This window comes from Sorex fumeus, unplaced genomic scaffold (assembly GCF_029834395.1).
Source record: "Sorex fumeus unplaced genomic scaffold, SorFum_2.1 ptg000010l, whole genome shotgun sequence".
Lineage (NCBI taxonomy): Eukaryota > Metazoa > Chordata > Mammalia > Eulipotyphla > Soricidae > Sorex > Sorex fumeus.
The window spans coordinates 6,236,046-6,380,224 of NW_026606067.1; the positions used below are offsets into that span (position 1 = coordinate 6,236,046).

The window sequence follows — 144,179 nt, forward strand, 5'->3', positions numbered from 1 at the left end:
CTCCGGCAGCCGAAGACCTCCAGGACCAGCCACCACCATGCTGAGACCACTCTCCGCACACATGAAGGTACTGGCAGAGGGACAAAGCCACGCGGGTTCCGGGGCCGAGACCTCCAAGCCTACTCGAATTGGAGTCGAGCATCTTCCACCCAGATCCTCCAAATTCCAGCAGGTGGGGGTCACACCCACCACCTGGCCCCCTGGCGCCGTGTAATCCCATCAGCGGCCAAGACTCAGAGACTATAAAATCCAGATCCCGGAACCGCATTCGCGGCCGCGCGACATATTTTCAGAACTTTTTTTTATGACGTCTTATTGTCTCATTCCTACTTTGGACAAACTTGCAGGCTATCGAATGTAGCCTGCCCACAGGGCAGAGTCTGGCAAACTCCCCCTGGCGTACCAAATATGCCAAATACCAGTAACAATGATGGGTCTCATTCTCCTAAATAGCCTTGAATATAATCTCAGGGCTAGGATGAAAGAGACATTACTGGGGCCTGCTCGAGGCAATCAACGAATAACAGGATGATGAAATGAAAAAAAAAAAAGAATATTATTCCCCCCCTGGCATCTTTCTCGACTTAAGCCTCAGTTGCCCTTAGTTCCTAACATCCCAAAGCAGGGTCCCAACAAGGGACTGAATGGACCCAGGGCAAGCGGTGAGCTACCCTGGCAGCGAAATGGGCCAGGCCAAAGTGCCACGATTCTTAACCATAAGTTAAGAGTTTTATCATGGACAAATGCTGTCATGATCCAAGGTAACGATGAGACTAGGATCCTGCTAGGGGTGGGAAAGACTATCTGGCCTGAGCACCGTAGTCTGAGATCAAGATGGCCCTAGGAGAGCAATTCTATAAGTTTAAGATATTTCTTACTGTATCCATACAAAATGATTTATATTATATTCTTGTATGCTTGTCGGACAAGGAGAGGAGAGGCACGCCCATGGGATTCTGCTCTAGGGTGAGTCCTCCTGCTGAGGAAGGATCTGTCCTAGGAGCGGTCTACCCTGAGGCTAAGATTTCTACCCCTATTGATTGTGACCGCACCTATGTGTATTTGTTCCCCCAATTCCTCATGGAGAGAGGATTTAACTGTACTGTAGGAGTGGGCAGGGGGCAGAAGGAAGAAGAGAGTTCAGAGAGGATCAGAAGAGAGAGGAGGATGAAGGGGGATGGAGAAGGAGAATGAAGTAGCATGGGGGCAGAGACAGAAGGAGAGATGAGGAGAGAATCAGAATAAACTATGATTAATACCTACCAGCCTGGCCCGCGTTCCTTCCTCCGCCTGACCATCGCCATCAACCTCTCCGGGGTGGGAGAAGGGTGAGACTACCGAATGCGGGCGGCGGGAGAGATAGAGCCACCGCCGCTGTGGGTGCCGTGCCCCCTCTTGTGTGAGTTTACACAGGTGACAGTCATACTCCAGATAGTCATTGACCTTAAACCGTTTGCCACGACTCTGTGTTCTGGCATTCTCAAATGTTGGTCTATAACAGTATTCTAAAGCTTGATAGAGTTAGATATTTCATTCTAATGTTGTTTAGAGGCAATTTAGTTGAGCAACTCTTACTCCAAAGTGGTAATAGTGAATTGTTTAGCATGTGATTGTAGAGTATCATAAAAAAAAATCTAAAAACAAAAGTGATAAATCATTGCCTTGAAAGTTACCCAAGATGGAAATAAAAGGTTTTATTTATAAACTGCCTTGAAAAATTGAAGCACATTTACCAATTTAATTATATTTATGTATATAAACATGCAAATTAAAAACATGGACCATTATAGATTTATTTATAATATATTTTATTCTGTAGTAGATTATAAATATAACACTTTTTGAATTCTGGTTTCAAATAATAAAAGTTGTGAAATATATTCCAGAGTAAAATGTTTCTATTAAATGAGAAGTTTAATTTTCAATAATGCAATTAAATTGTCATTTTCTGAAACTCTGCTTTTTAATATATGAGTATTCAAAACAAAACTCTACTTTTTAATATATGAGTATTCAAAACAAAACTTATTTTTTTCTTTAATATTTTGCTAATGGAAATGTATTCTTTTGTACTATCAAGTTGAATATATATAGTCTTATTATTTATAAGTGATGATAAAAATAAAAATGGAAAAATATCATTTTTCATTTTCACTGCACTATAGTGATTTTAATAAAGGTATTCTTGTCAAATATTTTGTTAAATACTATATAAGTACATAAGTAAATTATTGATAAATATTTTATATTTATCTTTCTCTTATATAATTAGCTAGATATCCTGACAGATTTAATTTTTAAAAAGTAAAGTAAAAACTAGTAAAATAAATATTATTATATTAGTATAGTTACCAATATAAGAATTTATTTTTGTATAATAAATTTTTATTAATTAATTATATTATTAAACATATTACTTGTAGAAGTATACTAAGTATACTAATTAAGCCAGTATATTTGTTTATACTAGTTTAAGCATTAAAGACATCTTCTATTTTATAATAAATGTGTTGTATTGGTTAATTGATCACAATTTGCTCTAACTAAATGCTGTGTGGGAAAAATTTGTCATATCTTTTCAGTTACTGCTCATTGTCAGCATACAATGTAAAAAAAAGAAATAAAATAAAAACATTGAAATGCATATTTTATTAATTTCACTTAATATCAAGACAATAAAATCAATGAGTATATTTGAGAAAACACAAAATAAATTGAGAAAATATTATCAGAAAATCATAATAAACAACAAGGTATTGTGCCATGAAACTTTTTAAGACAGTAATTATTTGGTCTTATCTACATATTTTTCTGTCTCCACTAATTATAAATTCAGGAAAGTTTTCTAGTATCAGTCTCATTTACAGAGTGTGTCTAAGCTATAATACTAAAAATACAAATTATATATGTAATTGCCAAATTATGTACCACAAAATCACATATTAACTTTTAAGGCATAATTTTTATTTTGGGGGAGCAAAAACTGCATGAATTCTGCTCTGCTGAAAATAGACACAGTAAATCACATAGATCTCAGGTATAAATGGTTGAGTACAAACTAGTATACACATAAGTTTCTGGTTTTGATATTTGGTTTTGAGGCCACACCTCACAGTGCTCAGGGCTTACTCCTGGCCCTGCCCCAGGAATCACTCCTGGCAGGCTGAGGGAATCATATGGGATGAGTCAGCTGGGTGCAAGGCAAGCACTTTATGCTGTACTCTTTCCCCGGGACCCCAGTTTCTAAGTAATAAATGCTACTTAATAGTTTTTAAACCAAAAATATATTATATAACAGAAATAAATGAAACTGAAAGATGGGCTGATATTTTACTGATAGTTTATTTAAAAATGCAAAAATGATCGAATTATGTAAGGACTTATAACTTTTCTTCTAAATGGAGGTACATCAGCATGGTCTCCCCAATTGAAAAAGCAGTAAGTTAGAATAAGATTTGTAGAACTCTCATTAAGATAATTAATGCTGATATAATAATTCACTAATGCATATAGGTTAAAGTCATCGTCCACTCTGTTGACTATATTTGATCCTGATTATTTCAGCGTCTGCTGTTATATATCCCGGTTTGCAGTTATTTTGTGTTTACTTATTTAAGGAATAGGCAATGTCACATTCATTAAAAAAAATACCGTCGAATACTATGTATAATTCTGGACATGTTTTAAAAGGGAGTCAACAAATTAATTGAAAATCATCATTGGAGGCTACTGTGAAAAACTCTATGCCACTAAGTTGGAGATCCTTAAAGAAAAGAATGCAATCTTAGAACCCTACAGTCTCCCAAAAATTATTTAGGAAGAAGTAAAAATGAGAGAGCAAAAGAAGAGACCTGGCAGACCAATCATACATAAGTACGTTGAAATAGCGATTTAAGATGTCCCTGAAGAACAATACCTCAGGTTCTGATAGGCTCACTATTAAATTAACCAAACTTTCAAAAAAGACTAGCTACAATTCTCAATGCTTACCTGACACATTTCTTTGTGTGCTTATAAAAAACGTGTGTATTCACACATAGAAACTCTAGCAATTAAATCAGTCCATTGTAGAGGGTATGGTGCTGACAGCAGGTCAATCTGTTCCTATGAGGCGAGTGCATCAGCAGCCTGATGGCGCCTTCAGACTTCCAGATACCCCAAAATTGCTGCTGTGCCTTTGGCCAGACCCCAAAAACTTGGGTCAAAGTTTACCAAAAAAATAAACGGCCAAAAGTTAGGTACATGAGAAACCCACCCACAAACCACCTCTGGCTCAGCTATATAATTGGAGGCATGGCCTCTCTGGTTCCTGATTGAACTGCTTAATGGCCGTGACCCCAGAGACTCAGAAACAAATCTTGAAACCCAGCGGATTTTGGCAGAAATGCGTCTGGTCCCTGCAGTAGGTTACCGGTGCTGGGCCAACCCAGGTGGGAATAGGTTTCGTGCCTTGGCCTGTTCCCCCTGGCAGCCCAGTGGCTGCCAACCTTCAGAGGCCACTGTACAGTCAGGCTTGGGCCTGCAGTGATGAGACATGTTGGGCCTCATGGGATGGGGGTGGAGCTAGTCCTGTCCTCCCCACCCCAACAGGACCCCAAGTTGTCGCCCACAAACGGCCTCTCTGGCTCCTGATCAAGCTACTCAATGGTCATGATCCCAGAGATTCAGGAGCAAATCTCGAAACCCAGTGGCTTTTGGCAGAAATCCCTTCAGATATAAGTGTCAAAATTTTGGAATTTCAAAATCACATGGCCCTACTGCAGCCATGCGACATCATATGTTATTCATAACCAGTAATAAAACACAAATTATCTACTGCTGCCTTTTCAGCAGTTCTGAGTGTTGGGGTAAAATCTCAAATAATAATGGTGGGTCTGGTGTCAAAATATTGAATGTGATCAAAGTAGAGAGAGAATAATGTGAAAAAAAATCTGCCCCACAAGTAGGGGGAGGGTGTGGGATGGGGGTATACTGGGGTTTTTGGCGGTGGATAATGGGCACTGGTGAAGGTACGAGTGTTTCATTGTATGACCAAAACTTAGATCCAAAAGTTTTGTAACTGCTCTCACGGTGATTCAATAAATAAAATTATAAAAGATGAAAAAAAAAAGTAAGGTGGAGGTCATACACAATTCAATCAGCTAATCAGTGGCTGAATAAATACCAGTACTCCTACATAAAAAAAAAATCAGTCCATTGTAAAAAGAAGAAAACAGTTGAAATGAACTATGTGTAATTAACATAGATCAGTTTAAAAAGGAACATAAAAATTGGGGTCTCAGACTTCTTTACTTACTGGTATGGATGCATCTGGGAGGGGGGGCTAGCCATCCTCTGTACATGTCATCATGCTCTCCCCACTTTCTCCCACTAGTATTGTGTTGTTATCAATGTCTTCCTTCAAGTCTATGAGTAGTTGCTTTAAGTACTTTTCTGGTCCCTCACTGGGTGCATATATATCTAGGAGTGTAAGTTGTTCCTGATGTACAGATCCCTTGATTAATAAGAAATGAACTTCACAGTCTCTTGTGACCTTCTTCAGTTTGAAATCAATGTTGTCTTACACCAGAATGGCCACCCCAGCTTTTTTATTGGCATTGTTTGCCTGTAGAATTGTTTTCCAGCCTTTGACTCTGAGTCTGTTTGCTCTGACTGTTCAAATGGGTTTCTTGCAGGCAGCAGAATGTTGGGTTCAATTTTCTGATCCATCCTGCAACACTGTGTCTTTTATTTGATGCATTTAGCTCATTAATGTTGAAAGAGATTATTGTTATGGGGTTTTGTCCCATTTTTCTGCCAAAATTTGGTATATTTGTGGGGCTTATTTTGTCTTCAAGTAGCCTGTTTAGTTGTTCCTGTAAACATAGTTTTGAGCCTATGAAGTCTCTGAGCTGTTGTTTGTCTGTGAAACTGTATGGTCTTACTTCTGATATGAATGAGAGTCTCTCTGGGTAAAGTATTTTTGGTGAGGCATTTATTTTGCTGAGTTTTTTCCCTATATCCCACCACTGTTTTCGGGCCGTGAAGATTTCATCAGACAAGTTGGCCATGAATCTTAAGGATGCAACTTTATAGGCAATTTCTTTCTTTGATCTTGCTGCTTTCAGAATTTTGTCTCTGTCTAAGGTTTTCCTCATTTCTATCAGATGTGCCTTTGGGTATTTTTTGTTTGGTTTCTTCTAGCTGGTACTCTTCAGACTCTGAATGTGGTCGCATGTCTTCTTCAGCTCTGGGAATGTCATAGTAATGATATCTTTGTCAGATTCTTCTTCATCAGGGTTTTTTACTTGTCCCTCTGGGACTCCAATAATTCTTATATTATTCTTCTTGGCTTCATCCCTATTTCTCTTACTGTGAGTCTCTTTTCCATTTCCTGCTCTTTTCTGGAGAGTCTCTGCACTTGATCTTCAAGCTCACTGATTCTATCCTTAGCAGCTTTTACTCTGCTGGTGAGGCCTTCCAAAGAGTTTTTCAATCACTTACCAGATTTTTCATATCTGTCAGTTTCATTTGTAGTTTTGATTGCATTTTCCCCACTTCTATTTTAAAATCTTCTTTTTTTATTTTTTTAAATTTTTTTATATTTTTTTACAGTTGTAGATTTACAATTTTTTGTGCTTGGGTTTCAATTATACAATGATCAGATACCCATCCCTCCACCAGTGCCCGTTTTTCACCACCATGGATAATATCCCTCCCATCCCCATCCCCCCATCCCCCCCGCCTCTGTGGCAGGGCAATCCCCTGTGTTCTCTCTCTCCGTTTGGGTGTTGTGGTCTGCAAAAGAGGCATTGAGTGGCAAACATGTTCAGTCCATAGTCCACTTTCGACATGCATCTCCCCTCCTGGTAGGATCCTCCAAACATCCTTTATTTGGTGCTCCCTTCTCTATCTGAGCTGCCCTTTCCTCTAGGATACCCGGCTGGCCACTAAGCTATGGAGTAATCCTCCTGGTGCCGATCTCAGCTATTCTTGGGTATTAATCTCATACTTTGTTACTTTATATCCCCCAGATGAATGCAATCTTTCTATATCTATCCCTCTCTTTCTGACTCATTTCGCTTAGCATGATACTTTCCATATTGTACCACTTGTATGTAAATTTCATGACTTCATCTTTTCTAAGAGCTACATAGTACTCCATTGTGTAGATGTACCAAAGTTTCTTTAACCAGTCATCTGTTCTTGGGCATTCAGGTTACTTCCAGTTTCTGGCTATTGTAAAGAGTGCTGTAATGAACAAACAAGTGCAGATGCCACTTCGACTATACATTTTTGCCTCTCTGGGATGTATTCCCAGGAGTGGTATTGCTGGGTCAAATGGGAGCTCAATTTCTAATTTTTTGAGAATCGTTCATACTGTTGTCCAGAAGGGCTGAACCAGTGGACATTCCCACCAACAGTGAAGGAGTGTCCCTTTCTCGCCACATCCACGCCAGCATTGGTTGCTTTTGTTCTTTTGAATGTGGGCCAGTCTCTGAGGTGTGAGATGGTATCTCATTGTGGTTTTGATCTACATCTCCCTGATGATTAATGAATTAGAGCATTTTCTCATGTGCTTTTTTGCCATTCGGATTTCTTCTTTGAGAAAGTTTCTGTTCATTTCATTGCCCCATTTTTTGATGGGGTTGGATGTTTCCTTCTTGTGGAGTTTAACCAGTATTTTGTATATCCTGGATATCAACCCCTTGTCAGATGTGTATTCGGCGAATATCCTTTCCCATTCTGTAGACTGTCTTTGTATTTTGGTGACTGTTTCTTTGGAGGTGCAGAAGCTTCTTAGTTTAAGATAGTCCCATTTATCTATCTCTGTTTTCACTTGCTTGGCCAGTGGCATGGCATCTTTGAAGATACCATTAGCTTCAATGTCATGGAGGGTTTTGCCAACTTTATCTTCAATGTACCTTATGGTTTCTGGTCTGATGTTGAGGTCTTTAATCCATTTTGATCTTACTTTTGTACATGGTGTTAGGCAGAGTTCTGAGCCTATTTTTTTGCATGTAGCCGTCCAATGATGCCAACACAATTTATTAAAGAGGCTTTCCTTACTCCACTTCACATTACTTGCACCTTTATCAAAGATTAGATGATCATATGATTGAGGGGAGATGTCAGTGTATTCAACCCTGTTCCATTGGTCTGCAGTTCTGCCTTTGTTCCAGTACCATGCTGTTTTAATTATTACTGCTTTGTAGTACAGTTTGAAGTTCGGGAGGTTGATTCCTCCCATTTTCTTTTTCCCAAGAATTGCTTTAGCTATTCGTGGGGGCTTATTGTTCCATATAAATTTCAGGAGTGTTTGCTCCATTTCTTTGAAGAATGTCATGGGTATCCTTATAGGGATTGCATTGAATTTATACAATGCTTTCGGTAGTATTGCCATTTTGACAATGTTAAGTCTCCCGACCCATGAGCAGGGGATATCTTTCCATTTCCTCATGTCCTCTTTTATTTCCTGAAGTAGCGTTTTGTAGTTTTCTTTGTACAGGTCCTTTCCTTCCTTAGTTAAGCTGATTCCTAGGTACTTGATTTTCTGGGTCACAATTGTGAACAGGATTGTTTTTTTCATGTTGCTTTCTTCTCTCTCACTGTTTGCATATAGGAGCCATGGACTTTTGGGTATTGATTTTATAACCTGCAACTTTACTATACGAGTCTATTGTTTCTAGGAGTTTTTTGGTGGAGGTTATTGGGTTCTCTAAGTAGAGTATCATATCATCTGCGAATAGTGAGAGCATGATTTCTTCCTTTCCTACCTGAATGCCCTTAATATCTTTTTCTTGCCTAATCGCTATTGCAAGTACTTCCAGTACTATATTGAACAGAAGTGGAGAGAGTGGGCATCCCTGTCTCGTCCCTGATCTTAGAGGGAAGGCTCTCAGTTTTTCCCCATTGAGGATGATGCTTGCTGTAGGCTTGTGGTAGATGGCTTTAATTATGTTGAGGAAGGTCCCCTCTATACCCATTTTGGCTAGGGTTTTCATCATAAAGGGGTGCTGGATCTTGTCAAATGCTTTCTCTGCATCTATTGATATAATCTTATGCTTTTTATCTTTTCTTTTGTTGATATGATGGATTATGTTGATTGATTTTTGAATGTTAAACCATCCTTGCGTCCCTGGGATGAATCCTACTTGGTCATGGTGTATGATCTTTTTGATGAGTAGTTGGATTCTATTTGCTAGTAGTTTGTTAAGGATCTTTGCATCTGTGTTCATCAGGGATATCGGCCTGTAATTCTCTTTCTTTGTGGTATCTCTGTCTGCTTTTGGTATCTGTGTGATATTTGCTTCGTAGAAACTCTTCGGAAGTGTTTTTGATATTTCAATCTGTGTTTTATTGGTGGTGTGTTCAATTGTGTCTTTTAGCTTCCTATGAACCCTCAGTAACTCCCTTTTAAATTCCTGTCAGAGAGATTGTCTAGCAGTTCATTACTTTTGGATCATCTGGGCTAGTCTCTTCACTAAGTAAGCTTGGTGGGCTTCTGCATTGCTTTACCATTGTGACCCATGTCGTTTAGACCTTCACGCTCACCGTTACTATTGTGTTTTTGGAGTAATATTGAGATGTGGGTAACGAGTTATTGGTTTAATGTGTTTCTGTTGATTAAGATGCCCTAGTGAATGTTCCACCTAAGAGGCTAACTTATGGGGATCTTATGGGGTATTGTGGGGGAGAATAATACTGGGTGCACCCCGGCAACACCTGGATTGGAAGGGCGGAGGACAAAGGGAAGTTCCTGCAGGCCTTCTGCATTCTCATTCCCCATCCTTCCCAGCTTTATGTTAGGAACCGGCCCCGTTTGGACCTTCTCAGTTCCTCGGCCCTGGGAAGACTCCCCCCTCCCCCGTGCCCAGCAATACCTGGATCAAATCCACGGAGGACAGAGGGCCATATCAGCCAGCCTACTCTCTTCCTGTTTCCTGTCTCTCACAGCTCTATGTTAGGAATGGGTCCTCCACCAGTCATCTCAGTCTCTTGGCCCTGGAAACTCCCCCTGTGCCCAGCAATACCTGGATTGGATGGGCGGAAGACAAAGGGCAGTTTCTGCAGGCCTTCTGAATTCTCGTTCCCCATCCTTCCCAGGTCTATATTAGGAACTGGCCCTGTTTGGGCCTTCTCAGTTCCTCGGCCCTGAAAAGACATCCCCTCACCCTCCCCACCCCCCCCACCCCCGTGCCCAGCGATACCTGGATCAAATCCATGGAGGAGAGAGGGCCCTACCGGCCGGCCTTCTGTTCCATTAGTCTGCAGCTCTGCCTTTGTTCCAGTACCATGCTGTTTTAATTAATATTGCTTTTCTTGGGAAAAAGAAAATAGGAGGAATCAACCTCCCCAACCTCAAAGTCTACTTCAAAGCAGTATTTTGTACTATTCTTGATGCTGCTAGTCTATTTGTCTTTTTCTATGTTATGTTTCAAATTGCGGGGCAGGAGAGAATACAATAGGTAGAGTGCTTGACTTGCATGCAGCCAATCTAAATCAAATTCCTGAAATGACATATTATCTGGCTCCAACAGGAATAACCCCTGAGCCAAAAAGAGTAAACCCTGAGCACTCCCAGTATGGCAAAAAAACTGAAAATGAATAAACAATTTCAAAGAAAATAAACACAAAAAAAAGTTCTAAAAAAACCTTTAAACTGATGAATGCACAAAATAGATGTTTTCATTAAATTATTTAAATTTATTTTTTAACTGTGGCCGAAGTTGGACACATTGTAGGGTATTTGCCTTGCATTCCTCTGAGCTTGATTTGATCCTAACCACTCCATACAGTGTTTGAAGCCTGGATCATGATGAGCACTGAGAATAGCACTGTAGCACTGTCCTCCTATTGTTCATCGATTTTTCTCACGCGTGCACCAGTAATATCTCCATTATGATACTTGTTGTTACTGGGTTTTTTTTTTTTTTTGCATATTGAATATGCTACGAGAGCTTGTCAGGCTCTGGTGTGCAGACGGGATACTCTAGGTAGCTTTCCAGTGTTTGTGAGAGGGATGGAGGAATGGAACCCAGGTTAGCCACATGCAAGGTAAACACCACCAGGGATGGTCCAACACCTTCCCCAAATTACTGGGGCTAGAAAGGTATTTCAGAGCATTCTGTGCTTGCCTTTCATGCAGCCAACTCTCATTTGATTCCCAGGACAGCATTTGCTCCCTAGGTTCCACCATGGTGATCCATAAACGGAGCCAGGAGAGAGTACCTAAACACAGTCATTAGCATATAGCTTGCTGCCCCATCCCCATACACACCCTGGGTTCACAATTTTTTCACAAATGGTAATAGCACTGCATTAATTCTGTAGGAGTTTCAGATGTGTCATTATAACTCAACCTCAGTTTATACTACAGACGTTCACCATGGAGTGCATTTCTAGCTTTCTCTAAATAATTGACATACTAGTTATATTTATTCTATACATACCCAATGTAACCCCCTTCTTTGCCTTCCACTTTCTTTTGGGGGCAGAAACATTGATGCTACCAAGAGTTGCTCAGTGTCTCCAAAGCATTTCTGGACTTACTCTGCCAAGATTGGTAGCAGTTCACTTGAGCTGAAATTCACCTGAGCTTCCCTGGCAGTGTGCCTGGGCCACAGAGTAAAATTCTGCAGTTATCCAGGTACCTGGGTCCAAATCTAAATGTGCTTAGTAGTCACACTGTGATGAAGATTGGACCAGATCAGGCAATGCCTTGAAACTCCTGAAATATCCCCACAGTCCCATTTCCCATTCTCTCATCCATAAACGCTGGAAGATTTTATATTTTCTGAGTTCTTTTTGTTTATATTAACTATAAGTTATAGTCAATTAATAAGCTTATAGTCAATAAATCCTTTTGTACCTAATTTAGTTAATTCATTCCATTTATGAATCACATCTGAATGAAATCATGTATTATTTGTCTTTCTCCATCTGATTTGTCTCATAAGTCACAATCATCCATGTGCTCAAAAATGGCATGATCTCATTTTGTTACCTATAACTCTCAGTATTTCGTTGTACACAAGCAGTATCTTCGTTATCCAATTGCATGTCAATAGAAACTGCTGTTTTCCCCAGTCCACCATTGTACATAATGCTGCTTTGAACATGGCGATGTTTATATTCTTTGACTTATTGTTTTGTACCCTTTTAGTAAGTACCCAAGTGAGAATACTACATGAGATTTTTCATTTTAATGAATTTAAATATGACTTTTTATGACCACTACACCAATCCCATTGTATGAAAGTTCAAGTGTTACATATGATACCTAACTCCTGTATATCGACATGGTCTATTTCCCATTCTTCCAATTATCAGCATTATTTTAGAATTGTAATTTAGTCATATATAAACAAAGGTGTGAGATTATTGCATGATTTTGGAATTGTAATCTAGTTATAAATAAACAAAAGTGAGCTATTTATATTTTATTCTTAACATAGACATTTAATTTAGCCTGAGTTTTAAGTGTTTGTTATTGATATCATTTTGAAAACATGAATATTCCTACAGTTTCTTTGAAATAGAGTTTCAGAAATCCCTGGAACTTAAAGACAGAGGTGGAATAATATTAGAAGAATGACAGATGAAAGCAGGCAGAAAAGATTCTACATCAAATTTTAAAAAATAGACGTTTTAAAAATAGGATACATGCATTATTTTTTACAAACTTTTAATGTACTACATTTAAAATGTAATTCACTGGTCCCTCAGATTAAAATTTCATGATGCACATAATGTGTAACATAACTTGCGAACTTATGAATAAAATTTAAACTTTAACAATGAGTTGAGAAGAATGGATTACAGATGAAATTTTATAATAAATGTAGATATTTTAAATTTCTAGATAATAATGCACTAGAAACATTATTTTACACACAAGTGGGATATATTATCTTTCCATTTTGACAGGTTTTTCTAAATGATTCATATGACTTTCTACGATATCCCCTTTTACAATCAAATTCAACAGTGTCCCCTGACTCGGAATACAGTTTCCTTTCTTCTGCCCATCGGAATATTAGATTATGTTCATTCAAAAGGTCTTCTGATATTACACAGGGAGCTGAAAAGGAAAAGAATATACACTTTAAATAGTATACAAATACTACTCACAAAATGTCAGACTTTCAAGCAGAGTCTCCTACACTCAGCCAAGAATTTAATACCCAAACATTTTACAAAACAGAATATGGAAACCCCATCATGTGAATTTAAATCATTTTTAAAAATTACTGTTTAAAGTATGAAAATGTTTGAAGTGCGAAAATTAACTATTACAATGAAAGATTGCTAATGTCATTTATCACATTAAGATCCTATATTAAAGGAAGTTTTATTGTTGTGCTTCAAACAAGAAATTTTCAAACTTTATTGTCTGTTATATTCATATTTTGTAGTCAAGTTCAGTAAGGTTTGTGAATCCATGAACATTTTTTTTCTAAACTTCAGTCATTTTCCTTGACTCCTTTGGCATATTAAAATATGACAAATATAAAATACTTACTTAGGCATCTAGGTGGTTCTGACCACTGCCCATTGCGGCATACTATAGTCCTGACTCCCTCGAGTACATAATGGACTTGGCATTGGTAGTCAACTTTTGATTCCGGAGCATATTCACCAACTTGGTATGAAGTAGTATCTCCATTTCATTTCATTTCATCATCCTGTTATTCGTCGATTGCCTCGAGCAGGCCCCAGTAACGTCTCTTTCATCCTAGCCCTGAGATTATATTGAAGGCTCTTTAGGAGAATGAGACCCATCATTGTTACTGGTATTTGGCATATTTGGTATGCCACGGGGAGTTTGCCAGACTCTCCCCTGTGGGCAGGCTACATTCGATAGCCTGCAAGTTTGTCCAAAGTAGGAATGAGATAATAAGATATCATAAAAAGATGTCCTGATAAGATGTCCGGGAGCTGGATTTTATAGTCTCTGAGTCTTGGCTGCTGATGGGATTACACGGCGCCAGGGGGCCAGGTGGTGGGTGTGACCCCCGCCTACTGGAATTTGGAGGATCTGGGTGGAAGATTCTCGACTCCAATCCGAGTAGGATTGGAGATCTTGGTCCCAGAACCCACGTGGCTTTGTCCCTCTGCCAGTACCTTCATGTGTGCGGAGAGTGGTCTCAGCATGGTGGTGGCTGGTCCTGGAGGTCTTCGGCTGCCGGAGCCCTGGTCGGGGCGGGGAGGAAAGCTCAACCCGCTCCCCTCCAAGGGGCCCTGGCGAGGAACAGCCAGGCGCGGGGGGGGGGAGGGGGGGCCACATTTTCTTACAGAGTCTGAAAAAACATATTTGGTTTATTAAAGCTTTATTGATTTCACGGTAATATTCATTATATTTACTAGGATAGAGAGAGCAAATGTTTAGGATAAAAATTAAATGGGTGAAACTATAATGTACATAATATGAAGAGTCATAATTTTACATGATGGAAGAGATTCAATGAAGAATTTTCGATTTTATAAATGGTCATGCTTATAAGAATTTCCTTTCAGCCTGCATAAGAACAGATAGAGCATTAGTAAATATATTTGCTTTAGTCTCTCTAAAATTAAAAATATATTTTCACGGGACTGGAGTCATAGTATAGAGGGCAAGGTGTTTGTTTAGGACACAGCTGACCCAGGTTCCATCCCCAGCATGCTATATGATCCCCCCAAGTCTGCTATGTATGGCCTAAAAACAAAGGAAAAAAATGGTTTTCATAATCAAATTGTGCTGGACAAAAGACATCTGTTACAGTGGAAGTGGAGGAAAGATGAAGGACAACACATAATCTAGTAATTTAATTGGTCTTTTAAGTTTTACTCACTGAAGAGGGAGCCAGTGAAATAGATAATGGAAATGGTCGAGGGAGTGGAAAACAATGCAACATCAGAGGGGGTATGGCTGGTACCAGCTTCTTTGACCCCTCATCTGTGCCTGGGTGGATGGCAGGAAATCAGAACATGGCCAAGAACAAAGAAAACTCATGGGTCAAAAAGCTGAGGAGATGCAAGACCCCAGTAAACAAAAACAGAGCTGCTGGCACCGGCAAGACACAGGTGCCAGGCTCCAGTCACCCCTCAAATCCAGAAGCCAGGCATAGATCAAGTATGGTGCAGGACCGGACCTGATCTTTGGACACTGGGAGACATGGGATGAACAGGTTGAGTCATGCCACAGGTAGGTAAAAGAGTGAGACCAACACATGGGGGAAGGACCTAAACCATCCTACTTAAACTGTCACATAAACTGGGATCATCAATATCTAAGCTTTTGAAGGCACATATTTCATACTCTACTCAAGGATTGACATATTTAAGAGATAATCCAGTTTCACAGAATAAGATGAAGTATATTGATTTCATAAAAAATACACTGCAGTTTGCATGGGATCTCTAAGATTTAACTGCTATTGATTTTTTCCAATTTATTTTTATTCGAGACACACTGATTTACAAAGTGATCCAGAGTATACTATCAGAAATACAGTGTTCTAACATCAGTGCCACCGCCAGGGACACCTTCCTTCTCCAGTTTTCCCACACTCCCTCCCATCCACCAGCTTCTAGACAGAAACATTTTAAAATTTGGTTATTGCAGCCCGGATTCCCTGCTGACAATGTGGCTGGCTCTGTGTTTTAGATATGTGCCTTTAACATACTTCTGTACCACAGATGTGCCTGAGGCCCCTGCCTTGACCAAGTAGCCAGAAAGAAGTGTTTCAGGAAACCAGAGGTAAGATAATAAAAAGAAAAGAGAAACAAAAGAAATAACAAGAAACTAACTTGATAATGAGGAACCCAGCCTCTAATAGCCATAATTACTGATAAAAAAGTATAATGTGATAGAAATAGGCTAACACTGGGAAGGAGGACACAAAGACAAGATCTATTTATGTTCTATCTGCAAGAAATTCTTCATACATAAAAACATAAGTGTTGGGACTGGAGCAATAGCACAGTGGGTAGGGCGTCTGCCTTGCACGCAGCCGACCTAGGTTCGATTCCCAGCATCCCATATGGTTCCCCGAGCACCGCCAGGAGCAATTCCTGAGTGCATGAACCAGGAGTAACTCCTGTGCATTGCCGGGTGTGACCCAAAAAAGCAAAAAGAATAAAATTAAAAAAAAAAACATAAGTGGACTCAAAGAAAAGACTTGGGAACATATATGTACTAGGAAAAGTTATCCTGAAAAGCTAGAAGTAGCCCATGTCCTAATTTCTTTGTTGGCTCTCCTGATTTCCTGGACTCTCAATTCAGAAAAGCCCCAATATCTAGACCTCAGACTTTTTATATGTATCTAATCATTTCCTTCATGAGCTCAGCAAGACATCATGTCTTTAAATGTAATCCATGTGCTGAAGAAGTCCAACTTAATTATACTTTCTAGAATAACTCTCTGCCTAGTTTATGCCTCCAGGTGAAGTGTTTAGACTCCAAGTATACCTAAACCCTTTTCACCTTACTTATTTGTTTATTTTTGTTGGGGAGCCACACCCATTGTGCTCAGGACTTACTGCTGGCTCAGTGCTCAGGGATCACCTGAGCAGGCAAGCTCTGGTGACCATATAGGGCTCCAGGGTCCAAATCGGAGTCAGCCATGTGCAAGACAAGTACCCTACCACTATCTATCTCCCTTAAACCCAAACTTAAGCATTTTTAATACCTTTTTGTTTTGTAAGACAGGAAATACGAGCCTGAGAGCTTAAGTCCGGGACTAATTTTCCATTACTCAGATCAAGTATTTCATAAAAATCAACTATATTAAGTACACAAAACATTTATTTTCAGCATAGTCATTTAGTGAAAATATGTCATAGGATTTCCCATATATGCATGTATGCATATTTCTTAATATATTGCCTAAGTATATTTTATTCGGGACAAAATATGTTGGGATAACAGCTAAGGGCAATTCAGATATGCTACCTTTACACTGAGGAGGTTTTGTCCAGGCACCATTTAAACACTGCACTTCTCCTGATTCTCCATAGAGTTTAAAAGGTTTTTCACATTCATAATATACTCGTGCACCAGATGGGTAGCTCCCCATATCATTTCGTGTGACAGCATGTTCAACCATGGGCGGACAACCACAAGAAACATCTATAGGGAAAGCAAAAAGAGCTGTCAGTACAATAACTAAGTAGAAAATCAACAAATGGAATTTGAACAATAGTTTAGGGAGATTTAACATCCATACTTCAGGGGGCTTGAGTAACATAGCCAATCAAATAAATTCTGTGGTTCAAATCTCTTTCTTTTTCTTATTATATTGCATTTGGTGTCACACCCAGGGACTACTCCTAGTTTGGTGTCCAAGTCGCAGTCCTGGCGACAGATGTGTGCCTCCTGCATGCAAGCTTCTGTGTGTTCAAGCCTAAGAGCTGTCTCCCTGGCCACAGTCCCTATTTTAAACTTTTCTTCTATCCTTCACAGAGTTAATAGACACTTTAAGAGGGGCTGGAGCAATAGCACAGTGGGTGGGGCATTTGACTTGCACGCGGCCAACCTGGGTTCAATTACCAGCATCCCATATGGTCCCCTGAGCACTGCCAGGTGTGATTCCTGAGTGCAGAGCCAGAATTAACTTCTGTGCATCGCCGGGTGTGACCCAAAATTTAAAAAAAGTGAAAAATAAGAATTTCTACTTTTCCCTCTCTGGTCTAAACAAATTTATGTTATTAACCATATAAATTTTAAATGAATAGATTGTAGGAAATATTACAATGAATTCATTGACTTCAGAATTTGGTTCTCAATCAGTCTCTTAATGAGCAGCAATTTTTTTTGTTTCTAATCTTTTTTTTCTTTTTTTTAATTAGTGAAACACCATGAGGTACAGTTGTAGATTTACAATTTTTTGTGCTTGGGTTTCGTTTATACAATGATCCAATACCCTTCCCTCCACCAGTGCCCATTTTACACCTCCATGGATCCCAGTATCCCTCCCACACCCATCCCCCCATCCCACCCTGCCTCTGTGACAGGGCATTTCCTTTTGTTCTCTCTTTCCTTTTGGGTGTTGTGGTCTGCAAAGAGGCATTGAGTGGCAATCATGTTCAGTCCATAGTCTACTTTTAACATGCATCTCCCCTCCTGAGAAGATCCTCCAAACACCCTTTATTTGGTGCTCCCTTCTCTATCTGAGCTGCCCTTTCTCCTGGAATGACTGGCTTGCCTCTAAGCTGTGGAGTAATCCTCCTGGTACTGATCTCGGCTATTCTTTGGTATTAATCTCCTGTTTTGTTACTTCATATCCCCCTGATGAATGCAATCTTTCTATGTCTACCCCTCTCTTTCTGACAATGAGCAGCAATTTTAAGTACATTCCTTAGGGACTACAGCAATGAACACACTTTAAAAGATGAACTTGAAGAAAAAGAATGATTAGAGGATCCAAACAGTGTACTTGTGTAAATAACAGAATGGATGCACTTAATCACTTAATCACTTAACTTCCCGTTAGTCGTCGATTTGCTCGAGCGGGCGCCAGTAACGTCTCCATTTGTCCCTGTCGCGTGCTAGTGTAGCCCAATGGCATCTCTTCGCTCCGGGAACATGGAGGGCCTCAAACCGATCGTTCATGATCTTGACAAAGAAGTCTGACCATCTGGTAGGTGGGCGGCCACGCGGTCTCTTGACATCCCGTGGAATCCAATCAGTAACAGCTCTAGTCCAACGGTCGTCTTTAAATCTCATTACGTGACCAGCCCATCTGATTTTCGACACCTTGGCAAATGAGACAGCGTCCCTGATCCTTGATCGTCAACGGATGTCAGAACTCCGGATTCGTTCTCTCATTTGAGTGAAACGTGATATTCCAAGCATAGCTCTTTCTATTCTTCTTTGGGAGACTTGAATGGCGTTCTCATCTTGTTTGCGTAGGGCCCAGGTCTCTGAGGCATATGTTAATGCAGGAAGAACAGTGGAATCAAAGAGATGTGCCCGGAGCCGGAGGTTCTTCGTCCTCTTAGCTATTTCTTCGACATTCTTGAAGGCGTTCCAAGCCGCTCTCTTCCTCCTGCACAGCTCGGGTGCCAGGTCATTTGTCATGTTGACCTCTCGACCTAGGTACACATAGCTGTTGCATTCGGAGATGGTCGTTCCATTGAGAGCGAATGGGGCGTCAGGAACAAGGCTGTTTCTCATAAACATTGTCTTCGTAAGATTCAGCTGTAGTCCTACCTTTCCACACTCACGGTCAAAGTCGGCCAGCATTTGTGCCGCTTGGCTGATGTTTGGTGTTATTAAAACAATGTCATCAGCAAAGCGGAGGTGGTGTAGTTGCCGACCATCTATCTTCACTCCCATTCCTTCCCATTCCAGTCGTCACATGATGTTCTCGAGGGTGGCACTGAAGTGTTTTGGTGAAATGGTATCACCCTGCCGCACCCCTCTCTTGACATCAACGATCACTTCTTTGTAGAATGGTGATATCCTGGTAGTGAATCCGCAATACAGCTCACGGAGGATCCTGATGTATTGGACTTGAATGCCCTGATTGGCTAGGGCTTCAATGACCGCTTCCGTCTCAACAGAATCAAAGGCCTTCTTTAAATCAATGAACGTTAAGCAGAGCGGCATCTTGAACTCCCGAGAAACCTCAAAGAGCTTGGTTATCGTGTGGATATGGTCGATGGTGCTGAATCCTTTGCGGAACCCTGCTTGCTCACATGGTTGTCCTTCATCTAGTGTTCTGCCAATCCTATTCAGGATGACTCGAGTGAACAACTTGTAGATGACAGACAATAGGCAGATCGGGCGATAGTTGCCAATGTCATGGATGTCTCCCTTCTTGAACAGTAGTACGGTCCTGCTGGTTTTCCATTGAGATGGAACCTTGCATTCAGACAGGTAGCGAGTGAAGAGCCGAGCCAGTGTATTGATGAGTACTGACGGCAGGTTCTTCAAGTGTTCAGGTCTGACCTTGTCTGGGCCGGGTGCTGTTTGCTTCTTTACTGACGAAATGTCGTGTCGGATTTCGGAAGGGAGAACGTTGGGAACAACATACCCATCCTGTGGAATTTGGTATGTCGGCAAGTGGACATGGCTATCGAAGAGATTTGAGTAGAAGTCATGGATAATCTTCTCCATTGCCGTTCTGGAGGATGTGATGGATCCATCAGGACGTCGGAGGGCAGTCATCTTAGTCTTATAGTTGGCAAAGGACAGGCGGGCGTTACGAATACTTTTCCCGGCTTCTGCCGCATCTACCAGTACTTCTGCTCTTCTCTCTTTGAGGTCTTCCTTGATCGCATCTCTGCACTGCTTTGCAAGCTCGGACGTTAGCTTGCGGTTGCCTGAGGCATGCGCCAAACCACGCTGGCGAATTAGCTCAAGAGTTTTCGAAGATAGGCGACTTTTTGTGGCTATCTCTCTCTTGGCGTTCCTCGCACATTCATGGAGGTGCTGAACCAGTCGATCGTATTCCTCGTCAATGTTGTCAACAATGGCATCTTCCCATGTTGCCGCAATAGTACCAAAGAGTTCCCAGTTGGTGGTCGTTCTGGGAGTTCTCTTTTTGAACTTTGCAGCCCTTTCTCCCCGCTCTGTGAAGTAGAATTTTGCACGAAGGAGACGGTGGTCCGATCCCGTTCGAAATTTTGGGACAACAGCGACATCAGTCAGGCAAAACCGTCGATTGAATATGATGTGGTCTATTTCGTTGTGGAATCGTCCACCAGGAGACTCCCATGTCCATCGTTTAGATTCTGCCTCCTGGAACTGTGAGTTACCATGAATGGTCTTGGTCGACATGATGAACTCAGACAGTCTCTCACCCTGTTCGTTCCATTCTAGGCCATGGGTTCCGATGTGAAGTTCTTCAGCTGATCTTCTCGGTCCTATCTTGGCATTAAAATCACCCACAATGATCTTGTAGAAGGTGTGGTCTTCTTTATAGAACTTCTCTAGCTCCATGTAGAAAACACCCTTTAACAACTTTTTCATTACAAATGGTTCAGACTACTCCCATGAGTAATGAGTAATTCCTCAGGAAGTTCTAGTGGCTATATAAAATAGAAGAAACTACAGCTAAAGTGCACAAAGATTTCTTTAGAACTTAATTTGTTCTGAGGGTCACATTTCCAGAGCTTTTGGTTCAATGGGTCTGAGTGAACTTTAAATTAACCTTTGCTTGTTATTTGCCTGAGACACTTATATTACTATTTCAAAGACTACAGTGAGTACTACCGAACTATCTATCAACCGTTGAGGACAGAATTCCATCCACAATTATCCCCTCCCGTTGATCGTCGATTTGCTCGAGCGGGCCCAGTAACGTCTCCATTGGAGACTTTGTTGTTACTGTGTCTGGCATATCGAATACTCTCGGTAGCTTGCCAGGCTCTCCAAGAGGGGCGGAGGAATCGAACTCGGGTCGGCCATGTTGGCCGTGTGTAAGGCAGACGCCCTACCCGCTGTGCTATCGCTACAGCCCATCCACAATTATATCAAGGTATAAATCTGGATCTGGTAAAAAAGGAGTCTTTAAATAGTATATTATGATAATATCAAATGAGTGTAATAAATTAATTAAAATTATCACTGAATTACCTCGGCATGCTGGTCCTCCTATCCATTTGCTGTTAACACATTGTGCAAAATTGGGTCCATCTAGTTGGTAATTATATGAACATTTAAAAGTCACCTTTACTCCTGACTTATAGGAGCTTTTCTTTGGACCTATGAGCATGGCATTAGGGAATTTGGGTAAGCTTGAGCAATCTGTTTCTGGAAAAAAAAAAACAAAATGAAAACAAAGAATACATACTTATTTAGGAAATCTGTCAAGAAAATACCCATAATATCCTTTAGTTAAATTCTAGAATAATAGGAACATATCAAAATATGTATGTCTAATATAATTTTTTTTATAATTTGAAAAATACCAACATACTGACTTAACTGCATCAAATGACTGGTTACATATTTATCCAAAGTAGAATATGGATATGATGATATTGAAAACCTAAATATGTATGAAAACATGTGTTGCTTGAGGTCATACTTCTTATATTCAAATTATTTTCTGCCCACATAGATCAGCAACAGTGTGTGTGTATGTGTGTATGTGTGTATTGTCTGTGAAAATGTGCTAGTTTTAATGTTAAATATCTTGTAAAATATTTCTTGATAAATAAATCATAGGAAGCTGGAAATTAAATCATAGAAAGTTGCATACTAATGAAATTGATGAGCTACTTAAGAAATAGGAAACACGGAGTGTCAAATGTATATTAGAAGTACAAATATATTAGAGAGAGAAATAGAGAGAGTGATAAAGAAAGAAAGAAAGAAAGAAAGAATGAATGAAAGTGAGAGTGAGAGAGAAAATTGCTTGCCATAGATGCCATGGGGGTGGAGGAATGGGAGAAGAAAACTGGGGACATTGGTGGTGGGAAATGTACACTGATAGAGGGATGAGTGTTGGACCAGTGTATGACTGAAAACCAATTGTGAACAACTTTGTAACTATGTACCTCACTGTAAGATGAAGTGCATGTTTGAGAGGGAGTTTATTGAAACGGTAGCCAAGGTGATGGGAAAATGTTATTATTTAGCTCATGTTGTCAATTTTTATTACTGGGGAAACTACTTCTACCAATTTCAAGAACTTCCCAGAGATAGCTTTATAAATTTTGGAATTACTACTTAGATAAATATTCATAGTATCTATATTCTGAATTAGAGATATTTGTCAGCCTTAGAAGAATATAATACACTGTACTTATGCATTCTGGTGGACTGGCCCATTTTTCGCCTAAACATTTTGCTGTTGCAGGTCCATCAATTCCATAACCTTCAGAACAGCTGTATGTAAATTCTTCTCCGTATTGGTAACCATCTCCCTTGTGGAATGGAAGTACACCATGGGAAATATGAGGTGGAGGTCCACAAGGAAGTCCTAAAAAACATAAAAGAATGACTCTATGTTTCACTAACTTTGAAATTTGATTTTATTAACTGCTTAGGAAATTTAATATGTAGTGTTAACATAACAATTTTATTTTATTTTTATTTAATTAATTTTTGGTTTGGGGACCATAAGTGCTCCCCAAAAGAGAGCTCAGGCTTTCTTTAGGCTCTGCACTCAGGCATCACTCCCAGTGAACTGGGGGCACTAGATGTGGTACTGAGGATTGAACCTGGCTGGGCAGTCTGCAAAGCAAATGCCTTACCCTCTGTGATATTGCTCCTTCGTAGAATTTTATTTGACACTAAATCAAAACTCAGAAGCTAAGATGACATCACAGAGAAGATTTGCAAATAGGTCCTAAAATCAGTCTTCTAGCATGGTCCCAGCTGTTAATATGAGCAAGAATATGTAACCAAGAGTATACATAGATATATCTATATCTACATAGATATATGAGAATGTATATATAAAAATGTATATATGAGAAACCATAATTTATTTACTAATCAATAAATAACAGTAAAAGGAAATACAACATGAATTAACCATCTTAAGAAATGTACCTTTGCCCCATTGGCTCCAACACTCAAGCTCAAACACTAAATGTCTGAAGCTGAGTTCTTCTCATACAATGCACCACGGCAACAACACATCATCAGTAGGGTAAAACTAACTATCTCACGATGGTCTACCTAGCTCACATTCAATCTCTGACGACCCAGGGATCACACCCAGAAGACTCACCCTGCCAGAGCCACATAAATACCTCATGGGCCGATCTCCAATACTTCTACTACCCATCCAACGCCAAGCTCCAGGCCACTTTCCGGACCGCAAGACACATCAGAAGACACTTAATACCCATCTTCCATTATTACTGCACCATATTTGATGGGGTTCAAATATGGTTTGAACCATGGGAACACCTGCAAGGGTGATTAGAGGCCACGATAAAAGCCTCTATCCTTCTCAGAGAGCCCGGCAAGTTACCAAGAGTATCCCACCTGCAAGGCAGATCCTGGCAAGTGATCCGTGCTGTAGTCAATATGGAAAAACCAGTAAATAAAATCAGTCTCATTCCCCTGACTCGAAATACAATTTCTTTTTTAATTGAGAAGTTCTACTTGGAGCTGGAGAAGTTCTATAAAGAAGACCACACCTTCTACAAGATCATTGTCAGTGATTTTAATGCCAAGATAGAACCGAGAAGATAGGCCAAAGAACTCCACATTGGGACCCATGGCCTAGAATGGAATGAACAGGGTGAGAGAATCTCTGAGTTCTCATGTCAGTCAAGACCATCCATGGTAACTCACAGTTCCAGAAGGCTGAATCTAAACATTGGGTATGGGAGTCTCCCGATGGACAGTTCCAAAATGAAATTGACCACATCATATTCAATTGATGGTTTTGTCTGACTGATGTCGCTGTTGTCTCAAAATTCCAAATGGGATCGGACCACAGTCTCCTTCTTGCAAAATTCTATTTCACGGAGAAGGGGAAAAAGAACTGCAAAGTTTAAGAATCGAATTCTCAGAACAACCACCAACTGGGAGCTCTTTGACACTATTGAGGCAACATGGGAAGATGTGTGGTTGACAACATTGACGAAGAATATAATCAACTGTGCGAAGAACATGTAGAGAGAGTAAGCCACAAAAAGACGCCTATCTTCAGAAACTCTTGAGCTCTTTCGCCAACATGCCTTTGTGTGAGCTAACATCAGAGCTCGTAAAGCAGTGCAGAGAAGCAATAAAAGAAGACTTCAAAAAGAAAAGCAGTAGTGCTGGCCAATGCAGCAGAAGCTGGGAAAAGCATTTGCAATGCACGCCTGTCCTTCACCAACTACAAGACCAAGATGACTGTCCCCCGACACCCTTATGGATCTATCACATCTTTCAGAAGGACAATGGAAAAGATTATCCATGATTTCTACTCAAATCTCTTTGATAGCCGTGTCTACCTGTCCAAATACCAAATTCCGCAGGATGGATATGTCGTTCCCAACATTCTCCCTTCCAAAATCTGACCAGCCATCTCATTGGTAAAGAAATCGAACAGCACCTGACCCAGACAAGGTCAGAACTGAATATCTGAAGAATCTGTCGTCAGTACTCATCAATGCACTGGCTCAGCTCTTCACACGCCACCTGTCTGAATGCAAGTTTCCATCCCAGTGGAAAACCAGCAGGACTGTACAATTGTACAAGAAGGGATACATCCATGACATTGGCAACTATCTCCTGATCTGCCTGTTGTCTGTCATCTACAAGCTGTTCATTCAAGTCATCCTGAATAGGATTGGCAGAGCACTAGATGAAGCATAACTATGCAAGCAAGCTGGTCCACAATCACACCACCTCTGCTTTGTTGATGACATCGTTCTAACAACACCAAAAATTAGCCAAGCAGAACAAGTGCTGGCCAACTTTGACCATGAGTATTGGAAAGGTCGACTGCAGCTGAATCTCACGAAGACAATGTTCATGAGAAACAGACTCGTTTCCGACATTCCATTCACTCTAAATGGAACGAATTTCTCTGAATGCAGCAGTTATGTGTACCTAGGTCGAGAACTCAACATGACAAACAACCTGGCACCTGAATTGTGCAGGAGGAAGAGAGTGGCATGGAACACCTTCAAGAGCGTCGAAGAAATAGCTAAGAGGATGAAGAACCTCCAGCTCTGGGCACATCTCTTCAACTCCACCATTCTTTCTGCATTAACATATGCCTAAGAGACCTGGGCCTTACAAAAACAGGATGAGAATGCTATTCGGGTATCCCAAAGAGGAATCTAAAGAGCTATGCTTGGAGTATCACACTTCACTCAAGTGAGAGAAGAATCCAGAATTCCGACCTCCGTTGGTGATCCAGAATCAGGGATGCTGTCTCACTTGCCAAGGCATCGAAAATCAGATGGGCTGGACACATAATGTGATTTGGAGAGGACGGCTGGTCATTGGCAATTACTGACTGGATTCTACGGAACGTCAAAAGATCGCGTAGTCGCCCATCTAGTAGATGGTCAGATTTCTTTGTCAAGAATGTGAGTGAAAGTTTTGAGGCTCTTGGGTTCCTGGAGCAAGCAGATGCCATTGGGCTACACTAGCATGAGTGGAGACGTTGCTGGCACCCGCTTGAGCAAATTCATGAGTAATTGGATATTAAGTGATCAAGTGATCAAATGAAGAAATGTACCTTATATTGTAAAAAATTGGGGCAATGTAAGGACAAAAAACCTGGCTGAAAAGTAAACACCGCATTATAGTAAACACTGCATAGTTCCCATACAGCACTTATATGAATGCAGAATCACAGTATATGAATAGGTAAACTTAATTTCACTCTACACTGAATTTCAGCACAAAAATGGCCGAATTATAAGTGATATCTATAATGAGCCTATATTATTTCCAATAGTAGATTGATTTGATCATACCAAAAATTGTTTGCTAGAGTGCATAAATCATGTCTAACATACCAAAAACTATTAATTTATAAATCTGAATAGTTCTCCCAGTTGAAGGTAACTGGTTCTTTTTACAAATTTTACTGAAAAAATATTGTAATTCTTGTACTATGCTCACCTACACACTGAGGTGGAGAACTCCATAGTCCCATGAAGCACGTTATCTTGTTGTCTTCTTCATATATCCTAAAGCCAGCTTGAGAAGTGTAATTCAGTATGGTGCCATGTGGATAAACTTTAGGCCCTAGTGAAGATCTAGCTGATGCAATGTTTCCATGTTCAATCTGAGGTGGCTCAGAATATGAACGTTTTTCTAGAGGAAAACAGAGATTTAAAAAATGTTTTGTATTAAATTTATTATCAATTAAAATGTTAAATGAAAAAAATCAAACCAACACTGGCATTTAATCTGAGGAAAATGAGAATAAATTAAATTGTAAGGGAAAAAATGAAGCTTGCATGGTTAGATATCTTTAGTCGATCTCACATATATATGTTCAATATATACCTAAATTGGATGCGTTACCTAAATTGAATGTTTGAAGGACAAAGGGCAGTTCCCGTGAGCCTTCTGCAGTTCCCCATCCTTCCCCGGTCTATGTCAGGAACTGGCCCAGAAAAGGCCTCCTGTACCTGGACTGGATGGGTGGAGGTCAAAGGGTATTTCCCGCGGGCCTTCTGCATTCCCATTCCCCATCCTTCCCACCTCTATGTTAGGAACTGTCCCTGTTCAGGCCTTCTCAGTCCCTTGGCCTGGAAAGGCCCCCTGTGCCCAGTGATACCTGGATCGAATCCACGGAGGAGAGAGGGCCGTACTGACCGGCCTACTCTGTTCCTGTTTCCTGTCTCTCGCATCTCTATGTTAGGAACAGACCCTGAACCAGTTGTCTCAGTGTCACGGCCCTGGAAAGGCCCTCTGTGCCCAGCGATACCTGGATTGGATGGGCGGAGGAAAAAGGGCAGTTCCCATGGGCCTTCTGCGTTCCTGTTCCCCATCCTTTCCAGGTCTATGTTAGGAAGTGACCCTGTTCAGGCCTTCTGAGTCCCTCGGCCATGGGCAGACCCCTGTGCTCAGCCATACCTGGATCGGATGGGCAGAGGACAAAGGGTGGTTCCAGCAGGCCTTCTGCATTCCTGTTTCCCATCCTGCCCAGCTCTATGTTAGGAACTGGTCCTGCTCCGGCCTTCTCAGCCCTGGCCCTGGAAAGACCCCCTGTGCCCAGTGATACTTGGATGGAATCCACGGAGGAGAGAGGGTCGTTCTGGCCGACCTTCTGTGTTCCTGTTTTCCATCTCTCGCAGCTCTATGTTAGGAATGGGCCCTGCATCAATCGTTTCAGTCTCTGGGCCCTGGAAAGGCCCTCTGTGCCCTGTGATACCTGAATTGGATGGGCAGAGGACAAAGGGTGGTTCCGGCGGTCCTTCAGTGTTCCCTGTTCCCATCCTGCCCAGCTCTATATTAGGAACTTGCCCTGCTCTATGCTAGAAACTGCTCAGGCCTTCTCAGTCTCTCGGCCACGGAAAGGCCACCAGTGCCCAGCAATACCTGGATCAAATTAACTGAGGAGAAAGTGCAATTTTCGCGGTCTTCTGCATTCCCGTTTCCTGTCTCTTGCATGTCTATGCTAGGAACTGGCCCTGCATCAATTTTCTCAACCTTGGGGCCCTGGAAAGGTCCCCTATGCCCAGTGATGCCTGGATTGGATAGGCGAGGACAAAGGGCGGTTCTCACGCACCTTCTGCGTTCCTGTTTCCCATCCCTCTCAGCTCTATGTTAGGAACCAGCACTGCAAGGGTCTTCTCAGTCCCCAGATGTTTTAGTCTTAAAATAATGAGACTAAGGACATGACACACTATTTAAAAATCGCTGTAGAATTGGTCAACTTTAATTTTTCTATTTTTTAAAAATTGATGAAAGAGAATTAGTTTTGGGCAAAAGAAAAGAATTTGATGCCTAAAGAACTCTTAAATTATTGCTAAAGGAAGTCCTTAAACAAAAGACTGTAACAGAAGAGAGAATCAGTGATCTCAATAGGTCAAAGAATGTTACATCTGAGGAAGATAAAATAATGAAGTAATAGCACCGGAGCCACCGGAGGGAGTCGGGCGCGGGGCAAGAGGCGCGAAGCCCGCGCGGGAACAAAGCGGGCAGGCCTGGCTTTGTATCGGCATGCGGGGCACTGCGGGCGGCTGGGATGCCCAGCGGCCACTGCACTCGCGCCAGCGCAGCGCCCTGAGCAGTGGTGGCAGAGTGCGGCCACTGGCTCGTGGACTGCCGCGTCCTGTCGCGCGACCACCTTGTGCTCTTGGCCCTTGGCCACAGTCTTTAACCGGCGCAGGCACTGCTCTGACCCGGCTCCGTGGACCCCAAGGACAGCAACTTCTGGCCGCAGATGTCGCAAGTTCTGTGTCGGAAGAAACATCTGCACCTTCCTCCGGGTGGTCCATAAGTGTTTGGACTCCACAGCTCTGACCTCCTCGACCCCTTTGACCTCTTGCATGTGCGGGACTTCGGGAAGGCCTTTTCCCTCGGAGGACACGGTGGAGAATGAAGGTGACGTCTGCCGCAACCTGGAGGAGTTCGCCGGAGTTCGCCAACGAACATGACCTGGGCGAGGACATCTACGGCTGCGTCCTGTGGAGGATGACGGCAACGACGTGGAAGAGGATGTCATCAGGATGGAGGCGCAGCCGCCCATGAAAATGGGCATGAGCCGGGATGACAAGCGCAGCCGCTGCCTGCTGGAGATCCAGAAGAACGAGGCCAAGTACAGCGACACACTGGAGGGCGTGGAGAAGAGCTATGTGGGCCCCCTCATGCCGTTGCTGAGTCCCGCGGACATGGCCACTATCTTCATCAACCTGGAGGACCTGATGAAGGTGCACCAGAGCTTCCTGAGGGCCATCAATGTGACCATGCTGGCGGGCGGTGGCTCCCCGGCCATCGTCTTCCTGGATTTCAAGGAGCGGCTCCGAATCTACTGGGACTACTGCAGCCGCATGGAGCATGCCCAGAACATGCTCAACCAGCTGCTGGCCACCCGCAACGACGTGAGGCAGAAGGTCGAGGAATGCACGCTGTAGGTCTAGGACGTGAAGTTCAAGCTCCAGGTGGTGCCCATGCAGAGGATGCTCAAGTACCACCTGCTGTTCAAGGAACTCCTGAGTTACTCCACGGATCGGCTGGACAGGCAGCAGCTCAAGGAAGTTTTGGAAGCTATGCAGGACCTCGCCATGTACATAAACGAGGTGAAGAGGGACAAGGAGACTCTGAAGAAAGTGGCCAAGTTCCAGAGCTGCATCGAGAACCTGCTGGTGAAGCTGGAGGAGTTTGGGCGACCCAGATGGGGAGCTGAAGGTGCGCTCCATGGTCAACCACACCAAACAGGACGGGTGCTTGTTCCTGTTTGACAAGGTGGTGATCGTGTGCAAGTGGCAGGGCTACAGCTATGAGCTGAAGGAGATCATTGAACTGCTGGCCCACAAGGTGTTGGAAGACCCCATGAACAACAAGGACATCAAGAAATGGTCCTACGGCTTCTACCTCATCCACCTGCAAGGCAAGCATGGCTTCCAGCTCTTCTGCAAGACCAAGGACATGAAGTGCAAGTGGATGGAGCAGTTTCACGTGGTTATGTCCAATGTGAAGCCCGACAAAGCCGGTGCCAACGAGCACGCCTTCCAGATGTTCACATTCACCAGGACCACCAGGTGCCGCACCTGCTGCATGCTGCTCAGGGGCACTTTTTACCAGGGATAACTGTGCACCTGGTGCAGTGTCAGCGCACACAAGGAGTGTCTGGCAGTGACACTGCACTGAAAGACGGGTTCCCCTGCAAATGTGGACACCCCCAGAGCGGGACCAGGTCCCAAGATGGTGACTGTGCAGAGTTACCATGGCAGCCCCGTGCCCCCCTGCCCCCCGGAAGCCGGTGCTCACCTTCCAGATGGGCGACATCATCGGGCTGCTCAAGGGCGACCCCGAGTTCCCGTGGTGGGAGGGCCAGCTGGTGCTGACCCGAGAGTCTGACTGCTTCCCCAGCACATCTGTGAAGCCGTGCCCCGCAGACCGGCGGCTGCCTGTTTCCCGACCACCCTCCTGCGAGCTTGACTACACCATGTATCCCTGGTTCGTGGGCAGCATGGGGAGTGGAGAGGCAGAAGACGGACACCCTGCTGAAGCCCCATGCCAGCGGCACCTACCTCATCTGGGAGTGTCCGGCTGAGCCCGAGCACTTTGCCATCAGCATCAAGTTCAATGACGAGGTGAAGCACATCAAGGTGGTGTAGAAGGACGACTGGATCCACATCACTGAGGTCAAGAAGTTCGAGAGCCTCCTTGGAGCTAGTGGAGTACTACCAGTGCCACTCGCTCAAGGAGAGCTTCAAGCAGCTGGACACGACCTTCAAGCACCCCTACAAGTCCCGGGAGCACTTGACCACTAGGGCCTCCAGCTGGTCCCCAGTCTTCGCAGGGCCATGTCCAGGTACAGCTTCACTGCCCGGGACATGCGGGAACTCTAGCTGCGGGAGGGGGATGTGGTGAAGATCTACAACCGCGTCAGCGGGGACCAGGGCTGGTGGAAGGGCGAGACCCACGGCCGGATCGGCTGGTTCCCTTCGACATACGTGGAGGAGTAGGGCGTCCAGTGATGCGGGAGCCTGGACGGGACATTCTTGGGAAGCTGCAGCTCTGGTCTCGCTTTGGCTCCAGGACTCCGGGGGCCATGCCCGCCCGCCGGGATCTGTCTCCCCTAGGCTGCAGGCTGGGGTGGGCTTCCACAGAGGAGTGATGGGCTGGCCCTGTGGGACTGTTGTCACTGGAGCCCTGAGCCGGGAAGCTTGGGGGTCTTGCCTGCCCCTCGGAGCCTTACTTCTTGCTGCTCCAGGGTGCCCGAGCCCGCCTGTTGGATGTGCTCGGCTTCTCATGACTCTGGCAGCCAGCGTGTATAGAGACCCCCGGGGCGCGCACCCTGCCATGATACTGTTCTTTGTCCTGAGTTCCAGGATGTCCCTGTGCCTGTCCTTGTCCTGTTGCCAGAGGCGTAATGGGAGAGTCCGCCTGGGCCCTCTGCGCACCACTCAGGCAGCCCTGTCCCCATGCTGTGAGCTGCCTGGGCTCGCCCCACACAAGTGCTCTTGGGGGCGCCTCTTTCCGCATGCTCCCCACGGACTCCTCCTGGGCCCGGGCTCAGTCAGTTTCTATTTACTCTGCATGTGTCACAGGATCTGGTGACACTGGCCTAGCTTCCGTCCATTCTGGTGGTACCCGGGTAGGGAGCAGCCTCATCCTGCTGCCGGCAAGTGCTGGTCCACGGGCTCTGGGCTTGGCCCCACCCAGGGTGGGAGGAGGCGCCAGTCTGATGTGGTGTGTGAATGCCATCTTTGCGGGTGCGGCCCACGCACAGCCCCGACCAGGCTCTTCATGCCGCTGTGTCTGCAGAGCTGTTTTGTGGTTTTGTCGTTGGGGCTTCGTTTGATCATGTTTGTTTGGGGGGTGGCTTGTTTATTTTGTAAGGTCGGGAACTTCGTTATGATTTCCTCCAAAGCTCCTATTCTGTCTGTGGGTATGAAGGAAGAGATATCCAAGAGCAGCTGGGTGTCTGCGCCTGTCACCCATTTCCTGGCCTGGGGCACACTGCCACCCGCGCCTGCTGTCTGGAAGCCTGTGTCGGGGAGGGAGGGGGTCGGTGGGCTCTGCACCATAGGGGGCAGGAGGGAGGTGGAGGGGTGGCCCTGGGCCGGACATTAGCTGTGAACACATAGGAGCCTCATGCATGCGGGTTGATGCCTGGGAATCCCACCAGTGGTGGGAATCTTGAAGAGCAGAACTGTACATTTGCCAGTGGGTCTTTTAAGACCACCACCAATAGACCTGCATTCTTTGCCATGGGCGTGGCCGCTGCCTTCGGGGAGGGGGAGGGATAAAGAAGTTAAAAGGCAACATATTGAGAGAAATGAATTTTTCAAGTGATTGTTTAAATCTTCCTAATTGATAAAAAACTTTCTATATTCAAGGATCTCAGCAAACTCCAAGTAGATTGAACTTAGACATAGAGATACATAATGAATTTCATCCTAATAAAGTGTCACTCCCAACGACAAAGAGGCAATGGTGAAGTACGTGGAAAAAACTCATTAATCATAAGTGGTCCTAATTAAGATTGTAACTCATTTGGGAAGAAAAGAAGAAATGGAGATGGGGAAATGAGTAGATATAAATAGGAATTTTCATTCCGCAAAAGCTGAATACACATCTCAGTGCACACGGGGCGTTCTCCAAGATATACCACACTGGGCCAGAAAACATAACTGCACAAAATTAAGAGGATAGAAATGATTTCGACTATCTTTTTGGACCATGAGTCACTGAAAATAGAATTGAATCAGACTCAGAAACTGAGAATCAAACAAAGCATACAAATGAAACAAATTACTAGTGAACAACCAGTGACTTAGAGAGAAAGTCAAGTGGAAATCCAAAGATTCTTGGAAACAAAGGAGAATAAACACACAAATGACCAGAACTTGTGGGACAGAACAAAGGCAGTGTTAAGAGGAAAGTTTAGGCTCTACTAGCATTCATCAGGAAGGAAGAAAGAGCCCATCTAAGTAATTTAACCAAACAACTTAAGATCTTGGAAACTGACCAACAAAAGGAGCTCAAACTTGGTAGGAAGAAGGAAATAAAGCTTGGAACAGTTATTAACTAGAAGGAAGCCCAAAACACAATGACAGATCAATGACACCAAGAGTTCTTTGAGAAAATAAACAAGATTGATAAACCACTACAAGACTCACAAATAAAGAGAAAGAGATTTCTTATGTCTACTGAGGTATTGTTAATAGTTTATAATTAAAAAGATGAAAATAACAACAAAATTTATAATGTACATATTTTCTAGCAACTGCTTTATAAATAGAAAGAAATGATGGATTGCAGAGGTCAGATTCTACTTACAGTACGGAATGCATATAGGCTCAGTGGACCAGCCACTTTCTGTACATGTAATACTCCTCTGATTATTTGGGAGATTGTAGCCTATATCACAGGTAATTTTCACAGTTTCGCCTTCCAAATGTGTTACTTGTGAATAATCAGAGTGGCCATGTTCCACAGAAGGCAAAACACAGTGTCCTAAAAACCCAAATGAAGAATATTACATAACTTGAAATAAAAAACACATCACAGTGTGCCAACATTAAGATAAAGTTTACAAAGCACATAATAAATTAAATTAAATTATGTTTTCAAACTTAATATATAAATTCAGAACGACATGCCATAGAGATGGCTCCTGATCCCTTGCCAGGCAGTTTTATTCGGGCAACCCAGAGGAGGAGTGGGTGAGGTTCACTCCCCCACCATGAAGCCAGCCCAGCAGCTCAAAACTTCCAGAACTTAATCACTGCCAGAATAAAGCTTTTCCTGGACCTGGCAGCTGTGAATGCGCAGCATCTCATACATTACACCAATGATATACCAAGAGTAGCATGCCACATTTGATGAGGTTTAAAGCAGAAGGCAACCAATCTTAAGGGGATAATATATTTATACACAAACATACACACAAGTATATATATGTGTGTATATGCTTATATGTATATAGACATATAAGCACACAAGACTAAACCTTTAGCAACATGTGACTAATCTCTTTGGAAGGACTTATTGGATCCTGGGTGAAATACGGCAATCTTCAATCTTCACACACTTTCCTTTAAGAAAAATTTTTTGATCATTTTCAGCCAACTAGTCATAACAAACAATACAAAACAAACTTATATGTAATTTAATTAATCCTCATTTGCATTTATGAACCATTTTCATTCCTCAACTTTTTTATACATTAAAAATTTTCTGTTTTATCTCAATGATCTAAATACTTTCAAGAGTAGGCGATAACTTTAATCTCCTTTTACTTCCTCATTTAATTTGTCTCCTCATTTAATTTATCTCCTTTTTTCTTCCTCTGCATTTAGTGATAGGGATAAAGTGCTCTCAGATAACTCCTGCTTAATCTCCTTTACCAAAGATAGTCCCTTGAGCATCATCAGGAATGATGGCGGAGCACAGATATTTGTGGCCCAGATCCCCCAAACCAAGCAGTATAAGATGATAAATGTACTATTAAAATCATCTAAATATAAAGGTAAAAATAAAAGATCAGCTTATTAAAAATAAAAATATGGAAAATATTAGAGCAAATAATAAAGCTCCTTCAGCTAACTAAGAAGAAAAAAATCTTTTGAGGACTGCATATGTAGTTCAAAGGGATGTAGCACATAGAGTGCCGCATACATGGATGTACATGGGCAAAGGCTGTGGAGTCATGGCATAAAATTACCCCAAAGTATAGCTGAGAGTGTTCCTGTGGCCTCTGAGAAGAGAGAAGTCAATGAAGAATCACTTATGAAGAAATTCTCAGCATCACTTTTCATCAGAGAAAGCCAAATCAAGATGGCAATGAGATACCATTCTAGACCAGTGAGAATAGCACATATCAAAAACACTGGGAACAATCTGTGTTGTTGGAGATGTGATGAAAAAGAAACTTGATCCACTGCTGGTGGGAATGTTGCCTGGTACAATCCTTGTGGAAAACAGTATGGAGAGATCTCAGTAAACTTAGAATTGACCTGCCTTAGGACCCAGCAAAACCACTCTTAGGCATCTACTCCCAGGACACAGAAACACTCTCTCAAGAGGACATATGCACACCGTTATTCATTGCTGCAATCAGTACAGTAGCTAAAATATGGAATTAATCTAGGGGTCCAATAACATCAAAAGGATTATGAAAATGTAGTATATAAACATTTGGAATACCAACCAGCTGTAAGGAATGATTAAATCATGCAATTTTCTGCAAATTGATTGGAACTGGAAGATTTCATGTTGGAAGAAGTAAGCCAAAGGAAAGACAAATACAGAATGTTTTCTGGTTGATGACATGTATTATAGTAAAAGGGAGGTGCCTAAATCACCTGAGGCCCCAGTGTTTAGAGACAAAGACAGAAATCAAGAATGGAAGAAGAGAAAGCAAATTATCGGGTGAAGAGGCATCAGGGCTTGAGTCATACCGATGATATGGGTGAGTGTTATAGTCATCCATAGATCCCAAACACAGACTCAGCAACACTGAAAGCAGGACATCTAAGTAGCAATCACTGAAACTGTGTAACGTGCCTGTGACACTTTTGACAGGTGAGGATGAGGTGGTGATTGGGGTGGGTCAGGAATATAGGAACACTGGTAGAGGGAGGTTGACACTGGTGGTGGGAGTGGTATTGGAAATTATTATATGCCTAAAACTCAACTTTGTATATCACAGGTATTTAATAAAAAATATCAAAAAAGAAAAACAAAGAAAAACCACGTGTTAGGTAAAATTTTAATACAATTTTCAAAAAAGTCTGTCTAAGTTTTTGGCACTTGAAATTATTCTCATTAGCATTTCAAATGAAATAATTCATTAATTTTTTTGCAAAAATTTAAGAAAAGTAGGGGAGAGTGAAAGATAAAGAGAGAAAGAGAGAGAATGAGAAAGAGAGAGATGTTCAAAAGAGAACACTGGCTTCTCCAGATTGGAAAAAAACGAAATTAAAGAACTTATAGTCTATAGCATCTGTAAGTTACTGGTTTCTTTTACTTATTTCATGCTACAAGAACTTATATAAAAGGAAATATCTTTGTGAGCTCCTCAAGCCCTTCTCCTATATTTCTGTAAACTCTGTCACCCCATAAAGCATTGCTCTCTGCTCACAGAACATCCCTGGTTCCGTCGGACAATGAGGAGCGGGTTACTCACTGAGGCACTGTGGAGCTGGGGACTATCCTTCTGCTGTACACTCGATTCATGTCCAGACTGACTGTTCTGGAGATGCAAAGCTCTGTTCACAGGAGTAGTAGACATTTTTTCCAATAGCAACTGGGAACTGTTGCTCATGTCTGTTTTCATTATGTATGCTTCCATGTTTTATTTTGGGAAAGTCACAAGTTCCTCCTAGAGGAATAAATAGCATTTTATGGCAACAGATGATTCTATTTAATATTAATATTTATTTAATGAACTTACTATTTATGTAGCTTCATTATTCTACTGCACTAGGATCTGAAAACTGGAATAATCCGGATCTCTTCTTGCTTGTCTTGTATGCAGTTGATCTAGGTTGGTTGGTTGGAATACCTTATTTTCTTGCTAGCCTCACCAGGAGTGACTCCTGAGCACCTAAGCCAGGAACAAGGTCTAATCACAGTTATGGGAACCCATCCCACCAAAGCAAAAGGACCTCATGATGTTTCAGTTCTTTCGAAGCCAGTCTATATGACTATATGCATATGACTATATATGCTTAGAAGATGGAAAAACAATTTATTATTATTACTGTCCACACTGTAAAAAGTCAAAGTATTTTTAAGTCACTTATTGGAGTCCCACTTATCCCCTAACCAATTCAATTATATAGATCACTTCTCCCATTCTGTTAACTTTGGACCTTTGCTACCACCTCACTATGTGTCTTGAAATCAGTTTTATCTTAATTACCACCTTGAATTACCACCTTAATTACCACCTAATTCTGTACCCACACATGTTGTAAATCCCTAGGAGTAAGAATATCCAAATAGTATTGGGTGGGGAAATCATGGTTTCCTACTCAGAACTCAGGACCTGAGGTCATGCTTGGCATCATCTGTCCCACGTAAGTAGGCCAAGTGGTTCAATGCTTGGCCTAGTAGGACTGGCTGGTGAAAGGGGCCACCAGAACTATATAGACATTCCTTAGGAAGCCTTAGGAAGCCATGTGGTGGCTGGGACTGAATCCATGGCATGTGGTCCAGTCCCTTGAGCTAGACCTTACTTTATGTTTGCCAGTGACATTTAAACTATAATTTATTGTTATTTATTGGAACCTTTCATTTTACTTGGCAACATTTTTGATGTTTTATTTTTACATTTTATTTTAAAAAATTGTATTGAATCACTAGAAAATGGACAATTGCAAAGCTATTTATGATTGGGTTTCAGTCTGCCAACACCCATTTCTCCACCAGTGTACATTTCCTAGCATCAATATCCAACATCTCCAGTATCCCTTTCACCCTCTTCCTCAAACTTCTCCCCTAACCACCAATTAGCCTGACATACTAATGTACCATTTTAGGCTTTGGTACAGTAGTATGACAATCTCTCTATCTCTCTCTCTCTCTCTCTCTCTCTTTCTCTCTCCTCTCTCTCTCCTCTCTCTGTCTCTTTCTCCCCATCTCTTTTTGTTAAGCTATAATTAAAAAACATATAAACTTTATATTTGTTGACTTCATGAGTTTGACTTATGAATCTGAACTAATATTTGTGTATAAAAGTTTATAAAAATATATCACTCCCAAAGGTTAAGCATTAATTAAATACCAACTGTTGGTGCCCAAATAGAACAGATAGGATGAGTCCTTGGGGACTGACCTACAAGCAGGCAGGAACACAGGCCCCATGAAAATGGTCGAGTCATGATTCCTGTGTCCAGACTGGTTTGGAAAGTGTTAACATCACTTCCTTCAGCTGCCTTTTAGATCTTAGTATTACACAGAAGCAATCTTCCCTTTCTCACAGATCCCTAACCCAGTTCAGCTTGGGGATGCAGACATTCTCTCACATCCTCTTATCATTCCAGGTGCACGGGGCTGTAGTTCATGGTGCCAGACTTCTTGGCCTTGCATTCCTCTCTGGAGATTGCGACCACTGGACTTACACACATGACAGAACAAGTAAGCTTTGATGTCCTTATGACCCTCCTGTAACCCCTTCCCTCCCCACCCGCCGCCAATGATTTCTTTGTACTGAGTGCACTAGATGTGAGTGCATAGGATAGTGAATTAAAGAGGCCATATTCGTCCTCTCGGAAGCTGGGAGAAAAGCAGCCCTGAGCATCTGCCTTTTCCTCTTTGCCCCCCAAGCTGCGCTGATCTTCTCCCAAACCCAGGTCAGTTCATCCGCTGGTACTCAAACCCGGGACTTGGTTTTCTCCCTGCAAGCCCCCCAGGTGTCCTCTCAGACAAGCTGTGCTATTCTTCTCCCCTACTTCTCAGACAAGCTGTGCTGGTCTTCTCCCCTACCCAGTCATTACTCCCCCCACACACACCAGGTACCTGTGGGGTTGTCGCCTCTTCAGAAGTAGGCGTGGCTTCTGTAGAAGTGGGTGTGACCTATTTTTCATCAGACTGCTGCTCATGCGGCTGCAGGTAGTTTAGTCGTACCAAGCAACCTAGTCCCCAAACCTGCACACCAACATGAAGAAACAACGCAAATCCCCACCACATGGGGAGGACAACAAAAAGAATCCAGAAGTCTCTGTCGATACTGCTCACCTAAGGGACCACTTTGACAAAAAATTCAGATATGAAGTCATGAAGATGTTCAATCAACTCAATGAAAGAGTCAGACATATATCCAGTAGCATGATAGAAAATATCAATAAATTATGGGAAGAAATGAGAGCAGAAATGTCACGAATAAAAGATTCCATAGATGAAGTGAAAAACTCAGTCTCTGCCCTCAACAGTAGAATGACCTCAGGTGAAGAAATAATCAGTGAGCTGGAAGACCAGATGCACCAAGCCAATAGGAAACAACAAACAGTGGCAAGGGACCTCAAAATAGCTCTACATAGAATCAGAGTTCTAGGACATGATTCCGAGAGTAACAACATTAGAATCCTGGGAGTACCAGAAGCTCAGGGAAACAATTCCAATGAAAGAAACACGGTTAAACAAATCATTGCTGAAAAATTCCCAGAGCTCGACAATGCAGCCATTCAGGTTCAAGGAGCCCGAAGGGTGCAAGCTAAAAGAGACCCTAACAAAAACACTCCCAGACATATCATAGTTAGAATGCTGATAGAGATACAATACTGCAAGTAACAAGGTCAAAGAAGGAAATCACATACAAAGGAGCACCCCTTAGAGTCACAGCAGACCTATCGAGGAAACCCTCCAAGCCCAAAGGCAATGGCGAGATCATGGTCACGGTCCTCCCTTGTTCATCGATTTTCTCAAGCGGGCCCAGTAACGTCTCCGTCATGAGACTTGCTGTTACTGTCTTTGGCATATTGAATACGTCACGAGTAGCTTGCCAGGCTCTGCCGTGCAGGCGAGATACTCTCGGTAGCTTGCCGGGCTCTCTGAGAGGGGCAGAGGAATCGAACTCGGGTCGGCTATGTTGGCGGCTTGTAAGGCAAACGCCCTACTGCTGTGCTATCGCTCCAGTCCAATGGCGGGATATAGTGAAAAAAACTCACTGAAATGAATGCTTCATCAAGAATACTCTATCCAGCTAAACTCAAAATCTAAGGAATGGTACACTATTTTCTAGATAAACAGCAGATCAGGAACTTCATAGACTCAGAACCAAACCTAAAACAAGGGCTAAAGGGGCTACTAAAAGACAAGACAAACCCTACAAGCACAACACACCCTTACAGAAAGATGACACAAAACCCCGTAACAATAATCTCTCTCAACGTCAACAGTCTAAACTCACCAAATAAGAGACACACAGTGGCAAAATAGATTCAGAGACAGAACCCAACACTCTGCTGCCTACAAGAAACTCATCTCAACAGTCAGAACAAATACAGACTCAAAGAAAAGAATCCTGCAAGCAAACAGCTCCCGCAAAAAAGCTGGGGTGGCCAAACTAGTATCCAACAACATTAACTTCAGGTTGAAAAAGATTAGAAGGGAGAGCAAAGGCTATTTTCTCTTCCTCAAGTGATACGTACAACAGGAAGAAATCACACTCTAATGAGGGAACAGCTAAATATTTAAAACAACTGCTAACAGATTTTAAGGAGGACATTGCTAGCAACACAATAGTAGCTGGAGACTTCATCATCGCCTTATCACCTCTGGAAAAATGAACAAGAACAAAACTCAGCAAGCAAATAATGGATTTGAAAGAAGAAATATAATAGAAAGGTCTTATAGACCTATACAGGGCTTTACACCCCCAAAAGAAGGAATACACATTCTTCTCCAGTTGTCACGGAACATTTTCCAAAATAGACCATGTCTTAGGCCACAAAACATACCTCAATAGAATCAAGAAGATAGAAATAGTGTCAACAACAATAGTGTCAGACCATGATGCACTGAGAATAGAAGTGAATCACACACAGACACGGAGAACCAAATCAAACACCTGGAAATTAAACAACTCAATGCTGAAGAACTAGTGGCTCAGGAAGGAAGTCAAGGGCAAAATCAAAAGATACTTGGAAACAAATCAGAATGAAGACACAAACTACCAGAACTTAAGCCGTGCAGCTAAAGCCATATTAAGAGGAAAATGTATAGCTCTGCAAGTATATCTCAGGAGGGAAGAAAGGATGTACATTAACAACTTGACTTCACAGCTCAAGATCCTAGAAAAGGATCAACAGAAGGAGCCCAAATCAGGCAGAAGGAAAGAGATCATAAAACTTAGAGCAGAAATCAACGACATGGAAACCAAAGAAACAATCCAAAAGATCAATGAAACCAAGAGCTGGTTCTTCGAGAAAACAAATAAGATAGATAAACCATTAGCAGCACTCACAAAGAAACAGATAGAGAGAACTCCAATAAATAGAATCAGAAATAAGATTGGGGATATCACAACAGAAATTAAAGAAATTCAAAAGATGATCATAGACTACTTCGAAAGTCTGTATGCCACGAAACAAGAGAACCTAGAAGAAATGGATAAATTCCTGGATTCTATCATCTCCCAAAGCTGAATCAAGAAGATATAGAGTACTTGAATAGACCTATTAACATCAAGGAAATTGAAACTGTAATCAAAAGTCTTCCCCAAAACAAAAGCCCAGGACAAGATGGATTCACTAGCGAATTTTTCCAAACATTTAAAGAGGACCTATTGCTAGTTCTTCTCAAGCTTTTCCAGGAAATTGAAAAAAACAGAAATTCTCCCAAACGGTTTCTATGAAGCTCATATCTCTCTAATACCAAAAGGAAACGAAGACACCACAATAAAAGAAATCTACAGGCCAATATTCCTGATGAACACGGATGTGAATATTCTCACCAAAATACTAGCAAATAGAATTCAACAACTCATCAAAAAGATCATACACCATGACCAGTGGGATTCATCCCGAGGGATGCAAGGATGGTTTAACATTCGGAAATCAATCAACATAATCCATCATATCAACAAAAAAGTTAAAAATCATAACACCATATCATTAGATGCAGAGAAAGCATTTGACAAGACCTAGCACCCGTTTATGATGAAAACCCTCACCAAAATGGGAATAGAGCACACTTTCATGAATATAGTTAAAGCCATCTACAACAAGCCTACAGCAAGCATCATCCTCAATGGAGAAAAATTGGGAGCCTAAGATCAGGGATGAGACAAGGATGCCCACTCTCTCCACTACTGTTCAATATACTACTGGAAGTACTCGCAATAGCGATTAGGAAAGAAAAAGATATTAAGGGCATCCAGGGAGGAAAGGAAGAAATCAAGCTCTCACTATTTGCAGATGATATGATACTATACGTAGAGAACCCTAAAACCTCTACCTAGAAACTCCTAGAAACAATAGACTTGTATACTAAAGTTGCAGGCTATAAAATCAATACCCAAAAGTCCATGGCTTTCCTATACGCAAATATTGAAAGGGAGAAAGTGACGTGAAGATAACAATCCCGTTCACAATTGTGTCCCAGAAAATAAAGTACCTAGGAGTCAGCTTAATTAATTAGGGAAGTAAAGGAATTATACAAAGAAAACTACAAAACGCTACTTCAGGAACTAAAAGAGGACACGAGGAAATGGAAAGACATCCCCTGTTCATGGATGGGGAGAATTAACATTGTCAAAATGGCAATACTTCCCAAAGCATTGTACAAATTCAATGCGACCCCTATTAGGATACCCATGACATTTTTCAAAGAAATAAAGCGAACACTCCTGAAATTTATAAGGAACAATAATACCCCACGAATAGCTAAAGAAATTCTCTTTACAATAGCCAGAATCTGGAAAAAATCTTAGTGCCCGAGAACAGATGACTGGTTAAAGAAATTTTGGTCCATTTGCACAATGGAGTACTATGTAGCTGTTAGAAAAGATGAAGTCACGAAATTTACATACAAGTGGTACTACATGGAAAGTATCATGTTAAGTGAAATGAGTCAGAAAGGGAGGGATAGACATAGAAAGATTGCATTCATCTGGGGAACAAAAAGTTACAAAATAGGAGACTCACACCCAGGAGTGCCGAGATTAGTACCAGGAATTTTGTTCCATGACTTGGAGGCCAGCCACATGTGCTAGGGGAATAGGGAGCTCAGATAGAGAAGGGAGCACCAAATATAGGGTGTTGGGAGGATCCTCCCAGGATGGGAGAAGCATGCTAAAAGTAGACTATAGACCAAACATGATTGTCACCCACTGCCTCTTTTGCAAACCACAGGACCCAAAAGAAGAGAGAGAGAACAAAAGGGAGTGCCCTGCCACAGAGGCACAGTAGAATGGGGAGGATGGGGGGTGGGAGGGACACTGGACCCGTGGTGGTGGAAAATGGGCACTGGTGGAGGGATGGGAACTTGATCATTGTATAATTGAAACCCAAGCACAAAATTTTTAAGTCTACCACTCTACCTCATGGTGTTTCACTAATAAAAAATTAAAAAAATAAAGAGGCCATTGGACTCTTCTTCGCCCTGCCCTGCCAGAGCGAGTTTGCAGCTCTCCAGGCATTTTTCGAATTCTTCTAGTTGTTCTTTCCTCTCGCCCACAACAGGAAGAGTATTCACACAAGAACCAACCTTAATACAGTTTGAATGAAGTACATATTTTGAGACATATATCTAAAGAATTTGTAAGCGTATTTTTATATCGCCAAAATGTTATGTAGTTGTGGGGTTCAGTGTGATAGTACAGTGGTTAGGGTGTGTGCCTGACATGTGGATGACATGGGGTTGATCCCTTGCATCATCAGGATTGATTCCTGAATGTAGAGTTAGAATTTGTCCCTAAGAATCACAGGAAATTGAAAAAACAGAAACTCTCCCAAACAGCTTCTATGAAGCCCATATCTCTCTAATACCAAAAGGAAACAAAGACACCACAAGAAAAGAAAACTACAGGCCAATATCCCTGATGAACACAGATGCGAAGATTCTCAACAAAATACTAGTCAATAGAATACAACAACTCATCAAAAAGATCATACATCATGACCAAGTGGGATTCATCCCAGGGATGCAAGGATGGTTCAACATTCGGAAATCAATCAACATAATCCATCATATCAACAAAAGAAAAGATAAAAATCATATGATCATATCAATAGACGCAGAGAAAGCTTTTGACAAGATCCAGCACCCATTCATGATGAAAATCCTTGCCAAAATGGGGATAGAGGGGACTTTCCTCAATATAGTTAAAGCCATCTACCACAAACCTACAGCAAACATCATCCTCAATGGGGAAAAACTGAGACCCTTCCCCCTAAGGTCAGGGACGAGACAAGGATGCCCACTCTCTCCACTACTGTTCAATATAGTACTGAAAGTACTTGCAATAGCGATTAGGCAAGAAAAAGATATTAAGGGCATCCAGATAGGGAAAGAAGAAATTAAGCTCTCACTATTCGCAGATGACATGATACTATACTTAGAGAACCCTAAAACCTCTACCAAGAAACTCCTAGAAACAATAGGCTTGTATAGTAAAGTGGCAGGCTATAAAATCAATACCCAAAAGTCCATGGCATTCCTATACGCAAATAGTGAAAGAGAAGCAAGTGACATCAAGAAAACAATCCCATTCACAATTGTGCCCCAGAAAATCAAGTATCTAGGAATCAGCTTAACTAAGGAAGTAAAGGACCTGTACAAGGAAAACTACAAAACGCTACTTCAGGAAATAAAAGAGGACACGAGGAAATGGAAAAATATCCCCTGTTCATGGATGGGGAGAATCAACATCATCAAAATGGCAATACTTCCCAAAGCACTGTACAAATTCAATGCAATCCCTATAAGGATACCCATGACATTCTTCAAAGAAATGGAGCAAACACTCCTGAAATTTATATGGAACAATAAGCCCCCACGAATAGCTAAAGCAATTCTTGGGAAAAAGAAAATGGGAGGAATCAACCTCCCTAACTTCAAACTCTACTACAAGGCAGTAATAATTAAAACAGCATGGTACTGGAACAAAAGCAGAGCTGCAGACCAATGGAACAGAGTTGAATATACTGACATTTCCTCCCAAACATATAATCATCTAATTTTTGATAAGGGGGCAAGAAAAGTGAAATGGAGCAGGGAAAGCCTCTTCAACAAACTGTGCTGGCAAAATTGGACGGCTACATGCAAAAAAGTGGGCTCAGATCTCTGCCTAACACCATGCACAAAAGTAAGATCAAAATGGATTTATGACCTCAACATCAGACCAGAATCCATAATGTTTATTGAAGACAAAGTCGGCAAAACTCTCCATGATATTGAAGCTAATGGTATCTTCAAAGATGTCACGCCACTGGCCGAGCAAGTGAAAACAGAGATAGACAAATGGGACTATCTTAAACTAAGAAGCTTCTGCACCTCCAAAGAAACAGTGACCAAAATACAAAGACAGCCTACAGAATGGGAAAGGATATTCACCAAGTACACATCCGACAAGGGGTTGATATCAAGGATATACAAGGTACTGGTTAAACTCCACAAGAAGAAATCACCCAACCCCATCAAAAAATGGGGTGAGGAAATGAACAGAAACTTTCGCAAAGAAGAAATTCGAATGGCAAAAAGGCACATGAGAAAATGCTCTACATCACTAATCATCAGAGAGATGCAGATCAAAACCACAATGAGATATCATTTCACACCACAGAGACTAGCCCACATCCACAAGAACAAAAGCAACCGGTGCTGGCGTGGATGTGGCGAGAAAGGGACCCTCCTTCACTGCTGGTGGGAATGCCGGCTGGTCCAACCCTTTTGGAAAACAGTATGGACGACTCTCAAAAAATTAGAATTTGATCTGCCATATGACCCAGCTATAGCAGTCCTGGGAATATATCCCAGAGAGGCAAAAAGGTATAGTCGAAGTGACATCTGCAATTGTTTGTTCATTGCAGCACTCTTTACAATAGCCAGAATCTGGAAAAAACCTGAGTGCCCAAGAACAGATGACTGGTTAATGAAACTTTGGTACATTTACACAATGGAGTACTATGTAGCTGTTAGAAAAGATGAAGTTATGAAATTTACATACAAGTGGTACTACATGGAAAGTATCATGTTAAGCGAAATGAGTCAGAAAGAGCGGGATAGACACAGAAAGATTGCATTCATCTGGGGAACATAAAGCAACAAAAAGGGAGAGTGACACACAGGAATGGCTGAGATTAGTACCAGGAATTTTGCTCCATGAATGGAAGGCCAGCCACAGGCTCTAGGTGAAAAGGAAGCTCAGATAGAGAAGAGAGTACCAAATGAAGGGTGTTGTGAGGGCCCTCCCAGGGTGGGAGAAGCATGCTAAAAGTAGTCGATAGACCAAACATGATTGCCACTCAAAGCCTCTCTTGCAAAACACAGTACCCAAAAGAAGAGAGAAAGAACAAGGGGGAATACCCTGCCACAGAGGCAGGATGGGACGGGGGGGGGGGATGAGGATGGGGGGGATGCTGGGACCCATGGGGATGGATGACGGGCACTGGTGGAGGTATGGGGACTTGATCATTGTATAACTGAAACCCAAGCACAAAATTTGTAAGCCTATAACTGTACCTCATGGTTTTTCACTAATAAAAAAAAGAAAAAAAAAGATTGCACCAGGAAGTACCCCTAAGCACTACCAGATGTGGCACAAAATTTTTAAAAATTAAGGAAATAAAAATAAAAAATAAAATAAAGGAAATAAAAGCTATAACATTGAGTAAACATCATAATTTGTAGTAGTAAGAAAGAAGCACTATGTAGCTCCATGATATTAGGAATACTTAACATTTTCTTCTAGAAAGAACTTAGATATGTAGTGCAATTCTTTTTGTTTTTGGGTCACACCCTGTGGTACCCAGGGACTATTCCTGGCTCTGTGCTTAGGGATCACTCCTGGAAGGTCTCAGGGGACTATATGTAGTGCAAGGGTCCACAGCATGCAAGGTAAGATGTCGACCCTTTAGTCTTGTCCTATGTCTCTAACCCTACTGTTTAATTATGGACAAAAACCAAAACATCAAAGTCATTTTGTACTGTAAAAAATGTTAATGTACTACTTATTTCCCAAAAGACTCAAAATAAAGAGTGAGTGGCTTTGCATCAATCACCCTGAAACAAAAAAAAAAAAAAAAAAAAAAAGAATCACAGGGTGTGCCTCCCAACCATGCAAAAACAAACAAAATTTTTAAGTAGTGTTTCATGCTGTGGAAGTCAAGAGAATACATAAGGTATGTGACACTCCCCTGGCATAAATATGAGATATGTTTCTTACAAATATAATCTCCATTATTAGTTTAAAAAGAGGTCTCTGCTCCCTCAATACCTTCAAGTTTTAGATACATGTAAATAAATAATAAGGTATTATAGTATTCTTACCTATTTTTATATCTGTTTTCAACTTACCTTGTCCTTGGGCACAGGAAGCCCACACAGTGAGAAAGACGATGGTCATCAAGTGCATGTTAACTATTCCCAGGGGATAGTCATAGGAACACTACAGTTGTGCTCTCCAGACTTGTATTTGTTTCATTAGAATTTACCGGCTGTGACCCTAACTCGGACTTGGCAGGAACTTAGTAAATTTTACAGGTCCCTCAGTAAACATCAAAGTTCATAGGGTTTTGAAAATTCCCTTATTTCTTATATTTCTTTCATAATATTTCATAGAATCAAAATTCTATTATTGTTTATGTATATTTCTTTAACGGCATTAGTAGACTGGTTCCAAAAGTCACACAAAGCTAATTTTTAAATAAAATGTTTCTTGAAAGTATGTGACATTCTTTAATAACCAGGTGACTCGGACATGAATAATTCACATTCTAGTTACTATAACTTTCTCGTTTTTTTAATTAGTATATAACTACTTCCTTAGGAGCCTATAAAAATTAACTGTATATTGGATTCTAATTCACTAGCACTATTTTTTGTAATTTTGTTTTGTTTGAAAATAAAATTGCATTGCTGCAAGAAAATCCCACCAATTTACTTGTTTTAGTATCTCTTCTTTTTCCTATTGCCACCTTGAAATCCTTAAGTAAACTTTTTGTTATCAAAGTTTACTGGTTTTGTTTTTATTACTTCTTCATTAATTATATGCTTATAATTGCATGTGGGTTGAAATTAGTATTTTTTATTATTTTTATATTATATTTCTCTAATATCTTGGCCACACATACAGATACTATAAAATAATACTCCCAGAAGAGAGTGACGCAGAGTCTCCTGACCCCTCTCCAGGCTGTCTTACTGGGGCATCTGTTGGAAAGGGTTGAGTTTCCCTACCCACCCCAAGCAGAGCCCTGGCAGACGACAACCTCCAGAACCCAACCGCAGCCATACTCAAGGCCACTCTCCACACGCTCAGATGAGCCTCACCCATAAAGGAACTGGCAGAGGAACCCTGGTACGCAGGACCCTGGCTGAGGTCTTCAGGCCTGCTCGGATTGGGACTAACCCTTCTCTCCCCAGGTCGCCAGTTTTCCAGTAGCTTGACAGCCACACCCGGAAACTGCTCCCAGCACCGTGTAGTCTCATCAAAGGCCTAGAACCAGAGACTATAAAATAAAGATCCCTGGAGCATGGGGCCGCATTCATGGCCATGAGACCTTTATACTCTAAGCTCATTAATGTGCCTAAAGTAGCACAGATTTGTTTGGTTTTAACATACTTGCTTGTATTCTTCTATATATGGACTTATACTGTTTCAGAATGAAATACAACAAGCTTCAAACCTTCCCTCATAATGTGGTGGGCAGTTGCTCGCTGTAGGGTTGAGTGTTTGAATGTTATGTTTAATGATCTATTGTGAACTACTTTATGAAAATAAAATGTATAAAATTTGCAAATAAAATAAAATAAAATATCTTGGCCACTTATGGGAGACACCATTCTGTGTTCAGAATGTACTCCTGGTTTTGTGGTCAGGGATCACTTCTGTGGACTTGGGAGACCATATGAGATGCAGGGGATCGAATCTTATACGGGGGACCATTTGAGATGCTGCCTGACTGCATGCAAAGTGCCCTCACTGCTACACTATTTCTCTGGCCCCTAACCTTATATTAAATTGCTCTACAATATATGAATTTCAAGATGCTCTGGTATTTAATGTGATTTGACTTTCTTCATAAAATTAGGAGTACTATATTTAGATGAATTAATAATTTACCTAGCCATTATAGTCTAGCAACTTTAGCATTATCAGTAGTCCTTTCACTGCTTACAAACTGAAGTTCTTCCAAGATATAGGTAGTTAGAACTTTACAGAGACACGTGATATAAATCAATTCTTCCAAGCAGGTAATATAGAAATCTGTCACTGATGTTATTGATAATGCATTGAATAACTGTGTTTGTTTATTTTTCTATAATTTCACAGTACTGAATAACCTAGTAATGTTTATATAATCATGATTTCCACAATTACAAAATACATTTTACATCAGACAAATCCTAGCAGGAGCGATATCACAGCAGGTAGGGCATTTGTCTTGCACGTGGTCCACAGAGTTTTGATTCCTCCACCCCTCTCGGTGAGCCCTACAAGCTACGGAGAGTATCACATCCACATGGCAGAGCCTGGAAAGCTCCCCATGCCATATTCGTTATGCCAAAAACAACAACAAGTCTCACAATGAAGACATTACTGGTGTCCGCTCGAGCAAATAGATAAACAACGGGAGGACAGTGCCACAGTGTCAGACAAATCTATATCTAAATCACAGTGTGAAGCAAAGTGTTTCTTGAGAAAATAAGCAAACTTCCACAAATGCTCAAACCTTTGAAAGAATGAGATAAAAGTGTAGAATCTACTCTCCATGTTTTGTGAATTAGGAATACCCTTCCCTTTCATACCATAAAGTTGGTAAAGCTAAAGTAGGAAGCAAGGATCTTATTGGGGGACAATTTAGACATCAGAGAAGAGCCCGGATCCACATCAGTCACTGGGAAGAGAAATCAGTGGGGAAATCACGTGTCTATTTCACTGTGGGGAAATCCCCAATTGTCTGTTTACACTTGTACATACGCTGAGTTCGTACCAGTTCAAACTCCATGGAGTCCTGTTGAAAACAACTGCTGCAAGAACAAAAATTCTGAAACATTCAGATAAGACTCAGTGGAGAGGAGGACTGTAAGGGTCAAGGGAAGTATGATTAAATCATTCCGATTAAATTTAGGAGAATGTATTTTAGGTGTACTATATCCCAGTATATGGCTATGGGCTGTATACTTGCATTAGGTGTTCTCCTGCTAAATATATTTAGACACAAAACAGTGGCAAAATCTTTCAATAAGTTTAACAACTGAAAGCTCCCCAGGTGCAGCCAATGAGTCCTCAGAACTGTGCTGGGTGTGACCAAGCCTCCTCAAGCCCTCACACTGGCTACTACTAATAATATAAGTTACATCACCAAAAAGAGCTTTGTGCCCAACCATAAACTGAATGTTTACTTAAGACTTCCAGAGCCTTGTCACTGATTTCAAGTTTAATGACAAGTGAAAGCAAGTTAATGTCATCATACTGGTTGTCTTCAAATATCATTCACCTTTCTATGATTCCAGCTAATTCAAGATATTATGAAACATTAAAGACCAGTGCGTCTGGGTAGTGGAGGTAGTGTCACTTAAACACTTAAGTGATTAAGTGAAAGACCAGTGCATTTAAAAGGCACATAAGCCATAACGAAAGTCCAGGGATTAAGGAGTTTACCTTGCACACAGTAAACCCTAGTTCTATCTCTGCACCACAGTTGGTCACTAGAGTATTGCCAGGAGTGTTCCCTGAGCACAGAGTCAAAAGTAAGTCTTGGTTACAGCCAGGTGTGCCCCCCAATCAAAATAAGATCAATTTTTAAAAAAACCAAATAAAATGTCATGGCTGTTTTAGAGAAATTTATATCAGTAGACCCTAAGTCTAAGTGCTTTCATCACTAATGAACCATTTTAGACCAGTTATACAATTTTTGCATTTAAAACCTAATTTCCAGTAAAGATATCAAATGTTCATAGAAAAAATTGATTTTATGTAGTGGTCAGGGTTGGAATACAGAGAAACTGGATCAAAGTTTTGTCCCCAAATAAAGAGAAGCATTCAAAGATTAATGAGCATATAAGAAACATTCTGAGCTCAGTTAGAAGAGAGAAACACTGGTCAAATTTTGCATAATTTAATCTTCAACGTGGATTCATCTCTGTCATTAGCTGCAACTGATTGAATAAATAAAAATTCATAATTTTCTGATGATGAACTAACCTTTTAAAAAAAAGTTTAAGCTAACTTGGAAGGCCATAGTAATAATGTTTTATTCCAGAAGTTGGAAAATAAGGCAAAAATAAACATTCATATTTTTTTTCTGAACATCTTGAGATTTGAAAAGTTAATAATCACCTTTATACACTAGTGAAGACTATACACTAGTGAAGACCAATAAATGAAAAACAAAGATCAAATTGATCATGATTACTGTTTTGCAGCTAATAATGAGTTAATGGTTTTTAGGATATTGTCATAATTCCACAATAATTGGACAAAAGGTTGTAAAAAATTTTACATTCACAAATATTAATTTTAACAGAAAAAGAATTTGCAAATTTGAACTGTTCTTATTTTTGTTTATTGTCTTTTTTTTAAAAAAGTTTTATTAGTGATATACCATGAGGTACAGTTGTAGACTTACAAATTTTTGTGCTTGGGGTTCCTATTTTTATGTATGAGAAAATCCTTGAGAAAACTTTAGATAAATTGACTCCACTGGTGACTGTTAGATTTCTCGTTGCACAAGTATCACAGGTTTTGATGCAGTGAGAGCAGCATATTGCCTTAAAATGCTTTACCTTGTACATTGACCTTTCTGATTTTATCTTGGAGATTTTATAGAAATTTCAATGGTATGTAGTCAACTAATTTTAAGTAATGAGACTGATATAGGATAAGAAATAGCTCAATGGGTTGAAACTTGAACTTTGCATGTTGCAAAACCAGGTTTGGGCCATTTCGCTCCGTGGTCTACAGGAATGACCCTCATGAACAGAAATCACAAGGAACCCCTTAGCATTTCCATGTCCCACACTCCCATACAAACAAAACTCTAATAACTAGGCTACTTTAAATATACAAATTCCGAAAATGGATTTTCTTTTTTTTTCTTTTTTTTCTTTTTGTTGAATCATAGTGATATAGATCATTACAAAATTACTTATAAATTGCACTTCAGTCATATAACGTTCTAACACTCATCCCTCCACCGGTGTAATTTAACAGTACAAGTGTTCCCAGTTTACCTCCCACCCCCTTCAAACCACTGCCTGGCCCAGGCTGCTTTTATGGCAGCCACCTTATCTCTCTCTCTCTCTCTCTCTCTCTCTCTCTCTCTCTCTCTCTCTCTCTCTCTGTCCTTCACTCTCATTTTAGGCATCATGGTTTCCACGCAGATGCTGAAAGTTTATCATGTATAAACTTTTTCCTGCTTTCAACACTCAGTTCTTGTCCAGAAAACACACTTCCTATATCTGATCCTATATCAGTCTCATTTTTTAAAATTAGTAGACTACGCACCATTGAAATTTCTATGAAATCTCTAAGATAAAAACAGAAAGGTCAATGAACAAGGCAAATCATTTTAAGGCAATATGTTGTGTGTGTGTGATCATTTCCAACTAGTATTGTCACAGTGAAACTTCCTCTATCTTAATTCCCCTCCATTTCCCACAGCACTGACAAACCATTGATGATTCCTCCTGCTTAGTTTTCCCTGGCTTGGAGTATTAGTTTCATACCTTTTTTTATATGCACAGAAGACTGTTGTCATTCTTTATCTGTCCCTTTCCTCTGACACACTTCACTCAACAATATACTCTCCATGTCTGTCTATTTAGACAAATATTATGAACTCAGTTTTACTAACAACTGTGTAGTATCCATTATGTAGCTGTATCACAGTTTCTTTACCCAGTCCTCTGTTCTCAGGCACTCATGTTGTTTCCAGATTTTGGCTATCATGAATAATGTGGCAATAAACATAGAAATGCAGATTTTGTTTCTGCTGTGTATTTCTGAACCCCCAGGGTACATTTCCAGAAGTGGTATTGCTAGGTCAAACGAGAGCTCAATTTCTAGTTTTTTGAGGATTGTCCATATTGTTTTGCAAAATGGCAGGATCAGTGGTCATTCTGAACAGCAATGAATGAGGCTCCTTTCCTTCCCACATCCATGCCAACACTAGTTGTTCTAGTTCAGTTGAATGTGTGCCTGTCTCTGTGGCATGAAATGATATATCATGTTGTTTTCATTTGCATCTCCCTGATAATTAGTTATGTAGAATATTGCTTCATGTACCTTTTGGCCTTTTGAATTTTTCCTTGAGGAAGTTTCTGTTCATTTCTTCTTCCCATTTTTTGATAGTATTGGGTGTTTTTTCTTATAAAGTTCTACCAGTCATCTGTATAGCTTTGATATAAACCCTTTATCAGATATGTAGTAATTAATACACATGTATGGAAATAAATAAAGACCTGCAGAAAAATGAGTACTGTAGCACTGTCCTCCCATTATTCATTGATTTGCTCAAGCAGGCACCATTAATGTCTCCATTGTGAGACTTGTTACTGTTTTTGGCATATCAAATACTCCATGGGGAGCTTGTCAGGCTCTGCCGTGTTGGTAGGATAATCTCAGTAGCTTGCTGGGCTCTCTGAGAGATAGGTCTGAATATCTTGGCCCAGACTCTAAAACATGTGATCACCTAATATTTGATAAAGGAGCAAGAAATATGAAGTGTAGCAAGGAAAGCCTCTTTAGTAAGTGGTGCTGGGAAAACTGGACAGCTACATCTAAAAATATCAACTGTGACCTCTGCATACAAGTTAGATCTAAATGGATTAAGGACTGAAACATCAGATCTGAATTCTTACGGTAAATTGAAGAAAATATAGACAAAATCTTCCATGACATCGAAACTTAAAGCATCTTGAAAGATGAAACACTGCTGACCCATTAAATGGAAACAAAGAATAAAAACTGGAAGTACATTAAACTAAGAAATTTCTGCACCTCAAAAGAATCTGTGAAGAAGATACAAAGGCAGTCTGGAATGGTCGCCCCAGTCCAGGCCACTTTTCGAACTGTGAAGCCGCAAAGCAGCTGTGAGACACATTATAAAACACTTCCTATCCATTTCCAATAATTAACACACCGTACTTGATGCCTTTCAAATATGTGTGAACCATATGGTTCACCACCTCATCATGGTGGAGGGTGTCAATGGTGCCTCCAGTGAGTGAAACAACAGGTGCTGCAGATTGTTACGACATGCCTGTCAAACAAATGCTTGCATTTGGTAGACTAGGAGCACTTGTAAGGGTGACTGGAGGCTGCCCTAAAAGCCTCCATCCCTGTCAGAGAGACTAGCAAACTGCTGAGAGTATCCCACCCACAAGGCAGAGAGTCTGGCAAGCTATCTGTGGCATATTTGGCCTGCCAAAATACGTAACAATAATGGGCCTCGTTTTCCTGAACCTGAAAGATCCCCCAATACGGCAGCATTAAGAAGGATGAGCGAGTGGAGACTGATAAAATCTCAGTTCTGAACAAGGCTGTCAAAAAGAAGAAGGAGAAATATGACTGTCTGTACTTTCAATGCACGTTCACTGGCTTCAGAAGCATCCATTGAGGACCTTATGGTGCAAGCACAGAAGATCAAGTACAACATCATTGGTCAGACCGAGACAAGAAAGCATAGACAATATCACACCGCTTTTAACTGGAGAAGAACTGTTCCTCAGAACAAGTGACAACAGAGGCATTGGTGGTGTTGGTGTCCTCATCAACACAAGTTTGGCTGTGAGCATTGATTCATTTGAATGCCTATAGAACCTGAATCGGACACTTATGGTTGAATAGATAGGACTCATTTCCCGTGGTTTTTATCTTCGTTGTCTATGCCCCAACATTCAACTCTGATGTAGAAGAAATTGAGAAGTTCTCCATGGAGCTGGAGAAGTTCTATAAAGCAGACCACACCTTCTACATGTGCATTGTCGATGATTTTAGTGCCAAGATAGAACCACGAAGGTCGCCCAAAGAACCCCACATTGGGACCCATGGCCTAGAATGGAATGAACAGGATGAGAGATAATCTTTAGTTCTTCATGTTGACCAATACCATCCATGGTAACTCACAGGTCCAGAAGGCCAAATCTAAATGTTGGACATGGGAGTCAATCATGAATGAACCCCAATGAATGGAAACTTCATATCAATGGGACACCATCGCCCAGATTCCTCATATTTTGGGTTGTAGCAACAGTGGCTGAACTTGCAGAAAATAATTAGAAAAAAATGGGGCCTCAATGAACTGAGTTTTAGGTTCTTTCTGCAGTAGCTTAAGAGAGTTAGGGGTCCTGCCCTTACTCCAAACCAGTGGTTTGATATTGGCCCTAAAGCCAATATGCATCCTGCTGCCTTTTCCTAATATATTTCCAAAAGTTGTATTAGTATGACTCTCTATGTTCATTATCATACCAAATATCAAGTGATGGAACTCAGGAGAGAGAAGGCATTTAATTTTACTTTCCACTTAGATGATTGTGAGATATGTATTCCTATAAAGTTTTCACCATTCTAAATTCAAAAGGGAGATTTTTTTCACTGTCCAAATCTTGAATTAGGTAGACACATGAAAGTAGACAAGACGCTGAGTTACATCTAAGTGGGAGCTAAAGGTTCAGCTCTATTTAATTTTTGTTGCTGTTCATGTTTTTGAGGGGACAGTGCATCCAGGGGTGCTTAAGGGTTACTCCTGAATCTGTGCTCAGGGATCATTTTGGGCAGGCTCAGGGGACCGACGATATGGCTACTGCATTATCTTTCCTGTCTCTCTGATCTATCTTCAGCTTACCTCGTCCATGAACACAGGAAATCCACAGGGTGAGCAAAGTGATCAGTAACCACATGTTAGCTCTTCCCAAGATTAGAATTATATGAATATTCCTGGTGTGTTCTCTGCGATTTGAATTGGCTTCACTAGATGTTACCAGTTGTGATTCTGACAATGTTTTAAAATTTATTTATTGAATCACTGTGGGAAAAGTTACAAAGCTTTCAGGTTTAAGTCTAGGTCATACATTGATCAAAACCTTTTCCCTCACTAGTACTTATTTTTCACCACCAAGAACCTAAATATACCCCCCTTCCACCCCTCCCAATGCCTGTGAGGCAGATGATTTCCACTTAACTCTCTATCTGCTTTGATTACATTCATTGAATTACTTGACATCCCGTTACTCATCGATTTGTTCAAGTGGGCGTCAGTAAGGTCTCCATTCATCCCTGTCACAAGCTAATGTAGCCCAATGGCATTTGCTCATTCTAGGAACACAAAGAGCCTCAAACGGATTGTTCAGGGTCTTGATGAAGAAATATGACCATATCATAGGTGGGTGGCCACGTCATATTTTGACGTTCAGTGGAATACAGTCAGTTATGGCTCTAGTCCAGTGGTCGTCTCCAAATCTCATTACTACTCGGATCTCTTTGATAGCTATATCCACCTTCCCACATGCCACATTTTGCAGAAGGGATATGTCATTCCCAACGTTTTCCCTTCCGAAATCAGACATGCCATTTCTTGGGTAAAGAAGCAAACAGCACCTGGCTCAGATAAAGTCGGACGCGAACACCTGAAGAACCTGCTGTCAGTACTCATCAATACACTGGCTCGGCTCTTCACACGCTACATGTCTGAATGCAAGGTCCCATTCCAGTGGTCCCTTTCCAGCAGGACTGTACTACTGTACAAGAAGGGAGACATCCACGACATTGGCAACTATCGCCCGATCTGCCTATTGTCTGTCATCTGTAGCTGTTCACTCAAGTCATCCATAACAGGATTGGCAGAACGCTAGATGAAGGACAACCATGTGAGCAAGCCAGGTTCCACAAAGGATTCAGCACGATTAACCATATCCACAGGATAACCAAGCTCATTGAGGTTCCTTGGGAGTTCAAGATGCTGCTCTGTCTAACGTTCGTTGATTTAAAGATGACCTTTGTTTATGTTGAGACTGAAGCAGTCATTGAGGCCCTAGCTAAACAGGGCGTTCAAAGTGAATACATCAGGGTCCTCCATGAGCTGTATTGTGGATTCACTACCAGGATCTCACCATTCTACAGGGAGTTGATCATTGATGTCAAGAGAGGGGTTCGGCAAGTTGATACCATTTCACTGAAACTCTTCAGTGCCACCCTCAAGAACATCATGTGATGACTGGAATGGGAAGAAAAGGGAGTAAAGATAGATGGTTGGCAACTACACCACCTCCGCTTCGCTGATGACATCATTCTAATAACACCAAACATTAGCTAAGCAGCACAAATGCTGGCCAACATTGACCATGAATGTGGAAATGTTGGACTACAGCTGAATCTAACAAAGACAATGTTTATGAGAAATGATCTCGTTTCTGAAGTAGCATTCACTCTCAACGGGATGAACATCTCCGAATGCAACAGTTATGTGTACCTAGGTAGAGAAGTCAACATGACGAATGACCTGGCACCTGAGTTGCACAGGAGGAAGAGAGTGGCTTGGAAAGTGTACAAGAACATTGAAGAAATAGCTAAGAGGACGAAGAACCTCTGGCTCCGGGCACATCTCTTTGATTCCACTGTTCTTCTTGCATTAACATATGCCTCAGAGACCTGGGCCCTACGAAAACAGGATGAGAATTCTATTCGGGTCTCCCAAATAGGAATCGAAAGAGCTATGCTTGGAGTATCACACTTGACTCAAATGAGAAAGAATCCGGAGTTCCGATCTTAATCTACGGTCAAGAATCAGGTACACTCAACAATAGAAAGACCACAGCCAAAGACAGAATCAGTGAACTTGAAGATGAGCTGCAGGAAGCCGACTGGAAACAACAAACAATGGAAAGCGACCTCAAAATAGCTCTAGAGCGAATTGGACTCTTATGGGATGATTTCAAGAGGAACAACATTAGAATCATTGGAGTACCAGCTGGGGTGGCCTCACTCGATTCGGACAACATAGATTTCTGTTTGTAAAAGATTAGAGAAGACAGTGAAGGAGCTTTTTTATTAATCGAGGGATGTGTACAGCAGGAAGAAATTACACTCCAAAACGTATACACACCCAATGAAGGACCAGCCACATACCTACGACAACTGCTAACAGACCTTAAGAAGGACGTTGAGAGCAACACAATAGTAGTTGAAGTTTTCGACACCACCTTTTCACTTCTGTATAGATCAAGAAGATTAAAACTCAATAAGACAATAATGGTTCTGAAGGAAGAAATAGAAAGAGAGGGTTAATAGATCTATACAGGACTTTATATCCTCCCCCAAAAAAATTACGCATTCTTTTTCAATACATGTGGAACATGTTCTAGAATAGACCATGTGCTGGGTCACAAAACATACCTCATCAGAATCAGGAAGATAGACATTGTATCTTTGCAGATCACGAAAGACTGAAGATAGAAGTTAATCACACACAGACACAGAGAACTAAATCAAACACCTGGAAATTAAACAATTCAATGTAGAACAACGAATGGGTCAGGAAGGATATCAAGGAAAATCAAAAGCTACTTAGAAACAAATGAGAATGAAGACACAAACTACCAGAACCTGTGGGGTGCAGCTAAAGCCATGTTAAAGGGAAAATATATAGCTCTGAAAGCATTTCTCAGGAAGCAAGAAAGGGCCCACATAAACAACTTGACTTCACAGCTCAAGATCTTAGAAAAGGATCAACAAAGGGAGCACAAGACACACGGATACCCAAAAAACATTACGAAAGATCAATGAACCCAAGAGCTGGTTGTTCAAGAAAATAAACAAGATTGATAAACCAGTACTGAAACTCACAAAGAAAGAGAGAGAGAACTCTAATAAACCGAATTAGAAACAAAAAGGGAGACATCACAATGAAAACCAAAGAAATTCAGAAGATCTTCAGAGACCAATTGAAAGTCTGTATGCCACAAAATGAGAGAACCTAGAAGAAACGGAAAAATTTCTAGATTCCTATAATCTCCCAAATTTGAACCAAGAAGATCTGGAATACCTGAATAGACCTATAAACATCAAGGAAATTGAAACTATAATCAAAATTCTTCCCAAAAACAAAAGCCAAGGACCAGATGAATTCACTAGCAAATTTTTAAAAGCATTTAAAGAGGATCTATTTCCAGTTCTTCTCAAGAATTTCAAGGAAATTGAAGAAACAGAAACTCTCCCAGTTTTTATGACGCTCATTTCTCTCTAATAAAAAAGGAAACAAAGACACCACAGAAAAGAAAACTACAAGCCGATATCCCTAATGAACAGCAAATAGAATTCAACAAATCATCAAAAAGATCATACACCATGACCAAGTGGGATTCATCCCGGGGATGCAAGGATGGTTTAACATTCAGAAAACAATCAACATAAATCCATAATATCAACAAAAGAAAAGATAAAAACCATATGATCATATCTATAGATGCAGAGAAAGCATTTGACAAGATCCAGCCCATGTTTTTGATGAAAACTCTGGCCAAAATGAGTATAGAAGGGATTTTCCTTAATATAGTTAAAGCCATCTACCACAAGCATATTGCAAGCATCATCCTCAATGGAGAAAAACTAAGAGCCTTGCCTCTAAGATCAGGTATGAGACAAGGATGTCCTCTCCATCCACTGCTGTTCAATATAGTACTGAAAATACTTGCAAAAGCAGTTACACAAGAAAAAGATAATGTGATATTATACTTAAAAAACCCTAAAACCTCTACCAAGAGACTTCTAAAAACAATAGACTTGTATAGTAAAGTTGCAGACTATAAAATTAATACCCAAAAGTCCATGGTTTTCTTATACACAAATAATGAGAGAGAAGATAGTGACATGAAAATAAGAATCCCGTTCACCATCATGCTTCAGAAAATCAAGTACCTAGGAATCAGCTTAACTAAGGAAGTAAAGGACCTGTACAAAGAAAACTACAAAACGCTACTTCAGGAACTAAAAGGACACGAGGAAATGGAAAGATATCCCCTGCTCATGGATTGGGAGAATTAACATTGTCAAAATGACAATACTCCCCAAAGTGTTGTAGAAATTCAATGCGTTTCCTATAAGGATTCCCATGACATTCTTCAAAGAAATGGAACAAACACTCCTGAAATTCAGATCCATTAATAAGCAACCACGAATAGCTGAAGTAATTCTTGGGAAAAAGAATATTGTAGGAATCAACCTCCCCAACCCCAAACAATACTACAAAGCAGTAATAATTAAAACAACATGCTACTGGAACAAAGGCGGAGCCGCAGACAAGGTTAAATACACTGACATCCCTTCCCCCAAATATATGATCAGCTAATCTTTGATAAGGAAGCAAGAAATGTGAAGTGCAATAAGGAAAGCCTCTTTACAAATTGTGCTGGTTAAACTGGACAGCTACATGCAAAAAATTGGCTCAGATCTCTACCTAACACCATGTACATAAGTCAGATAAAAATGGATTAAATACCTGAACATCAGACTGGAATCCATAAGGTACATTGAATACAATGTTGACAAAACACTCCACAACATTGAAGCTAATGGTATCTTCAAAGATGACGCCACCAATCATGCAAATGAAACAGAGATAGACAAATGGGAGTATCTTAAACTAAGAAGCTTCAAGGAAACAGTGACCAGAATTCAAAGACAGTCTACAGAATGGGAAAGGATAATTGCCCAGTACCCATCCGATAAGGGGTTGATATCAAGGATATACAAAGCACTGGTTGAACTCCACAAGAAGAAAACATCCAACCCCATCAAAAAAATGGTCTGACAAAATGAACGGAAACTTTCTCAAAGAAGAAATCCCAATGGTTAAAAGGCAAATGAGAAAATGCCCCAGATCACTAATCATCAGGGAGATTCAGATCAAAACAACAATGAGATATCATCTCAATCACAGAGACTGGCCAATATCCAAAAGAACAAAAGCAATCGGTGTGGTGTGGATGTAGTGAGAAAGGTACCCTCCTTTACTGCTCTTTGGAATGCCAACTGGTTTAGCCCTTTTGGAAAACAGTATGGACAATTCTCCAAAAATTAGGAATTGATCTCCTATTTGACCCAGCAATACCACTCCTGGAAATATATCCCGGAGAGGCAAAAAAGTACAGTCAAAATGACAACTGCATTTGTATTTTCATTGCTGCATTGTTCACAATAGCCAAAATTTGGAAAAAACCCTAGTGCCCGAGAACAGATGACTGGTTAAAGAAACTTTGGTGTATCTATGCAATGGAATACTATGCAGCTGTTAGAAAAGATGAATTCAGGCCGGAGCAATAGTACAGCGGGTAAGGCGTTTGCCGTGCACGCGGCTGACCTAGGTTCGATCCCCGGCATCCCATATGGTTCCCCAAGCACCGCCAGGAGTGATTCCTAAGTGCGGAGCCAGGAATAACCCCTGAGCATTGCTGGTTGTGACACAAAAAGCAAAAAAAAAAAAAAAAGAAAGAAAAGAAAAGAAAAGATGAATTCATGAAATTTGCATACAAGTGGTTTACATGGAAAGTATCATGCTAAGTGAAATGAGCCAGAAAGAGAGGGATAGACAGAAAAACTGTACTCATCTGGGGAATAGAAATAACAGAATGGTAGATGAACACCCAAGAATAGTTGAGATAAGTACCAGGATGTCTGCTCCACGGCTTGGAAGCCAACAGCACATGCTTTGGGAAAAGTAAGCTTAGATAGAGAAGGGAACACCAAGGAAAGGATGTTTGGAGGATCTGCCTGGGAGGTAAGATGAGAGCTTGAAAGTTTACAGACCAAACATGATGACCACTCAATACCTCCATTGCAAACCACAACACCCAAAAGAAAAGAGAGCAAAAGGGAATGCCTTACCACAAAGGCAGAGCAGGGTGGCGGGATAGGGTGGAGGGGGTGGGAGGGCTACTAGGATCGTTGGTGGTGGAGAATGGGCACTGGTGAAGGGATAGGTACTCGATCATTGTATAACTGAAACCCAAGCATGAAAATTTGTAATTCTACAACTGTACCTCATATTGTTTCACTAATAAAAAAATTATTCTTTTTAATCGAATCACTGTGATATACACACCTAAAACATTGCTCATCATTGGGTTACAGTCATACAATGTTCCTAAAGCCATCCTTTTACCATTGTACTTTTCCTGTCACCAATGTCCCAAGCTACCCTCCAGCCACCCTCCCCACCTGCTCTGTCTTCCCCCTACCCCCAAGCCAGCCCACCTCTACTCTATAACAGGCAATTTCCTCCTCCTCTCTCTCCCTCTCTTTCTCTCCCTCTCTTTCTTTCCCTCTCCTTCTGGGCACTGGGGTTTTCAATATAGGTCCTGAGAAATTATCATATATATTTCTTTCCCTACTTTTACCACTCAGTTCTTGTCCACAATGATCATTTCAAGCTATTTCTGTCTTATTGGTCCCTTCTTTATCCAAGAAGGGATCCTTCCCAGCCCTTGTACTTGTGGCAAATGTCTGTCCATGGACCTGTCCTACCAGCCCTTGTTCTTACTGTCTGTTATTAGTCCCATATTATAATATTTTATATACTACAATCTTTCTATATCTGTCTGTCTCCGTTTACTAATCTTACTCAGCATGATATTGTCCATGTTCATCTATTTATAAGTGATTTCATGACTTTATTTTTCCTAGTGGCTGTGTAGTATTCCATTGTGTTACATATACCATGGTTTCTTTAGTCTGTTTACTCTTGATGACTTGACTATTTCTAGCCCTGTCACCTGTATCCCTTATTCATTCAGATCATCATAGTTCTGTTTACCGGACTTATAAAACATTTTTTCTGTCCTCATTAATTTTCTTACACTTTAAATTTTGGTGAAATTAGCATATTTACTTTTTCTTTAAACTTACATTAGAACACAATGTCAAATATTAAAATTTCAATATTTTCTTGAAATTAAATTTTATTTAATATTATTTGATGCTCTATTTAAATTAGGGTAAATATAGTCAGTTGATAAAATGATTTCCTACTTTTTTTATGAATGTAGGAGCTCATTTCTATAATTTTAAAAATGCAATTAATAATAGAGAAATTTCAAGTAGGTGATTCATACAAAATCCACAAGCAAAGTGAACCATTTTATTAATGTTACTATAATTATTTCATAATACTAGTAATTTTGTAATGCAAGACAATTAAGTCTTCAATAATAAACTGAATAATTTATATCAGATTAATTTATGTACTTATCATGGTGATCAGCAACACAAATTTCTTACTTGGAAATTTCCTATCCACTATTTCCTCATATGTCTACACAGCGTCCATGGGAGGTGAATCTCAATGGAACCCCATGGAAAGAAATTTTAAGTTTAAAACCTGATTCTGTAAACAATGTATTTAATTATAACACTATTTAATACAAAAACAGTACACATATTTGGTTAAGAATAAGGCATTGAGGTCTATTACTCAATAGTTGAAGGAATATAAAAAATGGTTGATAACTACAAATGTTTAAAATTTAAAATTTCTTCCAAAAACTTTAACATGAACTTCAAGTCAAATAATGAACACATGTTTAATTTCTATTCTAGAACTTTGAAATGAAATTGATAATACTATTTTAAAGAAAGAAAAAAATAAGGGATTGGACAGATAGGAAAATGGGTAAGGTGCTTACTTTGCATATACCTTACATGCAAGTTTTATTGCTGGCACTGCATAAGATCTCCTGCACCTGGTTAAAAGTGATCTCTGAGCCCAGAGCCAGAAATATATGAGAGCTACTTACTTCTTATTGCTAACATTGTTATGATTTAGCTTACTATTTATCCACTCCAGGCTATGGGCTCAGGTATAATGTCAGGCAAGCACAGAAAACCTTATAGGATGCTGCGGATCAAACCAAGAGTTATGGTTTAAGTTGGGCTTTACATGTTCATGCATTGATATATCAAAGACAAAGACAGACATAGATCTATAATTCTACTTAATTAGAGAGTCTCAAATTCTTAGAATTTATAGAAAAATGGCTTTATAACGCTAGGAAAATCATGAATTAAAAACAGGTAGTAAGCCGGGTATCCTAGAGGAAAGGGCAGTTCAGACAGAGAAGGGAGCACCAAATAAAGGATGTTTGGAGGATCCTCCCAGGAGGGGAGATGCATGTCGAAAGTAGACTATGGACTGAACATGTTTGCCACTCAATGCCTCTTTTGCAGACCACAACACCCAAAAGGAGAGAGAGAACACAGGGGATTGCCCTGCCACAGAGACAGCGGGGATAGGGGGATGGGGGTGGGAGGGATATTATCCATGGTGGTGGAAAATGGGCACTGGTGGAGGGATGGGTATCTGATCATTGTATAATTGAAACCAAAGCACAAAAAATTGTAAATTTACAACTGTAAAAAAATAAAATAAAATAAAGGGAAAAAAACAGGTAGTAAAGGTTATACATCAATTTTTTAAACATTGGTATTACATGATTGCAAACTGCACATTTCATTTCACTATTATTGATTTATTTTTGTGTCCTACCCAGAAGTACTCAGGTTTTACACATGTTTGCATTCAGGGATCACTCTTGGCCGATTCAAGGACCATATGTGGTGCATGCAAGTCAAGCACCCTAACCTCTGTACTATCACCTCAGGCCCACGTTTCACAAAATTTTAATGTGGCACATTTGCAATGTGATTTATGAATCTCTGAGACTATAATGAGTCTCCTGCCCCCAGGCCTGGCTGTCCTCACCGGGGCCCCTTGGAGGGGAGCGGGTTGAGTTTCCCTCCCTGCCCCGACCAGGGTTCCGGCAGCCGAAGACCTCCAGAACCAGTTACCACCATGCTGACACCACTCTCCACACACATGAAGGTACCGGCAGAGGAACAAAGGCATGCGGATCCTGGGGCTGAGATCTCCAAGCCTGCTCGGATCGGGGCTGAGCATCCTCCACCCAGATCCTCCAAATTCCAGTAGGCAGGAGTCACACCCACTAACTGGCCCCCAGGCACCGTAAAATCCCATAAGCAGCCAAGACTCAGAGACTATAAAACCCAGCTCCCGGAACCACGTGGCTGCATTTGAGGCCACGCAACATCTTATTATGACATCTTATTATCCCATTCCTACTTTGGACAAACTGGCAGGCTACCGAATGTAACCTGCCCACATGGCAGAGTCTGGCAAACTCCCCGTGGCTTACCCAATATGCCAAATACCAGTAACAATGATGGGTCTCATTCTCCTAACTCTGAAAGACCTGGAATATGGCACTTTTTAAAAAATCTCAGGGCTAGGACAAAGGAGACTATACTGGGGCCTGGTTGAGGCAATGGACGAATAACAGGATGGTCATGATCATTATCATGAGACTATAATTGCGTCAACATAGTAGGTTACATAAATTCTGACTTCTGAGTAAATTGTGTTAGGTTACACTTGAAAGTAAAGTTAAGAAGAATGGATTAATGAAGAAAAGTCTAAATAATTGTACATATTTTAAGTTTATGACTGCTTAGATAAGATTTCAAATATTTTTATTCACACTTTGGATATGTCAGGTTTCCATTCATACAGGTTGCTCGAAATGATTTCTGTTCAGTCTGTTTTTGATACCCACGTTTACACATAAATTTAACAGTTTCCCCCCATTGAAAATAAATCTCTTTTCCTCTTCTTTCTTGTATTTGTATATTATGTTTATCCATGATGTCTTCTGATATTACACAAGGATCTGAAGGCAAAAATATAAAACATTAAGAGTATACAAGAAATTTCCACTTAACTTCAGACTATCAAATACAGTCTTCTCTGACTCAAGAATTAAATATCAAACATTTTACACATGCAAAATACATTGTATGTATTGAAATTATTTAAATTGTGAATCAAGTAAAATGGTACTAGTTTAATTTGTTAAAATAAAATGAATTAAAGATATATATGTCAAATATCTTAATAAGGACTGTCCTACTGTAGCACTGTCCTCCCATTGTTCATCGATTTGCTCGGGCGGGCACCAGTAATGTTTCCATTGTGAGACTGGTTGTTCCTGTTTGGGGCATATCGACTACGTCAGGGTAGTTTGCCAGGCTTTTCCATGTTGGCGGAATACTCTCTATAGCCTGCCAGGCTCTCTGAAAGGGGTGGAGGAATCGAACCCTGGTTGGTTGCATGCAAGGCAAACCCCCTACCTGCTTTGATATCACGCTGGCCCATCTTAATAAGAGTTTTCATTAAAGAAACTTTCTTTGCCTTTATTACTTAACGAAGATCATTTTATATTCTTCTATAATAATAATCACCAAACATTCAACAGAGCACTAGTTTTGTAATACTTGAAAATTTTATTGAAACAAAGAACTTCACATTAATTTTTTTCAGAATGCAAAAGAATATGTAAATACTTACCTAAACATTCTGGTGGTATTGTCCACTTTCCTTTATTACATATTATGGTACTATTGCCCCGTCGTTTATAGTAGGACTGACATTGGTACTTAACTAATGATCCTGGAGCATATTCTTTTAAAGGCATTGAGGTAATATCTCCATTGTCAATGGCTGGAGGACGTCCACATTTTTCTTTAGGATCTAAAAGTATATATTTGATATCATTAATCAAAGATTAACAAATTATTTATTGTATAAAAATTTAGTATCTATACCAAAGAGCATAGCAACTTGAAATAAAGCAAATAAAAATAGCATAATATGGTTATTATGATGTGGCTAGGTTTTGCCAGTGATTGAAAAAAGGTTGGCAACATGCAAGTCCTGGGCTTTTAATTCCTATCTTTCTAGATGTCCATGTACATAACCTTTTGTCCTGAGTTAAAATACTTTCTTCTTTGGAATTATGTGCTTAGCATAATTTAAAATTTTAGCACTGTAACACCTGTAACACCTCCTTCCTGTTGTTTATCGATTTGCTGAAGCAGGCACCAGTAATGTCTCCATTGTGAGACTTGTTACTGTATTCAGCATATCAAATACACCACGGGGAGCTTGCCAACTCTGCCATGTGGATGCGATACTCTCTGTAGTTTGCTACACTCTCGAGAGGGAGGAATGAATAGAAACCAGGTCAGTCACATGCAAGACATGCTACCCACTGTGCTATCACTCCAGCCCCAAAATTGGTAAGTTTAAATACTTATTTCTGAACGAAAAAAGGATACAGACTTATGTAGTGAATTTTTAAAGCAAAACATTTAATGGTGCACATTTATATTTGAGATAATAGATACAGGTCAAATCAATATGTCTTAATAAACTTTTATTATAATGTAATAAATTGGTATCAGTCTTAATTACATCAAATGATTGGAATCACATTTATAACTAGAACATGGAAAGGTGATATTGAAAGCCTAAATATATGTCGATACATGAATTATATCCATTGACAAGATTCAGCAAATATTCATGATAAAAACTCTCAACAAAATGGCAGTTGAAGGAACGTCAATATAGTCAAATACACTATATGTACTCAATGGAGTCAAAGCCATCTACCAAAAGCCCACAGCAAGCATTATTCTTAAGGGGGAGAAACCACAGGCTTTCCCACTAAGACCAGGTACAAGACAAGGTTGCCCACTCTTGTCACTACTATTCAATAGAGTACTTGCCACAGCATTTAGGCAAGAGAAAAGATATTGAGGGCATCCGGGTAGGAAAGGAAGAAGTCAAACTCTCACTATTTGCAGATGACATAATACTGTACTTAGAAAACCCTAAAATCTTTACCAAAAGCTCCTAGAAACAATAGTTAATTATAGTAGAATGGCAGTTTACAAAATCAATATCCAAAAGTTCATGTTTTTCCTATATGCAAATAATGAAAGAGAAGAAAGTGATAATAAAACCAATCCTGTTCACAGTTGTGCCGCAGAAAATCAAGTACCTTAGAATCAGCTTAACTATTGAGGTAAACGAGCTATACAAAGAAAACTACAAAACTCTACTTCAAGAAATAAGAGAACAGGAGGAAATGGAAACACACCTGCTGTTCATGGATTGGGAGAATTAACATTGTCAAAAAGGCGATACTCCCCAAAGCTTTTTACAGATTCCATGTGGTCCTTATGGGATAACCATGACATTTTTCAAAGAAATACACAAAATACTCTTGAAATTCATAAGGAACAATAAGTCTCCACAAATACCTAAAGCAATCCTTGGGAAAAAAGAATATGGGAGACAACACCTTCCTCAACTTCAAACTGTTCTATGTCTTGCATGCGGCCGACCTGAGTTCGATTCCTCAGTCCCTCTCTGAGAGGCCGGCAAGCTACCGAGAATATACCGCCCACACGGAGAGCTTGGCAAGCTCCCCGTGGTGTATTTGATATGCCAAAAACAGTAACAACAAGTCTCACAATGGAGACGTTACTGGTGCCCGTTCAAGCAAATCGATTGACAATTGGATGACAGTGCAGTGCTACATGAATTGATTTAGAAAATGCTTCTTGCATCTAAGTTCTTTTTTAAGAATGTATGTCAGCAATATTATGTGTATATATATACGTTGTCTGTCAAAATACATTACCTTTATTTAGGTCAAATAACTTAGAAACTCATATGATTTTATCTTTATTTTTGGATTTATTACATTAATTGATTTCCATATACTGAACCATCCTTGCATTCCTAGAATGAATCCCACTAGATCATGATGATATATTGTTAAACTTGGCTCACTAAGATTTTTTGTGGAGAATTTTGCATCAAAGTTGGTCAGAGATATCAATCTGGAATTTTTTTCAGTAATACCTCTGTTTACTTTGGTATTGGGTAATATTAAGTTCATAAGATTTTAGGAAGGATTGCTGTTTCTTTAATAGTTTGGACATGCTTCACGAGTACAGATAGTGAGACCTATTTGAACTTTTGGTAGAACACATTAGTGTTCATCAGGACCTGGGCATTTGTTCTTAGGGAAATTTTCAATTATTTTTCAATATCCTTACTCCTGATCGGCCCATTTTATTTTCTGTGTGACTGGCTTTTTTGGAAAGGCATTTCATGGCAGTTAAGTGTGGAGGGCACACTTTGAATTCTCCCGAGAATAAACCCAGTGCTTCATTCACAATATTAAGCTGATTCCTATAATTCTAGTGGTTTCTGGCAGCCATGGATTACCTTGAGATAATTTGTTAAATGTTTGCAGTATCTAATTAGTGTCTATTTCTTTGAATTGTGTGCACCTAAATGACAACAGGGAATTTATGGTCACCAATGTCTTATAGTTGCTATATTACCAAAATCTACTTGGTCAGGGATCACAGTTGCTAGATCTGACGTCCAATGTAGTAATATTGGGTAGTGACAGAATATTGGTCACATGTTCCAAGCAACAGCTATTCATCAAGCTAATCTTATTAGATAGTAGGGCATGTTTACATTTTAACCTGGGGATAGCTTCTTCAAGCACATATGACCTTATCTTGGTTTCTTTGGATACAATTGCCAAGACTCTTTGACTTAGCAAGTACATATACAAAGCTTCATTCACTTTAAAAATCTTTGTACTGAGTCCTCACTGTGACCTGTCCATTGTGTCAAGTCTATATCAGCAAACCTGCATCAGGGAACTCATGTACTGAGAGTTGAGGTTGAAATCGTGCTGGTGGGTTGGATATCAGGGGAAGTATCCTACCTCACTAGTGTTAGGATTAACCAGATCTGGATCTGTTTTCAACACAGAGAGTGTTAAATTATAGCCGAAATTTTGCAAAACCTTGAATTCAGAACCTTTGCCTAAGATTGTATCTTTCATTCCAGGAAAGGATGGCAGGTTCGCTTTCCTTTCCAGTCTCTGAACACTTTCCTCTCCATAGGGAAACTATTCTGCATTCCTCAGAGTCACATGTCCCCAGATTGATAGCTGTGCTAGCTGGTGAACTTATTTCCTCTCGAAAACTCTGTGTGATGCTGTGTTTGGTTTAGTTTCATGCATTCTTTTTGTTGATGCTACAGGGGTGCTTTTAAAACTCTTTTAGACTCTCTTGGCTTCCATCTCTTACTGATTATTTTTCTTCACGGGATTCTATGAACATTCTGTCCTCCTTGTTTCACCAAAATTGCTTCAGTTGTTTACTTTTGGTCAAATGCACTACATATTTGCTATACTCTAACTGGTTGTATTGACTGAATTAGAAAAAGCACCAGTCCAATTACTATAATAATTAATTAGATAAATTTCTTTTGCCTAACTTCGGAATCAGACTGTCTCAAAAATATTATAGCGGTACTTTAACCTAATAGCCAAAATAATCTTTTGAAGTACAAGAACGTTAATAAATTTTAAACATTTTACAAAAAAGGAACAATGAATGATCTTCAACTACTCTTCATTGCTGCTCTAGAAAACATGCTTAGTTAGTAATGAAATTGGATTTAGAACCCCATTGCATGAGTTTCACTAATAATTGGTCTATTAGAATTCCCTATTCTCCATCATTTTATCGTAAGAACTTTGAATACTACAGTTACTTCACTCAATTCTGAGGTCCAATTTTTGGGGTGCTTTGCCTTCTGTTCTTAGTCTATCAGACGTATAATATTGAAATGCTTCTTAGAGTTCAGTCTCAAGAGATCCTCTCTTTAAATCATTTATAAATTTCCAGTGTGATGTCATGATTTACACGTAGATGATAAATGTATGTTTCTAATTAGCTCCATATATTCAGCTCTGTATCTTACATATCTAATTTATATTTTTCACGTTTAACTCAGTCAAAATGTGACCCAGTGAAAACATTTTACATTCCTCCCTAGTGAGACCATTTCACATTCCTCTCTCTCAAGCCAGCACCACCTTAAAATTGTATTTCTATTTACCTGCTGCTTTAAAATCAGTCATATGATTGATTGCTTAACTTTGATTTTAATACTTGATAGTAAAAAAATGCCAGAACAGAACTCAAATATGTCTTCTGCTGTGTCTCCTCAGCCCTCACCCTATTTTATCCCAGCCATTTATACCTTCCAAGGACTACTAAACAGTCCTTTGCCCACTACAAGTGTTGCCTTAGGGACATTTTCTCTTTGTTTTCTGTTTAGCCTTTGTTCATAAAATTTTTCCATATCGTTAAGTATTATTTAACTATAGAGTAAGCTGCATGTTTATAATAATGTTAGCATTTATGGTTTGATGTGCAGGACTTTTTCACCTCCACACCAGCAAAGTGCTCAAGACTGTCTGCCTCTAGTTCACTTCAAGTTCACCTCTGCATTTCTCCAATCTTTTCCTAATGCTCTGTAATTGGAATGTTGTAACTCAAGACCAAGGGTTTGTCATTGTTTAATATTGCCTATGCCTTTGTTTTGTCTTTCTATATACTATAGATGAATAAGATCTCCTAGTATTTGTCCTTCTCCCTCTGACTTATTTTGCTTAACATGATACTTTCCAGTTCCAAACAATTTGCAGTGAGCTATATGATTTCATCTTTCTTGTGACTGCATCGTATCCATTGCGCATCTAATACTTGATCTCTTGATCACTTGGCATCCCATTACTCATTGATTTGTTCAAGCAGGTGCCAGTAAAGTCTCCATTCTTCCCTGTCACTACTAGTGTAGCCCAATGGCATCTGCTCATTCTAGGAACAAAAAGAGCCTCAAACCGATCTTTCAGGGTCTTGTTGAAGAAATCAGACCATCTCATAGGTGGCAGTCATGCAATCTTTTGACGTACCATGGAATCCAGTCAGTAATGGCTCTAGTCCAGCGGTCATCTCCAAATCTCATTATGTGTCCAGCCCACCTGATTTTCGATGCTTTGGAAAATGAGACAGTGTCCCTGATTCTTGACTGTTGACAAAGAATCTGAAACTCTGGATTCTTTCTCTCATTTGAGTGAAGCATGAAAAGCATAGCTCTTTCGATTCCTCTTTGGGAGACCCAAATAGCGTTCTGATCCTGTTTTCGTAAGGCCCGGGTCTCTGAGGCATATGTAAATGCAGGAAGAACAGTGGAATCAAGAGACGTTCCTGGAGCTGTAGGTTCTTTGTCCTCTTAGCTATTTCTTCAATGTTCTTGAAGGCATTCCAAGCTTCTCTCTTTCTCCTACGCAAATCAGGTGCCAGGTCATTCGTCATGTTGACTTCTTGCCCTAGGTATACATAACTGTCGCATTTGGAGATGTCATTCCTTTGAGAGTGAATGGACTGTGCGGAACGAGACCATTTCTCTTAAACATTGTCTCTGTGAAGTTTAGATGTGGTCTACCTTCAACCTTTCCACACTCATGGTCGAAGTCGGCCAGCATTTGTGCCACTTGGCTAATATTTGCTGTTTTTCACACAATGTCATTAGCAAAGCAGAGGTGGTATAGTTGCCAACATCTTTCTTCACTCCCATTCCTTACCATTCTAGTCGTTGCAAATGTTCTCGAGGGTGGCACTGAAGAGTTTCTGTGAAATGTTATCACCCTGCCAAACTCCTCTCTTGAAATGGATGATCATTTCCTTGTAGCATGGTGACATCCTGGTAGTGAATCTGTAATATAGCTCATGGTGGATACTGATGTATTCAGTTTGAACACCCTGTTTGGCTAGGACTTCTATGACCACGTCCATCTCAACAGAATCAAAGGCCTTCTTTATATCAATGACCATTAAACAGAGTGGCATCTTGAACTCCCAAGAAATCTCAATGAGCTTGGTTATCGTGTGGATATGGTCTATCTTGCTGAATTCTTTTCGGAACCCTATATGTGTTCATCTATATCACAACTTTTTTTATACATTAATTTTTAGTGGGGAGATGCAAGCCATAACTTTGTTGTAAAATAACTGAGAAAGTTGAAAGAAGTCAAAATTTAATAAAGCATGATGTTTTAAACAACATGAAAACTTGCATGCAATCCCTTGAATACAAGGGATTATAATCAGGAGCCCCAACATACCCTGCCCTGTCTGCTTCCACCAAGCACCAGAGACCCAGGGATCGGATTGCGCACAGAAGACCCACCCTACCCCTACCGGGACCAGATAAATACCCAACTTGCAGACCTCCACTACGGACACTACCTCCACTACCCAGCCGCCGCCACACTCCAGGACGCTTTCGGGACCTGCGCAGCTGCAAAGCGGCCGCGCGAAACATCATAAGACACTAAATACCCATCTTCCAGAATTGCCGTACTATATTTGATAGGGTTCAAATATGGTAACACCTACCAGGGCGATTAGAGGTTGCCCCAAAAGCCTCTATCCCTCTCGGAAAGACTGCCAAGCTACCGAGAGTATTCCTCCCGCATGGCAGAGCCTGGCAAGCTATCCGTTGTGTATTCGATATGCCAAAACCAGAAATTACAATGGGTCTCATTCACCTGACCCTGAAGGCTTCACTGACATGACAGCACTGAGAAGGATGAGAAAGGAGAGGCCGATAAAATCTCAAGGCCGAACTAGGCTGCCACAACGAAGGAAGACAAAAATGATCGTCTGTACTTTCAATGCACGTATGCTAGCATCAGATGCATCCATCGACGACCTGATGGTACAAGCGGGAAAGATCAAATACGACATCATTGGTCTGACCGAAACAAGAAGGCACGAATCTCACCATGCCATTTTCAACACTGGAGAAGAATTGTTCCTCGGAACATGCGATAAAAGAGGTGTCGGAGGCGTTGGTGTCCTTGTCAACACAAACTTGATCATGAGCATTGATTCATTCGAATGCCTAACAACCCAAATTGGACGTATACATTTGAATAGATGTGGCTCACTGCCAGCAGTTTCTATCTTCGTTGTCTATGCACCAACATCTCATTATGATGAAAGAGAAATTGAGAAGTTCTACATGGAGCTGGAGAAGTTCTATAAAGAAGACCACACCTTCTACAAGATCATTGTCAGTGATTTTAATGCCAAGATAGGACCGAGAAGATCAGCTGAAGAACTTCACATCGGGACTCATGGCCTAGAATGGAATGAACAGGGTGAGAGACTGTCTGAGTTCATCATGTCGACCAAGACCATCCATGGTAACTCACAGTTCCAGAAGGCTGAATCTAAACATTGGACATGGGACTCTCCCGGTGGACAATTCCACAACAAAATAGACCACATCATATTCAATCGACGGTTTTGCCTGACTGATGTCGCTGTTGTCTCAACATTCTGAACGTGATCGGAGCACCGTCTCCTTCGTGCAAAACTCTACTTCACAGAGTGGGGAGAAAGGGCTGCAAAGTTTAAAACGAGAACTCCCAGAACGACCACCAACTGGGAGCTCTTTGGCACTATTGCAGCAACATGGGAAGATGCCATTGTTGACAACATTGACGAGGAATGCGATGGACTGGTTCAGCACCTCCATGATTGTGTGAGGAACGCCAAGAGAGAGATAGTCACAAAAAACAAAAAAAAAGCCTGTCTTAGAAAACTCTTGAGCTTATTTCCCTGTCCTTTGTCAACTACAAGACCAAGATGACTGCCCTCCGACGTCCTGATGCATCTATCACATCCTCCAGAACGGCAATGGAGAAGATTATCCATGACTTCTACTCAAATATCTTCGATAACCATGTCCACTTGCCGACATGTCAAATTCCACAGGATGGATATGTCGTTCCCAACATTGTCCCTTCCGAAATCCGACACGCCATTTCGTCGGTAAAGAAACGAACAGCACCCGGCCCAGACAAGGTTAGATCTGAACACCTGAAGAACCTGCCGTCAGTACTCATCAGTACAATGGCTCGGCTCTTCACACGCTACTTGTCTGAATGCAAGGTTCCATCCCAATGAAAAACCAGCAGGACCGTACTACTGTTCAAGAAGGGAGACATCCATGACATTGGCAACTATCACCCGATCTGTCTATTGTCTGTCATCTACAAGTTGTTCACTCGAGTCATCCTAAATAGGATTGGCAGAACACTAGATGAAGGACAACCATGTGACCAAACCTGGTTCTGCAAAGGATTTAGCACCATCGACCATATCCACACGATAACCAAGCTCATTGAGGTTTCTTGGGAGTTCAAGATGCCACTCTGTCTAACGTTCATTGATTTTAAGAAGGACTTTGATTCTGTTGAGACAGAAGCGGTCATTGAAGCCCTAGCCAATCAGGGCATTCAAGCCCAATACATCAAGATCCTCCGTGAGCTGTATTGTGGTTTCACTACCAGGATCTCACCATTCTACAAAGAAGTAATCACTGATGTCAAGAGAGGGGTTCGGCAGGGTGATACCATTTCACCGAAACTCTTCGGTGCCACCCTCGAAAACATCATGCAACAACTGGAATGGGAATGAATGGGAGTGAAGATAGATGGTCGGCAACTACACCACCTCCGCTTTGCTGATGACATTGTTTTAATAACACCAAACAACAGCCAAGCGGCACAAATGCTGGCCGACTTTGACCGTGAGTGTGGAAAGGTAGGACTACAGCTGAATCTTATGAAGACAATGTTTATGAGAAACAGACTCGTTCCTGACACCCCATTCGCTCTCAACAGAATGACCATCTCCGAATGCAACAGCTATGTGTACCTAGGTCGAGAAGTCAACATGACAAATGATCTGGCACCCGAGCTGCGCAGGAGGAAGAGAGCAGCTTGGAACGCCTTCAAGAGCATCGAAGAAATAGCTAAGAGGATGAAGAACCTCCGGTTCCGGGCACATCTCTTTGATTCCACTGTTCTTCCTGCATTAACATATGCCTCAGAGACCTGGGTCCTATGCAAACAGGATGAGAACGCTATTCAGGTCTACCAAAGAAGAATTGAAAGAGCTATGCTTGGAATATCACGTTTCACTCAAATGAGAGAAAAAATCCGGAGTTCTGACATCTGTTGATGATCAAGAATCAGGGACGCTGTCTCGTTTGCCAAGGTGTCAAAAACCAGATGGGCTAGTCACGTAATTAGATTTAAAGACAACCGCTGGACTAGAGCTGTTACCGACTGGATTCCACAGGATGTCAAATGACTGCGTGGCCATCCACCTACCAGATGGTCAGACTTCTTCATCAAGATCATGAACGATTGGTTGAGGCTCTTCATGTTCCTAGAGTGAACAGACGCCATTGGGCTATACTAGCACACGACAGGGACAAATGGAGACGTTACTGGCGTCCGCTCGAGCAAATCGACGATTAATGGGAAGTTAAGTGATTAAGTGATTAAGTGAATACTTGCACTTCAGTGACAAAAACAATCATTCTTTAATCACATTGTTTAATCTTTACATGTCCCTCTCCAGGAAGCAGCCATTTGTTGTGATTTGATTATTTATTTCTTGGTCTTAAAACACTTTCTTTTTAGTTTATATCAAATGAGAAGATAATACTTTTAAATAAGCGTTCCTTGCAAAATAACTCGAGGAAAGTGCTCGTTTGATATTCTCAGATAGAACAGCTGAAAAATGGAACTTACCAAAACATGTTGGTGTATCAGACCAGCCACTGTCACCACATACTATGGTCCCTGAGGTGTTTCCATGTTTGTTTTCATATCCAGGGTGACAGTCATACTCCAGATGGTCATTGACCCTAAACCGTTTGCCACGACTCTCTGTTCTGGCATTCTCAAATGTTGGTCTATAACAGAATTCTAAAGATTGATAGAGTTAGATATTTCATTCTAATGTTGTTTAGAGGCAATTTAGTTGAGCAACTCTTACTCCAAAGTGGTAATACTGAGTTGTTTAGCATGTGATTTTAGAGTATCAAAAAAAAATCTGAAAACAAAAGTGATAAACCAATGCCTTGAATGTTACACAAGATGGAAAAGAAAGGATTTTTTAAACTGTCTTGAAAAATTGAAGCACATTTACCAATTTATTTATATTTATGTATATAAGCATGCAAATTAGAAACATGAACCATTATAGATACATTTTATTCTGTAGTACATTTTATTCTGTAGATTATAAATATAACACTTTTTGAATTATGAGTCCAAATCATAATAGTTGTGAAATATATGCAAGAATAAATGTTTCAATTAAATGAGAAGTTTAATTTTCAATAATGCAATTAAATTATCATTTTATGAAACTCTACTTTTTAATATATGAGTTTTCAAAACAAAACTTATTTTGTTTTCTCAAATATTTTGCTAATAGAAATGTATTCTTTCGTACTTACCAAGTTGAATATATATAGTCTTATTATTTATAAGTAGTGAAAAAAATATAAATGGAAAAAAGTCATTTTTCATTTTTACTGCACTACAGTGATTTTAATAAAGGTATTCTTGTCAAATATTTTGTTAAATACTATATAATTGCATCAGTAAATGATTGACAAATATTTTATATTCATCTTTATGTTAGATATAATTTGCTAGATATCCTGACAGATTAATTTTTAGAAAGTAAAGTAAAAACTAGTAGCACGGTAGCACTGTCCCCCCCGTTGTTCACTGATTTGATCGAGCGGGCCCAGTAACGTCTCCATTGTGAGACTTGTTGTTACTGTGTTTGGCATATTGAATACGTCATGGGTAGCTTGCGAGGCTTTGCCATACAGGTGAGATACTCTTGATACCTAGCCAGGCTCTCTGAGAGGGGCGGAGGAATTGAAGAAAGGTTGGCCATTTGCAAGGCATATGCCCTACCCGCTGTGCTAATGCTCCAGCCCTAGGAAAATAAGTATTATTATTATAAATTATAAAATATTATTATTATAAATATAATAAAACAAGTAAAGTATGTATTATTATACTAGTATAGTTATCAATATAAATATTTTTGCATAATAAATTTTTATTAATTAATTATACTATTATACAGATTACTTGTAGAAGTATACTAGTTAAGCTAGTATATATGTTTATTCTAGTATAAGCACTAAAGGCATTTTCTCTTTATAATAAATGTGTTGTATTCGTTAATTGATAATAATTTGCTCTAACTAAATGCTGTGTGGGGCAAATTTTTCATAATTTCTTCAATTACTGTTCATTGTCAGCATATAATGTAAGAAAAAGAAATAAAATAAAAACATTGAAATGTATATTTTATTATTTTCACTTAAGTATCAAGATAATATAATCACTGAGTATATTTGAGAAAACATAAAATAAATTGAGAAACTATTTTCAGAAAATAATAATAAACATCAAGGTATTGTACAAGGAATCTCCTTAACACAGTATTTATTTGGTCTTATCTAGAGATTTTTCTGTCTCCACTAATTATAAACTCAGTAAAACTTTCAGTATTAGTCATATTTCCAGAGTGTGTCTAGGCTGTAATACTTAAAATACAAATTGTGTTATATAAATAATTGCAAAGTTATGTACCACAAAAAGTTATGTATCTTAACTTTTAAGGCATAATTTTTAGATAGGGGAAGCAAAAACTGCATGAATTTTGCTCTGCTGAAAACAGAAATAGTAAATAACATAGATCTCTCGTATAAATGTTCAATACAAACTATTATACACATAAGTTTCTGGTTTTGATTTTTGATTTTGAGGCCACACCTAACAGTGCTCAGGGCTTACTCCTGGCCCTGCCCCCAGGAATCACTCCTGGCAGGCTTAGGCAATCATATGGGATAAGTCAGCTGGGTGCAAGGCAAGTGCTGTATGCTGTACTCTCTCGCTGGGCCACTAGTTTCTAAGTAATAAATGCTACTTAATAGTTTCTAAACCAAAAATACATTGTATAACAGAAATAACTGAAACTAAAAGATGGGCTGTTATTTTACTGACAGTTTATTTAAAAACGCAAAAATGTAAAGACTTACAACTTTTCTTCTAAATGGAGGTACATCAGCATGCTCTCCCCCATTATAGAAGCAGTAAGTTAAAGTAAGCTTTGTAGAACTATCATTAAGATAATTAATGCTGTTATAATGACTCACTAATGAATATACGTTAAAGTCATTGTCCATTCTGATGATTGTATTTGATCCTGATTGTTTCACTGTTATAATGAACTATCGTTAAGATAATTAATGCTGTTATAATGACTCACTAATGAATATACGTTAAAGTCATTGTCCATTCTGATGATTGTATTTGATCCTGATTGTTTCACTGTATGATATTATATATCCCAGTTTGCACTTACATTGTGTTTACTTATATAAGGAATATGTAATGTCAGCTTCATAAAAAAAATCCCTCAAATTCTATGTATAATTGTGAACATGTTTTAAAAGGGAGACAAAAAAGTAAATGTGAAACATCATAAGAGGTTACTGTGGAAAAACTCTATGCCACTAAGCTGGAGAACCTTGAAGAAAAGAATGCAATCTTAGAACCCTGCAGTCTCCCAAAAATTATTTAGGAAGAGGTAAAAATGAGAGAGCAAAGGAAATACCTGGCAGACCAATCATACAAAAGTACATTGAAATAGCGATTTAAGATGTCCCTGAAGAACAATATTTCAGGTTCTGATAGGCTCACTATTAAGTTCACCAAACCTTCAAAAAAGACTAGCTACAATCCTCAATGCTTACCTGACACATTTTGTTGTGTGCTTATAAAAAAATATGTATATTCACACATAGAAACTCTAGCAATTAAATCAGTACATTGTAAAAAGAAGGAAACAGTTGATATGAACTATGTGTGATTGATATATATCAGTTTAAAAAGGAACATAAAAATTGAGGTCCCTTTTACTGGTATGGATGCAGCTGGAAGGGGGGGACCAGCCATCCTCTGTACATTTCATCATGCTCTCCCCATTTCTCTCACTAGTATTGTGTTGCTATCAATGTCTTCCTTCAAGTCTCTGTTTAGTTGCTTTAACCACTTTTCTGGTCCCTCACTGGGTGCATATATACTTATGAGTGTAAGTTCTTCCTGCTGTACAGATCCCTTGATCAATACGAAATGAACTTCAAGTCTCTTGTGACTTTCTTCAGTTTGAAATCAATGTCATCTGATACCGAATGGCCACCCCAGCTTTTTTATTGGCATTGTTTGCCCGTAGAATTGTTTTCCTGCCTTTGACTCTAAGTCTGTTTGCTCTGACTGTTCAGATGTGTTTCTTGAAGGCAGCAGAATGTTGGGTTCAATATTCTGATCCATCCCGCCACTCTGTGTCTTTTAATTGATGCGTTTATACCATTGATGTTCAAAGAGATTATTGTTATATGGTTTTGTCTCATCTTTCTGCAAAAATTTGGTATATTTGTGGGGCTTGTTTTGTCTTAAAATAGCCCATTTAGTTGTTCTTGTAACCATGACTTGAGTCTATGAAGTCTCTGACCTGTTGTTTGTCTCTGATACTGTGTGTCATTCGTTCTGATATGAATGAGTCTCATTGGGTAAAGTATTTTTGGTGAAGCATTTATTTTTTTGAGTTTGTTCCCTATATCCCACCACTGTTTTCCAGCCGTGAAGGTTTCATCAGACTAGTCGGCTATGAGTCTTAAGGATGCACGTTTATAGGCAATTTTTTCTTTAATCCTGCTGATTTCAGAAGTTTTTCTCTGTCTAAGGTTTTCCTTATTTTCATCAGATGTGTCTTGGGGTACTTTTTCTTTGGGTTTCTTCTAGCTGGTACCCTTCTGGCCTCCTGAATGTGGTTGCATGTCTTCTTTAGCTCTGGGAATATTGTAGCAATGATGTCTTTGACAGATTCTTCTTCATCAGGGTTTTTTTCTTGTGCCTCTGGGACTCCGATAATTCTTATGTTATTCCTTTTGACTTCATCCCTGTCTTCTCTTGACATCTATTCTCTGGTTGGGAGTCTCTTTTCCATTTTCTGCTCTTTTCTGGAGCGTCTCTGCACGTGATCTTCAAGCTCACTGATTTATTCTTAGTAGCTGTTACTCTGCTGATGAGGCCTTCCATAGAGTTTTTCAATTCATTTACCTTGTTTTTCACATCTGTCAGTTCCATTTGTAGTTTTGATTGCATTTTCCCCATTTCTACTTTGAAATTCTCCTGTATTTTATTGGTGCTTTGTTCCATTGCGTCTTTTAGCTCCCTATGCATCCTCAGAAACTCCCTTTTAAATCCTGTCAGAGAGGTTGCCTAGCACTACATTACTGTTGGGGTCATCTGGGATAGTCTCTTCACTAAGTAAGCTTCTGCATTGCTTTACCATTGTTGACCCGTGTCGTTTACACCTTCACGTTCACTGTTACTATTGTGTTTTTGGAGTACTATTAACTGAGATGTGAGTAATGAGTTATTGGTTTAATGTGTTTCTGTTGATTAAAGTGCTGCAGTGAATGTTCCATGTAAGAGGCTAACTTCTGGTTCTCATGGGGCAAGAGGGGGAGAACAACTCTGGGTGAGCCCTGGAAAGACCCCAGTGCTAGGCAATACCTGGATTGCGTGGGCAGAGGACAAAGGGCGGTTCCTGTGGGCCTCTGAGGTCCCGTTTACTGTCTCTCACAGCTCTATGTTAGGAACCGGCCCTGCACCAGTAGTCTCAGTCTCATGGCCCTGGAAAGACCCCCAGTGCCCAGTGATACCTGTATTGAATTGGCGGAGGGGAAAGGGCAGTTCCCATCGGCCTTCTGCATTCCCGTTTCCTGTGTTTCGCAGCTCTATGTTAGGAATGGGCCCTGCACCAGTAGTCTCAGTTTCGCTGCTTTGGAATGGCCCCCTGTTCCCAGCGATACCTAGATTGGACAGGCGAAGGACAAAGGTTGGTGCTTGCACGCCTTCTGGGTTCCCCTTTCCCATTCTTTTCCAGTGTTATGTTAGGAACCAGCCCTGTTCAGGCCTTCTCAGTCCCTCAGCCCTGGAAAGGCCCACTGTGCCCAGCAATACCTCTATCGAATAGGCCGCGGAGGAAGGCCAGTTTCCGCCAGTCTTCTGCGTTCCTGTTTCCTGTCTCTCGCCACTCTATGTTAGGAATGGACCCTGCACCAGTAGTCTCAGTTTCGCTGCTCTGGAATGGCCCCCTGTGCCCAGCGATATCTAGATTGGATAGGCGAAGGACAAAGGTTGGTGCTCGCACGCCTTCTGGGTTCCCCTTTCCCATTCTTTTCCAGTGTTATGTTAGGAACCAGCCCTGTTCAGGCCTTCTCAGTCCCTCAGCCCTAGAAAGGCCCACTGTGCCCAGCAATACCTCTATCGGATAGGCCGCGGAGGAAGGCCAGTTTCCGCCAGTCTTCTGCGTTCCTGTTTCCTGTCTCTCGCCTCTCTATGTTAGGAACGGACCCTGCACCAGTAGTCTCAGTCTCATGGCCTTGAAAAGGCCCCCAGTGCCAAGCCATACGTGGATTGAATGGGTGGAGGACAATGGGCGGTTCCTGCGGGTCTTCTGCATTTCTGGTTGCCAGCCTTCCCAACGTTATGTCAGGAACCGGCCCTGCTCGGGCCTTCTCAGTCCCTCGGCCCTGGAAAGGCCCCCTGTGGCCAGCAATACCTCTATTGATTCGGTGGAAGAAGTCCAGATCCCGCCAGACTTCTGCGTTCTTGTTTCCTGTCTCTCGCAGCTCTATGTTAGGAATGGGCTCTGCACCAGTAGTCTCAGTCTCACTGCTCTGGAAAAGCCTCCTGTGCCCAGCAATACCTGGATTGGATAGGCAGAGGGCAAAGGGCAGTTCCCGAGGGCCTTCTACAGTCCCGTTTCCCATCCCTCGCAGCTCTATGTTAGGAACCAGCACTGCGTGGGTCTTCTTCGTCCCCAGATTTTTTTTGTATTAAAATAATGAGACTAAGGACATGACACACTATTTTAAAAATGCTGTAGAATTGGTCAACTTTAATTTTTCTATATTTTAGATATTGATGCAAGAAAATTAGTTTGGGGCAAAAGAAATGAAGTTGATGCCTGAAGAACTCTTAAATTATTGCAAATGGAGGTCTTTAAACAAAAGATTGTAACAGAAGAGAGAATTATCTCGATAGGTCAACGGATGTTACACCTGAGGAAGATAGTGATAGCACAGCGGGTAGGGCATTTGCCTTGCAAGAGGCCAACATGGCCGACCTGAGTTTTATTCCTCCGCCCTTCTCGGAGAGCCAGGCAAGCTACCGAGAGTATCTCGCCTGCATAGCAAAGCCTGGCAAGCTACTTGTGACGTATTCAATATGCCAAACACAGTAACAACAAGTCTCACGATGGAGAAGTTACTGGGCCCGCTTGAGCAAATAGATGAATAACAGGACGACCGTGACTTATTAAGAAAAATGAATTCTTATTAAAGTGATAGATGAAATCTTCCTAATTGATAAAACACTTTTTTATATAGAAGGATCTCAGCAAACTCCAAGTAGATTGAACTTAGACCTAGAGATACATATTGAACTTTATCCTAATGAAAGTATCACCCTCAAAGAAAAAGAGGCAATGGTGAAGTAAGCGAAAAAACTCATCACTCATAAGTGGTCCTAATTAAGATTGTAACTCATTTGGGAAGAAAAGGAGAAATGGATGAGGAGGAAGGAGTTGATATAAATAGGAATTTTCATTCCCCAAAAGCTGAATACACTTCTCCAGTGCACACAGGACATTCTCCAAGATATACCACACAGGACAATAAAACTTAACTGCAGAAAATTAAAAGGATAGAAATGATTTCAACTATCTTTTTGGACAATGAAGCACTGAAAATAGAAGTGAATCGGACCCAGAAATGGAGAATCAAAAAAACCATAAAAATTAAACAAATCACTAGTAACAACCAGTGACCTAGAGAGAGAGTCAAAGTGGAAATCCAAAGATTCTTGGAAACAAAGGAGAATAAATGACCAGAACTTGTGGGACAGAGAAAAAGTAGTATTAAGAGGAAAGTTTATGGCTCTACTAGCATTCATCAGGAAGAAAGAAAGAGCCCATAAAAATAATTTAACCAAACGGCTTAAGATCTTGGAAACTGACCAACAAAAGGAGGTTTACTCCATGGCTTGGAGGCCAGCCTCACTCTCTAGGGGTAAAGGCAGCTCAGATAGAGAAGGGAGCACCAAATAAAGGGTGCTCGGAAGATCCGCCCAGGATGGGAGATGCATGCTAAAAGATAGACTATAGACCAAATATGATGGCCACTCAATTCCTCTTTTGCAAACCACAGCACCCAAAAGGAGAGAGAGAACAATAGGGAGTGCCCTGCCACAGAGACAGTGTGGGATGGGGGGATGGGGAGTGGGAGGGATACTGGGATTAGGGGTGATGGAGAATGGGCACTGGTGGAGGGATGGGTACTCGATCATTGTATAACTGAAACCCAAGCACAAAAATTTGTAAGTCTACAACTGTACCTCATGGTGTTTAACTAATAAAAATTTAAAAAAATAAGATGGAGCATAGTTACACTAGAATTTGCTTTATTAATATCCTTTACTATGTATATGTAACAAATTGTTTTTTATATAACTATTAAATATTTTTACACACACAAAAAAAAAACCCAAAAGGAGCTCAAACTATGTAGGATGAAGAAAACAAAATCTGGAGCAGTTACTAACTAGATGGAAGCCCAAAACATGATGACAGATCAATGACACCAAGAGTTCTTTGAGAAAATAAGCAAGATCGATAAACAACTAGCAAGACTCACAAATAAAGAGAAAGAGATTTCTTATCTCTACTGAGGTATTATTAATAGTAAAAATATGAAAATAATAACAAGATTTATACTGCACATACTTTCTAGCACCTGCTTTGTAAATAGAAAGAAATGCTAGATTGCAGATGACAAATTTCTACTTACGGTATGGAATGCATATAGGCTCAGTGGACCAGCCACTTTCTGTACATGTAATTATCCTCTGATTATTTGGGAGACTGTAGCCTATATCACAGGTAATTTTCACAGTTTCGCCTTCCAAATGTGTTACTTGTGAATAATCAGAATGGCCATGTTCCACAGAAGGCAAAATGCAGTGTCCTAAAAACCCAAATGAAGAATATTACATAACTTAAAATAAAAAATACATCACAGTTTGCCAACTTTAAGATAAAGTTCACAAAGCGCATAATAAATTAAATTAAATTATGTTTTCAACAGAGATAGACAAATGGGAGTATCTTAAACTATGAAGCTTCTGCACCTCAAAAGAAACAGTGACCAAAATACAAGGACAGTCTACAGAATGGGAAAGGATATTCGCCAAATACACATTTGATAAGGAGTTAATTTCAAGGATATACAAAGTACTGGTTGAACTCCACAAAAAGAAAACATTCAACCCCATCAAAAAATGGGGAGATGAAATGAATAGAAACTTTCACAAAGAAGAAATCCGAATGGCTAAAAGGCACATGAGAAAATGTTCCACATCATTAATCATCAGGGAGATGCAGATCAAAACTACAATGAGATATCACTTCACACCTCAGAGACTGGCCCATATCCACAAGAACAAAAGCAACTGGTGCTGGCGAGGATGTGGTGAGAAAGGGACACTCCTTCACTGTTGGTGGGAATGCCGACTGGTTCAGCCCTTTTGGAAAACAGTGTGGACAATTCTTAAAAAATTAGAAATTGAGCTCCCATTTCATCCAGCAATACCACTCCTGGGAATATATCCCAGAGAGGCAAAAAAGTATAGTCGAAGTGACATCTGCAATTGTCTGTTTATTGCAGCACTCTTTAAAATAGCCAGAATCTGGAAAAAACCTGAGTGCCTGAGAACAGATGACTGGTTAAAGAAACTTTGGTCCATTTACACAATGGAGTACTATGTAGCTGTTAGAAAAGACAAAGTCACGGAATTTACATACTAGTGGTACTACATGGAAAGTATCATGTTAAGCAAAATGACTCAGAAGGAAAGGGATAGACATAGAAAGATTGCATTCATCTGGGGAACATAAAGTAACAAAATAGGAGACTAACACCCAAGAATGGCGGAGATTAATACCAGGAATTTTACTCCATGGCTTGGAGGCCAACCACACATACTAGGGGAAAAGGGAGCTCAGATAAAGAAGGGAACACCAAATAAAGGTGTTGGGAGGATCCTCCCAGGATGAGAGAAGCATGCGGAAAGTAGACTATAGACTAAACATGATTGTCACCCATTGCCTCTTTTGCAAACCACAATACCCAATAGGAGAGAGAGAACAAGGGGGAATGCCCTGCCACAGAGGCAGGGTGGGATGGGGGGATGGGGGGTGGGAGGGATACTGGGATCCGTGATGGTGGGAAATGGGCACGGGTGGAGGGATGGGTATTTGATCATTGTATAATTGAAACCCAAGCACAAAAATGCGTAAGTCTGCAACTGTACCTCATGATGTCTCACTATTAAAATTTTTTTAATAAATATTTATGTTTTCAAACTTAATACATAAATTCAGAACTATATGCCTAGAGATGGCTCCTGACCCCGTACCAGGCTGTTTCATTCGGGCAATCCAGAGGAGGAGTGGGTGAGGTTCATTCCCCCACAATGGAGTCAGCCTTGCAGCTAAAAACTTCCAGAACTTAACCACTGCCAGGATAAAGCTATTCCTGGACTGGGCTGCTGTGAATACGTAGCATCTCATACTTTACACCACCAATATACCAAGAGTACCACACCACATTTGGTGAGGTTTAAAGCAGAAGGCAACCCATCTTAGGAGGTTAATATATTTATAAACAAACATACACACACACACACACATATATATATATATATATATACATATGCACACAGACTCAACCTTTAGCAACATGTTACTAATCTCTTATGGAAGGACTTATTGGATCCTGGGTGAAATACAACAATCTTCAATCTTCACAACTTTCCTCTAAGAAATTTTTTTTGATAATTCTTAGCCAATTATTAATAACAAGCAATACAAAACAAACTTATATGTAATTTAATTAATCCTCATTTGTATTTATGAACTATTTATACCCCTTAACTTTTTTAGACATTAAAAAGTTTCTGCTTTGTCTCACTTAATGATCTAAATACTTTCTAGAGTAGGTGATAACTTTAATCTTTGTCTCCTCTACTACTTTATCTCCTTCCCTTTTTCTTCTTCTGCACTGGTGATAGGGAAAAAAGTGCTCTCAGATAACCCCTGCTCAATCTCCTGTCCCTTGAGCATCATCAGGAATGATGGCATAGCACAGACATGTGTGGCCAAAATCCCTCAAACCAAGCAGTAAAAATGTTAAATATACTATTGAAAAATCGTATTTCTATAAAGGTAAAAATATAAAAGATCAGCTTATTAAAATATGAAAAATATTAAATCAAATAAAATAAAGGTCCTTTAGCTAACAAAGAAGGAAATAATATTTTGAGCACTGCATATGTAGATCAAAGGGTTGTAGCACATACAGTACCCCATACTTGGATGTACATGGGAAAACACTGAGGAGCCTTGGCACAAAATAACCCCAGACTATAGGTGAGAGTGTTCTTGTGTCCTCTGAGAACAGAGAAGTCAATGAAGAATCACTTCTGAAGAAATTCTCAGCATCACTTCTCATCAGAGAAAGCCAAATCAAAATGGCAATGAGATATTATTATAGATCAGTGAGAATAGCACCTATCAAAAACACTGGGAAAAATCTGTGTTGTTGGAGATGTGATGAAAAAGAAACTTGATCCACTGCTGGTGGAAATGTTTTCTGGTACAAACCCTGTGGAAAACAGTATGGAGAGATCTCAGTAAACTTAAAATTGACCTGCTTTAGGACCCAACAAAACCACTGTTGGCCATCTACTCCCAGGACACAGAAACACTCTCTCAAGAAGACATATGCACACCATTATTCATTGCTGCAATCAGTACAATGGCTAAAATATGGAATTACTCTAGGGGTCTAATAACATCAAAAGGACTATAAAAATGTAGTATATAAACATCTGAAATACCACCCAGCTGTAAGGAATGATTAAATCATAGAATTTGCGCAAACTGATTGAAACTGTAAGATATTGTGTAGGAAGAAGTAAGCCAAAGGAAAGACAAACACAGAATGATCTCTGATTGATGATATGTATTGTAGTAAAAGGGAGATGCCTAAATCACCTGAGACCTGAGCGTTTAGAGACAAAGGCAGAAATCAAGAGGGAACAAAGAGAATGGAAAGTAGCAGTGAACAAGTATCAGGGCTTGAGTCATACTGGTGATATGGCTGAGTGGTAAAGTTATCCATAGATCTCAAACACAAAGTCAACAACATTGGAAGCAGGACATCTAAGCAGCAATCACTGAAACTATGTAACGTACCTCTGACACTTTTGACAGGTGAGGATGAGGTGGTGATTGGGATGTGGCGTGAATATGGGAACACTGGTAGAGGGAGGTTGACACTGGTGGTGGGATTGGTATTGTAAATTATTATATGCCTAAAACTCAACTTTGTATATCACAGGTCTTTTATAAAAAATATCAAAAAAAGAAAAACAAAGAAAAACCACGTGTTAGGTAAAATTTTAATACAATTTCAAATAAGTTTGTATAACTTTTTGGCATTTGAAATTATTCTCATTAGCATTTCAAATGAAATAATTCATTAATTTATTTGCAAAAATATAAGAAATATAGGGGAGATAAAGTAAAAGACAGAAAGAAAGAATGAGAGAGAGAGAGAGAGATGTTCAAAAGAGAATACTGGCTTCTCCAGAACGGAAAAAACCCAAATTGAAGAACTTATAGTCTATAGCAACTGTAAGTTATTGGTTTGCTTTACATATTTCATGCTAAAAGAACTTTCATAAAACAAAATGTCTTTGTGAGCTCCTCCAGCCCTTCCCCTATATCTCTGTGGCCCCATTTAGCATTGCTCTCTGCTCATTGAACACCCTGGTTCCTTTAGAAAATGAGGGGGATGTTACTTACTGAGGCACTGTGGATCGGGGGACCATCCTTCTGCTGTACACTCTATTCGTGTCCAGACTGACTGTTTTGGAGATGCAAAGCTCTGTTCACAGGAATAGTAGACATATTTTCCAATAGCAACTGGGAACAGATGCTCATATCTATTTTCATTATATATGCTTCCATGTTTTATTTTGGGAAAGTCACAAGTTCCTCCTAAAGAAATAAATAGTATTTTATGAGAACAGATATTCTATTTAATTTTAATATTTATTTTAATGAACTTACAATTTATGTGGCTTCATTATTCTACTACACGATGATCTGAAAACTGGAACAATCTGGATCTTGTGTTGCTTGTCTTGTATGCAGTTGACCAAGGTCGGATCCCTGGCATACCTTATTTTCTTGCTAGCCTCACCAGGAGTGACCCGTGAGCACATAGTCAGGAATAAAGTCTGATCACAGTTGTATGTGAACCCATCCCACCAAAGCAAAAGGAGTACAGTTGTATTTGATGACCTCATGATGTTTCAGTTCTTTCAAGTCAGTCTATATGACTATATGCATATGAATATATGTGCTTGGAAGATGGTAAAACAATTTTTATTATTACTGTCCACACTGTAAAAAGTCAATTTATTTTGAAGTCACTTATTGGAGTCTCACTTATCCCCTTCCCAATTCAGTTATGTATATCATTTCTCCCATTCTGTTAACTATGGACCTTTGTTATTACCTCACTATGTGTCTTGAAATGTTTTATCTTAATTCACTGTCACTGTCACTGTCCTCCCGTTGTTCATCGATTTGCTCGAGCGGGCCCAGTAACGTCTCCATCATGAGACTTGTTGTTATTGTGTTTATCTTAATTACCACCTTGAAGACCTAATTCTGTACCCACACACGTTGTAAATCCCTAGGAGTAAGAATATCCAAATAGAATTGGGTGGGGAGATCATGCCTCCTACATAGAACTCAGGACCTGGGGTCATGCTTGGCATCACCTGTCCCAAGAATGTAGGTCTGGTGGTTCAATGCTTGGCCTACTAGGACTGGCTGGTAAAAGGGGCCACCAGAACTATACAGACGGTCCTAGAGAAGCCATCTGGTGGCAGAGACTAAATCCATGGCACGTGGTCCAGCCCTTTGAACCCTTTGAGCTCTCTCCCTTATCTTCCACAATGGCTTTTACTTATTCTCTGTTCATTTTGGCTGTAGTGGAGACCAAAACCTGGCACCTTACATATGCAAGGCTTGAATTCTACTGAACTGTATCATAGGAACATTTGAATTTTGAGAGGAACAATTCAACCCCGGCTTGTTCAAAACACAAAGAGGCCTACATCCTCACAACTATTCTTCAAGTAGGTGGATCCCTTTCTTTGCTTGAAAAATATGTGTGTACCCAAAGCCTAAAAGGCATACAGCTCAAGGGCTACTTGTAGAAAGACTTTGCTGATGAAGTAGAGCTTTAAGCTGGAAAAAAAGAAGCTTTATATTCTGTGGGTGTTATTATTGTTGTTCATGAAAAGATTACCGAAATATAGACAGAATAGTAGACAAAAGTTCTGCATGCAGAAAATTATGCTAATTATTAAAACCAAGCCTTATAAACATAGGAAGAAATCATAGTAATTCAGACTTTATTCATAAATGATATATCATAAAGAACATTAGATGCTTTATTTATAATTAGTCAGTAATGAGAGCAATTAATTTTTAAAGTGAAAAAGAGCCTTCAAGAAAATTTCCAAACGAAAATTCTGCGAAGTGGAAATTTGGTAGATAACGGATATGTAATTATATGAATGATATCTTAAAGACTATGTGAATGATATGCTTCAGAAACTATTAACGTTATAAAATTGTATTTTCTCAATGTAGAAAGATCACGTTCAGTGGTAGCTAACATAATACATTTTACTATAAAAGTGAAATTATATAAGCAGGCAATATGATATATTAATGCTATTAAATTAGTTCATTTACTTTATGTTTGCTAGTGAACCCTGAAATTTAAACTATAATTTATTGTTATTTATTGGAGCTTTTCATTTTACTTGATAAGTGATGCTATTGGACCCGCTCGAGCAAATTGATGAACAATGAGAGGACACTGTTTGTTTGTTTTTACATTTTATCTAAAAAATTGCATTGAATCACTAGAAAGTGGACAATTGCAAAGTTGTTCATGATTGGGTTTCAATCTTCCAACACCCATGTCTCCACCAGTGTACATTTCCCAGCACCAATTTCCAATATCCCCAGTATCCCTTTCACCCTCTTCCTCCAACACCCCCACCACCATCACTTAGCCTGTCATACTAATGTACTCTTTTAGGCTTTGGTATATTAGTACGACAAGCACTTTGCTTCTCTCTCACTCTCTTTCTCACTTTCTTTCTCTCCCCATCTCTAATTTATTAAGGTGTAATTAAAACCCATATTAACTACATATTTGTTGACTTCATGAGTTTGACTTATGAATCTGAACAAATATTTGTGTATGAAAGTGTATAAAAATATATCACTCCCAAAGGTTAAGTATTAATGAGCTGAATAACAACTGTTGGTGCCCAACCAGAATTGGTAGGCTGGGTCCGCGGGGACTGACCTGCAAGCAGGCAGGAACACAGGCCCCATGAAATTGGCAAGCCATGACTCCTGTTTCTGGACTGGTATGGAAAGGGTTAACATCTTTTCCCCTGGCTGCCTTTTAGCTCTTAGTATTAAAAGAAAAAATCTTCCCTTCTCAGATCCCTAACCCAGCTCAGCTTTGGGATGCAGACATTCTTTCACATCCCCTTTTCACTCCAGGTGAAAGGAGCTGCAGTTCATGGTGTCAGACTGCTTGGCCTTGCATTCCTCTCTGGAGAGTGCGACCACTGGTATTGCACACATGACAGAACAATGTATGCTTGGATGTCCTGATGTCCCTCCTTGTAACCCCTTTTCTCAGCCAATGATTTCTTTGTACTGAGTGCACTAGATGTGAGTATGTAGTATAATAAATTAAAGAGGTCGTGGGACACTTCTTCACCCTGCCATTCCAGAGCGAGCTTGCAGGTCTCCAGGCATTTTTGGAATTCTACTCACGATTCTGTCTCTGCGCCCCCGATGGAAAGAGTATTCATACAAGAACAAACCTTAACACAATTTGAATGATTGTGTTATTTTATATAAAATATGATTACATATTTTATATAAAATATGTAATATGTTATAAAATATGTTTACATATTTTGAGACATATTTCTAAATGATTTGTGAGGGTATTTCTATATCGCCAAATGTTAAGTAGTTGTGGGGGTCAGAGTGATAGTACAGTGGTTAGGGTGTTTGCCTGACATGTGGATGACATGGGGTTGATCCCTGGCATCATCAAGATTGATTCCTGAATGTACAGTTAGAATTTGTCCCTAAGAATCACAGAGTGTGCCTCCCAACCATGCAAAAACAAAGAAAATTATTAAGTAGTGTTTCATGCTGTGGATGTCAAGAGAGAGAATACATAAGTTATGTTACACTCCCCTGGCATAAATATGATATGTTTCTTACAAATATATTCTCCATTATCAGTTTAAAAAGAGGTTTCTGCTCTTTCAGATACTTCAAGTTTTAGAAACATGCAAATAAATAATACAATATAGTATTCTTATATCTGTTTTCAACTTACCTTGTCCTTGGGCACAGGAAGCCCACACAGTAAGAAGGATGATGGTCAGCAAGTGCATGTTAGCTATTCCCAGGGGATAGTCATAGGAACATTTCAGTCGTGCTCTCCAGACTTGTATTTGTTTCAATAGAACTTACCAGCTGTGACCCTAACTCGGACTTGGCAAGAATTTAGTAAATTCTGGTCCCTCAGTAAACGTCAAAGTTCATAGGTGTGTAAACACACAAAAAATAAAAAGCCGACGGTCTGGCCGCTTCCCCACTCCAGGGAGGTCGATGGCGATGGTCAGGTGAAGGAAGGAAACGAGGCCAAGCTAGTTGGTCTTAGTAGCCGTTTATTACATGGAAGAGATGTATGTCATGGAGGCCTCAGGAATCCTCGAGCACGTGCGCCTATGTTCTCTCCGCTTCTGTCCTCAGCCCCATCTTCCCAGGTTCTCTGATGCACGTGTCCCCCCAGAGAGCCCTGAAATCTCCCTTATATAGATCATAGCACCTCTAAAGGGTGCAATATAATGATGTCATCAAAAGGAGTTACAGAAAGAACACTGAGGCAGCAAACATACATTGTTTCCTTACATCCACAGGCCAGTAATCCTGGCCTCACCTTTTCACAAGCTACAAGCACTTAGATTAGCACAACAAAGACCAGTCTGCTAGAGCTTGGAATCTACATCTCCAAAAAAGCAGTTTCATCCAAGCTAGTCAGGACACACAGAAAACTGCTTCTAGGAAGTGTTTCTCCTCTCCTTGCCCAACCAACATATAAGCATACATAATATTAATCATTTCGTATGGACACAGTAAGAAATACTTTGAGCTTATAGAATTGCTCTCCTAGGGTCATCTCGATCTCAGACTGCAGTGCTCAGGCCAGATATCTTTCCTATTCCTAGCAGCAGGGCCCTAGTCTTGTCGTTACTTTTGGATCATGACAGCATTTGCCTATGATCAAACTCCTAACTTATAGTTAAGAATTGTGGCACCTTGGCCTGGCCCATCGCGATGCCAGGGTAGCACATAACTTACCGGCTTGCCCTGGTTCCATCCAGTCCCACGTCGGGACCCTGCCCTTGGGATGCTAGGAAGTGAGGGCAACTGAGGCTTAAGTTGAGAAGGCAGATGCCCAGGAGTGAATAATATCCAAAGCCAATTAATTCCTAAGTTATAAAGCATAATATTAATTAATTGTCTTCCTGTATCTATACAAAAGGACATTGCATTAAAGTAAACTGCTCATGAAAGAATCCATGTTAGGGCATCAAATTTTTGTGTACTTTAACTAACTTGCAACATTGCTTTCTGTAAAACTGCTTGGCTGCTTTGCACCTGGGGGAGAGGGGACTTGGAAAGTGAACAGGGCATAAATTCTTTCTACAAGATTCAGGTGTATTTACTGTCCCTGAAAACTATTGTCTCAGTAAAGCACCCTGCAGATTTGGGTAAAGGATAACTCAGGATGTGGGTGGTTGGGGGAAATTGCCCTTTCCTGGAATGTATTGTCTCACTAAAGCACCCTGCAGACTTGGGTAACACAAAATGAGGATGGTCAAGGGAGATTACCTAAGACTTAATGATTCCGGCTATAACCTTGCTTGTGCTGACAATCGATGTACGATGTACGTAAATGCTGATCTTTGAATCTATAGGCTAAGGAGTGAGGTACTTTTAAATGGATTGGTTAAGAAAGTATATGTTGTTACAAATCTATTGGCTATGAAATGCGCGGGCTTTGCTGTAACGGCCAGTGAAGGCCTATATAAGATCCCCTTTGAAGAAGTTCGGGGCTCTCAGCCACTGCCCATTTTTGGGGTATGCTGCGGAGCCCCAGCATGCTGGTCTAAATAAACCCCGTTTTTACTCCTGCAGGAATTGTGTCTATCTGGTCTCTCCGCGCCTCCCAGGGCTAGGGAACTCCCGATCCCAACACTCAAAAGACATAAGGAGAGGAGAAAGGCAATATTAACTTACAGTACAGCTTCAGTGTCTAAGAAGGATGAGACCTTACAAATTGGTTGGGGAAGAGAGCATAGAAGTGGTTACAGACTGACAAAGTAATGGGAGTGACTCGGGAGCACTGTGATGGGTACAATCTGATAAACCTAAGCTCCGTGTACTCCAACAATAGGGTTTTGCAAATTCCCTATTTCTTATATTCCTTTCACAATATTTCATAGAATTAAAACTCTGTTATGTTTTTATACAGCTTTGTTTATTGGCATTAGTAGACTTGTTCCAAAAGCCACATAAAGCTAATTTTTAAATAAAATGTTTCTTGAAAGTAGGTGACATTCTTTAATAACCCGGTGACTCGGACATGAATAATTAACATTCTAGTTACTAAAACTTTCTTGTTTTTTTTATGACCATATAACTGCTTCCATAGAAGCCTATAAATCTAACTGTATATTGGATTCTAATCCACCAGTACTATTCTTTGTACTTTTGTTTTATTTGAAAATAAAATTTGCATTGCTCCAAGAAAATCCCACCAATTTACTTGTTTTAGTATCTCTTCTTTTTCCTATTGCCACCTTGAAATCCTTAAGTAAACTTTTTCTTATCAAAGTTTACTGGCTTTATTTTTGTTTCTATTGCCTCTTCATCAATTATACGCTTATAATTGCACATGGGGTAAAATCAGCACTTTTATTATTTTTAAATAATATTTTAAAAATATTATTTTAATATGGCAGACCTCCATTACCTTCATTACCTCCACTACCCAGTTGCCAACACACTCCAGAACCTTTCTGGACACTTAGGCCAAGACTCACGCACAAGTGAAACCCCACAGAGGGAGGGAAGTGGAATTCTGTGACCTCAGACTCTAGGCTCAATGGACCCAGGAACAGAGATCCCCAGCCTGCTCCCAGCAGCCCGGCAGACCTCCATTAACTCCACTACCTCCACTACCCAGCCACTGACATGCTCCACAACGCTTTCCTGACCCATCATAAAACACTTATTACAAGATTACCGCACCATATTTGATTGCATTGAAATATGGTTTGAGTCATGGGAACACCTTCAAGGATGATTAGAGGCATCCTAAAAGCTTCTATCCCTCTCAGCAAGCCTGGAAAGCAACCGAGAGTGTTTCGCCCACATGGCAGAGCCTGGCAAGCTATCCGTGGTGTATTCGATATGCCAACACCAGTAAATACAATGGATCTTATTCCCCTGACCCCAAAAGAGCCACCAATATGGCAACATTAAGAAGGATGAGGAAGGAGAGGCTGATAAAATCTCAGGGCCAACCTAGGCTGCCAAAACGAAGAAGGACAAAAATGACTGTCTGTATTTTCAATGCACATATTCTGGCATTGGATGCATCCATCGAGGACCTGATGGTACAAGCACGAAAGATTAAGCACGACATCATTGGTCTGACCAAAATGAGAAGGTATCAATCATATCATGCCAATTTTGACACTGGAGAAGAACTGTTCCTCAGAACATGCAACAAAAGAGGCATCAGTGGTGTCGGTGTCCTTGTCAACATGAACTTGGTCATAAACATTGATTCATTCAAATGCCTAACAATCCGAATTGGATAATTACACTTGAATAGATGTGGCTCACTGCCGGCAGTTTCTATCTTCATAGTCTACACATCAACATCCAATTATGATGAAGGATAAATTGAGAAGTTCTACATGGAGCTGGAGAAGTTTGATAAAGAAGACCACACCTTCTATAAGATCATTGTCAGTGATTTTAATGCCAGGATAGTACTGAGAAGATCAGCCGAAGAACTCCACATTGGGACTCATGGCCTAGAATGGAATGAACAGGGTGAGAGACTCTTCGAGTTTATCATGTTGACCAAGAACATCCATGGTAACTCACAATTCCAGAAGGCCGAATCTAAACATTGGACATGGGAGTCTCCCGGTGGACAGTTCCACAATGAAGTTGACCACATCATATTCAATCAACGGTCTTGTCTGGTGGATGTTGCTGTTGTCCCAAAATTCCAAACGGGATTGGACCACCGTCTCCTTCATGCAAAATTCTACTTCACAGAGAGGGAAGAAAGGGCTGCAAAGTTTAAGAAGAGAACTTTCAGAACGAACACTAACTGGGAGCTCTTTGGCACTATTGTGGCAACTTGGGAAGATGCCATCGTTGACAACATTGACAAGGAATACGATCAACTGGTTCAGCACCTCCATGATTGTGCGAAGAATGCCGAGAGATATAGCCACAAAAAAATGCCTGTCTTCGAAAACTCTCGAGCTCATTCTCGAATGTGGCTTGGCACAACCCTCAGCCAACTGCAAGCGAACGTTTGTGCTCACAAAGCAGTGCAGAGAAGTGATAAAGGAAGACATCATAGAGAGATAATCACATCTTCCAGAAGGGCAATGGAGAATATTATCCATGACTTCTACTCGGGTCTCTTCAATTGCCACGTCCACCTGCCCACATACCAAATTCTGCAGGATGGATATGTTGTTCCCAACATTCTCCTTTCCGAAATCCGACATGCCATTTAAAGAATGGGGATAAAGATGCAAACAGCACCCAGCCCAGACAAGATCAGACCCGAACAAGTGAAGAACCTGCCTTAAGTACTCATCAATACACTGGCTTGGTTCTTCAAAAGCTACTTGTCTGAATGCAACGTTCTGTCCCAATGTAATACCAGCAGGACTGTACTAGTGTACAAGAAGGGAGACATCCAGGACACTGGCAACTATCGCCCAATCTGCCTATTGTCTGTTGTCTACAAGCTGTTAACTAAAGTCATCCTGAATAGGATTGGAAGAACACTAGATGAAGGACAACCTGCGAGCAAGCCAGTTTCCGAAAAGGATTTAGCACAATCGACCATATCCACACGATAACCAAGCTCATTGAGGTTTCTCGGGAGTTCAAGATGCCGCACTGTCTAATGTTCATTGATGTAAAGAAGGCCTTTGATTCTGTTGAGACTGAAGTGGTCATAGAGGCCCTAGCCAAACAGGGTGTTCACACTCAATACATCAGGATCCTCCCTGAGCTGTATTGTGGATTCACTACCAGGGTCTCGTCATTTTATAGGGAGGTGATAATTGACGTCAAGAGAGGGGTTTGGCAGAGTGATACCATTTCACCAAAACTCTTCAGTGCCACCCTCGAGAACGTCATGTGACAACTGGAATGGGAAGGAATGGAAGTGAAGATAGGCGGTTGGTCTACACCACCTCTGCTTTGCTGATGACATTCTTATAACATCAAACATCAGCCAAGTGGAACAAATGCTGGTCGACTCCGACCATGAGTGTGGAAAGGCTGGACTACAGCTGAATCTCACAAACACAATGTTTATGAGATACAGTCTTGTTCCTGACATTCCATTCACTCTCAATGGGATGAACATCTCTGAATGCAACAGTTATGTGTACCTAGGTCAAGATCTCAACATGAGGAATGAGTTGGCACCTAAGTTGCTCAGGAGGAAGAGAGCAGCTTGGAACACCTTCAAGAGTGTTGAGAAATTGCTAAGAGGACGAAGAACCTCTGGTTCTGGGCATATCTCTTCAATTCCACTGTTCTTCCTGCATTAACATTAGCCTCAGAGACCTGGGCCCTATGAAAACAGGATGAGAACACTATTCGGGTCTCCCAAATTGGTTAGAAAGAGCTATGCTTGGAGTATGACGCTTCTCTCAAATGAGAGAAAGAATCCAGAGTTACGACCTCCATCGATGGTCAAGAATCAGGGATGCTGTCTCGTTTGTCAAGGCGTCGAAAATCAGATGGGCTGGACACGTAATGAGATTTGGAGACAACCGCTGGACTGGAGCCATTACTGACTGGATAACATGGGATGTCAAAAGATGGCATGGCCATCCACCTATGATATGGTCAGATTTCTTCATCAAGAACCTGAATGATTGGTTTTAGGCTGTTTGTGTTCCTAGAATGAGCAGTCGCCTTTGGGCTACATTAGCACCCGACAGGGACGAATGGAGACATTACTGGTGCCCACTCGAGCAAATCAATGAGTAATGGGATGTCAAGTGATCAAGTTACTTTTAAAGTATCTTGGCCACAGATTCAGATAATATAAAATAAAGCTTCCGTAAGAGAGTGATGCAGAATCTTTTCACCCCCCTCAAGGCTGCCTTCACTGGGGCACCTGGTGAGAAGGGTTGAGTTTCCATCCCCACCCCAAGCAGAGCCCTGGCAGCCGAAACCTCCAGAACCCAACCACAGCCATACTCAAGGGCACTCTCCACACCCTCAGATGAGCCTCACCCATGAAGGAACTGGCAGAGAAACCCAGGTACGCAGGATCCTGGCTGAGATCTAAACCCTGCTCGGATTGAGACTAACCCTTCTCCCCCCAGGTCCCCAGTTTTCCAGTAGCTTGACAGCCACTCCCATTAACTGCTTCCAGCACCATGTAGTCTCATCAAAGGCCTAGATGCAGAGACTACAAAATAAAGATCACAGAAGAGATTGACACAGTATTTCCTGGAGCATGCAGCCGCATTCACCTCCATGAGACCTCTTGTACTCTAGACCATTGATGTGCCTAATGTAGCACAGATTTTTTGGTTTTAACATACTTGCTTGTATAATCTTATATATGAACTTCAATTGTTCCAGAATGAAATACAACAGCCTTCAAACACTTACCTCATATTGTGGTGGGCTGTTGCTCACTGTAGGGTTGGTGTTTGAATGTTATCTTTAATAATCAATTGTGAACTACTTTATGAAATTAAAATGTATAAAATTCGCAAATAAAATAAAATAGAACATCTTGACCACTTTTGGAAGACACCCTTCTGTGTTCAGAATGTACTCCTGGCTTTGTGGTCAGGGATCACTTCTGTGGGCCAGGGAGACTATATGAGATTCTGGGATCAAAACTTATATGAGAGACCATTTGGGATGCTGCCTGATTGCATGCAAATCAAGTGCCCTATTTCCGACACTATCCCTCTGACCCCTAACCTTATATTAAATTGCTCTACAAACAACAAACACTGTCCTCCCTTCGTTCATTGATTTGCTAGAGCGGGCCCAGTAGCGTCTCCATTTTGAGACTTGTTGTTACTGTGTTTGGCATATTAAATACATCACAGGTAGTTTGCCAGGCTTTGCCGTGTGGGCGAGATACTATCGGTAGCTTGCCGAGTTCTCCAAGAGGGGCAGAGAATCGAACCCATCTCAGCTGGGCTGACTGCGTGCAAGGCAAATGCCCTACCTTGTGCTATCACTTCAAAATATGAATTTCAAAATAAACTGGCATTAAGTATTTTTAATGTGATTTGACATTCTTTATAAAATTAGAAGTAATATATTTAGATGAATTTAGTAATTTACCTAGCCATAATGGTGTAGCAACGTTAGCATTATCAGTAGTCCTTTTACTGCTTATAAACTGAAGTTCTCCATATTTTTAAAGATATAGCTAGTTAGAACTTTAAAGAGACGCGTGATATAAATCAAATCTTCCAAGCAAGAAATACAGAAATCTGTCACTGATGTTATTGATAATGCATTGTATAACTGTTTATTTATCTATAATTTCACAGTACTAAATAACGTAGTAATGTTTATATAATCATGATTTCCAAAATTACAAAATAGATTACATCAGACAAATCTGGGCAGGAGCGATACCACAGCGGGTAAGACATTTTTCTTGCACGTAGTCCACAGGGGTTTGAGTCCTCTGCCCCTCCAGAGAGCCCTACAAGCTACTGAGTATCCTGTTCACGAGGCAGAGCCTGGAAAGATCCCTGTGGCATATTCAATAAGCCAAAAACAGCAACAACAATCTCACAATGGAGACGTTACTGGTGTCCGCTTGAGCAAATAGATAAACAACAGGAGGACAGTGACACAGTGCCAGACAAATCTATGTCTAAATCACAATGTGAAGCAAAGTGTTTCTTGAGAAAACAAGCAAAATTCCACAAGTGATCAAACCTTTGAAAGAATGAGATAAAGGTGTAGAATCTACTCTCTTCATGTTTTGGGAATTAGGAGTACCCATACCTCTCATACCGTGAAGTTGGTAAAGCTAAAGTAGGAAGCAAGATCTTATTGGGGGACAATTTGGACGTCAGAGTAGGGTCTGGATCCACATCAGTCACTGGGAAGAGAAATTAGTGGGGAAATCACGTGTCTATTTCACTGTGGGGAAATCCCCACTTGACTGTTTACCCTTGTACTTGTGACTAGCTCGCACTAGGTCAAACTCCATGGAGTGCTGTTGAAAGCAACTGCTGCAAGAACAAAAACTCTGAAACATTCAGATAAGACTCAGTGGAGAAGAGGAGTGTAAGGGTCAAGGGCAGTATGATTAAATCTTTCCAATAAAACTTAGGAGAATGTATTTTAGGTGTATTATATCCCAGTAGGCCAGAACGATGGCACAGCTGTAGGGTGTTTGCCTTATCCCGGCCGGTTGAGCCGGGTTCAATTCCTCCGCGATTCCTCTGCCCACACCACCGCATTGTGCCCACACCATACACTGAATGTTGACGTAAGACTTCCAGCGTCTTGTCACTGATTTCAAGGTTAATGACAAGTGAAAGCAAGTTAATGTCATCATAACTGGCTGTCTTTAAATATTCATTTACCATTCCATCATTCCAGCTAATTCAAGGTATTATGAAACGTTAAAGACCAGTGCATTTAATAGGCACATAGGCCATAAAGAGAATCCAGGGATTAAGGAATTTACCTTGAACACAGTAAACCCCAGTTCTATCTCTGCACCCCAGTTGGTCACCAGAGTATTGCCAGGAGTGTTCCCTGAGCACAGAGTCAAGGGTCAGTCCTGGTCACAGTCAGTTTTGCCCCCCAATCAAAGTAAGAGCAATTTAAAAAAATCCAAATAAAATTCCATGGCTGTTTTAGAGAAATGAAAATCAATAGACCCTAAGTGGAGGGGCTTTCATCACTAATGAACCATTTTAAGCAAGTTATACAATTTTTGCATTTAAAACCTAATTTCAAATACAAGTACCAAATGTTCATAGAAAAAAGTGATTTTGTGTAGAGGTCAGGATTGGAACACAGAGAAATTGGATCAAAATTTTGTCCCCAAATAAAGAGAAGTATTCAAAGTTTAATGACCATATAAGAAACATTCTGAGCTCAGTTAGAAGAGAGAAACACTAGTCAAACTTTGCATAATTTAATCTTCAATGTGGGTTCAACTCTGTCATTAGCTGCAACTTATTGAATAAATAAACATTCATAATTTCTGATGATGACCTTTTTAAAAAGAAAAAAGTTTAAGTTCACATGGAAGGCCACAGTAAAAATGTTTTATTCCAGAAGTTGGAAAATAAAGGCAAAAATAAAGATTTTTTTTCTGAACATCTTGAGAGTTGAAAAGTTAATAATCGCCTTTATACACTAATGAAGACTAATAAATGAAAAATAATGATCAAATTGATCATGAATACTGTTTTGCAGCAAATAATGATTTAATGATTTTTAGGATACTGTCATAATTCCACAACAATTGGGCAAAAGGTTGTAGAAAATTTTACATTCACAAATATGAATTTCACAGAAAAAGAATTTGCAAATTTGAACTGTTCCTATTTTTAAGTATGAGAAAATCCTTGAAAAAAATTTAGATAAATTGACTCCACTGGTAACTTTTAGATTTCTCATTCTACAAGTGTCATAGGCTTTGATGCAGTGAGAGCAGCATATTGCCTTAAAATGCTCTACCTTGTTCATTGACTTTTCTGTTCTTATCTCAGAGATTTCAAAGAAATTTCAATGGTGTGTAGTCACCTAATTTTAAGTAATGAGACTGATATAATAAATATAAAGGCCCTCCCGTTGATCGTCGATTTGCTCGAGCGGGCCCAGTAACGTCTCCATTGGAGACTTTGTTGTTACTGTGTCTGGCATATCGAATACTCTCGGTAGCTTGCCGGGCTCTCTGAGAGGGGCGGAGGAATCGAACTCGGGTCGGCCATGTTGGCCGCTTGTAAGGCGAACGCCCTACCCGCTGTGCTATCGCTCCAGCCCTAAAGGTAAAGGTAAAGGCCCTCCCGTTGATCGTCGATTTGCTCGAGTGGGCCCAGTAACGTCTCCATTGGAGACTTTGTTGTTACTGTGTCTGGCATATCGAATACTCTCGGTAGCTTGCCGGGCTCTCCGAGAGGGGTGGAGGAATCGAACTCGGGTCGGCCATGTTGGCCGCTTGTAAGGCGAACGCCCTACCCGCTGTGCTATCGCTCCCAGAAATAGTTCAATGGGTTGAAACTTGTACTTTGCATGTTGCAAAACCAGGTTTGGTCCATGTCACTCCGTGGTCTACAGAAATCACCCTTATGAACAGAATCACAAGGAATCCTTAGCATTTCCATGTCCCACACACCCACACAAACAAAAATCTAGACTACTTTAAGTATAAAAATGCAGAAAACAGATTTTCTTTTTTTTCCTTTTGTTTTTTTGTTCAATCACAGTGAGATAGAGCATTACAAAATTGCTCATAAATTGCATTTCAGTCATATAACATTCTAACACCCATCCCTCCACCAGTGTAATTTAACTGTACCGGTGTTTCCAGTTTAACTCCCACCCCTTCAAGACACCCCCTGGCCCAGGCTGCTTTTATGGCAGTCACCTCACTTCTCTCTCTCTCTCTCTCTCTCTCTCTCTCTTCTTCACTCTCATTTTAGGCATAATGGTTGTCACGCAGATGCTGAGAGGTTATCATGTATAACCCTTTACCTGCTTTCAACACTCAGTTCTTGTCCAGAGTGATCATTTCCAACTAGTATTGTCATAATGAAATTTCCTCTATCTTAATTCCCCTCCATTTCCCACAACACTGACCAACCATTGATGATTCCTCCTGTTTAGTTTTCCCTGGCCTTGAATATTAGTTTCATACCTTTTTTATATCCCTCAAATGAATGCTGCCATTATTTATCTGTTCCTCTCTTCTGACACATTTCACTCAACATGATACTCTCCATGCCTATCTACTTATAGAGAAATATTTTGACCTCAGTTTTTCTAACAGCTGTGTAGTATCCATTATGTAGCTGTATAACAGTTTCTTTATCCAGTCTTCTGTTCTCAGACACTCATGTTGTTTCCAGATTCTGGCTATCATGAATAGTGTGGCAATAAACATAGAAATGCAGATTGTGTTTCTGCTGTGTGTTTCTGAACCCCCAGGGTACATCTCCAGAAGTGGTATTGCTAGGTCAAACGAGAGCTCAATTTCTAGTTTTTTGAGGATTGTCCATAATGTTTTCCAAAATGGCAGGATCAGTAGACATTCCCAACAGCAATAAATGAGTGTCCCTTTCTTCCCACATCCATGCCAACACTGGTTGTCCTTGTTCAGTTGAATGTGTGCCTGTCTCTGTGGCATAAAATGATGTACTACTGTTGTTTTCATTTGCATCTCCCTGATGATTAGTTATATAGAACATTGTTTTATGTACCTTTTGGCTTTTTGAATTTTTTCTTTGAAGAAGTTTCTGTTCATTTCTTCTTCCCATTTTTTGATGGTATTCGGTGTTTTTTCTTGTAAAGTTCTACCAGTCCTTTGTATAACTTTGATGTTAACCCCTTATAAAATATGCAGTAATTAATACCGCATGTATTCAAGTAAAGACAGTCCTGCAGATCAATGAGCGCTGTAGCACCGTCCTCCCGTTGTTCATTTATTTGCTCAAGCAGGGACCAGTAAAGTCTCCATTGTGAGCCTTGTTGTTACTGTTTTTGGCATATCGAGTACACCACAGGCTCTGCCGTGTGGGCAGGATACTCTTGGTAGCTTGCCAGGCTCTCCGAGAGCTATAGTTGAATATCCTGGCCCAGACCCTAAAATATATTCAACTAATATTTGATAAGGGAGCAAGAAATATGAAGTGGGGCAAGGAAAGCCTCTTTAATAAGTGGTGCTAGGAAAACTGGACAGCCACATTTAAAAAAAGTCAACTGTGATCTCTGCATAAAAGTTAGATCTATATGAATTAAGGACCGAAACATCAGATCTGTATCCTTATGATAAATTGAAGAAAATATAGGAAAAATCCTACATGACATTGAAACTTAAGGCATCTTGAAGGATGAAACACTGCTGACCCATTAAATGGAAGCAAAGATTAAGAAATTGAATTAAGAAACTTCTGCACCTCAAAAGATTCAGTGAAGCAGATACAAAGAGAGTTCGGAATGGCTGCCTCACTCCAGGCCACTTTTCGAACTGTGCAGACGCAAAGCAGCACATGACACATCATAAAACACTTCCTATTCATTTTCAATAATTACCACACCATACTCGATGATTTCAAATTCTGGTGTGATGCATATGGTTCACCACCTCATCATGGCGGGGGAGGGGGGGGCAATGATGCCAACTGGCGAAGAGTGAACCAATAGGTCCTGCAGATTGTTTCAACATGCCAGTCGACCAAATGCTTACATTTGGAAGAGTAGGAGCACTTGTAAAAATGATTGGAGGTAGCCCTAAAAGCCTCCATCCCTCTCAGAGACTGGCAAACTACCGAGTGTATCCCACCCACACGGTAGAGTCTGGTAAGCTACCCATGGCTTATATGGCCTGCCAAAATACCTAACAATAATGGGCCTCATTCCCCTGATCCTGAAAGAGCCTCCACTGTGCCAGCATTAAGAAGGATGAGCAAGTAGAGGCTGAAAAAATCTCAGGTCTGAACTAGGCTATCAAAACAAAGAAGGACTAAAATGACTGTCTGTATTTTCAACACACATTTGCTGGCATTGGAAGCATCCATTGAGGACCTGATGATGCCAGTGCAGAAGATCAAGTACAACATCATTGGTCTGACCAGGACAAGAAGGCATTGACAACATCACGCCACTTTTGACACTGGAGAAGAAATGTTCCTTGGAACATGTGACAACAGAGGCATTGGTGGTGTTGGTGTCCTCATCAACACAATCTTAGCCATGAGCATTGATTCATTCGAATTCCTAACAACCCAAATTGGACACTTATGCCTGAATAGATGTGACTCATTGCTGGTGGTTTCTAACTTCGTCGTCTATGCAACAACATCCAACTACGATGAAGAAGAAATTGAGAAGTTCTCCATGGAGCTGGAGAAGTTCTATAAAGCGTGTCACACCTTCTACAAGCACATTATCGGTGATTTAAGTGCCAAGATAGGACCAAGAATGTCGTCTGAAGAACTCCACATTGGGACCCATGGCCTAGAATGGAACGAACAGGATGAAAGATTGTCTTAGTTCATCATGTCGACCAAGACCATTCATGGTAACTCACAGTTCCAGAAGGCTGAATCTAAATGTTGGACATGGGAGTCTCCTGGTGGACAGTTCCACTACGAAATTGACCACATCATATACAATTGACGGTTTTGTCTGACCAATGTCGCTATTGTCCAAAAATTCCAAAGGGAGTGGACCACCGTCTCCTTTGCGCAAAATTCTACTTCATGGAGTGGGGAGAAAGGGCTGCAAAATTTAAAAAGTGAACTCCCAGAATGACCACAAACTGGGAGCTCTTTGGCACTATTGTGGCAACATGGGAAGATACCGTCATTGATGACATCAATGAGGACTGCAATTGACTGGTTCAGTACCTCCATGATTGTTTGAGGGACACTGAGACAGAAAGCCACAAGAAGACACCTGTCTTCGGAAACTCTCGAGCTCATTCACCAACGTGGTTTGGCTTGAGCCTCAAGCTTTCTGAGCATGCACAGCAGTGAAGAAAAGCAATAAAGGAAGACCTCAAAGAGAGAAGAGCAGCATTGTTGGCTGATGCAGCAGAAGCCAGGAAAAGTATTTGCAACTCCTGCCTATCCATCGTGAACTACAAGACCAAGGTTACTACCCTCTGATGTTCTGATGGATCTATCATATCTTACAAAAGGGCAATGAAGAACTGACTTCTACTTGGGTCTCTTCAATAGCCACGTCCATCTGCCCACATACAAAATTCCACAGGATGGATATGTCCTTCCCAGTGTTCTCCCTTCTGAAATCCGACACGCCATTTTGTCAGTAAAGAAGTGAACAGCACCTGGCCTAGACAAGGTCAGATCCAAACACCTTAAGAATTTGCCATCAGTACTCATCAATACACTAGCTCAGCTCTTCACATGCTACCTTTCTGAATGCAAGGTTCCGCCCCAGTGGAAAACCAGTGGAACCATTCTGTTGTAGAAAAAGGGAAACATTCACCACATTGGCAACTATCGCCCGATAGTTGTCTGTTGTCTGTCTTCTACAAACTGTTCACTGGACGCATCCTGAATAGGATTGGCAGAACACTAGACAAAGGACAAACGTTAGCAAGCCGGGTTCCTAAAAGAATTGAGCATGATCAACCATATCCACATGGTGACCAAGCACATTGAGGTTGCTTGGGAGTTCAGGATGCCACTCTGTCTAATGTTCATTAATTTAAAAAAGGCCTTTGATTCTGTTGAGACTGAAGTGGTCATCGAAGACCTAGCCAAAATGGGCGTTCAAACTCAGTACACAGGATTCTCTGTGAGCTGTATTATGAATTCACCACCAGGATCTCACCATTCTATTAGGAAGTGATCATTGACGTTAGGAGAGGGGTTCGGCAGGGTTATACATTTTATCCAAAACTCTTCAGTGTTATCCTCGAGAATGTCTTGTGATGACTGGCATGGGAAGGAATAAGAGTGAAGATAGATGGTCAGCAACTGCACCACCTCTGCTTTACTGATGACATCTTTCACAATTGAGAATAACTAAAATTGGTTTTACTAAATCTCAACAACTCTTTTTCTTCAAACATTTCTGAATTTTTTTTAAAGAAGGAAAAAGGAAAAGGAAAAAGAACACAAAACAGCACGAATCTAACTTGACAAAAAAAAGGTAGCTAGTAATTTTCCATATACACATTCCCTTCCCTGATACCATTACTTCTCCACAAACACTGAAATTCCACGCCAGTTATATGGACTGTGGGGTATGCACCCCAATGAATGGAAACTTCATATCAATGGGATACCACGGCCCAGTTTCCTCATATTTTGGGTTGTAGCAACAGTGTCTGAACTTGCAGAAAATAATTAGAAAGAAATAGGACCCCAAAGAACTAAGTCTGAAGTCCTTTCTGCAGTAGCCTAAGAGGGTCAAGGGTCCTGCCCTTACTTCAAACCAGTGGTTCGGACTAGTACTGGCCCTAAAGCCAATATGCATCCTGCTGCATTTTTTTCTAATATTTTTCCTAAAGTCTTATTAGCATAACTCTCTATCTTCATAATCATACGGAATATCAAGTGCTGGAACTCAGGAGATAGAAGGTAAGGTAAGGTAAAGGCCCTCCCGTTGATCATCGATTTGCTCGAGCGGGCCCAGTACCATCTCCATTGGAGACTTTGTTGTTACTGTGTCTGGCATATCGAATACTCTCGGTAGCTTGCCGGGCTCTCCGAGAGGGGCGGAGGAATTGAACTCAGGTTGGCCGCGTGTAAGGCGAACGCCCTACCCGCTGTGCTCATTTAAATTTTACTTTCCACTTAGATGATTATGAGATATGTGAGATGTTTCCTATAAAGTTATTCACCATTTTAAATTCAAAAGGGAGATTTTCTTTCCTGTCCTTACCTTGGAGGTCTTCGGCTGCCAGAGCCCTGGTCGGGGCGGGTAGGAAAGCTCAACCCGCTCCCCTCCAACCGGGCCCCGGCGAGGAACAGCCAGGCGCGGGGGCAGAAGACCTCCAGACCAGCCACCACCATGTTGACCACTCTCCGCACACATGAAGGTACTGGCAGAGGGACAAATCCACGCGGGTTCCGGGGCCGAGATCTCCCAGCCTACTCGGATTGGAGTCGAGCATCCTCCACCCAGATCCTCCAAATTCCAGTAGGCAGGGGTCACACCCACCACCTGGCCCCCTGGCGCCGTGTAATCCCATCAGCGGCCAAGACTCAGAGACTATAAAATCCAGCTTCTGGAACCGTGCGGCCACATTTGCGGCCGCGCAACATCTTATCAAGACATCTTTTTATGACATCTTATTATCTCATTCCTACTTTGGACAAACTTGCAGGCTATAGAATGTAGCCTGCCCACAGGGCAGAGACTGGCAAACTCCCCGTGGCGTACCAAATATGCCAAATACCAGTAACAATGATGGGTCTCATTCTCCTAAAGAGCCTTGAATATAATCTCAGGGTTAAGATGAAAGAGACATTACTGGGGCCTGCTCGAGGCAATCGACGAAAGGGGCTACTGTAAGACAAGGAAAAAACCCTCCAAACTCAACAAAATCTTACAGAAAGATGACACAAACCCCATGACAATAATCTCTCTCAACATCAATAGTCTAAATTTACCAATTAAGAGACACAGAGTGGCAAAATGAACTCAGAGAATGAACCCAACATTCTGCTGCCTAGAAGAAGCACATCTAAATAGTCAGAACACACACAGACTCAAAGTAAAGGATGTAAAACAATCCTGCAAGCAAATAACCCCTCAAAGAAGCTGGGGTGGCCTTACTTGTGTTGGACAACATAGATTTCAGTTTGAAAAAGATTACAAGGGACAGTGAAGGGCCTTTTTAAAATTAATAAAGCGATGTGTACAGCAGGAAGAAATTACACTCCTAAACGTATACACAACCAATGAGGGACTAGTCAAATACCTACAACAACTGCTAACACACCTTAAGAAGGATATTGCAAGCCAAACAATAGTAATTGGAGACTTCAACACTGTCATATCACCTTGGGATAGAACAAGAAAATTAAAACTCAGCAAGAAAATAATGGTTCTGAAAGAAGAAATAGAAGAAATAGGGCTAATAGATCTATACAGGACTTTATATCCCCCACCAAAAAAAAATTACGCATTCTTTTCCAGTGCACATGGAACATTTTCTAGAATAGACCATGTGCTGGGCCACAAAACATACCTCATCAGAATCAGGAAGATAGACATTGTATCAAATATCTTTTCAGATAACAATTCACGGAAGATAAGATAGAAGTTAATCACATAGAGACACGGAGAATTAAATCAAACACCTGGAAATTAAACAAGTCAATATTTAACAATGAGTGGGTCAGAAAAAAAATCAAGGAAAAAATCAAAAGATACTTGGAAACAAATAAGAATGAAGACAAGAGCTACCAGAACTGTGGGACGCAGCTAAAGCCATGTTAAAGGGAAAATTTATAGCTCTGCAAGCATTACTCAGGAAGGAGGGCCCACATGAACAAGTTGACTTCACAGCTAAAGATCTTAGAAAAGGAACAGATGACTGGTTAAAGAAACTTTGGTACATCTACACAATGGAGTACTATGTAGCTGTTAGAAAAGAGGAAGTCATGAAATTTACATACAAGTGGTACAATATGGAGAGCATCATGCTAAGCGAAATGAGTCAGAAAGAGAGGGATAGACATAGAAAGATTGCATTCATCTGGGGGATATAAAGTAACAAAGTATGAGATTAATACCCAAGAATAGCTGAGATCAGCACCAGGAGGATTACTCCATAACTTAGAGGCCAGCCGGGTATCCTAGAGGAAAGGGCAGTTCAGATAGAGAAGGGAGCACCAAATAAAGGATGTTTGGAGGATCCTCCCAGGAGGGGAGATGCATGTCGAAAGTAGACTATGGACTGAACATGTTTGCCACTCAATGCCTCTTTTGCAGACCACAACACCCAAAAGGAGAGAGAGAACACAGGGGATTGTCCTGCCACAGAGACAGGGGGGATGGGGGGATGGGGGTGGGAGGGATATTATCCATGGTGGTGGACAATGGGCACTGGTGGAGGGATGGGTATCTGATCATTGTATAATTGAAACCAAAGCACAAAAAATTGTAAATCTACAACTGTAAAAAATAAAATAAAATAAAGAAAAATAATGCTTTTATGCTGAAAAAAAAAGGACCAACAAAGGAACCCAAGAGACACGGAAAACAAAAAAAAATTTCGAAAGATGAATGAAACCAAGAGCTGGTTGTTCGAGAAAATAAACAAGATTCATAAACCACAAGCGAAAGTCACAAAGAGAGAGAGAGAACTCTAATAAGCCGAATGAGAAACGAAAAGGGGGACACCACAAAGGAAAACAAAGAAAGTCAGAAGATTATCAGAGAATATTTTGAAAGTCTGTAATGCCACAAAATAAGAGAATCTAGAAGAAATGGATAAATTCCTGGATTCCTGTAATCTCCCAAAGTTGAACCAAGAAGATCTGGAATACCTGAATAGATCTATTAATCAAGAAATTAAAACTGTAATCAAAAGTCTTCTCCAAAACAAAACATGATGTATTCACTAGCGAATTTTTAAAAACATTTAAAGAGGACCTATTGCCAGTTCTTCTCAAGATTTTCAAAGAAATTGAAGAAACAGAAACTCTCCCAAACAGTTTCTTTGATGCTCATAACTCTCTAATTAAAAAGGAAACAAAGACATCACAGAAAAGAAAACTAAAAGCTGATATCTCTGATGAACATGGATGTGAAGATTCTTAACAAAATACTAGAAAACAGAATTCAACAACTCATCAAAAAGATCATACACCATGACCAAGTGGGATTCATCCCGGGGATGAAAGTATGTTTTAACATTGAGAAAACAATCAACATAATCCATCATATCAAAAAAAGAAAAGATAAAACCATATGATCATATCTACAGATGCAGAGAAAGCTTTGAAAAGATACAGTACACATCTTTGATGAAAACTCTTGCCCAAATGGATATAGAAGGGACTTTCCTCAACTAGTTAAAGCCATCTACCACAAGCCTATGGCCAGTATAATCCTCAGTGGGGAAAAACTAAGAGCCTTCCCTCTAAGATCAGGGACGAGACAAGGATGCCCACTCTCTCCACTGCTGTTCATTATAGTACTGGAAGTACTTGAAATAGCAGTTATACAAGAAAAAGATATTAAGGGCATTCAGGAAGGAAAGGAAGAAATCAAGCTCTCACTATTCGCAGATGATATGATACTATGCTTAGAGAACCCTAAAATCTCTACCAAGAAACTCCTAGAAACAATAAACTTGTAAAGTTGCAACTATAAAATTAATACCCAAAAAGTTCATGGCTTTCCTATACACAAATAATGAGAGAGAGATAGTGACATGAAAAACAATTCCGTTCACAATCATGCCTCAGAAAATCAAGTACCTAGGAATCAGAATTAACTAAATACATAAAAAACCTGCACAAAGAAAACTACAAAACGCTACTTCAGGAACTAAAAGAGGACATGAGGAAATGGAAAGATATCCCCTGCTCATGGATTGGGAGAATTAACATTGTCAAAATGGCAACACTCCCCAAAGTGTTGTACAAATTCAATGCGACTCCAATAAAAATACCCATGACATTCTTCAAAGAAATGGAGCAAACACTCCTGAAATTCAGATGGAAAAATAAGCTCCCACAAATAGCTAAAGCAATTCTTGAGGAATAGAATATGGTAGGAATCAAACTCCCCAACCTCAAACTCTACTACAAAGTGGTAATAATTAAAACAGCATGGTACTGGAACAAAGCAGAGGCGCAGACCTATTGCACAGGGGTAAATGTACTGACTCCCCGTCCCCCAAATATGATCTGCTAATCTTCGATAAGGGAGCAAGAAATGTGAAGTGGAGCAAGGAAACCTCTTTAACAAATGGTGCTGGCAAAACTGGACAGCTACATGCAAAAAAATGGGCTCAGATCTCTACACAACACCATGTACAAAAGTATGAAAAAATGGATTAAAGACCTCAACATCAGAGCGGAATCCATAAGGTACATTGAAAAATTGGTTGACCAAACCCTCCAAAACATTGAAGCTAACGGTATCTTCAAAGATGACACACCACTGCTCAAGCAAGGGAAAAAAGAGATAGACAAATGGGGACTATCTTAAACTAAGAAGCTTCTGCACCTCAATAGAAACAGTGACCAGAATAGAAATACAGTCTACATAATGGGAAAGGATATTCATCCAGTAAACATCTGATAAGGGGTTGATATCAAGGATATATAAAGGACTGATTGAAATCCACTACAAGAAAACATCCAACACCATCAAAAAATGGGGTGACTCAATGAACAGAACCTTTCTTAAAGAAACCAGAATGGCTTAAAGGCATATAACAAAATGCTCTAGGTCACTAATCATCAGGGAGATGCAGATCAAAACAACAATGAGATATCATCTCACACCACAGAGACTGGCCCACATCCAAAAGAACAAAATTAACCAGTGCTGGCACAGATGTGTCAAGAAAGTGACCCTCCTTCACTACTGGTGGGAATGGTTCAGTCCTTTTGGAAAACAGAATGGACGATTCTCAGAAAATTAGAAATTGAGCTCTCATTTGACCCAGCAATACCACTCCTGGGAATATATCCCGGAGAGGCAAAAAATTACTGTCGAAATGACATCTGCACTTGTATGTTCATTGCTACATTGTTCACAATAGCCAATATTTGGAAAACACCCAAGTGCCTGAGAACAGATGACTGGTTAAAGAACTTTGGTACATCTACACAATGGAATACTATGCAGCTGTTAGATAAGATGAATTCATGAAATTTGCATTAATTACTAGTGATTTACATGGAAAGTATCATGCTAAGTGAAATGAGCCAGAAAGCGAGAGAGAGACATAGAAAACTGTACTCATCTAGGACATATAAAGTAAAAATGGGAGACGAACACTCAAGAATAGTTGAGATAAGCAATGTGAGTTGTGGATCTCTGAGACTATAATTGCATCAACAAAATAGATTACATAAATTCTGAGTTCTGAGTAAATTTTGTTAGGTAGCACTTGAAAGTAAAGAGAATGGATTAATGAAGAAAAGTTTTATATAATGGTTTGCATTCAGGGATAACTCTTGGCAGCTTCAAGGACCATATGTGGTGCCCTAACCAGCTGTATGCAAGTCAAGTACCTTAACCTTGTACTATCATTTCAGCCCCATGTTTCACAAAATTTTAATGTGGCACATTTGCAATGTGATTTATGGATCTCTGAGACTGTAATTGTGTCAACATAGCAGGTTACATAAATTCTGACCTGAGTAAAATTTGTTAGGTAGCACTTGAAAGTAAAGTTAAGAAGAATGGATTAATGAAGAAAAGTCTAAATAATTGTACATATTTTAAGTTTATGACTGCTTAGATAAGATTTCAAATATTTTTTTGTTCACACTTTGGATATGTCAGGTTTCCATTCGTACAGGTTGCTTGAAATGATTTCTGTTTCGGTCTGTTTTTGATACCCATGTTTACACATAAATTTAACAGTTTCCCCCCCATTGAAAATAAATCTCTTTTCCTCTTCTCTCTTGTATTTGTATATTATGTTTATCCATGATGTCTTCTGATATCACACAAGAATCTGAAGGCAAAAATATAAGACATTAAGAGTATACAAGAAATTTCCATTTAACTTCAGACTATCAAATACAGTCTTCTCTGACTCAAGAATTAAATATCAAACATTTTACACATGCAAAATACATTGTATGTATTGAAATTATTTAAATTGTGAATCAAGTAAAATGGTACTAGTTTAATTTGTTAAAATAATATGAATTAAAGATATATATGTCAAATATCTTAATAAGGACTGTCCTGTAGCACTTTCCTCCCATTGTTCATAGATTGGCCCAAGCGGGCACCAGTAATGTTTCCATTGTGAGACTAGTTGTTCCTGTTTGGGGCATATCGACTACGTCAGGGTAGTTTGCCAGGCTTTTCCATGTTGGCGGAATACTCTTTATAGCCTGCCAGGCTCTCTGAAAAGGGTGGAGGAATCGAATCCTGGTTGGTTGCATGCAAGGCAAACCCCCTACCCGCTATGCTATCAAGCTGGCCCATCTTAATAAGAGTTTTCATTAAAGAAACTTTCTTTGCCTTTATTACTTAACTAAGAACATTTTATATTCTTCTATAATAATAATCACCAAACATTCAACAGAGCACTAGTTTTTCATTCATGAAAATTTTATTTGAAACAGTAAAACTTCACATTAATTTTTTTCTGAATGCAAGAGAATATGTAAAATACTTACCTAAACATTCTGGTGGTATTGTCCACTTTCCTTTATTACATAGTATGGTACTATTTCCCTGTTGTTTATAGTAGGACTGACATTTGTACTTAACTAATGATCCTGGAACATATTCTTCTAAAGGCATTGAGGTAATGTCTCCATTGTCAATGGCTGGAGGGTGTCCACATTTTTCTTTAGGATCTACAAGTATGTATTTAATGTCATTTATCAAAGATTAACAAATTATTTATTGTATAACATTTAGTATCTATATCAAAGAGCATAGTAACTTAAAATAAAGCAAATAAAAATAGCATAATATGGTTATTATGATGTGGTTAATATTTGCCAGTGATTGAAAAAAGGATGGCAACATGCAAGTCCGGAGCTTTTAATTCCTATCTTTCTAGAGGCCCTAAATGGGGTAACTTTTTCTCCTGAGTTGAAATACTTTCTTCTTTGGAAGTAGGTGCAGGGAATAATTAAAAACTAGTAAGAACTTTGAATACTACAGTTTCTTCACTCAATTCTGAGGTCCATTTTTGGGGGTGCTTTGCCTTCTGTTCTTAGTATATCAGACGTATAATGTTGAAATGCTTCATAGAATCCAGTCTCAAGAGATCCTCTCTTTAAATCTGGTTTAAATTTCCAGTCTGATGTCATCATTTACACAAAGGTGATAAATGTATGTTTCTAATTAGTTCCATATATTCAGCTCTGTATCTTATATATCTAAATCTACATTTTTCATGTTTAACTCAGTCAAAATATGTTCCAGTGAAAACATTTTTCAGTCCTCCCCAGTAAAACCATTACACATTCCTCTCTCTCAAGCCAGCACCACCTTAAAATTGTATTTCTATTTACCTGATTGCTTAAAATCAGTCATATGATTGATTCTTTAACTTTGCCTATAATACTTGATAGTAAAAAAAATGCCAGAACAGATCTCGAATATGTTTTCTGCTGTGTCTCCTCAGCCCTCACCCTATTTTATCCCTGCCATTTATGCCTTCCAAGGACTACTAAACATTCTTTTGCCTGCTGCAAGTGTAACCTTAGGTCATTTTCTCTTTGTTTTCTGTTTAGTCCTTGTTCATAAAATTCTTCTATATCTTTAAGTGTTATTTAACTATAGAGTAAGTTGCATGTTTATATTAATGTTAGCATTTATGGTTTGATGTGCAGGACTTTTTCACCTCCAAACCATCAAAGTGCCCAAGATTGTTCACCTCTGTCCCTATGTCACTTCTAGTTCACCACTCCATTTCCCAAATCTTTTCCTCATGCTCGGTAATTGGCATGTTGCAACTCAAGACAAAGGGTTTGTCATTGTTTAATATTGCCCATGCCCTTGTTTTGTGTTTCTATATACTACAGGTGAATGAGTTCTCCCAGTATTTGTCCTTCTCCCTCTGACTTATTTTGCTTAACATGATACCTTCCAGTTCCAAACAATTTGCAGTGAACTATATGATTTCATCTTTCTTATGACTGCATAGTATCCATTGTGCATATATGTCACAACTATTTTATATAGTAATGCTGATATAAAGCCACAATTTTGTTGTAAAATAGCTGAGGAAGTTGAAAGAAGTCAAAATTCAATAAAGCATGCTAAGTTTTAAACAACATGGATACATGCAGTAGTGTGACAAAAACAATCATTCTTTAATCATATGCTTTAATCTTTACATGACACCCTCCAGGAAGCAGCCATAAGTCATGATTTGATTATTTATGTCTAGGCCTTAATCACTCTTTCTTTTAAGTTTAGTTATTAAAAGATAATACTTTTAAATAAGTGTTTCTTGCAAATAACTCGAGGAAAGTGCTCGTTTGATATTCTCAGAAAGAACAGCTGAAAAATAGAACTTACCAAAACATGTTGGTGTATCAGATCAGCCACTGTCACCACATACTATGGTCCCTGAGGTGTTTCCATGTTTGTTTTCATATCCAGGGTGACAGTCATACTCCAGATGGTCATTGACCCTAAACCGTTTGCCACAACTCTGTGTTCTGGCATTCTCAAATGTTGGTCTATAACAGAATTCTAAAGCTTGATAGAGTTAGATATTTCATTCTAATGTTGTTTAGAGGCAATTTAGTTGAGCAACTCTTATTCCAAAGTGATAATAGTGAATTGTTTAGCATGTAATTTTAGAGTATCAAAATAAAAAATCTGAAAACAAAAGTGATAAACCATTGCCTTGAAAGTTACACAAGATGGAAAAGAAAGTTTTTTTTTAAACAGCCTTGAAAAATTGAAGCACATTTACCAATTTAATTATATTTATGTATATAAGCATGCAAATTAAAAACATGAACCATTATAGATACGCTTTATTCTGTAGTACATTTTATTCTGTAGGAGATTATAAATATAACACTTTTTGAATTATGATTCCAAATCATAATAGTTGTGAAATATATGCAAGAATAAATGTTTCAATTAAATGAGAAGTTTAATTTTCAATAATGCAATTAAATTGTCATTTTATGAAACTCTACTTTTTAATATATGAGTTTTCAAAACAAAACTTATTTTGTTTTTGCAAATATTTTGCTAATGGAGATGTATTCTTTCGTACTTACCAAGTTGAATATATATAGTCTTATTACTTATAAGTAGTGAAAAAAATATAAATAGAAAAATGTCATTTTTCATTTTTACTTACTACAGTGATTTTAATAAAGGTATTCTTGTCAAATATTTTGTTAAATACCATATAAGTGCATCAGTAAATTATTGATAAATATTTTATATTCATCTTTATGTTAGATATAATTTGCTAGATATCCTGACAGATTTAATTTTTAGAAAGTAAAGTAAAAACTAGTAAAATAAATATTATTGTATGCAGCCAACATGGCTGACCAGTGTTCGATTCCTCTGCCCCTCTCGGAGAGCCCAGCAAGCTACCAAGAGTATCTCGACCACATGGCAGAGCGTGGCAAGCTACTGTGATGTATTGGATATGCCAAACACAGTAACAATAAAGTGTCCAATGGAGGCATTACTGGGCCCGCTCGAGCAAATCGATGAACAACGGGAGGATAGTGACAGTTGACATAGTAACCAATAATTTATTTTTGTATAATAAATTCTTATTAATTAATTATACTATTAGACATATTTCTTATAGAAATATACTATTTAAGCTAGTATTTTTGTTTATACTAGTATAAGCATTAAAGACATTTTCTCTTTTACAATAAATGTGTTGTATTGGTTAATTGATCACAATTTGCTCTAACTATATGCTATGTGGGGCAAATTTGTCATATTTTCTTCAATTCCTATTCATTGTCAGCATAGCACTGTAGCACTGTCCTCCCAATGTTCATCGATTTGCTAGAGCAAGCCCAGTAACATCTACATTTTGAGACTTGTTACTGTGTTTGGATTATTGAATACGTCACGGGTAGCTTGCCAGGCTTTGCCCTGCGGGTGCTACACTCTCGGTAGCTTGCTGGGTTCTCTTCGAACCTGGCTTGGCAATGCGGGCCACGCACAAGGCAAACGCCCTACCACTGTACTACTGCTCCAGCCCCATTGTCAGCATACAGTGTAAAAAGAAAAAGAAATAAAATAAAACATTGAAATGTATATTTTATTAATTTCAGTTAAGTATCATGAAAATAAAATCACTGAGTATATTTGTGAAAACACAAAATAAATTGAGAAAATATTTTCAGAAAATCATAATAAACACCAATGTATTGTGCCAGGACACTTTTTAACACAGTAATTATTTGGTCTTATCTAGATAATTTTCTGTATCGACTAACTATAAACTCAGGAAAACTTTCTAGTATCAGGCACATTTCCAGAGTGTGTCTAGGCTATAATAATAAAAATACAAATTATATTTATATAATTGCCAAATTATGTACCACAAAAACATGTCTTAACTTCTAAGGCATAATTTTTATTTTGGGGGAACAAAAACTGCATGAATTCTGCTCTGCTGGAAACAGACATAGCAAATCACATAGATCTCAGGTATAAATGTTTGAGTACAAACTAGTATACACATAAGTTTCTGGTTTTGATTTTTGGTTTTGAGGCCACACCTAAAAGTGCTCAGGGCTTACTCCTGGCACTGTCCCAGGGATCACTCCTGACAGGCTTAGGGAATGAGTCATCTGGGTGCAAGGCAAGCGCTCTATGTTGTACTCTCTCTCCCCGGGCTCCTAGATTCTAAGTAATAAATGCTACTTAATAGTTTCTAAAGCAAAAATACATTGTATAACAGAGATAACTGAAACTGAAAGATGGGCTCATATTTTACTGAACAGTTTATTTTAAAACGCAATAATGATCGAATTATGTAAGGACTTATAACTTTTCTTCTAAATGAAAGTACATCAGCATGCTCTCTCCAATTGCAAAAGCAGTATGTTAAAGATGTTTTGTAGAACTATCTTTAAGATAATTAATACTGCTATAATGACTCACTAATGCAGATAGGTTAAAGACATCGTCCACTCTGCTGACTGTATTTGATCCTGATTGTTTCACTGTTTGCTGTTATATGTCCCGGTTTGCACTTACATTGTGTTTACTTATTTTAGGAATATGCAATGTCAGCTTCATTAAAAAAAACCCAAACTGTATTGCACATATTGTGAACATGTCTTAAAAGGAAGACAACAAAGTAAATGCAAAATATCCTAAGATGCTACTGTGAAAAACTCTATCCCACTAAGCTGGAGAACCTTGAAGAAAAGAATGCAATCTTAGAACCCTGCAGTCCCCCGAAATTTATTTAGGAAGAAGTAAAAATGAGAGAGCAAAAGAAAAGACCTGGCAGAAGTCATACATCACTTCACTTAATCACTTAATCTCCATTATTCATCGATTTACTCGAGCGGGTGCCAGTAACGTCTCCATTCATCCCGGTTGCGTGCTAGCATAGCCCAATGGTATCTGTTCGTTCTAGGAACATGCAGAGCCTCAAACCGATCATTCAGGGTCTTGACGAAGAAGTCTGACCATCTTGTAGGTGGGCGTCCACGTGATCTTTTGATGTCCCGTGGAATCCAATCAGTAATGGCTCTAGTCCAGCGGTTGTCTATAAACCTCATTACATGTCCAGCCCATCTGATTTTTGATGTCTTGGCAAATGAGACAGCGTCCCTGATTCTTGAGAGTTGACGAAGATCAGAACTCCGGATTCTATCTCTCATTTGAGTGAATCATGATATTCCAAGCATAGCTCTTTCGATTCCTCTTTGAGAGACCCGAATAGCACTCTCATCCTGTTTTCGTAGGGTTCAGGTCTCTGAGGCATATGTTAATGCAGGAAAAACAGTGGAATCAAAGAGATGTGCTCATAGCTGGAGGTTCTTTGTCCTTTTAGTTATTTCTTCAATGTTCTTGAAGGCATTCCAAGCCGCTCTCTTCCTCCTGCGCAACTCAGGTGCCAGGTCATTCATCATGTTGATTTCATGACCTAGGTATATGTAACTGTTGCATTCAGAGATGGTGGTTCCATTGAGAGAGAATGGAGCGTCAGGAACTGGGAGCTCTTTGGCTCTGTTGCAGCAACATGGGAAGATGTCGTCATTGACAACATTGACAGCACCTCCATGATTGTGTGAGGAATGTCAAGAGAGAGATAACCACAAAAAAATGCCTTTCTTCGAACACTCTTGAACTTATTCGCCAACGTGGCTTGGCACATGCCTCAGGCAACCACAAGCGAACATCTGAACTGACAAAACAGTGCAGAGAAGCCATCAAGGATGACCTCAAAAACAGGAGAGCAGCAGTACTGGTAGATGCGGCAGAAGCTGGGAAAAGCATTCGTAATGCCCGCCTGTCCTTCACCAACTACAAAACCAAGATGACTGCCCTCCGACATCATGATGGATCTATCACATCTTCCAGAAGGGCAATGGAGATTATTCATGACTTCTACTCAGATCTCTTTAATAGCCACATCCACTTGCCCACATACCACATACCACATGATGGATATGTCGTTCCCAATGTTCTCCCTTCCGAAATCCAACATGCCATCTTGTCGGTAAAGAAACAAAGAGCACCTGGCCCAGACAAGATCAGACCTGAACACCTGAAGAACTTACCATCAGTACTCATCAATACATTGGCTCGGCTCTTCACACGCTACCTGTCTGAATGCAAGGTTCCATCCCAATGGAAAACCAGCAGGACTGTACTACTATACAAGAAGGGAGACATTCACGACATTGACAACTATCGCCCAATCTGCCTATTGTCTGTCGTCTACAAACTGTTCACTCGAGTCATCCTGAATAGGATTAGCAGAACACTAGATGAAGGACAACCATGTGAACAAGCCGGATTCCGAAAAGGATTCAGTACCATTGACCATATCCACATGATTACTAAGTTCATTGAGGTTTCTCGGGAGTTCAAGATGCCACTCTGTCTAACGTTCATTGATTTAAAGAAGGCCTTTGATTCTGTTGAGACGGAAGCGGTCATGGAAGCCCTAGCCAATCAGGGCATACAAACTCAATACATCAGGATCCTTCATGAGCTCTATTGTGGATTCACTACCAAGATCTCACCATTCTACAAAGAAGTAATCATCCATATCAAGAGAGGGGTTCGGCAGGGTGATACCATTTCACCAAAACTCTACAGTGCCACCCTCGAGAACATCATGCGACGACCGGAATGGGAAAACATGGGAATGAAGATAGATGGTCAGCAACTACACCACCTCCGCTTTGCTGATGACATCATTCTAATAGCACCAAACATCAGCCAAGCGGCACAAATGCTGAACGACTTTGACCGTGAATGTGGAAAGGTCGGACTACAGCTGAATCTTATGAAGACAATGTTTATGAGAAACAGCCTTGTTCCTGACGCTCCATTCGCTCTCAAATTCATACATAAGTACAATAAAATAGCGATTTAAGATGTCCCTGAAGAACAATACCTCAGGTTCTGATAGGATCACTATCACTAAGTTCACCAAAACTTCAAAAAAGACTAGCTACAATCCTCAATGCTTACCTGACACTTTTCGTTGCGTTATTTAAAAAAAAAATGTGTATATTCACACATAGAAAGTCTAGCAATTAAATCAGTCCATTATAAAAAGAAGAAAACAGTTGATATGAACTATGTGTAATTGATACAAATCAGTTTAAAAAGGAACATAAAAATTTGGGTCTCAGACTCCTTTAATTACTGGTATGGATGCATCTGCGAGGGGCGGGGGCGATCAATGATCCTCTGTACATGCCATCATGCTCTCCCCATTTTCTCCCACTAGTATTGTGTTGCTATCCATGTCTTCCTTCAAGTCTATGTTTAGTTGCTTTAACCACATTGCTGGTCCCTCACTGAGCATATATATTTAGGAGTGTAAGTTCTTCCTGCTGTATGGATCACTTGATCAATAAGAAATGAACTTCACAGTCTCTTGTGACCTTCTTCAGTTTGAAATCATTGTGTCTGATACCAAAATGGCCACCCCAGCTTTTTTATTGGCATTGTTTGCCTGTAGAATTGTTTTCCTGACTTTGACTCTGAAGCTGTTTGCTCTGACTGTTCAGATGTGTTTCTTGCAGGTAGCGGAATGTTGGGTTCAATTTTCTGATCCATCCTGCCACTCCATGTCTTTTAATTGATGCATTTATACCATTGATGTTCAAAGAGATTATTGTTATGTGGTTTTGTCACATTTTTCTGCCAAAATTTGGTATATTTGAGGGCCTTGTTTTGTCTTAAAGTGGCCCATTTAGTTGTTCTTGTAACCATGGTTTTGAGTCTATGAAGTCTCAGAGCTGTTGTTTGTCTATGAAACTGTGTGTTCTTCCTTCTGATATGAATAAGAGCCTACCTGGGGAAAGTACTTTTGGTGAGGCATTTATTTCGTTGAGTTTTTTTCCTATATCGCACCACTGTTTTTGGGCTGTGAAGGGTTCATCAGACAAGTCGGCTATGAATCTTATGGATGTATATTTATAGGCATTTTATTTTTTTGATCCTGCTGATTTCAGAATTTTGTCTCTGTCTAAGGTTTTTGTCATTTTGATCGATGTGTCTTGGGGTATTTTTTATTTGGGTTTCTAGTAGCTGGTAACCTTTAACCCTGCTGAATTTAATCACATGTCTTCTTCAGCTCTGGGAATATTGTAGCAATGATGTCTTTGACACTTTTTACTTCATCAGGGTTTTTTTCTTGTCCCTCTGGGACTCTGATAATTCTTATGTTATTTCTTTTGGCTTTATCCCTATCTTCTCTTGACATCTGTTCTCTGGTTGGGAGTCTCTTTTCCATTTTCTGCTCTTTTCTGGAGAGTCTCTGCACTTGATCTTCAAGCTCACTGATTCTATCCTCAGCAGTTATTACTCTGCTGCAGAGGCCTTCCATATAGTTTTTCAATTCACTTACCAGGTTTTTCGTATCTGTCATTTCTCTTTGTAGTTTTGTTCGCATTGTCCCCATTTCTATTTTAAAATCCTCTTGTATTTTATTGGTGCTGTGTTCCATTGTGTCTTTTAGCTCCCTATGCATCCTCAGTAACTCACTTTTAAATTCCTGTCAGAGAGGTTGTCTAGCACTTCATTACTGTTGGGGTCATCTGGGCTAGTATCTTCACTAAGTAAGCTTGGTGGGATTCTGCATTGCTTTATCATTGTGACCTGTATCATTTAGACCTTCATGCTCTTTGTTACTATTGTGTTTTTGGAGTAATATTAATTGAGATGTGGGTAATGAGTTATTTGTTTAATGTGTTTCTGTTGACTAAGATGCCCTAGTGAATGTTCCACCTAAGAGGCTAATTTATGGTTCTTATGAGGTATTGAGGGGGAGAATAACAATGGGTGCGGCCCAGAAAGACCCCGACGCTGGGCAATACCTGGATTGGATGAGCGGAGGAGAAAGGGCAGTTCCCACTGGCCTTCTGTGTTCCTGTTTCCTGTCTCTCGCAGCTCTATGTTAGGAATGGTCCCTGCATCAGTAGCCTCAGTCTCGCGGCCCTCTAAAGGCCCCTTGTGCCCAGAGATACCTGGATCGGATGTGCGCAGAAAAATGGGTGGTCCTGTGGACCTTCTGCATTCCCGTTTCCCATCCTTCCCAGCTCTATGTTAGAAACTGGCCCTGCTGGGGCCTTCTCAGACTCTTGTCCCTGGAAAGGCCCCCTTTACCCCACAATATCTGGATTGAATTGGCTGAGAAGAAAGCGCATTTTCTGCAGGTCTTCTTCTTTCCCGGTTCTTGTCTCTTGCACATCTATGCTAAGTACCGGCCCTCTGTCTGTCTTCTCAATCTCGTGGCCCTGGAAAGGCCCCCTGCGCTCGGTGATGCCTGGATTGGATGGACGGAGGACAAAGGGCAGTTCCCGTGGGCCTTCTGTTTTCCAGGTACCCATCCTTCCCAGGTCTATGTTAGGAACTGTTCCTCCTCAGGACTTCTCATTCCCTCACCTTGGAAACGCCCCCTGTGCCCAGTGATACGTGGATCAAATCGGCGGAGGAGAAGGGGCAGTTCCCGCCAGACTCCTGCATTCCTGTTTCCTTTCTCGTGCACTTCTTGCACTAGGAACAGGCCCTGCATCAGTAGTCTCAGTCTTGCGGCCTTGGAAAGGCACCCTCCACGCAGCAATACCTGGATGGATTGGTGGAGGACAAAGGGTGGTTCCTGCGGGCCTTCTGTTTTCCAGTACCCATTCTTCCCAGCTCTATGTTAGAAACCATCCCTGTTTGGGCCTTCTCAGTCCCTTAGCCCTGGAAAGGCCCCCTGTACCAGTGATACCTGGATTGGATGGGCGAAAGACAAAGCGTGGTTCTCATGGTCCATCTGTTTTCCAGGTACCCATTCTTCCCAGCTCTATGATAGGAACCGTCCCTGCTCGGGCCTTCTTAGTCTCTTGGAACTGGAAAGGCCCCCTGTGCCCAGAGATACCTGGATTGAACTGGCGGATGAAAAAGGGAATTTCCCACCTGCCTTCTGCATTCCCATTTCCTGTCTCTTGCACCTCTATGCTAGGTAATGGCACGGCATCAGTCTTCTCAATCTTGTGGCCCTGGAAAGGCCCCATGCGCTTGGCGATGCCTGGATTAGATAGGTGGAGGACAAAGGGTGGTTCCTGTGGGCCTTCTGTTTTCCAGGTACCCATTCTTCCCAGCTCTATGATAGGAAGCAGCCCTTCTCCGGCCTTCTTAGTCCCTCAGCCCAGGAAAGGCCTCCTGTATCCAGAGATACCTGGATTGAATTGGTGGATGAAAAAGGGAATTTCCTCGCCGGCCTTCTTCATTCCCATTTCCTGTCTCTTGCATCTCTATGCTATATAATGGCCCTGGATCAGTCCTCTCAATCTCGTGGCCCTGGAAAGGCCCCCAGTGCCCAGCGATGCCTGGATTGGATAGGTGGAGGACAAAGGGTAGTTCCCGCAGGCCTTCTGTTTTCCAGGTACCCAATTCTTCCCAGATCTATGATAGAAACCAGCCTTCCTTGGGCCTTCTCAGTCCCTAGGTCCTGAAAAAGCCCCCTGTGCCCAGAGATACCTGGATCGAATTGGTGGATAATAAAGGGATTTTCCCGCTGGCCATCTACATTCCCATTTCATGTCTCTTGCACCTTTATGCTATATAATGGCCCTGGATCAGTCCTCTCAATCTCGTGGCCCTGGAAAGGCCCCCAGTGCCCAGCGATGCCTGAATTGGATAGGCGGAGAACAAAGGGGGGTTCCTGTGGGTCTTCCGTGTTCCTGTTTCCCATTCCTTCAGCTCTATGTTATGAACCGGCACTGCAAGGGTCTTCTCAGTCCCCAGATTTTTTTGTCTTAAAATAAGACGAAGGATATGACACACTATTTAAAAATACCTCTAGAATTGATCAACTTTAATTTTTCTATAGTTTAGTAATTGATGAAAGAAAATTTGGTTTGGGCAAACGAAATAAATTTGATGCCTGAAGAACTCTTAAATTATTGCTAAAGGAAGCCATTAAACAAAAGACTATAACAGAAGAGAGAACCATTGATCTCGACAGGTCAAAGAATGTTACATCTGATGAAGATAAAATAATGAAGTAAACAGGAAACATATTAAGAAAAATGAATTCTTATTCAATTGATATTGAAATCTTCCTAATTGATAAAAGACTTTTCTATATCGAAGGATCTCAGCAAACTCTAAGTAGATAGAACTTAGACATAGAGATACATAATGAATTTTATCCTAGTGAAAGTGTCACTCTAAAAGACAAAGAGGCAATGGTGAATTACACGACAAAAAATCATCACTCATAAGTGGTCCTAATTAAGATTGTAACTCATTTGGGAAGAAAAGAAGAAATGGAGACTGGGGAATGAGTAGATATAAATAGGAATTTTCATTCCGCAAAACCTGAATACACTTCTCCAGTGGACACAGGACATTCTCCAAGTTATACCACACTGGGCCACAAAACATAGCTGCACAAAATTAAGAGGATAGAAATTATTTCAACTATCTTTTCTTACAATGAGGCACTGAAAATAGAAGTGAATCAGACTCAGAAACTGAGAATCAAACAAAGCGTACAAATGAAACAAATCACTAGTGAACAACCAGTGACTTAGAGAGAAAGTCAAGTGGAAACCCAAAGATTCTTGGAAACAAATGCGAATAAACACAGAAATGATCAGAACTTGTGGGACAGAGCAAAAGCAGTGTTAAGAGGAAAGTTTATGACTCTACTAGCATTCATCAGGAAGGGAGAAAGAGCCCATATAAATAATTTAACCAAACAGCTTAAGGTCTTGGAAACTGACCAACAAAAGGAGCTCAAACTTGGTAGGAAGAAGGAAATAAAGCTTGGAGCAGTTACTAACTAGATGGAAGCCCAAAACACAATGACAGATCAAATGACACCAAGAGTTTTTTGAGAAAATAAACAAGATCGATAAATCACTAAAAAGACTCCCAAATAAAGAGAAAGAGATTTCTTATCTCTACTGAGGTATTGTTAATAGTTTACAATTAAAAAGATGAAAATAATAACAAAATTTATACTGTATATAATTTCTAGCACCTGCTTTATAAATAGAAAGAATTGCTGAATTGCAGATGACAGACTCTACTTAAGGTTTGGAATGCATATAGACTGAATGGACCAGCCATTTTCTGTACATGTAATACTCCTCTGATTATTTGGGAGATTGTAGCCTATATCACAGGTAATTTTCACAGTTTCGCCTTCCAAATGTGTTACTTGTGAATAATCAGAGTAGACATGTTCCACAGAAGGCAAAAAGCAGTGTCCTAAAAACCCAAATGAAGAATATTACATAACTTGAAATAAAAAACACATCACAGTTTGCCAACTTTAAGATAAAGTTCACGAAGCACATAATAAATTAAATTATGTTTTCAAACTTAATATAAATTCAGAATGATATGCCATGGAGATGGCTCCTGACCCCTTGCCAGGCAGTTTCATTTGGGCAACCCAGAGGAGGAGTGGGTGAGGTTCACTCCCCCACAATGAAGCCAGCCCAGCAGCTAATAACTTCTAGAACTTAGTCACTGCCAGAATAAAGCTATTCCTGACCTGGCGGCTGTGAATGTGCAGCATTTCATACTTTCATCTCATACTACTGATATACCAAGAGTAGCACACCACATTTGATAAGTTTAAAAGCAGAAGGCAACCAATCTTAGGGGGTAATATATTTATACACAAACACACACACACACACACACACACACACACACACACATATATATATATATACATATATGCACACAGGATCAACATTTAGCAATATGTTACTAATCTCTTGTGGAAGGACTTATTGGCTCCAGGGTTAAATACAACACTATCTTCACACACTTTCCTCTAAGAAAATTTTTATGGATCACTTTCAGCCGATTATTCAGAATAAGCAATACAAAACAAACTTAATATGTAATTTAATTAATCATCATTTGTATTTATGAATTATTTACACCCATCAACTTTTTTAGACATTAAAAAGTTTCTGTTTTGTCTCACTTAATGATTTAAATACTTTATAGAGTAAGCAATAACTTTAATCTCCTTTGGCTTCCTCTTTAATTTATCTCTTCTATGACTTTATCTCCTTCCCTTTTTCTTCTGCATTGGTGATAGGGATAAAAGTGCTCTCAGATAATCCCTGCTCAATCTCCTTTACCAAAGATAGTCCCTTGAGCATCATCGGGAATGATAGCGGAGCACAGATATTTGTGGCCCAGATCCCCCAAACCAAGCAGTATAAGATAATAAATATCCTATTGAAAATTCATATTAATATAAAGGCAAAAATATAAAAGATCAGCTTATTAAACAACAAAATATGGAAAATATTAAAGAAAATAAAATAAAGCTCCGTCTGCTAATAAGAAGAAAAAAATCTATTGAGGACTGCATATGTAGTTCAAAGGGATGTAGCACATACAGTGCCTCATACATGGATGTACATGGGCAAAACTGTGGAGCCCTAGCACAAAATAACCTCAAACTATAGCTGAGAGTGTTCCTGTGGCCTCTGAGAACAGAGAAGTCAATGAAGAATCACTTCTTAAGAAATTCTCAGCATCACTTCTCATCAGAGAAAGTCAAATCAAGATGGCAATGAGATACCATTATACACAGGTGAGAATAGCACATATCAAAAATACCGGGAACAGTATGTGTTGTCGGAGATGTGCTGAAAAAGAAACTTAATCCACTGCTGGTGGGAATGTTGTCTGGTACAATCCCTGTGGAAGCACTATGAAGAGTTCTCAGTAAACTAAAAATTGACCTGCCTTAGGACACAGCAAAACCACTGTTGGGCATCAACTCCTAGTACACAGAAACACTCTCTCAAGAGGACATATGCACACCATTATTCATTGCTGCAATCAGTACAATGGCTAAAATATAGGGTTCCAATAACATCGAAAGGATTATGAAGATGTAGTATATAAACACAATGGAATACCACCCACCCAGCTGTAAGAAATGATTAAATCATGCAATTTGCTGCAAACTGATTGGATTGGAACTGGAAGATATCATGTTGTAAGAAGTAAGCCAGAAGAAAGACAAACAAAGAATGATCTCTGGTTGATGTTATGTATCGTAGTAAAAGGGAGAACAGAAAGTATCGGGTGAATAGGTATCAGGGATAGTGTCATACTGGTGATATGGTGAGTGGGAACGTCATCCATTGATCCCAAACACAAAGTCAACAACACTGAAAGCAGGACATCTAAGCTGCAATCAGTGAAACTATCTAACATGCCTGTGACACTTATGACAGGTGAGGACGGGATGGTGATTAGGGTATGGCAGGGTATGGGAATACTGGTGGAGCGATGGGTATTGGAAATTATATGCCTAACACTCAACTTTGTAAATCACAGTACTTTAAATAAAAAAATATCAAAAAAGAAAAATAGAAAAACCACGTGTTAGGTAAAATTTTTATACAACTTTTAAATAAGTCTGTCAAACATTTTGGCAGTTGTAATAATTTTCATTAGCATTTCAAATCATATAATACATTATTTTTTTCAAAATTTAAGAAATGTAGGGGAGAGAGAACATTATTCTGTTTCAATATGATCTGAAAACTGGAATAATCCGGATCTTGTCTTGCTTGTCTTGAATGCAGTTGAACAAGGTTGGATCCCTGGCATACCTTATTTTCTCACAAGCATTACCAGGAGTGACCACTGAGCACATAACCAGGAGTAAGGTCTGATCACAGTTGTATGTGAACCCATCCCACCAAAGCAAAAGGAGTACAGTTGTATTTGATGACCTCATGATGTTTCAGTTCTTTCAAAGCCAATTTATATGACTATATGCATATGAATACATGTGCTTAGAAGATGGAAAAAGAATTTTTTATCATTACTGTCCACACTGTAAAAAGTCAAAGTATTTTTAAGTCAATTACTGGAGTCCCTCTTATCCCCTTCCTAATTCAGTTATGTAGATCACTTCTTCCATTCTGTTAACTTTGGAACTTTGGTATTATCTCACTATGTGTCTTGAAATGTTTTATCTTAATTACCACCTTGAAGACCTAATTCTGTACCCACACACATTCTAAATTCCTAGGAGTAAGAATATCCATATAGAATTTGGCGGGGAGATCATTGTCTCCTACATAGAACTCAGGAACACAGGCCCCATGAAATTGGCGAGCCATGACTCCTGTGTCCGGTCTGGTTTGGAAAGGGTTAACATCTCTTCCTTTGGCTGCCTTTTAGCTCTTAGCATTACACAGAAGCAATTTTCCCTTTCTCACAGAAAGGGAAAGCCCAGCTCAGCTTGGAGATGCAGACATTCTCTCATATCTCCTTATCACTCCAGGTGCAAGGTGCTGTATTCATGGTGCCAGACTGCTTGGCCTTGCATTCGTCTCTGGAGAGTGCGACCACTAGGCTTGCACATATGACAGCACAATGTAAGCTTTGATGTCCTGATGACCCTCCTTTAACTTCTTTCCACTCCCCCACCCCCGCCAATGATTTCTTTGTACTGAGTGCACTAGATGTGTGTACGTAGGAAAGTAAATTAAAGAGGTCATGAGACGCTTCTTCGCCCTGCCCTGCCAGAGCGAGCTTGCAGCTCTCCAGGCATTTTTAGAATTCTTCTCATGGTTTTGTCTCTGCACCCCCAACAGAAAGAGTATTCACACAAGAACCAACCTTAACACAGTGTGAATGAAGTACATATTTTGAGACTAATATATAAAGAATTTGTGAGCGCATTTCTATATCGCCAAAATGTTAAGTAGTTGTGGGGGTCAGAGTGATAGTACAGTGGTTTAGGTGTAGAATGACATTGCTTTGTCCTTTCTCCACAAGGAACTTAGGTTTATCTGGTTACACCCATCAAAGTGCTTCTGAGGCATTTCCATTCCATTGTGTTTATCTCTAAATTCTTCCCTATGCTCTCCTCCCCAACCAGTTAATCAGTTTTCCCCCTAATCAGACTCTGTTAACTTGTAAGGTTAGATTCCTCATAAATCTATGATTTTATATGTAAGAGTGAAATATTGCCTTTCTCCTCTCCTTATGACTTATGAACAGTTTACTTTAAAGCAATGTCCTTTTTGTATAGATACAGGAAGACCATTAACATTATAATTTGTAACTTAGGATTTAATTGGCTTTGAATATTATTCAATCCCGGGCATCTGCTTTCTCGACTTAAGCCTCAGTTGCCCTTAGTTTCTAACACCCCAAAATCAGGGTGCCGATGAGGGACCGAATGGACCCAGGGCAAGCAGTGAGCTACCCTGGCATCAAAATGGGCCAGGCCAAAGTGCCACAATTCTTAACTATAAGTTAAGAGCTTGATCATAGACAAATGCTGTCATGATCCAAAAGTAATGACGAGAGTAGGATCCTGCTAGGGGTAGGAAAGATTATCTGGCCTGAGCACTGTAGTCTGAGATTGAGATGGCCCTAGGAGGGCAATTCTATAAGTTTAAGGTATTTATTACTGTATCCATACAAAATGATTTATATTATATATGCTTTTATGTTGTCGGACAAGGAGAGGAGAAACACACCCATGGGATTCTGCTCTACGGTTGGTCGTCCTGCTGATAGAGGATCTGTCCTAGGAGCAGCTTTCCCTGAAGGAAAGAATTCTACCCCCATTGATTGTGACCGCACCTATGTGTAATTGTTACCCCAAAACCTCATGCTTTTGGATTTAACTAGACTGTAAGAGTTAGCTGGGGGATCAGAAAGAAGAGAAAATGGATCAGAATCCAGACTCCAGAGAAGGAGGATGAAGGAGGATGGAGAAGGAGAATGAAGTAGCATGGGCGAGGAAGAAGCAGGAGGCAGAGGCAGAGGAGAGAGACTGGAGTGGATGGAGAGAGGACTGGAATAAACTGAGACTAAGACCAACCAGCCTGGCCCTCATTCCTTCCCTTGCCTGCCCATCGGCATCGACCTCCCCAGGTGGGGGAAGCAGCGTGAGACTACTGAACGCAGACAGCAGGAGAGATAAAGCTGCCGCCACAGCTGTGCCCCTTTCTTGAGCTTACACAGTTAGGGTGTTTGCCTGGCATGTGGCTGACATGAGGTTGATCCCTGGCATCATGAGGATTGATTCCTGAATGTACAGTTAGAATTTGTCCCTAAGAATCACAGAGTGTGCCTCCTAACCATGCAAAAATAGAGAAAATTATTAAGTAGTGTTTCATGCTGTGGAAGTCAAGAGAGAGAATACATAAGTTATGTTACACTCCCCTGGCATAAATATGAGATATGTTTCTTGCAAATATAATCTCCATTATCAGTTTATAAAGAGGTTTCTGCTTTCTCTGATCCTTCAAGTTTTAGAAACATGCAAATAAATATTCTTATATCTGTTTTCAACTTACCTTGTCCATGGGCACAGGAAGCCCACACAGTGAGAAGGACGATGGTCAGCAAGTGCATGTTAGCTACTCCCAGGGGATAGTCATAGGAACATTTCAGTTGTGCTCTCCAGACTTGTATTTATTTCACTAGAACTTAACAGCTGTGACCCTAACTCGGTCTTGGCAGGAACTTATTAAATTTAGGTCCCTCAGTAAACATCAAAGTTCATAGAGTTTAGCAAAATCCCTTATTTCTTATACTCCTTTCACAATATTTCATAGAATTAAACCTCTATTATGTTTTTACATAGCTTTCCTTAGCGGCATTAGTAGATTGGTTCAAAAAGTCACATAAAGTTAATTTTTAAATAAAAGCTTTCTTGAAAGTAGGTTGACATTCTTTAATAACCAGGTGACTTGGAGATAAATAATTCACATTCTAGTTACTATGACTTTCTCGTTTTTATATTAGTTTATAACTACTTCCCTAGGAGCCTATAAAAATTAACTGTATATTGGATTCTAATCCACCAGCACTATTTTTTGTACTTTTGTTTTGTTTGAAAATTAAAGTGCATGGCTACAAGCAAATCCTACCAATTTACTTGATTTAGCATCTCTTCTTTTTCCTATTGCCACCTTGAAATCTTTACGTCAACTTTTTGTTATCAAAGTTTACTGGTTTTGTTTTTATTGCCTCTTCATCAGTTATATGCTTATAATTGCATGCGGGGTGAAATTAGTACTTTTTACTATATTTAAATTATATTTCAAAAATATCTTGACCACAGTGCAAGCCGGGAGGAAAAGCTGATCTCAGCCTCTCTGCCTCTCCCTTTCCACCGCCAAAGCCGAGCTGGTCTCTCTTCCCCAATCCCCAGGTCAGTTTTCGCACCGTTTCTTGGACCCGGGACTTGAATTCCACCGTGCAAGCCTGGAGGCATCCACCGGACGCCAGGAGGAAAAGCTGGTCTGAGGCTCTCTGTTTCTCCCTTTCCGCTGCCCAAGCCAGGCTGGTCTCTCTTCCTCAATCCCCAGGTCAATGTTCGCTTCGTTTCTCAGACCCGGGACCTGGATTCCACCATGCAAGCCCGGAGGCGTCCCCTGGACCCTGGGAGGCAAAGCTGATCTGAGTCTCTCTGCCTCTCCCTTTCCGCCGCCCCAGCCGAGCTGGTCTCTCCTCCCCACCCAGTCTTTACTTCCCAGACACACACCTGGTATCCGTGGGGGTGTGGCCACTTTAGAAGAGGGCGTGACTTTAATGTGGGCGTGGCTTAATTTTTGGCTGCAGGTAGTTCACTTAAATCAAGAAATTTTACCCTTCCACCTACACAACAACATGAAGACACAACGCAAATCCCTTCCACAGGGAGATGACGAGGAAATAAGTACAGAAGCCTCAATAGGTGCTAGCCACCTTAGGGACCTCTCTGACAAGGAATTCAGATATGAAGTCATTAAGATGTTCAATCAACTCGATGAAACAGTCAGACAGATATCCACTAAACTGAAAGAGGACATGAAAGAAACAATCGATCACACAATTGACAAAATATAGCAAGAAATGAGAGACGAAATTGGAAAGCTTTGCACAGAAATGGCACGGATCACAGATTCCATAGATGAAGTTAAAAACTCACTCTCTGCCCTCGAAAATAGAATTAACACAGCTGAGGAAAGAATCAGTGAGCTGGAAGATCAGCTGCACCGAGCCAACACCAACAACAAACAGTGGCAAAGGTCCTCAAAATAACTCTTCAGAGAATCAGAGTCCTAGGAGACGATTATAAAAGAAACAGCATTAGAATCATTGGACTACCAGAAGCTCAGGGAAACCATCCCAATGAAAAAACCATGCTTAAACAAATCATCGCCGAGAAATTCCCAGAGCTCCACAATACAGCCTTTCAGATTCAAGAAGCCCGAAGGGTGCCAGCTACCAGAGACCAGAACAGAAACACTCCAAAACATATTATAGTTAGAATGATTGATGCTGCCAATAGAGACACAATACTGCAAGCAGCAAGGGCAAAAAAGGAAATCACATACAAAGGAGACACCTTGAGATTCACAGCAGACCTATCAGAGGAAACCCTACAAGCCCGAAGGCAGCGGCGAGATATAGTGAAAAAACTCACTGAAATGAATGCTTCACCAAGAATACTCTATCTGGCTAAACTCTCATTCAAAATAGACGGAACGCTACACTCTTTTCTAGATAAACAGCAGCTCAGGAACTTCATAGACTCAAAACCAAACCTAAAACAAGGACTAAAGGGGCTACCATAAGACAAGACAAACCCTACAACCACAACACATCCGCACAGAAAGATGACAGAAAACCCCATAACCATACTCTCTCTCAATGTCAATGGTCTAAATTCACCATTTAAGAGACACAGAGTGGCAAAATGGATACAGAGACAGAACCCAACATTCTGCTGCCTACAAGAAACTCATCTCAACAGTCAGAGCAAACACAGACTCAAAGTCAAAGGATGGAAAACAATCCTGCAAGCAAACAGCTCCGGCAAAAAAGCTGGGGTGGCCATACTAGTATCCGACAACATTAATTTCACCTTGAAAAAGACTAGAAGGGTCAGTGAAGGCCATTTTCTCTTCATCAAGGGATACGTACAACAGGATGAAATCACACTCTTAAATGTATACGCACCTAATGAGGGAACAGCTAAATATTTAAAACAACTGCTAACAGATTTTAAGGAGGACATTGCAAGCAACACAATAGTACATGGAGACTTCAACATTGCCCTATCACCTCTGGACAGATCAACAAGAACAAAACCCAGCAAGGAATCATTGGATTTGAAAGAAGAAATAGAAGAGAGAGGGTTTATAGACATATACAGGGTTTTACACCCCCCAAAGAAAGAATACACATTCTTCTCCAGTGCACACGGAACATTTTCCAAAATAGACCATGTGCTAGAACACAAAACATACCTCAACAGAATCAAGAAGATAGAAATAGTATCAGCCATCTTTTCAGACCATGATGCACTGAGGATAGAAGTATATCACACACAGACACGGAGAACCAAATCAAACACCTGGAAATTAAACAACTCGATGCTGAACAATGAGTGGGTCAGGAATGAAGTCAAGGACGAAATCAAATGATACTTGGAAACAAATGAGAATGAAGACACGGCTACCAGAACCTATGGGATGCAGCGAAAGTCGTATTAAGGGGAAAATTTATACTGTGCAAGCATATCTTAGGACTGTAGAAACGATGCACATAAACAACTTGACCTCACAGCTCAAGACCTTAGAAAAGGATCAACAGAAAGGGCCAAAATCAGGCAGAAGGAATGAGATCATAAAACTTAGAGCAGAAATCAATGACATGGAAACCAAAGAAACAATCCGAAACATCAATGAAACCAAGAGCTGGTTCTTCGAGAAAATAACCAAGATAGATAAACCACTAGCAACACTCACAAAGAGACAGAGAGAGAGAGAACCCTAATAAACCGAATCAGAAATGAGAAAGGGAATATCACAACAGAAACCAAAGAAATCCAAAAGATCATCAGAGATTACTTTGAAAGTCTGTATGCCACGAAACAAGAGAACCTAGAAGAAATGGACAAATTCCTGGACTCCTATAATCTCCCAAAACTGAATCAAGAAGATCTGGAGTAACTGAATAGACCTATTAACATCAACGAAATAGAAACTGCAATCAAAATTCTTCCCAAAAACAAAAGCACGGACCCAGATGGATTCACTACCGAATTTTTCCAAACATTTAAAGAGGACCTGCTGCCAGTCCTTCTCAAGCTTTTCCAGGAAATTGAAAAAATGGAAACTCGCCCAAACAGTTTCTATGAAGCCCATATCTCTCTAATAGCAAAAGGAAACAAAGATACTACGAGAAAAGAAAACTACAGGCCGATATCCCTGATAAACATGGATGCGAAGATTCTCAACAAAATACTAGCAAATAGAATTCAACTACTCATCAAAAAGATCATACACCATGACCATGTAGGATTCATCCTGGGGATGCAAGGCTGGTTTAACACGCTGAAATTATCAACATATTCCATAATATAAAAAAAGAAAAGATAAAAGCATATGATAATATCAATAGATGCAGAGAAAGCATTTGACAACATACAGCACCCATTTATGATGAAAACCCTAGCCAAAATGGGGACAGAGGGGACTTTTCTCAATATAGTTAAAGCCATCTACCACAAGCCTACAGCAAGCATCGTCCCCAATGGCTAAAAATTGAGAGCCTTCCCTCTAAGATCAGGGACGAGACCAGGATGTCCACTGTCCCCACTGCTGTTCAATATAGTACTGGAAGTACTTGCAATAGCGATTAGGCAAGAAAAATACATTAGGGGCATCCAGGTAGGAAAGGAAGAAATCAACCTCTCACTATTCGCAGACGATATGATACTATACTTAGAAAATCCTAAAACTCTGTATAGTAAAGTGGCAGGCTATAAAATCAATACCCAAAAGTTCATGGCTTTCCTATATGCAAATAGTGAAAGAGAAGAAAGTGACATGAAGAAAACAATCCCATTCACAATTGTGCCCAGAAAATCAAGTACCTAGGAATCACCTTAACTAAGGAAGTAAAGGACCTGTACAAAGAAAACTACAAAACACTACTTCAGGAAATAAAAGAGGATACGAGGAAATGGAAAAATATCTCCTGTTCATGGATCGGGAGAATTAACATAGTCAAAATGGCAATACTTCCCTAAGCACTGTATAAATTCAATGCAATCCCTATTAGGATACCTATGACATTCTTCAAAGAAGTGGAGCAAACATTACTGAAATTTATATGGAACAATAAGCCCCCACGAAAAGCTAAAGCAATTCTTGGGAAAAAGAAAATGGGAGGAATCAACCTCCCTAACTTCAAACTCTACTACAAGGCAGTAATAATTAAAACAGCATGGTACTGGAACAAATGTAGAGCTGTAGACCAATGGAAAAGGGTTGAATATACTGACATCTCCCCCCAAGCATATGAGCATCTAATCTTCAAATAGGGGGCAAAAAATGAAGTGGAGCAGGGAAAGACTCTTTAACAAATTATGCTGGCAAAACTGGACGGCTACATGCAAAAAAATGGGCTCAGATCTCTGCCTAACTCCATGTACAAAAGTAAGATCTAAGTGCATTAAAGACCTCAACATCAGACTGGAATCTATAAGGTACATTGAGGAAAATGTTGGCAAAATACTTCATGACATAGAAGCTAATGGTGTCTTCAAAGATGTCACACCGCTGGCCAAGCAAGGGAAAACAGGGATAGACAAATGGGACTATCTTAAACTAAGAAGCTTCTGCACCTCAAAAGAAACAGTGACCAAAATACAAAGACAGTCTACAGAATGGGAAAGGATATTCGCCAAATACACGTCTGATAAAGGGTTAATTTCAAGGATATACAAAGTACTGGATGAATTCCACAAAAAGAAAACAATCAACCCCATCAAAAATGGGGAGATGAAATGAATAGAAACTTTCACAAAGAAGAAATCCGAATGGCTAAAAGATACATGAAAAAATGTTCCACATCATTAATCATCAGGGAGATGCAGATCAAAACCACAATGACATATCACTTCACACCTCAGAGACTGGCCCATATCCACAAGAACAAAAGCAACCGGTGCTGGTACAGATGTGGTGAGAAAGGGACACTCTTTCGCTGTTGGTGGGAATGAGGACTGGTTCAGCCCTTTTGGAAAACAGCATGGACAATTCTCAAAAAATTAGAAATTGAGCTCCCATTTGACCCAGCCATACCACTCCTGGGAATATATCCCAGAGAGGCAAAAAAGTATAGTCGAAGTGACATCTGCAATTGTCTGTTTATTGCAGCACTCTTTACAATAGCCAGAATCTGGAAAAATCCTGAGTGCCCGAGAACAGATGACTGGTTAAAGAAACTTTGGTACATTTACACAATGGAGTACTATGTAGCTGTTAGAAAAGACGACGTCATGAAATTTACATACAAGTGGTACTACATGGAAAGTGTCATGTTAAGTGAAATGACTCAGAAAGAAAGGGATAGACATAGAAAGATTGCATTCATCTGGGGAACATAAAGTAACAAAATAGGAAACTAATACCCAAGAATGGCCGAGATTAGTACCAGGAATTTTACTCCATGACCTGGCCAACCACACATACTAGGGGAAAAGGGAGCTCAGATAAAGAGGAGAACACTAAATAAAGGTGTTGGGAGGATCCTCCCAGGATGGGAGAAGCATGTTGGAAGTACATTATAGACCAAACATGATTGCCACTCAATGTTTCTTTTGCAAAACACAGCACCCAAAAGGAGAGAGAGAACAGAGGGGAATGCCCTGCCACAGAAACAGGGTGGCGTGGGGGGGATGGGGGGTGGGCGGGATACTGGGATCCGTGGTGATGGGAAATGGGCACCGGTGGAGGGATGGGTATTTGATCATTGTATAATTGAAACCCAAGCACAAAATAGTGTAAGTGTGCAACTGTACCTCATGATATCTCACTATTAAAAATTTTTTTAATAAAAAATATCTTGACCACAGATCCAGATACTATAATAAAAAACTCCTCGAAAAGAGTGATGCAGAATCTCCTGACCCCTCTCCAGGATGTCTTCACTGGGGCACCTGGTGGGAAGGGTTGAGGTTTCCCTCCCCAACCCACGCAGAGCCCTGGTGGCCAAAAACCTCCAGAACCCAACCACAGTCATACTAAAGGCCACACTCCACAGCCTCAGATGAGCCTCACCCATGAAGTAATTGGCAGAGGAACCCAGGTACGCAGGTCCCTGACTGAGATATCCGAGCCTGAAAGGATCAGGACTGGACCTCTTCCCCACAGGTCCCCAGTTTTCCACTAGCTTTACAGCCACACCCAGAAACCGCTCCTAGCACCGTGTAGTCTCATCAAAGGCCTAGACCCAGCAACTACAAAATAATGATCTCTGAAGAGATCGACAGAGTATTTCCTGGAGCATGGGGCCTCATTCACGGCCATGAGACCTTTATACTCTAGCCCATTTTAAGTGCCTAAAGTAGCACAGATTTGTTGGGTTTTAACATACTTGCTGAGTTCATCATGTCAACCAAGACTATCCATGGTAACTCACAATTCCAGAAGGCCGAATCTAAACGTTTGACATAGGAGTTTCCTGGTTGATAGTTCTACAATGAAATTGACCACATCATATTCAATCGATGGTCTTGCCTTGACTGATGTCACTGTTGTCCCAAAATTCCAAACGGGATCAGACCACCGTCTCCTTCATGCAAAATTCTACTTCACAGAGTGGGGAGAAAGGGCTGCAAAGTTTAAGAAGAGAACTCCCAGAACGACCACCAACTGGAAGCTCTTTGTCACTATTGCAGAAACATGGGAAGATACTGTTGTTGACAACATTGATGAGAAATACAATCGACTGGTTCAGCACCTCCATGATTGTGCGAGGAACGCCGAGAGAGAGAGAGATAGCCACAATAAAGACTGTCTTTGAAAACTCTCGAGCTCATTTGCCAGTGTGGCTTGGCACAAGCCTCAGGCAACTGCAAGCAAACGTCCAAGCTTGCAAAGCAGTTCATAGAAGCAATAAAGGAAGACCTCAAAGAGAGAAGAACAGCAGTGCTGGCAGATGCAGCAGAAGCTGGTAAAAGCATTCTCAATGCCTGCCTGTGCTTTGCCAACTACAAGACCAAGATGACTACCCTCTGATATCCTGATGGATCTATCACATCTTCCAGAAGAGCAATGGAGAATATTATTCATGACTTCTACTTGTATCTCTTTGATAGCCATGTCCACCTGCCAACATACCAAATTCCACAGGATGGATATGTCATTCCCAACGTTCTCCCTTCCAAAATCTGACAGGCCATTTCGTCAGTAAAGAATCGAACAGCACCTGGCCCAGACAAGGTCAGACATGAACACCTGAAGAACCTGCCATCAGTCCTCATCAATACACTGGCTCGGCTATAAACACGCTGCCTGTCTGAATGCAAGGTTTCATCCCAGTGGAAAACCAACAGCACTGTACTACTGAACAAGAAGGGAGACATCCATGACATTGGCAACTATCGCCCAATCTGCCTGTTGTCTGTAGTCTACAAGCTGTTCACTCGAGTCATCCTGAATAGGATTAGTAGAACACTAGATGAAGTACAGCCATGCAAGCAAGCTGGTTTCCGAAAAGGATTTAGCACAATTGACCATATCCACAGGATAACCAAGCTCACTGAGATTTCTCGGGAGTTCAAGATGCTGCTCTATCTAGCATTTGTTGATTTAAAGAAGACCTTTGATTCTGTTGAGACTGAAGTGGTCATCAAGGCCCTAGCCAAACAGGGCATTCAAAGTCAATCCATCAGGATCCTCTGTGAGCTGTATTGCGGATTCACTACCAGGATCTCACCATTCTACAAGGAGGTGATCATTGATGTCAAGAGAGGGGTTCAGCAGGGTGATACTATTTCACCAAAACTCTTCAGTGCCACACTCGAGAACATCATGCGACAACTGGAATGGGAAGGAATGGGAGTGAAGATAGATGGTTGGCAACTACACCACCTCCGCTTCGCTGCTGACATCGTTCTTATAACACCAAACATCAGTCAAGCGGCACAAATGCTAGCCAACTTCAACCGTGAGTGTGGATGGGTCGGACTACAGCTGAATCTAACAAAGACAATGTTTATGAGAAATAGTCTCATTCCTGACGTTCCATTCACTCTCAATGGGATGACCATCTCTGATTGCAAGAGTTATGTTACCTAAGTTGAGAAGTCAACATGACGAATGATGTGGCACCTGAGTTGTGCAGGAGAAAGAGAGTGGATTGTAATGCCTTCAGGAATGTCGAAGAAATAGCTAAGACGACAAAGAACCTCCAGCTCTGGGCACATCTCTTCGATTCCACTGTTCTTCCTGCATTAACATATGCCTCAGAGACCTGGGCCCTATGCAAACAGATGAGAATGCTATTCAGGTCTCCCAAAGAGGAATAGAAAGAGCTATGCTTGGAGTATCATGCTTCACTCAAATGAGAGAAAGAATCTGAAGTTCCGATCTTCGTCGATGGTCAAGAGTCAGGGATGCTGTCTCATTTGCCAAGGTGTCGAAAATCAGATGGACTGGACAGTTAATGAGATTTGGAGATGACTGCTAGACTAGCGCCATTACTGACTGGATTCCACGGGACTTCAAAAGATCACATGGCCGCCCACCTATGAGATGGTAAGTCTTCTTCGTCAAGACCCTGAACAAACGATTTGAGGCTCTTAGTGTTCCTAGAATGAGCAGATGCCATTGGGCTACATTAGCACGTGACAGGGATGAATGGAGATGTTGCTGGCGCCTGCTCGAGTGAATCAATGAATAACGGTATGTCAAGTGATCAAGTGAAAATACTTGCTTGTATTCTCTTATATATAGACTTCAATTATTCCAGAATGAAATACAACAACCTTCAAACCTTTCCTCTTATTGTGGTGGGCAGTTGCTTGCTGTAGGGTTGGGTGTTTGAATGTTTCTTTAATGATCTATTGTGAACTACTTTATGAAAATAAAATGTATAAAATTTGCAAATAAAATATAATAAAATATCTTGGCCACTTTTGGGAGACACCTTTCTGTGTTCAGAATGTACTCCTGGATTTGTGGTTAGGAATCACTTCTGTGGACTTGGTAGACCATATGTGATGCTGAGAATCAAACCTTATAAGGGGGACCATTTGGGATGCTGCCTGACTGCATGCAAATCAAGTGCCCTGCTACACTACCTCTCTGTCCCCTAACCTTATATTAAATTGCTCTACAAAATATAAATTTCAAGATGTTCTGGCATTTAATATGATTGACACTCAACATAAAATTAGGAGTAATATATTTAGATGAATTTAGTAATTTACCTAGCCTTAAATTAGTCTGGCAACTTTAGCATTATCAGTAGTCCTTCCACTGCTTACAAACTAAAGTTCTTCCATATTTTTTGAAGATATAGCTACTTAGAATTTTAAAGAGACACGTGATATAAATGAAATCTTCCAAGCAAGCAATATAGAAATCTGTCACTGACGTTATTGATAATACATAGAATAACTGTGTTTGTTTATTTTTCTATAATTTCACAGTACTAAATAACCGAGTAATTTTATATAATCATGATTTCCACAATTACAAAATAGCTTACATCAACAAATCTGGGCTGGAGCGATACCACAGCGGGTAGGACATTTTTCTTGCACGTGGTACACAGGGGTTTGATTCCTCCAACCCTCTCAGAGAGCCCTACAAGCTACTGAGAATATCCCGTCCACAGGGAAGAGCCTGAAAAGATCCCCATGCCATATTCGATATGCCAAAAACAGACAACAAGTCTCACAATGGAGATGTTACTGGTGTCTGCTCTAGCAAATAGATGAACAACGGGAGGACAGTGCCACAATGCTAGACAAATTTATGTCCAAATTACAATGTGAAGAAAAGTATTTCTTGAGAAAACAAGCAAAATTCCACAAATGCTCAAACCTTTGAAAGAATGAGATAAAAGTGTTGAATCTACTCTCTTCATGTTTTGGTAATTAGGAATACCCTTACCTCTCATACCATAAAGTTGGTAAAGCTAAAGTAGGAAGCAAGATCTTATTGGGGGACAATTTAGACGTGAGACTAGGGTCTGGATCCACATCAGTCACTGGGAAGAGAAATCAGTGGGGAAATCACGTACCTATTTCACTGTGGGGAAATCCCCACTTGCCTGTTAACCCTTGTGCATCACACCAGGTCAAACTACACGGAGTCCTGTTGAAAGAAACTGCTGCAAGAACAAAAACTCTGAAACATTCAGATAAGAAACAGTGAAGAGGAGGAGTGTAAGGGTCAAGGGCAGTAGAATTAAATCCTTCCTATTAAACTTAGGAGAATGTATTTTAGGTGTACTATATCCCAGTATATGGCTATGGGCTGTATACTTGCATTAGGGGTTCTTCTGCTAAATATAGGAAACTAAACAACTCACTGCTGAACAACGAGTGGGTCAGGAAGGAAGTCAAGAACGAAATCAAAAGGTACCTGGAAACAAATGAGAATGAAGACACAAACTACCAGAACTTATGGGATGCAGCTAAAGCCATATTAGGGGGAAAATTTATACCCCTGCTAGCATATCTATGGATGGAAGAAGGGATGCACATAAGCAACTTGACTTCACAGCTCAAGATCTTAGAAAAGGATCATCAGAAGGAGCCCAAATCGGGCAGAAGGAAAGAGATCATAAAACTTAGAGTAGAAATCAACGACATGGAAACCAAAGAAACAATTCGAAAGATCAGTGAAAACAAGAGCTGGTTCTTTGAGAAAATAAAAAAGATAGATAAACCACTAGCAACACTCACAAAGAAACAGAGAGAGAGAGAACCCTAATAAACCAAATCAGAAATAAGAATGGGGATATCACACAGAAACCAAAGAAATTCAAAAGATCATCAGAGACAACTTTGAAAGTCTGTATGCCACGAAACAAGAGAATCTAGAAGAAATGGATGAATTCCTGGATTCCTATAGTCTCCCAAAACTGAGTCAAGAAGATATGGAATACCGAATAGACCTATTAACATCATGGAAATTGAATCTGTAATCAAAAGTTTTCAAAAAAACAAAAGCCCAGGTCCAGATGGATTCACTAGCAAATTTTTCCAAACATTTAACGAGGACCTACTTCCAGTCCTTCTCAAGCTTTTCCAGGAAATTGAAAAAACAGAAACTCTCCCAAACAATTTCTATGAAGTCCATATCTCTCTAATACCAAAAGGAAACAAAGACACCACAGAAAAAAGAAAACTACAGGACAATATCCCTGATGAACATGGTTGCAAATATTCTGAACAAAATACTAGCAAATAGAATTCAACAACTCATCAAAAAGATGATACACCATGACCAAATGGGATTCATCCCGGGGATGCAAAGATGGTTTGACATTCGGAAATCAATCAACATAATCCATTGTATCAACAAAAGAAAAGATAAAAATCACATGATCATATGAATAGATGCAGAGAAAGCATTTGACAAGATCCAGCACCCGTTTATAATGAAAACCCTCGCAAAATTGGGATGGAGGGGACTTTCCTCAATATAGTTAAAGCCATCTACCACAAGCCTACAGCAAGCATAATCCTCAATGGGGAAAAACTTAGAGCTTCCCCCTAAGATCAGGGATGAGAAAATGATGCCCACTGTCTCCACTACTGTTCAACACAGTACTGGAAATACTAGCGATAGTGATTAGGCAAGAAAAAGATATTAATGGCATCCAAATAGGAAGAAATTGAGCTCTCACTATGCGCAGGTGATATGATACTATACTTAGAGAACCCTAAAACCTCTACCAAGAAACTCCTAGAAACGGTAGACTTCTATAGCAAACTTGCAGGCTTTAAAATCAATACCCAAAAGTCCATGGCTTGCCTATACGCAAATAGTGAGAGAGAAGAAAATGACATGAAGATAACAATCCCGTTCACAATTGTACGCCAGAAAATCAACTACCTAGGAATTAGTTTAACTAAGGAAGTAAAGGATCTGTACAAAGAAAACTACAAAACCCTGCTTCTAGAAATAAAAGAGGACACGAGGAAATGGAAAAATATCCCCTGTTCATGGTTCGGGAGAATTAATATTGTCAAAATGGCAATACTTCTGAAAGCACTGTACAAATTCAATGAGATCCCTATTAGGATGCCCATGACATTCTTCA

General features: G+C 40.3%; 2 protein-coding genes, 1 long non-coding RNA gene and 1 pseudogene across 7 annotated transcripts; 1 reads left to right on the plus strand and 3 right to left on the minus strand.

Moving 5' to 3' along the window:
- Positions 1-13,525: 13,525 nt before the first annotated feature.
- Positions 13,526-47,125, minus strand: LOC130019981 (complement factor H-like). 2 transcript variants are annotated; one of them, XM_056110580.1, is made up of 8 exons: positions 47,030-47,125; positions 36,195-36,389; positions 33,344-33,520; positions 26,501-26,695; positions 22,722-22,898; positions 21,548-21,724; positions 16,919-17,095; positions 13,526-14,282 (listed from the first exon to the last, which is right to left on the minus strand). In XM_056110580.1, exons 4-8 carry the CDS (start codon positions 26,532-26,534, stop codon positions 14,002-14,004), a joined length of 846 nt encoding a protein of 281 aa, XP_055966555.1. In that variant the 5' UTR covers positions 26,535-26,695; positions 33,344-33,520; positions 36,195-36,389; positions 47,030-47,125; the 3' UTR covers positions 13,526-14,001. The 2 variants fall into 2 exon arrangements, with proteins under 2 accessions (XP_055966555.1, XP_055966556.1); XM_056110581.1 differs by lacking the exons at positions 33,344-33,520; positions 36,195-36,389; positions 47,030-47,125 and adding an exon at positions 30,586-30,824.
- LOC130019925 (guanine nucleotide exchange factor VAV2-like) lies at positions 28,737-31,035 on the plus strand (annotated as a pseudogene).
- Positions 47,126-65,196: 18,071 nt separating the features above from the next.
- On the minus strand, positions 65,197-92,196 carry CFHR3 (complement factor H related 3). 4 transcript variants are annotated; one of them, XM_056110576.1, is made up of 9 exons: positions 92,023-92,196; positions 88,365-88,559; positions 84,286-84,462; positions 81,699-82,145; positions 81,398-81,547; positions 81,097-81,246; positions 76,085-76,261; positions 66,088-66,270; positions 65,197-65,410 (listed from the first exon to the last, which is right to left on the minus strand). In XM_056110576.1, exons 1-9 carry the CDS (start codon positions 92,078-92,080, stop codon positions 65,214-65,216), a joined length of 1,734 nt encoding a protein of 577 aa, XP_055966551.1. In that variant the 5' UTR covers positions 92,081-92,196; the 3' UTR covers positions 65,197-65,213. The 4 variants fall into 4 exon arrangements, with proteins under 4 accessions (XP_055966551.1, XP_055966553.1, XP_055966552.1 ...); XM_056110578.1 differs by having other exon boundaries at positions 81,999-82,145; positions 92,023-92,193; XM_056110577.1 differs by lacking the exon at positions 81,398-81,547.
- A 21,079-nt stretch (positions 92,197-113,275) lies between these two features.
- LOC130019984 (uncharacterized) lies at positions 113,276-116,092 on the minus strand. Its single transcript, XR_008791946.1, has 3 exons — positions 115,926-116,092; positions 114,065-114,247; positions 113,276-113,388 (listed from the first exon to the last, which is right to left on the minus strand). It is a non-coding gene; the product is annotated as an uncharacterized LOC130019984 (long non-coding RNA).
- Positions 116,093-144,179: the final 28,087 nt, after the last annotated feature.

Excerpts from the sequence above, each read along its gene's own strand:
- LOC130019981 (XM_056110580.1), bottom strand. The coding sequence starts at position 26,534 with ATGGGACTATGGAGTTCTCCACCTCAGTGTGTAG. Across the intron at positions 17,096-21,547 it reads AGGAGGACCAGCATGCCGAG|ATGTTTCTTGTGGTTGTCCG; the intron begins GTAATTCAGTGA and ends CTTTCCCTATAG. Across the intron at positions 14,283-16,918 it reads AAAACCTCCTCAGTGTAAAG|ACTCTGTAAGAAAATGTGGC; the intron begins GTAGCATATCTG and ends ATGTTTTTTCAG.
- CFHR3 (XM_056110576.1), bottom strand. The coding sequence starts at position 92,080 with ATGCACTTGCTGACCATCATCCTTCTTACTGTGTGGGCTTCCTGTGCC. Across the intron at positions 88,560-92,022 it reads TTCCTGTGCCCAAGGACAAG|GAGGAACTTGTGACTTTCCC; the intron begins GTAAGTTGAAAA and ends TTATTTCTTTAG. Across the intron at positions 84,463-88,364 it reads CCCCGATCCACAGTGCCTCA|GACACTGCATTTTGCCTTCT; the intron begins GTAAGTAACATC and ends TTGGGTTTTTAG.